The sequence below is a fragment of the Adiantum capillus-veneris genome, chromosome 20 (genome assembly GCF_014529385.1).
Source record: "Adiantum capillus-veneris isolate H3 chromosome 20, ASM1452938v2, whole genome shotgun sequence".
In the NCBI taxonomy this organism is placed as follows: Eukaryota; Viridiplantae; Streptophyta; class Polypodiopsida; order Polypodiales; family Pteridaceae; genus Adiantum; species Adiantum capillus-veneris.
Genome location: NC_140950.1, coordinates 2898582 through 3042760, shown reverse-complemented (window position 1 = coordinate 3042760; position 144179 = coordinate 2898582). Strand labels below are relative to the sequence as shown.

Sequence of the window (144179 nt, the reverse complement as noted above, 5' to 3'; positions counted from 1 at the left end):
ATCTTGAACCAATAGGGACTCTCTAGGAGCTCTCATAGAAGCCATCCATATAGTAGTACTATCTTCCCTAGTGTCATAGACACACAAATACTCAAGTGTATATGAATAATCTCTAGATGAGGAAGACAAATACTTGTAAGAGAAGCCTAACAGCAACAACATTGTCTCCATTTGTAATTATTTTTCATGAGGCTGGATTCTCTATAAATGCAATATAAATATGTTTTTTTGTTAAATGGTGTCGCATTGAGTGAGAGTATTTAATTTAGATTACTGAAGTTTCATACAGATCTGAGAAATATTGTTTACTTTTATGGATATTTTGATTTGCCTGTACGATGATTCAAGTCGCAAGTCTTAATCACTCCACCTTGAAGAAATTCAAGCAATATTTTGATTTCAATTTAATCATTAATGGTTATTCTTATTAAAGTGGGTCATAAACTTTGTCAAGATGTCCTCATTTGGGGATGTTGAATATATATCATTAGCAATGTTTCGCAAGTTAAGAAAGCTAAACTCTTGCTTTCCAACATGTTATTGCTTCCATACTATGCATATGCCAAGCTTGATTAGAGAAATGATCACTTGAGATGGAGGTGTATATGTATAGGGGTGACTTATTATTGATTCTTGTTTCATCATACATATATTGTAAAGCCTTTGAGTTTCCAACTTTTTGAGTAGTGTTGACAAGTTTTTGGTATGAAATCTTCTTAAATATCCCTATTCATTAGCTATTGGTAGCTATTTCTTTGGTATTGCTAAAGATGATACCAATAGCTATCACCTTGTGAACTTAACTGTTAAATTCCGGATTTTATTTTTACCATGTAGCTCATTTGGATAGAGAAAGTTTAAACATAAATTATAGATACATGCATTGTTAACATAGAAGATATGTACCACTCGAGCCTATGTAAACTTCCAATCAAGAAACCTTTGGTTGGATACTATAACAATAGGGGTCACATGTGGTTTCAAATACCAAAGAAATGGCTTAACCAAAACATTCCCAAGAACACTAGGTGGACACAAGGAAGTAAAAATTGGCTCCTTGTTTGGTCGATTTCTAGTGTTTAATGTTTAGTGCACAGGATTTGTGAGGCTGTTGACACGGGGAGTTCACTAAAGTATATGTAACATAGCACATGTGTTCAACAGAAGGGATTTTATATTCTTGTAAAGTTGCAGAAACATGTGTAGATAAGGCCTATAAGGGGTACTTTTAATCCATTCTAGTGAACGCACGTGATATAGGAAAATTTTACATAGTGAATGCTCCGAACCTTTGAACACAAAGAAAGGGGGGGGAGGGGGGGGAGAGCTCTAATTACATCTGAGTGAAAAGAAGTGGAATTTGTACTGTCATGTTGCATAAAGATTTGCTTTCACTTAATCTGAAAAAAAATTGGTATCCTGGGGTGCAGACAAGGCCATATAATGCAAAAAAAGGGGTGGCCACAAGGGCGCGTAGTGAGCCATCCAGAACTGCTGGATGGGCCATATGTGGGCCCTTGTGGCCACCCTTTTTTTGCATAATTAGGCTATTGCTGCACTCCAGGACCCTGGAAAAGATGAGATGAACCTAAAATTGAACTTTTCAAGCACATTATGCCTTCCTTCAACTCAACTTACTAGTTCCCTGCACCAAAAGGGCAAATCACATTGTACAGTATAAAAATCTAGTCTCATGCTGCATAAACATCTGGTTTCATCAAATATTAACATTCTTGCTATTATAAGGGGCAGACAAGGCCATATAATGCAAAAAAAAGGGTGGCCACAAGGACGCGCAGGTGAGCCATCCAAAACTGTTGGATGGGCCATCTGCGCGCCCTTGTGGCCACCCTTTTTTTTGCATAATTAGGCTATTGTTGCACTCCAGGACCTTGGAAAAGGTGAGATGAATGTAAAATTTAACTTTTCAAGCACATTATGCCTTCCTTCAACTCAACTTACTAGTTCCCTGCACCAAAAGGCCAAATCACATTGGACAATATAAAAATCTAGTCTCATGCTACATAAACATCTGGTTTCATCAGCTATTAACATTTTTGCTATCCTAAGGGGCAAACAAAGCTAGAAAATGCAAAAAAAAGGGTGGCCACAAGGGCGCACAGATGAGCCATCCAAAACTGCTGGATGGGCCATCTGCGCGCCCTTGTGGCCACCTTTTTTTTGCATTTTCTAGCTTTGTTTGCCCCTTAGGATGGCAAAAATGTTAATATTTGATTTAAATTTAACTCTTCATGGCCAGAACCACTTAACTTAAAACACATGGATAAACCGAAAAGCCAAATCACTATGGAAACAGTAGACACAACTCTTAATCATTTTGTCATTGCAAAGTCATCTGAAATGATGTGAGCCTCTACAACTTCTTGAATAGCCTCCAACGCTATTGCTTGCATTTTATACTGATTCCCATAGCTTTGAAGCACCTCCTTCACCGTGTGAGCATATTTTTGATGCATGGCCATGATTCAAGTGTTAAGTTTTTTTTTATTGAAAGTGTTGAACTTTTCGGTTGTTTTCAACAGCTTCTAGATTTCAATCGGCTCCAAATCTGTCTGGGCTTGTCTCACATGAATTTGTTCATCTCATCGCGTTCTTCGACCATCATCTGATGAGAAAAAAATAATATCTTGCTCGCATTCTCCAAAAATTAACATGCAAGTTGACAATTTATTTAAAAATGATGTAAAACATACATTTTTTACTTTTTTCTTAATCTACGGGTTCCAACGAGCATTAAAACCATGGAATACTCAAAGAACCATTGTTTTTTATTGTGTTAAGGACTCTATTTCCTACATACAAAACTTTCCCAAAATCTCGCCCTAACACCTTCAAAAGTGGCTTCCAAGGAGTGCACTCGGTCAAAATTTGAAACTGAAGAAAAACAATCAGAATGAACTCCTAGACTGTGTATAAACTTTAGAATAACCAAAATTTCCTTCAAAAAAAAGTTATGCTAAAAATTTGAAAATAGCCCCCCCTTGGACTCCCCACAACGATAGAAGTCAAAGGGTTCAAGGAGAGGTATGGTGTCACAAGTGCATGGTGGGAATCTCATCGAGGTTTATTCCAACAAGATCTCTTGTACTTTATCATGTCTTCTCATGTACAATCGTACCAAAAAAAAAAAAAATTGACACTTTAAATAACTACAAATCTTATTTAACTTATCAAACAATCTAAAATATGGGAGACCAAGAGTGCTCTTACACATCAACAAACAAAAAAGTCCAAACTTCTTCTCATTAACTTTGATAAACATACATTCTTGAACAACTTCCAAGGGGTAGTGCAGTCATAGTTCTTACATCCATTCCATGACATGGTATGCTCATGGGGTGACCTATCATATAAAAATATCTCTGGTGGGGGTGCCCTCATGTTAGGAAAGGGTGTGCTGCTGATGAAAAGCTGTTGTATTGTCCTACTAGGGATCTCTCCATGTTAGCATAGTGATTTTTGGTGTAGTGGGAGCCACATTGCTTGAGGAGAGCTTTGTGCCACCGTAAAAGCTTCATGTTATGCCAGTTCCTTGAGCCATTCTTGCAAACAATGCCACTTAACTAGCATAGTAAGAGGTCACCTTGTATCATGACGCATTAGAGACATGTTCTTCAAACAAAAATATGTATGAATTCAACATTTTTAAGTTGTATAATAAAGACACTTGTTAAGTATATGTTGTACAAATTTGCAAGTATTTCCATCCAACTAGGAATAAAAAATCCTGAAATATACATTAGGATGAGATTACCCACCTCTAATAAGGATGGATTTGAAGCACCTACCTGCAAGATGTAACAAAGAAGGCTGTTTTAGAGGAAAAGTGGTGACACTTGATCTCTCTAACCTGCACCCACTGTTTCTTGTAATGCCACTGTTTTGAGCTGAAGAGCTTGACATTCGTGCATCCACGAATGCAAAGAAGCACCTGCACCCATACACAACCAATTGTAATAGCCTAACAAGCCTACTTCTCCCCTCCCAAGATATTGAAGAACCATACACATTCGTCTCACCGACAGTATGACGATCTTGGGATGACCTCTGCTCACCCTCACGTGCGGCCTTCGGTGCAAACACCGCGGACAAGCAATATGTACACTTTTGTTGTGCGGAGTACATGGTGGTGGAGGCATACGATTTGTGATGTCCGTGAGCACCATGGCAGCTGTTGCATGAGGAAGCAAAGAATAAAAAGAAAGAGGGAGGAGAGAGAGGGAGGAACATGGAAGGAACATGGGAGGAGAGAAGGGGGCAGGGGGGGGGGAGAGGGAGAGAGAGGGGAGGAGGAGGAGAGAAGGGGGTAGGGAGGGAGAGGAGAGGGAGAGAGGAGGAAGGAGGAGAAGAGAACAAAGTTTTTTTTTTTGGGGGGGGGGTTTTTTTAAAAAAAAGTGGACTTTTAGTGTTTGTAGGTTTAAAAAAATGTCAAAAAATGATTTTTTGATGTGTATATATGTTACGAGGGAGTTTTAAGTCAAAAATAAGTAAAAATAACTTTTTTGAAAAAAAGTCAAATTTTGGCTCTTAGTGACCCACGTTTTTGCTGATGTGGTCACACCCCTTTACTCCCTTCACTTTCCAAAAGCAAGAGAGAGAAAGTGACCTCTTAGGTCCACATCCTACATGTGTCTAAAAAAAAGGCTAGAAAAGTATACTCAAAACTAGCTTCTTGAATGCCCTTGTCCCCTTAACCCTACACAACATTAGCCTTAATCCCTAAAAATTAGGATTCCTTACAAGGCCCATGCAAAGTCCATATTTCTCCTAATGGAACACCCTATAGACATCCTACGCGTAGGATGTCTACTGCCCCTTTTCTCATACTAAAGTGCTACTTTGCCTTCCCTATGCTCTCAGCAAGTGCCAATATGCCTTACAAGTGCAAAAATATGCAAATTTCTCTCAATTCAAACCTTTTCTGAACTTTTACGTTTTCTGAGTCCGCCTTTTAGCTTTTGGGCAATCCAATAAGGAAAAAACACTCAAGTCTATATGTTACTAGGGTGAAACCCACCCTCTGAACACACAGGTGACCTCAGTTTCCCCAAATTCCCTGTTAAAAACCCAGGGGAGACATGCTACGCGTAGGATGTCTACTGTCTTAAAATTTAAATTTTTTATGTCAGAAGTGCTCCGTATGCTCTGCAGCTCTCTCAGAAATACTCAGAGAAACTTTTGAACTTCAATTCAGCCTCTAAACACACTTTTCCGTCTTTTACAGCTCTTTGATAAGCCTAACAACAATTATAACATGCATGAAGTGCTCCAGATCATAAATCATGATGTCCTACTTACCCTACTCCTACTCATCATGTGAGATGGTGATTTTGGTGTTTCGGTTGCTTCCTAGCCTCTCCGGACTCTCAAGCTATCCTTTCATCGCCTTTACCACTCCAACTCCTACTCTCCTACCTAATACTACCTAAGTCAAAGGATCTAGACCAGACACACGCTCCGCTCCCTAGACTCCTCCTAAGACCTAGAGAGTCCCCCACCCTCTGATCCTATCTAAATGTAAAATAAGACTCTGGCAAGCCAGAGAATCCCTATCCTCAAGGACTAGTCTCGGTCACCTACCTAGGGTTTTTCGTCCCGGTAGTAGCGCCAATGTTGGCGGATACGCCGCGACGACACGTCAACACAGCGAGAACTCACCTAGTAAGATTTGTCAGCTAAGGATGAAGTCGACCCGCAGGCACGTGGAAGCAAGCATAGGGTGTCAACCTACACTCGACCGACTATTGACTACTTCCTACAGAGGTCTCTACCCAATGTCTAAGTTACAGCCTTCAAGAGTACACAAGAGGAGATTTCCTACAACGTTTTCAAGAGCCAAATACCCATCAAACATTCTTGAAACGCTACGAACTTGAGGGAAATCCTATCAACACCAATAGGTTGCTCTCCCTAAGGTCCGTGACCCAAAACCCCAACCCTAAACACCCGGTGCAAAATCACGTAGGATGTCTGACACGTTTTTGCAAGTCGTCGTTTCTGAAAACTAAAGTGCTTAATGTGTAGTTCTACTCATTGCGAATGCGTGGATATGCTGAAATGCAAAAACGGACAACGTATGCTCATCGAATCACTAGATATAGCTCGTGGGTCGATCTCGCAAAGCAGGGTTGTACATACGCAATGTGTTGGCACGTAGCTCTCTCCGGGGGCAACACGTTGCACTTCTCCGCACTCGATTCCGACCACCAATGTACGCATAGCATCAAGATAAACTCTCACTCTCTCTCGTACACAAAGTACGTTCAACTCACACAGACAAAACTTATAAAAATGACAAAAGGTTTTTTGCACTAAGGTCAAAAGTGGTATAAATACCTTACAATCTCAAACCCTAATGTTCCAATTTAACCATTTACTAAGTCTAAATGTCAAAAATGGGATACAATTTAGAAGCTTCTGCAAGCCCCACTATTTACAAAGGTGAAATGACGGTTTCTTCTCAATTAAGGAATGATTACGAAGGAAATTAGTATCCCGCCGTGCAATCATCCTCCGTTGAGTGTCTCCAGCCGCTAACACGTGTAAAATCTTCTTATGAGTGATATCGGTGGAGAAATGTCCTCCACTATGGGCCTTTGTGATGACTTGCATTCTTCTTCCATAGGTACACATCTTTTGAGAACTCCATCAATGCCAAATCTGTGTAGGGCTCCCCAATGATGGTGAACTTTAAGCTTTTTATGATCACTGTTCCATTCTGAAGGAAATCATACACATCTTGCCATTTTGGATCACATGCCTCTACTGTTGAACTCTAGAATAATTCAACATTCACTAGTTCATCTCGAAGGCACATCTCTGAATATCCTTTAGAACTTCTAGAAAGGAAGACTGCTCCACATTGCATCTTGCATGGCTTATGAAATATTTTGAATTCAAATTCCATTAAGAACATCATGCATCTAATCAACCTACCCTGGATAATGACCTAATTGATCAAAAATAACAGAGCTTGATGATCCACATAAAAGTGAAACAACTTTCCCAGTACATAATATTTGAACTTGGTAGCACTAAAAACCATTCCCAATGCTTCTCTTTCGGGTGGAATACCCTTGTTCCACTAGGCTGAACCTGCGACGACTGGCGAAGTAGACTAGATAGTCTATCTTTCCATCAGGCTGGGCCAGTATAGCTCCCACTGCCATAAAAGATTACATCCCACTCTAGTTGATGAAGAACTGGCTTTCTCTTGTTGCTGATCGCTTCCTTCAAGCATTGGAAACTTTGCTCACATTCCTGGGTCCAAATGAACTTATTCCTTTCTTGGTTAACTCATATAAGGAAAGTGTTTTGGTTTCAACATATGAATAAACCGTATGTAGAAGTTGAACACACTTCCATTGGTGCTCTGGCTTATTGAACACACTTAACTTTATCAGTGGCCATCTCAATGCCATTTTTGGAGACAATGTGTCCCTGAAGCTGTCTTTTCCATACCATGAACATTGATTTGAAAGGGTTTGGGCATATTCTTTTCTCCTTGCACCTCTCAAAGACCATCTCCAAGAATAACAATTGTATTTACTCTATGGAGAAGATGGTAAAATCATCTACAAATATGGCCAGAAACACTAAATATCTCCATCATGCATCTCTGGAAGGTTGGTGGAGCATTACAGAGTCTAAATGGCATAGCTAGGTACGTAAATGCTCCCTATTCAATGATGAATGTTGTTTTAGCCCAATCTTCAAGTGCAATTTTATGTTGATTGTAGCCATTGTATCCATCCATAAAACTGTACATTTTGTGGCCTGCAATCGCGTCCAGTAACATGTATGTAAAGGGTAGTGTAAAAGAGTCATTGATGGTATGAGCATCTAACTTCCTATAATCTACACATACGCTTAGCTTTCCATTCATTTTGGGAACTACCGCTATTGGAAATAGCCAGTCACTACTTGCCACCTCTGCTATGGACCCTACCTTGAGAAGTTTAATTATCTCCTCCTTGACTTTCTTGGCATAGTTCGGGCTCATCTTATATCTCTGTAGCCTTACTGGCCTGGCATCTGGTTTTAGTGGTATTTGATGTTGACATACCTTTGGGTCTACTCCTTTCAAATCAATGTGTTCTTAGGTGAATACATCTTTATACTTATGGAATAGTGCCTTTGCTTTCTCCTTAATCTTTGGCTTTAGATGCTTATTGATTTTGATCATTTGAGGGTTCTCCTCTTAGCCAAGATTCCATTATTTGACTTCTTGATCATCTGGAAGCAACCAATTTGGGCCTCGTCCTTCCGTTTAGCTAGTGACTCATCTTCCATTTTAGTCCTAATACCAACAACATAAATAATCATTAAAGGGGTTGCTCAACTCTAATAATCCATTTTGAATTTTTGTCTCATCGATTGTTGGGTTCCCCGGATCAGAATTTGCATGATAAGTTTCTTCTGTTAGTCTAAAGTCAAACTTATCTCTCTCTCTCGTTGCTCTGGTGATCGTCCATCTAACTAAACTGATCTTTCCCTAGCATTCAGCTCAGTGAATTGCTTTGGGTACTGCTTCTTCTGCCTTTCACCCTTGTTCTTTATCCATCAGCACATCACTCAAATATCTCTTTGTTAATGAAAATATATTCATTGAAGCAATCATTCTCTCAATATTCTTTAATCCATATTTTTGCCCATCTCTTCTGGTCTTAAAGCTTTCTTCCAGATTCTTGTGTTATCAGTCTTTATCTGAATTCTCCTACTAGTTCCTTGTATTGTTAGTGTCTGGTTGGCATAGTCGTGTACCGCCCTAGCAATTCTAAGCCATGGTCTACCCAAATGCATTACATATGCTCCCTGTACATCTAACACTAGGAATCTGGTCTTGAACTTCTCTATCCCCCTACGATTTGCATGTTCTCATTTAGCCAAGTAGCATGAACCACCCGATAATCAATCATTCTAACTTTGAATGGTGTTGGTTTCAAATCAGTAATCCCCAGTTTTTGCCTGCTCTCCAAGAATATGGACACCAACTTCCTCATCTAGTATCACACCTGATAACGGTTCCACTGCTTCCTCAGATTATAATCAACTTGAATTACTAGAATCTCATAACCTCTAATGGCTGCCAAGTCTACTCCTCTTGCTTTAGCCTCTATTTTTCTTTTCTGCATGATGAAATTTGCAGCCTTTGATAATGTGTGTCTGATGTCATCTAATTCCACTGTGAATTTTTGGATTTGTTAGCAGACCTTTACATATATTTCATTATGTTCATTACCAGAGCTACAATCTGAACTGGAAGTTTTCTCCTCTTGGCTATCTTCACAATTCCTCGGTTGTCTTTCCTTTTTTGGTTGATGGTTGAACCTGTGATGACCCCTTTGATTGATCCTTCATCAACTAAGTGGCTCCAACTTCAGTCAAGCCTCATCTGACATGCCATACTTCTTCATCCAGACCCTAAACTGTAGCTATCATGGACCCATTCATCCCAGATATCGCCTTCTCCTCTGGCTGTTGTAAGTGCTCCTCCTAAGCCCTCAAAGGCTGAGGCTAAATCTTGCGAGTCTCGGAACACTCTAGCTGTTCTCGCATCTTTTTTGTCAGATTCTCTGTAATTTTACATGCCATCTCACACTGTTCTTGCCATTCATCCACTACTTTCTCTTTGCCTTTCGCCTTAAATACAGCCCCTCTGCTACTCCCATTCCTTGGTTTCAACAATTTGCTTCTCCTCACTTTCATCTAGGATTTATTCAATGATAACACCTCTACATTTGGTCATGACCCTCACTGGTTTTGGTGTTGTATGTGCAAGTATCTTTGGTTTGGCAGCATCTAGGCATTGGACTGCAAAGTGATTGTATTTTTTTCATGTGTAGCAGTTCAAGCTTTGTTTTGCAAAGTCTCATATGCCCCTGTCCTTGCCAGTACCCCCTTGGTATCTGCCCCTGCCAGTATTAGTACCTGTACTAGTCTCATTGTCCTTGGAACCACGGGCTCCATCTACTTTTATTGCCTCAGGATTTGTCAGTGAAATCATTGAGAGGTCTTTTCACTTTTGAAAATGAAGAATCCTAATGCCACAGTTATTCCATACGTGGCCATAAGCCTTAAAATATGTGCATTGTGAGCATTCATTAGATCGATGATCTCTAGTTCTACATTTAGAACACCAGATACCCATCTTCTTAACTGAAGGTCTTGTCTTAGCTATTTTAGAATTTGCTTTGACATTTCCTCCAGGTTTATGGTCCATGATCCGTTCTTCTTTCCCTTGCCTTTTTCATCTGAATCGCTCTCAGATGAACTGGAATTGGTGCTAGATTCTGACTCTTCAGTTGATGACTCACTATCATTGGATAATCTCTTCTAGTGGCCTCTCTCCTTCTTAGCTTGTTGCTCCAATTTCAACGCCCTTTGCACCAAATCGTTAAACTTCTTTGTAGGTGCTAGAACTTCCTACTCCCTTAACTTTCTTCTTTTGAAACCATTCAGGAACCAGGCTCGCATTTGTTTTTCTAATGGAGGCTCTTAGAGTTGTCCAGTCAATTTATTGATCTTTTTCATGTTGCTCCTGACCGACAACTTGCCCTGTTTCATCTTATTTAACTTGCATAGTATGTCCTCATCTCCCTTGTTGTCCGAATATTCCAATCAAAAAGCCTTAATGAGCTTATTATAGGACTTCAGCTGGCAAGCTGGATAATGGTCATACCATTTTTTGGCTACCTCTTTGAGTGTTTGGGGAAAACATTCTCCCCATTCATCTTCATCGATGTCCTTGAGCTCAACATACTGCTCAAAGGCGCATGTGGACATTTGGGTCATCCTTATTACCTCCTTTGAAGATTGGAGATGAAATCTTCGGGTTTGTGGAATGTTCGTCATTACTGGTCCTGGTTCTCTAAGCTGGTTTCTTGTCTTTGGATCTTCATTTATTGTAATGGTCTATATCAGCATCCCAATCATTATTAGTTTTAGTCTCTGTTACTGTGTCTTCTACCATTTTCTTTGCTGGTTTGAGTCCTGATCGATGACTTATCTTATTGCCCTCACTTTTCTCAGCATGTTTCCAACTGCATTGAAATCCATGAGATTGATTTCGTCTTTTTGCTCGCTCTGCCTGTCTACGCCTAGAATGAGTTGAATGCTAAGAATCCCTCGATTCATCAGTTGTTCTTGGTCTTAAAGAAACGTATGTCTCATTCCCAAGTTCTCTCTCATTATCAGAGCCTTGCTCTGACTCTTCTAGAATTGGGATGACGTGGTCTGGATTATCCATGAATTTAGTCACTGGCCTTCTACTGCCCCGTGCAATTCTAATGGGCATTACAAGATACAAGAGCGTATAGAGCTCAAATGCTAGCTCCCAAAAGAGAGAAGAGATCAATAGCAACAAATAGTCCGTAAAACTAAGTAATGGGCCCTATTTATAGTCTTTTGATGCCTCTTTGGTTGATTGTACATTGTATCAGTTACCACAAAAACTGGTCCTGGTAATTACCAATCTAGGCACCCTTGCTTGGATGTTGTTCCTACAATCTACACATATATCCACCCTCCACTTTGTCATTTTCTTGAGTATGCTTTCATTTATATCACACATTCAAAGGTAGCACTAGTCCGTAGGTGCCTCTGGATTGAGTCCGACTCATGGCTTAAACTTCATGCTAGGTCGGCTGCTAAGAGCTCCTCCCCTATGCAAACACTTCTACAAATCTGATGTGTAATGAAATTGTATAAGTGTAAATTATATAACTTTCACATAGATTCCAGGGAAGGGGTTTCTCTCACCTGGTATCAAAGCCTAAGGTTATGGGGATAGCTCAAAGCCAAGTGCTAGTTGGGTTAGTCATGCATCATGTATGCATTCATGTTTCAGAAACAATATTGTATTCACGAGTATTTATGAGTGACATTGATTGGCAATACCTGCTTGAATTGTCTTCTTGTGTGGATTTATGTGGTGTTCGGTTACAACAAAGTGATTGGAGAGTCATACAGTGTCTTAATGATTTTCTTGAATGTTTGTTTTGTAGTTAGCAATAGCTCCTAAATTGTATAACTTTCACATAGACCCCTGGGAAGGGGTATCTCTCACCTGGTATCAAAGCCTAAGGTTATGGGGATATCCCAAAGCCTGATACTAGTCAGGTTAGTCATGCATCATGCATGCATTCATGTTTGAGAAAGAATATTGTGTTCACAAGAATTTATGAGTGACATTGATTGGTAATACCTACTTGAATTGTTTTCTTGTGTGGATTTATGTGGTGTTGAGTTACAACAAATTGATTGGAGTGTCATACAACTGTCTTAAGGATTTTCTTGAATGCTTGTTTTGTAGTAAGCAATAGCTCCTAAGGTGACATCTTATTACTTTAGCAAAAGGGTAGGAGGTTTTGACGATAGTATAACTGACTTTTGACACCTCATAATAATTAGATCTAGTCTTCTGATTAGGTGTAAATGACTACCCATTCCTTAAAAAATTATGGTTTAAAATCTTTCCTCCCCTCCACTCGTTTGACTTATAATGTAGGAAGATTAATGTAATATATTGTCAACCATTCAAAATAGGGTTTTGAATTATACATGATGCACTAATCAATCATGCCTCCTAGAGAACATGGAGTGACTGCTATGCCAATGGCCTAATTGCACCTCAGTTGACTGTCATTGATCGTGACATCAATGCTATGCTTCCAAAGTCACAACCTGGAAACTTTAGCAGATAAGGCAAAGATATAAGCAAGTTTCTTGAGGATTGCTTTGAGTGCATGGATGATTATTTTGATTTAGCTCACTCATCCTTACAGAATAAGGCTATATTGCTAGATTCAAATTGGAAAAAATAGCCAAGCATTGGTGGAGAGGCCATTGTACTGAAAACCATGTCGACCCTAATGCGGGAACTTAGGATTATCTTAAGACTCAACTAAAGAAGAACTATCAAAACAAGGTAGCTCATTCGGACCGCATAAGTGAGTTTCTTGATTGTATTCAGGGGACACAGATTTAGAGTCCTATCAACACTTCTTGATCCTCGTCAAGAATGCTTCAACATGAATGACTCAAGAAGTCAAAGTGGCACGATTTGTGTGAGGTTTACACAATCCTCTGAAGACTATACTTCAAAGTCTTCAATTGACAAATTTTGTAGATGTTCTCAATGTGGGTACCATTGAGCTCAAACTATCTAACAGTGGAAAGTGGAAGCAAGAGCATGCTCCTGTTTGTGAAATCAAAAGACCTCGTCCAGGAGGAGGAGGGGTAAATCAACAACCTCCAGGGAGAGCTCAAGCCAACATAGCTCAAGGTGTTAGAGGTGATGGGAACCAAGAAAATGCATATGTTCATGCTACGATCAAACAATTTTTAGTAATTGAGACCCATCAAATTATCAAGGTAAGCACTTTACCTTATTGATTGATTCTTGGAGTACACCTTCTTTCATCTCTCATAGATGCATTAGTAACCTCATTCTACCTGAACACCCTAATACAGACCTCACAGTGGAATTAGCTATGGGTAGGAAAGTCAACTTTTCTACGTCAGTGGATTACTTGAATTTTGTTTTGGATGGCCACAACTCTTCAGCTCGTTTTAGAGTATTACCCATAGGAGTATATGACAAAACTTTAAGGATGGATTGGCTTAAGGCCAATGATGCTCACTTACATTGCAAAAATGCTTCATTGACCTTTGTAAATGAGCATAACCCTAGGATTATTGTTATCGATAAGCGAAGATAACATAAGCTTCAATTTGTAAACTTCACAAAATCAATGAAGAGCTATAGAAAGAATGAGATGATTTATGCAGTAAAGTATAATCCAGCAGAGAAGAAGTTAGAAACACCTGAAGCTGAGTATCTAACTGAATTTGATGATGTGTTTCATGAAGAACTTTCACAGTTACCACCCAAGCGTGAAGTTGATCATGCAATAGAGCTTATTCCAAGAGCTTGACCAATTGCTCATAGACCATACAAGATGTCAGTACCTGAGTCTGCAGAACTCAAAGAGCAACTTACTCAACTTCTTGACCAAGGCTTCATTTGACCTAGTGTTTCTCCATGGAGTAATTGTTACCATATACATGTGGTAGTGATGTGTGTGAACACAGTAGGACCGTCGAGGCATTTTTTTCCCCTCTTTATGAGGTTTTCCCCCCCGTGAATTGTATATATGCACATCACTCAGGGCTATCTATCTTTCCATTGCACACTAAGTAATACACTCTCTGTTGTGTGCCTTGAGCTTCCTTTGTCTTACCCAAGCTATGTGTGTTTCCCCGCAACCCTAATTCCAACAATTGGTATCAGAGCAGGTCACGTCCTCTCGGGCTTAGTCGCCAACCTCGCCAGAACATGCCTGCTCGTTTTCTCAGATTTCAACGAGATTTGGCAATCCTCAGCAGGTCGACAAAAAATCTGGGAAATATCATAGAGCTTGGTCTGCTCAGAATTTCATTTTGGGCTCATTTTGACCTCCATTTCCAGTACAGCCAGGTTTGCAGAGGCAATTTTGCCATTTTGTGCAAAATTTTTGTCAGTGCCAATTATTGCATAATAGGTCCCATACAGTCTACTGCGGGTTGTGCTATATAGAATGTGCTGATCTCACTCATTTTCTCCTCATTTTGGGAAGTTTTCACATCAGGTGCATGCATTTTTCATGGCTGACAACAACAAAGATGTGTTCAAGATGTTTGCTGCTGAGGACAGATTGGATGGGGACAATTACCCTATGTGGGCTTACATGATGCAACATGTACTTATATCAAAGGGAGTTTGGAACATTGTATAGGGCATTGATGTATGTCCTGGTAATGTGGATACAGGCGATGTTGAGGATGCTCCAGGTTTTGTTGCAAGAGTTGCTGTTGTCAGAGATGTTTTGCCTATGGCTGAGAAGGCTCTTTGGGATGTACGAGCTGCACAGGCTCATGCATTGATTTCATTGTCTGTGAAGCACACTATCACTCCTCACATCCATTCAGTACAATCTGCAAAACAGGCTTGGGATATTACCCAAAATACAACCTTCACAAACATGTTTGGCAGGTGCTTCAAGAGGCGGCAAAAAAGCAACCGTATCAGATTTTTGCAAACGTAGCAAATTGGCAAAATTCAGATGACCAAAACGTGCATGCCAAAGTTTTGCATCTGAAATAGCCCTTCAATCTGCAACAGCATTTGCAAAATTTTGTCCACACTTGTCATACAAAGTGAGCTTATACATCCCACGACACAAAAGGCCAGATGCAACAATTTCATCACCAATACTGAGATCATGAACTGTACATCTATCATCCACAAATTGGACTACAAGTCCAAGTCTAGCAAGTGCGGATTAAGAGATTCTTCTTGATCCCACATACATAAAGTGCATCAACAAGTGTGAAGGAACTGCCATTTGCAGCAATAAGCAAAATCTTTCCAACTCCCTGAACCGGATAAGAGGCATTGTTGGCACAAGTGATTGAATTCCCATGAGGGACAGACTCGAGAGAGGTAAACAATTCACGATGTGAGGTAATGTGCTTTGTAGCACCACTATCGAAATACCACACAAGTGAATCTCCAGCAACTGACAAGCATGCATCATGCACAGCAGGATTGTAAGTGCACTCCGTGCTAAAATCCCATTCTGCATCAACATCAGCATTACAGTCTCCTTTCACAGAAGACTCAACAATGGCTGCAGTTGTAGTGGAACCAGCATTTGCAATGGAACCAGCATTTGCAGTGGAACCACCCTCTTTCTTCTTAGCGTCTTTGGCCTTCAACTTAGGACACTGCTTGATTAAGTGATCATTAGCTTTACAATAATGGCAACGCATCTTCTTTTTGTTCTTATCACGAGAATTGCCAGACAAAATGCTGCCAACAGCAGAAGTATTAGGAGCATAAGTTTTGCCACTCGCAGCAGAACCATAAGAAGTGGCCGCGTTGCTACTACCACCCTTTCTTTGAGAAGCAATAAAAGCCTGTTCAACTGCACGCTGTCTAGTCCTGTTTTTTCTAGAAAGTGGCTCTTGCAACAGCAATGTGCATAATGCATCAAACTTAACAACTTCAGGATTTCCTTGGGTCATAAGTCTCCAAGTACTAGCAAAGGTCCGGTAAGAATTTGGTAAGGCATCAAGAACAGTCTGCACAAGGGAACTATCTGAAATGACTTCACCTCCAGAAATAAGTTGCTCATTGATATCCTTGACACTAGCAAGGAAAGTGTACATATCATCTTCCTCGTGCATTATCTTCGACTCTAGCTCTTTACGCAGCAAAGCAATATTAGCCTCATTGCGGCTTGCATAAAGACCTGCTAGAATATCCCAAGCCCGTTTTGCAGATTTTGCTGAACGGATGTGAGGAACAATGCACTTCACAGACAACACAATCAATGCATGAGCCTGCGCATCCTTTACATCCCAAGGAGATTGTTCTGCCGTAGGCAAAACAACTCTAATAGCAGCAATCCTTGCAGCAAGACCTGCAACATCCTCAACATCGCCTACATCCTTAGAACCAGAACGTACATCAATGCCCTGCACAATATTCCAGACACCCTCTGACACAAGAACGTGTTGCATCATATAAGCCCACATAGGGTAATTGTCCCTATCTAACCTGTCCTCAGCAGCAAACATCTTGAAGACATCTGTGTTGTTGTCATCCATGGTAAATGTTGCACCTGATGTGAAAAATGCCCGAAAATAGGAGAAATGGAGCGGGAACAACACGTGCTATATTTGTCGACATGCGAGAACACTCACCAAACCTCACTGTAATCGGAGAAAGTGAGTAGGCGTGTGTTGGAGCAGCTGGCGACTAAGCCCGGGAGGACGCAACCTGCTCTGATACCAATTGTTGGAATTAGGGTTGCAGAGAAATGGACACAGCTTGGAGAAGACAAAGGGAAGCTCAAGGCACACAATAGAGAGTGTGTTACTTAGTGTGCAATGGAAAGATAGATAGCCCTAGAGTGATGGGCGTATATACAATGGACAGGGGAAAAAACCTCCTAAAGAGGGAAAAAATGCCTCGGTGGTCCTAGTGTGTTCACACACATTACTACCACATGTATATGGTATCAAAAATAAGTTGTTCATTTATATCCTTCACCCCAGCAAGGAAAGTGTCCATTTCATCTTCCTCATGCATAATCTTCGACTCCAACTCTTTATGCAGCAATGCAATAGATTTTGTTAAACAAATGTGAGGAGTAATAATGTGCTTCACAGACAATGCTACAATGCATAACCTATGCATATCTTACATCCCAAGGATAGGCAAACGAGTTCTAACAGCAGCAATCCTTGCAGCATCCTCAACATCGTATATATCCACAGAACCAGGAAGTACATCAATGCCCTGCACAATATTCTAGATGCCTTTTGACACAGGGAGGTGCTGCATCATGTAAACCCACAGGGGGTAATTGTCTCCATCCAATCTGCCCTCATCAACAACATCTTGAACACATCTGTGTTGTTGTCAGCCATGGCAAATGTCTACACCAAATGTGAAAATTGCCCGAAAAGAGGAAAAACGAAGAGGGAGCAACACGTGCTATATAGCACAAATCATAGAAAATTGTAAGGGACCTATTATGCAAAAAATGGTACTGGAAATTATTTTGCACAAAATGACAAAATAGCCTACACAATACTACCTGTAGTGGAAGCAGAGGCCAAAATGAGCCCAAATGAAAATTCTCAGGAGACCAAGCTCTATGAGCACTCCCAAAGTATTTTTTGACATGCTAATGCTCACCAAATCTCACAAAAATCGGAGACAGTGAGTAGGCGTGTGTTGGAGCTGCTGCGACTAAGCCCGAGAGGATGCAACTTGCTCTGGTACCAATTGTTGGAATTAGGGTTTTAGAAAACACACACAGCTTGGAGAAGACAAAGGAATCTCAAGGCACACAACAGAGAGTATATTACTTAGTGTGCAATGGAAAGATAACATAGCCCTAGAGTGATACAATGCATGGGGGGGAAAACCTCCTAGTGAGGGGAAAAATGCTCGGGTGGTCCTAAGTGTGTTCACACAAATCACTACCACATGTATATGGTCTATAAAGTTAAGGTTGAAGGGGGCTTTGATGAATTCCCCTTTGTCTAGGAATTGTCCTCCTTTTAGAATTTTGAGTCTACAATCTTCAACTCTGGAGGCAGGTAGATTAGCCAAATAAACCCAAGTTCCGCTAAAAATGGGTGCCAAAAATGCTTTGTTAGGTAGAACCGAGAGCTAATGATCCACATCAAAAAGGTTAGAGTCGCTAAGGGAGCAGAGATTGGTTTGAATTTACTTGACGGCTTCAAGAGAAGCACTATCTCTGAAGAAGATGTCACTTGTTTGAGGGATAGTTGGAGTAGCAGGGGTACTGATAAAAGTTGGACTGAGGCCACATAGTTTTTTGAGAAAGTTAGATAGCTCAGCTCCTCATGAAGAGAACGGGCTAACTCTTGTCGATATTGTAAAGAAAGTATAGGTAACTAGGCTATGTATTGAGAAACCATAGCAACCACATCTTTGGAGTCCTTGTTTAAGGTAGCAAATGTATTGATCCAATCATTAAAAGACAACGTGTGAAAGATAGAAGACTTTTAATCCGTAGCTAAGGTAGAATCATAGATTAGTTGAGAATCATCCACACTGCAAATACATCCGAGGATAAGGAAGGTTGCCACAGAGAGAGGTTCAGAAGTTAATTTCAGGCCTTGTGAAAGAACAAGGGTGTGCAATAGACAAAATTGTTAGTTAACAAGTGATTACTTAGGGTAAGATGTAACAATGCTTTTGGCATGTCGAGCCAAAAAAGTTCTAGTCCTAACAGCCAAGGCTTTTTTTGGAGGATGGTCCTTTAGGTAAAACCTAATTTGTTCTAAAACCCTTGTATGCTTCTCCAAGTCGTGGATAACTCTCATGCGAGCAGTCAGTTTATAATGTTTGTGATCCTGAAAGTTAATCAAAAATAATAGGCTGGATCTGCAACCCTTAAACTAGCAAAGTAAAAAAATGATAGCCATGAGCAGGTATCCAGAATTATAGTCTAAGAGGGACCGCCTAACATTAGCCAACCTAAAAGGGAATTATAGACAGTGGGTCCAACCTAGCACTATAATTCAAGCTAGTTCCGAAAGCCAGCGTCTTGGTTTTCCCAAGGGGTTGGGAAAGCCTTATGTATAGGACGTGTGTGTAGCTTCTACTTATATAATAAGACATAAATGAACTTTTAAGTTCAAAATACAAATGGCTTTAGACAAGTGACAATGATTAGTAAAAAACAACTCAATAATAGAATTATTTTTGTACATTATAAGAATGAGGTCTCATTCTAGTGTAGAAGTACAATAGTATGTTCCAAGAAGTGGTAAGAGCATGTGGTGTCAAGGACAGACATTTGCTTCAAGCCAAAAAAAATCCAAGAATGATAGAGTCCTCACTTGCATCCATTCAAACAAGACAACAGATACGTTAGTCTTGAATGTGTTTACACGTGTCAATGGACTATATCAGTTGTTATTTATGTCCAACTTGTAGCTTTTTTAACTTAAAACAAATGTCCAAAGAGCTCATGTAATCCAAATTTATTTTAAGAGTATTTTTTCTTTTGATTTAAGGAGATAATTATAAAATATGGTTTCTATATAGGCCCAATTTTTTTAATAGACCTTAATAAATATTAGTATACATATCATTTTGGTCAGAAGGCCACCACCCCTTCTAATCCAAGTGTCTTAATACCCATATCAGCACAAAAGAATTAGCCCTTCAATAACCTTGTAGAAAGTGTCCAATTTTATTAACTTAGTTGAGGACGTTCAAAAAAACCATTTAAAAGTGACATAATCTTCGGCATTGGATACCATTAAGATATATCTTTACATGGTTTAGTCATTAGACTCAACCTAATCAAATCAATTAAAAAATTGAACTGATAAAGCCCCTCAATTTGGGTCACAGATATCCCATCATACCTTGGCTTATATCCATAAGTATTATACCAAATGGGGAGATTTTACTTTTCCTATTTACTCATTCATAGGGATCTAAAGAGAAAGGCCGACTTCTTGTGAGTCAAAAAGAAAAAGAAAAAAAGCCGGCATCTTTACTTCATAAGCAGCCCAACATTTAACACAATATGAGATGGTATCAATAGCACATAGTCAATCAGCACGGCATAAGCCAACAACCCCAAACCAGAGGTGCACCAAAAAGGAAAAGGCGGAAACCTTATTTTGCAAGTAGCCCGACAGTTTAGTTCAATAGAAGATGGTCTCAACAATATGTAGACAGTAGAGTGCCATAAGCCATTAAACACAAACCAGAGGCCAGATATCTGACGTCCTTTGGGGCAAGGAACACCACCATTCCTTACATAATACTACAACGCTATCCCTGCAATTGCTATGGGCAAACAATAACAACCTTCGACATCAGAACCTCCCCCCATTTTTTATCATTAAACTATCAGCGCAAATCTTTTATGCAATATTATGTCAAAGGACCAAATAATGAAAATTTTACAGGTCTGATCACTCTATTCATGAAAAAAACACCCTTAATCCAAACCCTACGATCGTAGTTTCCAGTCACCGATTGCTATTAATACCAAGGAATATTAACATCGTAACAACCTTAAGGTGGTGCAAAATACTATAAAGAATGCAGTAGTAAAAAACAAATTTTTCAGTATTAGTACCAACCTATGAAGCCTCCTTATGTTCAACCATCTCCATAGCCACACAGTAAGCAAATGTTCAGGCCCTCAAAAAAACTCTCTTTTGCATATACACACAGGAAACACAAGAGCCAAGGCTAAGTGAGGGGCATAGAGCAACCCTCACCTGGTTTTAAATACCCAGTTCGGTACACGTTCTGAGGAGCCACAATCTAGGTGGATTGTCTTTGATCCCTCATCATCACAAGGAGTATACTATCCAACGGCAGCCGCCATGGTTAGTCCAATAGTGTGTGTGTGTGTGTGGGGGGGGGGGGGGGGGGGTTTCTAGGTTAAGTGTGTCTAAAGCAGACAAAAATAGAGACCAGAGATGTGGGGAGTGCGGAGTGATGCCAATGTAAACGCAGCATAGAGTGGGAAGTGATGCCAGAGTAAACAGGGCATCAAGCAAGGGTTAGCTAGAAAAAGAATCATGCTTCGATGGGGGGGGGGGGGGGGGGGGGGGGGGGGGTGAGGATTACGCCCCAAAGGCAAGCACCAACTAAGGTAGTGTATCCCACATGGGTGGAGAAGATCAATGTCGTTTGATGTCTTAGGGCGAATTTTAGAATATTAATAGGCTTTTGTGTTTGTAAAGTGTGTGTGTTGTGTGTGTGTGTGTGTGTGTGTGTGTGTGTGTGTGTGTGTGTGTAGCTGTTTTTACTTAAATAATAAGACATAATTGAACTTTAACATTCAAAAGATAGTTGGCTTTAGAGAAAAAGGCAATGATAAGTACAAAAACAACTCAGTCTTAGAATTATCTTTGTACAAAGCATATAAGAATGAAGCCTCATTCCAGTATAAATTGATATCAGAAGTACTTCCCAAGCAGTAGGAGCAAGGTAATCATGGACAGACATTTTCTTTAAGCCAAAAAAATTCCAAGAAAATATAGAATCCCCACCTGCATCCATCCAAACAAGACAGCACATATGTTAGCCTTGGACGTGTTTAACACATATCAATGGACTATATCAGTTGTTATCCATGTCCAACTTACAACATTTTCAACTTAAAACCAATGTCCAGGGTTTTTTTGGTTGTTCCAGATTAGTTTGTAAGAAAGTTTTTTTTGTAAGTTTGGTTCCTATTTATTTCATTGATCTATTAAACAAAATCTATAACCAGGCGGTTAGCAACTTTTTTTTATTCTAAGCAAACAAATTTTTCCACATTAGTCAAGCATTAACAAACTTTTTAAAGTAATAAAGATCTTTTACATGTCTCTTAACAACCCAAACATCTAGTCGGCAGAAAAGTTAGCCAACCCAGCCATGTTTATCTACCTCAAAAATATAAGTTCTCTTGAGCCAACTTGAATTATTTTTCTCATGTTTAATATGTCAAAAACTCATACCAATCCTTTCTTTAAGTGTATTGTAACAACTTCTTGATCGAGGTGTCAATCTCTTTAAAAGAAAAAAAACACCAGCTCATTATCATCTCTTTCAATGTTAGAAACGTGCAGGAGTTTTATATAAAAAACCAAAAAAACCACTTAATTAAAGCTTGTCCAAAAATTTAGCTCAATACTTTTTGCGTATCTTCCAGCAGTTTACGCTATATGAGATAGTAAGCAAGCTTTTCAATATATACATTATTGCCCAAGTTGTCACAAACCTTTATACCGCGCAGTAATTTCTTAGATATAGAGTTCGGATTTTAAACAGAAAAAACCATTAGTAGTGTAGGAGGTCTTATTAAATACTTGGTACCAAGGCAATGTACAAAACTGTCAAAGTTTAAACTATGTGAAGAGTACCTTACTCAAGTATAGGTAGATTATTTCAGTCGCAAGTAATGAACCCTACCAAATTGTCAGAACACCCTACCAAACTGCTCCATCATCTCAGTGCCTTTTACGACAAAAGATCAGCCAATACTTTTGTTAAATTAGGCATAATCAACCTTAAAAAGTGTTACTAGTCAACCTTTTAATGTCATTCACAATCAAAATTAGCCACCCACACAGTGGGCCTTACCAAGCCAAGACAAAATGTTACATAACTGTATACAAACAGAGGTGCTACTAACATCACCTTAGACCAACACTTTTAAAGGAGAGATAACCATATTACCAAGAGCAATAGTCAGTAACCGACCTATGTGGGCTGCATTGCAAGGTCCATAAGACCACAGTAGAGAGTGATACACACAGTCCTTTTAGTTTACACAAATTAAACATACACAAGGCTAAGTGAGAGGCGGAATGCACCCTCACCTCTTTAAATAGAAGAAGGTTGATCACGAGTAATCATGGCGTGTAGAGAGCAGTATACTCCATCATTCCAAGCTTTGAGTAGGAAAGGTGTCATTTTTACTAGGAAAACAAAAGCAGCCGCCTCTGATGAGGCTTCATCATGGAGAACAAAGTTACCTACGCACCATTAGCATGGGAGGGAAGAGAGAATGTGTGTGGCACAACTATAGAGTGTGAGGCTGGCCTCGTTAAACGCTACCAGATTTATTGCCCACGATTTTGATTTTAATATTATTCCTCCTTAGGGGTACCATCCCACGATGGATTTTGTTCAAGTGTAGCCCAAAAAATAGGCACTATTTTTATAATGATAGTTGTTCAGGTGTTATCTACCTTAGTTATAGCATAGGTGGAAGTCTATAGAAAAAATGAAAGCAGTACGGGGGTGTTTTTCTATATAAAGCAAGGTAATCTGTAAGTAAAACCTAGGGTGTGATTTAGAACATAGTTGTTAGGTAATATGTAAAGAAATAAGTACTTGTGTGTGTGTGTGTGTGTGTGTGTGTGTGTGTGTGTGTGTGTGTGTGTGTGTGTGTGTGTGTGTGTTGTGTGTGTGTGAAATTCAAGAGCCATTTGTGGTGTAATCCAAGAGCTTTCTATAGACAAACATTTACAAGGTATGTGTGAGATTTTTTGGAAAAAACATTTTTCCGCCAGTTTTGCTAAGTCCAGTAGGATTGTCTTCTCCAGTCAGAGAGTATCGACAAGGTCAAGTAAATAGCTAAGTAAAACTGATAAAGCGAGATATGGGCTTTTGGGGAAGTTAGGTATGTGATTAAGCCCTTTAGCCAGGACTTTCCAAACTGTGGTATTTTCAATAATACTAAGATCACAAGTACAGACATGCATGCCATACGTATCAAAATGTTTGCAATGTGATAAATTTGTTACAAGCACATTCAGGAATGGAGTTGTGTCAAAAAAATCATTACTATAGATCAAATTTTTATTAGGCTATTGATACTTCCAACCAATAAGTACATTACCAAGTAATTTGTGGTTTCTAAATAGCAAGTCAAAACACTCACAAAAAAGTGTCATAGGGTGTATCCAATCAAGAAGCTCATTTTGAAAAAGACAGTGTTCGTGAATATAACCTTTGCAAGAAGTTTTTTTGTTGAGATGCCTCCTTCCACATGGGATCAATTAATGATTATAAGTCAAGAAGGTGTCGGATAGGGGTGTTTCTGCCTCTTCCTCTAATGTAGCTACGAGATTTTCCTCGATTAAATTAGAGAAAGAGCTAGGTGTCAGTAATGAAGTAAATGAATTGGGGAATTAGGTCTTTTAGTGAGGGAGAGTCATCATCCTCAATACATGGCTTGAGTAAGCCAGTGATAATCTTCACTCCTTTGTAGTTAGCATAAGTGGTAAGATAAATCGCAGGTTCATTAGACTTCAGTTCCTTCAGGATATCCAGTATTAGCCCATGAAAGATGTTGAAAGCAATTTGAGCAATCACTATTTGTTTAGCTTGGCCACCTAACCAAGAACAAATAAGGGAAAGATGGAAGTCCATCAATTTTTCGGGGAAGAGTAGGTCTAGATGGTTGAGGATAAACCATATAGCATGATCAAACCACATGATGCTAGATTTGCAAGATGCTTTAGGGTCAAGAAATTTGCAAGCACATTTAACATATGGTCGAAAAACATTCCAAATGGATTCTGTGTAGAAATCTACATTACTTTTGGCAAACCCCATGTTCCCCTTTGTACAAATGTAGAGGCTTGTATTGGAAGAGCATTTGGAGTGGTTATAAGGTTGAGGTTGAAGGGGGCTTTGATGAGTTCCCCTTTGTCTAAGAACTATCCTCCTTTTAGAATTTTGAGTCTACAATCCTCAACTATAGAGAATGGAAGATTAGCCAAGTACACCCAGGTTTCACTAAGAATTGGTGCTAGAAAAGCTTTGTTAGGTAGGACCCAGAGCTGATGGTCCACCCCAAAAGATTCAATTTCAATTTTTCTAACAGGTAAGAAAGGAAAAACCTTGGATATTTTTGGTACCATTTTTAAAAGGTTAGAGTCACTAAGGGAGCAAAGATTACTTTGAAATTCCTTGATGGCTTCAAGAGCCGCACTATCTCTACAAAAGATACCACCGACGCTATATGAGCTAGTAAGCAAGATTTTTGATATATACATTATTGCCCAAGTGGTCACAAACCTTTATACCACGCGGTAATTTGTTAGATACAGAGTTTTTAAACAGAAAAAACCATTAGTAGTGTAGAAGGTCTTATTAAATACTTGGTACCAAGGCAATGTACAAAACTGTTAGAGTTTAAACTATGTGAACAATACCTTACTCAAGTATAGGTAGTTTATTTCAATCGTAAGTACCAAATTGTCAAAACATCCTACAAAATTACTCCATCATCTCAGTGCCTTTTACGGCAAGGAATCAGCCAATACTTTTGTTAAAATAGACATAATCAACCATACCAAGTGTTACCAGACAACCATTTAATGCCATTCACTATTGGTATTAGCTACCCACACAATGGGCATTACCAAGCCAAGCCAAAATGTCACATAATTGTATACGAGCAGAGGTGCTAACATCACCTTAGATCAACGCTTTCAAAGGAGAGATAACCATATTACCAAGAGCGATAGTCAGTAACCAACCTGTGTGGGCTACGTTGCAAGCTCCATAAGACCACATACACACATTCTCTTTCAGTTTACACAAATTAAACACACACAAGGCTAAGTGAGAGGCGGAATGTACCCTCACCTCTTTAAATAGAAGAAGGTTGATCACGAGTAATCATGGCATGTAGCAAGAAATATACTCCATCATTTCAAGCTTTGAGTAGGCAAGGTGCCATTTTTACTAGGGAAACAAAAGAATCCACCTCTTATGAGGCTCGATTATGGAGAATAGAGCTACCTACACACCATTAGCATGGCAAGGAAGAGAGAATGTGTGTGGCACAGCTGTAAAGTGTGAGGTTGGCCTCGTTAAATGCTGCCAAATTTATTGTCCACGATTTTGGTTTTAGTATTATTCCTTCTTAGGGGTACCATCCCACGGTGGATTTTATTCAAGTGTAGCCCAAGAAATAGGTACTATTTTTATAATCATAGTTGTTCAGGTGTTATCAACCTTAGTTATACCATAGGTGGAAGTCTATAGAAAAAATGAAAGAAGTACGGGGGTGTTCTTTTAATATAAAGCAAGATAATATGTGAGTAAAACCTAGGGTGTGATTTAGAACATAGTTGTTAGGTAATATATAGAGAAATAAGTACTTGTGTGTGTTTGTGTGTGGTGTGTGTGTGTGTGTGTGTGTGTGTGTGTGTGTGTGTGCACACGCATGAGAGAGAGAGAGAGAGATATAGGAGGTCCAAAAATCACCTGCAAGACAATGTAACCATCAACTCCAATAGGCATAGCATCGCACACACACACACACACACACACACACACACACACACAAAGAAGAAGAAAAAGTACACAAGAGGTCTTTGTGCAAGCCGCAATGAGGCTAAAATTGCTTTGTTGTGTAAAGAGCTGGAATTAAAGATTATGCATGAGGAAGATGAAATGAACACTTTCCTTGCTGGTGTCAAGGATTTTAATGAGCAACTAATTTATGTAGGAGAAGTCATTTCTGACAGTTCACTTCTGCAGACTGTTCTTGATGCTTTGCAGACTTACCAGACTTTTGCTAGTACTTGGAGACTTATGACCCAAGAAAGTCCTGAAGTTGTCAATTTTGATGCATTATGCACATTGTTGTTGCAAGCGTCACTTTCCAAAAAAAACAGGACTAGGCAGCATGCAGTTGAACAGGATTTTATTGCAGCTCAAAGAAAAGGTGGTAACAGCAATGTAACCACTTCTTATGGTTTTGCTGCGAGTGGCAAAACTTATGTTCCTAATGCTTCTGTTGGCAGCACTTCGTTTGGAAATTCTGGTGATAACGGCCAAAAAAATATTCGTTGCCATTATTGTAAATCTAATGATCACTTGATCAAGCAGTGTCTGAAATTGAAGGCAAAAGAGGCTAAGAAGAAAGAGGCCGGATCCACTACAGGGTCCAATACAAGTGCATCGATTGTAGAGTCTTCTATCAAAGGAGATTGTGATGTTGATGTTGATGCAAACTGGGCATTTATTGTAGAGTGCACTTATGGTCCTATAGTCCATGATGCATGTATGTCAATTGCTACAGATTCCCATGTGTGGTATTTTCACAGTGGTGCTACAAAGCACATTACCTCACATCATGATTTGTTTACCTCTATTGAGTCTATCCCTCATGGGAATACGGTGACTTGTGCCAACAATGCCTCTTATCATGTTCAAGGAGTTGGAAAGATTGTGCTTACTGCTCAAATGGCAGTTCTTTCACACTTGCTGATGCATTTTATGTACCTGGGATAAAAAAGGACCTTTTGTTTGTATCTGCACTTGCTAGACTTGGTCTCGTCGTCAAATTTGTGGATGACAAATATGGACAAAATTTTGCAAATGCAATTGTAGATTCATGGGCTGTTTCAGATGCAAAACTGTGGTATGCATGTTTTGGGAATCTAAATTTTACCAGTTTGTTGCATTTACAAAAAATTGATATGGTTGCTTCTTTGCCGCATCTTGAAGCACCTGCCAAACATGTTTGTGAAGGTTGTATTTTGGATAAAATGCAGGGTGCTAAGTTTCCAAAGGATGGGTTAGTTCGTGCTACATGCAGATTGCAACTTGTGCATAGTGATGTTTTGTGGGCCTATGCAAACTCCATCCTTGGGAAATTACTTGTACTTTGTGACTTTCATTGATGACTACTCCATGCATGCATGGGTATATCCATTGAAAGCTAAGTCCGAAGTGTTAATGTGCTTCAAGCAATTCCTTGCTATGGCTGAAAATGTCTCGAAATGTACTATGGGCACCCTCCATTCCGATCAAGGGGGGGAGTATATGTCTCATGAATTTAATGCATTTTTGGCTAGTTGTGGGATAAAACACTAATGTACAGTGCCGTATACACCTCAGCCAAATGGTGTAGCTAAGAGGAAAAATAGGTCTATTACGAAAATGGCACGATGTATGGTCAAGAGTCAAGCTTTACCACATTCGTTTTGGCTTGAGGTTGTCATGTGTGCCACTTTTGTACTCAACAGGTTTCCTACAAAAGCGTTGCAATCTATGACTCCATATGAAGCATGGCATGATAGAAAGCCATCTATTGAGCACATGCATGTTTTTGGCTGTTTGGTTTATGGCTTAGTGCCACAAGCGCAGCACAAAAAATTGGATGATAAGGCTGTCAAATGTATTTGTGTTGGTTATATTGCTGAAAGCAAAGGTTACAGGTTGTACCATCCGCAAACAAAGCGTATTTTGGTCTCATGTGATGTTGTGTTTGTGGAAGATTCTGTTCAGCCTTTGCTCTCATGTGCTAGAGATAATAATGTAAGCTCACAGGACATTTATGACAGTTTATTGCCTCTTTTCAGTGGTGGAAATTCAAATGTATATTTGCATGAGGCAAATGTACAGCCAATGGGGGTTTCTGAAAATGTTATTGATCAGCCTATTACTAATGTAGATGTACATGATGTACTTGATGAGGAAAGGGCTGAAAATGAGCAGGCTAGAGGTATGCCAAAATGGCTGGTGCACACTTTTTGTGACAGTAAATTGGATGCACCTTTGTCTAGTTGTACTCATTCAGGTTCTTGCCATGCCTCTTATGCATCAGATTGTTATGATTTGGTTGTGTCTAGCTTATGTGATATAGAGGAACCTCTATCTTTTGATGAAGCACAGAATTCAAAAAATTGAATGGCTGCCATGCAATCAGAATATGATGCACTTATAGAAAATCACACATGGACTTTCTGTGATTTGCGACCTGGCAAAAATGCCATTGGTACAAAGTGGGTTTACAAGTTGAAACGCAAGCCGGATGGTGAGGTTGATCGCCATAAGCCTCGACTTGTTGCAAAAGGCTATGCGTAGCAGAAAGGCATGGATTATGAAGAAACTTTTGCTCCCAGTTTTTGTATGACTAATGTTTGTTTTCTATGTGCATTGGCAGCTCATTTTGGTTGGGATGTACATCAATCCGATATTGTTACTGCTTTCTTGAATGGTGACATTTTTTAGGAAGTCTATGTAACGCAGCCTCGCGACTTGTCAAGAAAAGACAAGAGGAGGACAGAGTGTGTCTACATAATGTTGGTGATCTTGTTGATGTCACTCTTTATCAAACTAATGTTGGCTGCCTCATTTATGTATGCAACACAAGGCCAGATATTCAGTTTATAGTCTCACAGGTCAGCAGATTTACGCATAGCCCAGGGTCTAAGCATTGACAGGGAGTCAAGAGGTTTTTTTGCTACTTGAGTGGCACTTTGTATCTTGGCTTGTTTTATTCCAAGGGGGGATCATTGCCACTAGATTTACATGCTTTTTCAGACTCAAATTGGGCTGGTTGTTATGACACGCGAGTGTCCACAAGTGGTTTTTGTTTCATGCTTCATCATGGTTGAGCAGGAACCTCTATCTTTTGAGAAACCTCTATCTTTTGATGTATTTCATGGTTGAGCAAGAAGCAACCTACTATGGCCACTTCCAATTGTGAGGCTTAGTACAGGGCAGTCTTCAGTGTGTATGGCTCACAGGCCTTATGGCTGATTTGGGTGTTGGACAAGACATTGCCCACATCATCTACACTGACAGTAAGAGCGCATTGACAGTTGCAAGGAACCCAGTTTTTCATGCTCGCATAAAGCACATTGAGGTGCATTACCACTATGTCAAAGAGAGGCTCTCAGCAGGAGAGATCGGCTTGGCTTATGTGCCAACATAGGACAACCTTGCAGATCTTTTTACAAAGGCACTCTCATGAGAAGTTGGCTGCCTCATTTATGTATGCAACACGAGGCTGCATATTCAGTTTACAATCTCACAGGTCAGCAAATTTATGCATATTCCAGGGTCTAAGCATTGACAGGGAGTCAAGAGGATTTTTCGCTACTTGAGTGGCACTTTGCATCTTGGCTTGTTTTATTCCAGGGGGGATCATTGCCGCCAGACTTACATGCTTTTTCGGACTCAGATTGGGCTGGTTGTTTTGACATGTGAGTGTCCACAAGTGGTTTTTGTTTCATGCTTGGCACTTCATGTATATCATGGTTGAGCAAGAAGCAACCTACTGTGGTCACTTCTAGTTGTGAGGCTAAGTACAGGGCATTCTTCGCAGCTACGATTGAGTGTGTATGGCTCAAACACCATATGGCTGATTTGGGTGTTGGACAAGACACTACCAACACTATCTACACTAACAGTCAGAGTGCATTGGCAATTGCAAGGAGCCCAATTTTTCATGCTCGCACAAAGCACATTGAGGTGCATTACCACTATGTCAGGGAGAGACTCTCAGCAGGAGAGGTCAACTTGGCTTATGTGCCAACACACGACAACCTTGCAGATATTTTCACAAAGGCATTGTCTCGTGAGAAGTTTGAAGCTTTTTGCAAAGCTTTGGGCTTACTCCCCTTTGTGGACTGATCATGTCCTCAGGGCATGGCACTTCCTTTGCTCTATGTGCTAGCTCTCGTTCACCGCATCACTCCATGGGGGGATTTGTTACCATATACATGTGGCTGGCAGTGATGTGTGTGAACACACTTAGGACCGCTGGGGCATTTTTTCCCTCAATAGGAGGTTTTTCCCCCTGTGCATTGTATATACGTCCATTACTCTAGGGATATCTATCTTTCCATTGCACACTGAGTAATACACTCTCTGTTGTCTGCCTTGAGCTTCCTTCATCTTCTCCAAGCTGTGTACGTTTCCCTGCAACCCTAATTCCAACAGTAATTTTGTTCTTTTTAATCACAAGAAGGATGGTACTCTACGTTTTTGTATCGATTATCATGGATTAAATCAGGTAACAGTCAAGAATAAGTATGCAATACCCAGGATTAATGAGTAAATTGATCGATTATATGGAGCTTCTATTTTCACAAAAATTGAACTTAAGTCTAGGTATTATCAAAATTAAATCAAGAAGGAAGATAGAATAAAAGACAGGCTTCAACACTCGATTTGGACACTATGAGTTTATTGTCATGCCTTTTGAACTCACAAATGCTCTAGCAACTTTCAATCGCCTTATGATCGACGTGTTTAGAGAAAGAACACCTTGATGATTTTGTTTTTTTCTTTTTTGATGATATTTTGGTTTACTCAAAGAATAAGGAAGAACATGAACAACATGTGCGGCGAGTAGAGGGCGAGGACTTGAACTTCTATGTCAGAATCAACTTTATGCTAAGCGTAGCAAATGCACCTTCTTCTCTGACAAAGTGAAACACTTGGGATTTATTGTATCCAAGGATGCCGTCTCTACTGACTCAAATAAGATTGAAGCTATTGTAGCTTGGCCTATGCCTAAATCTGTCAAAGAAGTACATAGATTTCTTGGATTAACGGGATGGTATCGTACTTATTGAAGGCTATACTAAGATAGTTTCTCCATTGACTAATATCCTTAAAAGACTAAAGTGTTTGCTTGGAATGATTGGGCTCAAGCTAGCTTTGAAAAACTCAAGGAAGCTTTGGTGAATGCTCCAATTTTATGGATTTTAGACTTCACAAAGACGTTCATTATCCTCAATGATGCAAGCGGACAAGCAACAACTGATGGTGTTCTATCTTAAGAAGTGTGCGCATCTATTGCACCTGTCAAAGCAAGGGAGTTGTCGTACACTGTGCGCGAGCCACAAATGGCTGCAAGCACACAACCAGATTAATCTAGCAAGCTCAACAGAGCAAGGGTGTGTCACTCACTGCCCTACGCTCACCTTCATGGAGGATTCCTCACCACAAAGAAGAGGGAGCTAGCATCGTGCCGTGCTCAACCGCCGTGCCGTCTCTCTCTCTCTCTCTCTCTCTCTGTCTCTGTCTCTCTCTCTCTCTCTCTCTCTCTCTCTCTCTCTCTCTCTCTCTCTCTCTCTCTCTCGCACACACACACACACACACAAGGAGATGAAGAAGAAGATGGAGATGGAGCAAGAGCACTCTTCAATTGCACAAATGAGAGAATGAGTGATTTTTAGGTTTAGGTGACTTTTATATGAGCTTGCCCATTCACAGTTGGGCACCCATGCTTAGCCAACTAACCCTTGAATGTCCCATCAGCAATCACTCTTACTCTTTTTCTATTGGATCGACAAGCCCGGCCCATGACTACTAGAAGTGGACGCCGGTGGTTAACATGCCCCCCTTCCTGATGTAGATTTTTTCCTCGGAATATAACAGTGCAGCATCGGGATCCACGATAGGAGTACATGTAGCAGAAGAAAAACAACATTGTGAAAGCTCAAAGGCAGCATGTGTAGGCGTGCAATAAGTGAGATGCATACATGATAATCAGGAAATGCAAAAAAAATCATGAATTGTAACATTTTCAACTAGAACAAGTGTAGTACCTGAATAAAATGCAATTGAGTTAAGGTCTATTAGGTTGACTCTAAGAGAAGTACATAAGTGCTAGGGCGAAAGTAAGTACTAGATTGACCAACGTTAATTAAAAAATGTCGACTAAAGAGTAGTTAACCCTAGGAATGTTCGTCGGGGTCTAAAGACTAGTGATCTTGACACTTATACCACTTAAGTGTGATCAACATAAAATAGAAGGAAGTTTGTGTTATTTGCTTTCTCTTTTCTCTCTTTTTTTTTTTGTCATAGTTGCTACAAGTAGCTGGGGGACTCCAGGTCTCAAATACCAGCTTGAGCATAAACTAGCCGAGAGACTCCAGGTCTCAAATACCAGCTTAACACATGGACTTCCACAACACAAGTCACACTTAGGTGGAATAAGCTAGAGAGAACTATATCCTCATAACCTAAAACATTACTAAAGTTACTACAATTAATAGACTATTTAGGAATTAAAGTCAGCAATTAAGTGGGCTAGTTTAGCCTAAGGTCTTGATACCTACTTAAAGCCAACTAATAGACCAAACTCAAAGAGAAGAACAAAGTACTAGAAGTTTGAAAAAATTATAGCATCTAAATTGGCAATGTTACAACTTCATAAATTTTATGCATTGTTAGAAACTCAAATGACAAGATGCAAACATGTAATTGTGGAAAGTATAGATAAAAGGAAGTAGTACATCTAATATAATGGAGAACATCCGTTGTAACATGTAAACATCCATTATCGTTGTCCTTCAAAGGCATCCTTATGTAGTCACAAACTACACAATAGTCACCACCAAACATTCACCTTCTAGAGACACATCAGTGGGAAAAAAGAACTTTGCTAACACTCCTATCGTACTAATCCTACCTACCCTCCATCACTCAAGTGATGAGGATCAAAGTAAGTGGAGGTTAAAGAGCTCGGTTGGTAGCTCCAAGGCTAAACCACATTTCTCATCATCAAGGTAAGTGTAATCCTCTTTGGTAAGGCCGTGTGTCTCGTTTGTCCAATCACCATTATCGTCCTCGTCCTCTTTCATGCAGAATAGTATTAGGAATATCACGGGGCGTGCATACTCAGCCTGGGCAAAAGGGTAAACTTGGACAATTGGGCAAACTTCCTCGATAGAATAGGGATCCGTCGTAGTCAAGAGGCAGACAAGCCACTCTAACTCCTCAACATTTCTCTCACAAGCGAGTGTTTCAACCGAATCTCATTCAGAGGAAATATGAGAATAACATAATGCATTACCTGGGACATGTAAAAAGAATATTTGTAAGAATCAGCCATATCTATGAACACAAATTGCTCTTTACTTTTTCTTTTTTTTTATATAACTAGGGTGGTTAGTTACTATATATCTATATATATACAATCCCTAAAATCGGAAAGCTCAAGGGTCAAGGAAACAAGGGTAAGAGGGAAATAGTTCAATAGGCTCACGTGAATGAAGACTCCCCCCTTCCTTGGGTAGATCATACTTTAAAAGGATGTCATCACCTTTTGGAACCAGTTGTTCCAATTGGTAATAGGTGAGGCTTTTAGCCAATATTTCTCTATTACCTTGGGTGCCTCATCGAGTTGCAAGGGTGGTAAGGTACTCTCCCATGAACGAACTTGAAGTAGTGCATCAGGTAATGATTGAACAATGGGAGGTGTCGAATCTTTTGTAGCTTTATGGAGGATGCCTATGGTAGGTGGAGGTTGTGTAGAAGCTTTTACCTCTATGGATGCATTACATGAGGAGCTAGAAGCTTCATGGAACTCCCCCTTTCCTGAGCTAAGCCGAATAGATTGGTTTTGCTTTGAAACCCAAACTAGCTCTAGAATAGGTGTGTAGCATTTTGTGGTCTTTCCCTTCCCACGGTCTTCCATTGGCTTTGGAATCACAAGGTTTGACTCGCATGGTTTTGTAGTTGATAGGGAAGGACACAATTTACGTTTAGGTACCCAAATTCGATCATTTCCATCATAGTAGCCTTGGGCTTCTAATAGTTGTTTGGGAATCCAACATGATTTGGTTTTCACCTTTTTAACTTGAGTGGACACCTTCCTTCGAGGTTTCCTTTGTGAATTAACTAGAACCATAGGGGGGTCCGATAACGATACCTTGGGGACCCATTGATATGTACCCTTAGTCAGATCACGTGGAGCATTTGATGTAGCACTGTTTGTTGTAGCCATGGAAGTTGAAGCTTTAGAGGGTTGTGCGACTGGCAAGGATGTTGTGACTTTTTGGATTGGTAATATTTTGTTCTTTTTTGTGTTATGAAGATGTGAGATTTCAGGTGTTAGTTTAGAAGTTTAAGAGGAAGAGAGATGAAATAGAATAAAGAAGACTTTGACGATCATGGTGTAGAGAATCATCTCCTTCTTTCTTTTGTTTAAGTGAAGGATTTGTGTGTGTGTGTGTGTGTGTGTGTGTGTGTGTGTGTGTGTGTGTGTGAGAGAGAGAGAGAGAGAGAGAGAGAGAGGAAAGAAAGAAATTCAAAAGACTTTGAAATTTCACACTTCACAAAGATTATTTGAATATTTTGAATGTAGCAGAGACAATACAAAACAGTTATTCAAAGTGTAGCCTTCGAGAGACCACATTAGGGATTTCATAAGTCCAAGGACTTATGTTGTATACATTTTGCAATATACAGGGTGACGTTTCAACTTGAGTAAATATCCTCAATCGATATGGTGTAGTGCGATCTCTAGCAACCCCCACCTGTTGTGCATTGACTGGCCTCTCGTCACTCACAAACCAAATATTAACTTGAATTTGGTGATTCTCATGGTCCGAAGAAAAGGCCGAAGAAAAGGCAACATGGTAGTATCCAAGAACTTCCATAGACATATCTCTACCTAAGTATAGCATTTCATAAACACCTACGATGATAAATCCTTGTTGGGAGTGATCTCTGCAAAGGCAGCTGCATTCCTTAGAAGTTCTGCAAGTTGATTATTTACCTTTATATTGCAAGTTGCTTCAGAGTGAAGCTCCAAAGGTATCTTAAACTTAGAATGAGCAGTTCTTTCATTACTCAAAAGCAAAGCTGCAATACCCGAGGATGCACATGTAAGAGCAACTCTACAACTTCCTCGCACTCGTGAAAGAAGTGCATTATATAAGTAAGGTTTTCGTGAGCCACTAGGACCATCTAGGAAAGATACCTTCCCTGAATGTGTGTCAACAGCTTGTAGCACTTGGTGATAAGCATCTTGTTGATCCTCATTTAAGGAAGTTTCCATACAATCTGCTATACTACACTGTTTATCAACATTGAACATTGTTTCTTCAGCCATAGCACCATTTTCACTTAAGGATACCAATGTTAAGTCTATTGCAGGCAACATATAATCGCAAAGCCTCTTGCCATGTTGTTGCAAAAAACATTCTATATGAAGCAAAGCTTGATTTTTTGCCACATCAAATCACACACTTGTATCTGAAATACGTATCCTTAGGGCATAAACATAGTCCTCACAAAATTCAGTACAAAACCTGTCCCAAAGAGCAAACGGATGAAGTGGCTCACAAAAGACTAATATGATTGCAAACAGTTGTCTCACCTGCATTCCATTTTGAAAAAAAGATGCCTCTTGGAGGCAAATTGACCATTCTTCATCATCTTGCAATAATCCTCTAGCTATATATGCCTTCTTGTATGTATCATAAATGTGACCATCATACATACACAAGTCTTCAAAAGACTTACATCCCTTGCAAATATTGAGAAGCATTTGTAGGTAATAAACCTCACTAGCAGTAGGGACAATATTATACATTCTTCCAATAGAAACACCCTGTTGTCGTGGAGACCATGCCTTTTGACTTTTATTCCATACCCAACCATTTGGAAAGTCAGTATATGTGAAGATATTTGCTTCAGGATAGTTTTGATTTGCAAAAAACCATTCTGTCAAGGTAGTTTTTCTATTTTGCTCATTATCTAGCAGATGTGATACATCATCACCATCTTGAAATGTAATCATATTCTGCAATGGAAGGTGTACTTGCAATTGTTGAATAGCTGGCCTTTCACTATGCATGTCAAAGCCAAATATTCTCCACATAGCCTCAAATGCAGAAACATAATGTGCATCGAGATAACTCTTGATCTCATCAGTAGCTCCTTCACCATCTTGAAGGACAACGGTGGCTCAATCATGTCCCTTGTAGACATACTTATAAAGATATTTCACGAAAGTGATGACAGTTGAGCAGATCTCCACATTAATATGGGCTTGGTATCTTAGTGATAAGAGAGGGCTGTAAGGAACAACCCAACGATTATCTAAATTGTAATTATTAGACGGAACAAACCTTCCATCATCTCGTCTCATATACAGAGGATATCCACTTTCGTTTACATTTGTAGACGTAGAAAATGTTCGTGGAAACTTGAATCTACACTTACCATCAACCATACATGGAGAACTTGGGTTCAAAGGACCACATGGCCCATGAACATTACAACGATTCACTACATCAAATAATTCTGGAAACACATTCTTGTAAGGGAGCTCTGCACAAACCAACTTATCATAGTGTAATGTATCTATGGGTTTATATTCGGATGCAAGTATCAACAATATATGAGCATGAGGAAGACCTCTCTTCTGAAACTCAATCACTGAAACATGTCCAATCACCTCCCCAAATAAGGCTTGCTTGATAAGTAAATGCATCATATCTTAAAACTTCTGATAAAACACTCGTATAGTCACATCAGGACGATCAACAACACTTTGTCCAGGTAGTAATGCATCATCTATTTCCTTCCATCATGGATTACATGTGAATGTGATGAAGAGATCCGGTTTACCCCTACTACGAACAATTGCCATTGCATCTTGAAATAGTTGGCACATGTATCTTGGACCTCCAACAAAAGACGAAGGCAAAACAATTCTACGGCCAACATTTTGACCTTCAACCCTCTCTAAGCCATCTCTAGCCTCAACCATGTCAACCAATCTTTGGTACACTTTACCACGAAAGCCGTGACTCCTCTAGAGTACTATAAGCATCCACGACATATTGTTGTAATAGCCTACCTCTTCGAAGAAGACACTCCATTGTATCATCTCTTATTTGTAAGCGAAAGACATAATATTTCTTTTGACTCAATTTTTTTCCATCGGTAGTATGCCACCCATCCTCTCCACTTGGAAATAATAAAACATACATTAAGGACATGTAAGCTCGATGCATGCTGGAGATTCTTTTCAAACCCCCATGTCGAAAATTCAGTATAATGTCGTGATAACCAATATTTCTATCATCCCCTTGTCCTGGCATAATTGCAGCAACTTCAGAACCCCTTGGAGCAAGATATTGCCAACCATCACAACGATGCTCCACAATAACCATCCTCATATTGGGTACAATAGCATCTCCAGACAAAGAAGCAACAGATCGTAGAGCATTTGCATAGGGATTTACTCTATGCATCGTCACTTGTAAACACTCTAGAATACTACGATCTAAATTTGAAACATGATGCAATCTGTTGCTCAACTCATGTTCGGTATCAAAAAAATATAATTGTGCAAAGCGTGGAACTTCATTTTGTCCTTCGGCTAGCGCTAAAGAACCAATGCTATGATAAACAGAGACATGAGTGTATCACCTCTCCCACCATAATTAATAGTCTCATCGATATGAGCACCAAGAGACACATAGCATTACACATTAGGTCGTTGAGAAACTTGACGCTGCTTTGATTGAACTAATCTAGCCAAAGCGCTTAATTTATTTGAGGTAGCTCGGATATCTAAAAGTCTTGAACCTTGAACCTTTGTTAAAGCACCCAGCTTGTTGACGATACTTCTCAATCCTGGCACGATTTATCGTAGAGTATTGTCTTGAATTCGTCCTTTTGATTCGCGTTGACTCGGTGAAGCCTCTTTTAAAAGATTCTCAATAGATGCCAATATCATCTTTTGAGAATCCTCAACTTTGGAAAGTTTCTCTCTCATGTATGCATCACTCTCTACTCTCTGCAAGTTTGATGCCTGGTATGTGCTTGCTATTTTAGAATCCCACCTACTCTTTTTTTTTTTGTGAAGGTGATAAAACACACGGCCTGCACGTTACTTTGAATTAAACGCTTCTAAAGGGAAACTTCCTCAATAATCATGGGTCCATAATCCATTGCATTCCATTTTGCTTAACTGCTTTAGAATGCCAACACGGGTCTACACCTTGTTTAAAAATGCCAACATCACTCTTAGCCTTGTGTCTCTTGAGCTTTGCAATGAGTATAAATACTTTTGATCGTCTTCCAAAATTAAAGTTTTAAACGTCCGTTACAAAATTCATTATGTTGGCCAACATGCAAGTGGCCAAACTAAACGGATATGGTGACAATTTCGACTTTTTACACACCATCACAATCACCCCCAATCACAAGAATACACTCTAGTTGACTTTCAAAATTGTGACCCATAAAAGCTACAAATGTATTAGCCTAAGAGTACTTTTAGCTCCTAAAACAAGCCTTAGTGATTCGTGAAGAAACAGTGAGGCATGCATTTGATGATGAGAAGTATTGACTATTTGAAGTTTTCATTTCACACCCTCATAGGGGTTTCCAAATACATTTTGTCCTAGATTAAAAACATCCAATTTTCGGGGTTTCCAAATACATTTTGTCCTAGATTAAAAACATCCAATTTTCAGGTCAAAATTTGAAACAGTTGTTGATTCTACACTAAGCGTTGTCGCATTTCTTCAAGCCAAGCTCAAAATCTAAACTAAATTTAGTGCCATCCCTACCCTTCGGCAGTTTCGAACTAAGTTCTCTCTCTCTCTCTCTCTCTCTCTCTCTCTCTCTCTCTCTCTCTAGACTAGGGCTACAGAAATACATTTTTCCTAACGGAAGAAAACAAGGGCAAACTTGAAATATAGATCCGGCCTCCCTCTCTCTCTCTCGTTGTTGCCTGAAGGAACGTGTAACGCTGCTCTTGATATAATTCAGTCAGTCGATACCTCCGAGCTTCAACCACCCCTCCGAGATTCCCTGAGCTCACCAAAATCTTCGTGGAGTAGAGCTCGCAATTTCTGGAGGCAAAGACGGAGGGAGAGGACGTGAGTAGGGAGGGATGGAGGAGAGCCTTAAAGAAGTATATAGAGAAGATTCCCCCCCACCCCCCCTCTCTCTCTCTCTCTCTCGTCCCCCCAATCTGTCCTACGTACAAGTCACACACTCGTGTAAGTAGAACTCCTACTGAAAATTGTTGCCTTCTTGTATTCTCTGCCAAACATGTGGCTAAGTCGGGAAAAATTAAGTGTGAATTTGTGACGGGAGAGGGAGACTAAGGGTGCCCTTCAGATCCGGCTTCCAAGCTCCTGTCCTGTGATGTTGTGATTCGTTATACCTTTTGAAAGCTTGGACTTTCAGCCATTCAAAATCATGAAATGGAAATCAACGAAATGCAGCGAAAAGCACTTGCCTGGAATGTATGTTGGAACTTGGGTGTGGCCCTTGGAGCTCCGGAAGGGCCGCTCCCCGCGGTCGATTTAGCCATCGTCGCGATGTCTCCTTCTGCTGCTCATCTCCCCTCTCCACCCTCACCGTGCCGCAGCAGCGATGGCCTCCCGCGTGCTTCCCCTCTCCTCTTCCTGCGTGAACTCTTCCATTGCCCTCGGAAGCAAGGTTTCCCCACTCGCAGATGCTGTAAAGAATCCCTCGTTCTTCCCGGAGATAGTGAAAGTGCGCGCATCTATCACTTCCTCTTCTTCTTCTTCTTCAGGAAATGCTTCGTCAAGCAATCTTTCTCGTGGCCCCTCACCATTCCACGCGCTTGCCGATGCAGTTACCTCCTCTGCACCAGTCAGCAGTGAACGGCTCACACCCCGTGTGGAGGAGAAAGATGGCTACTGGGTTCTCAAACCTGATGCCCGGGGGGGCATCAATCCTGCAGAGAAGGTAAAAGTGCAGCTTTGCATTGGGATTGTGCTTGGTCTGCTTCGAATTTGAGCTTTGAAATGGACACCTCCAGTTAATACTTGAAATTTTAGCTTGTTAATAGACTTGCACGATATTCTTTCCATCCTTAGGAAGCCAGCAGCAGCTTCAAACTTGCATATTTTATGAGCATTCATGATAGGTAGGGGTCACAGGGTTTTTCTGGGGTTACAAGTGGTGCACTAACGCAGTTATCTTGGTGTCTGACAAGGATATTCTGACAGCATTTATTACTGTTGATCTGAATTTGTGGACAGATTAAGTTGGAGAAAGATCCCATGAAGCTGTACATTGAAGGAGAGATCAAAGAACTCGCCAAGAAATCAATGGAAGAGATCGATGCATCGAAAGAATCCAAGGAAGATATTGATGCTCGACTCAAGTGGCTGGGGTTGTTTCACAGGAGGAAGCACCAATGTGAGTATACAAGTTATGATGCTTTCTGCTGGGTGGAAGACCTTGCTTAAGCTTGCTAGCTTCTCTTGTCCATTCTATTGCCAGCATGAGAGGGTTTCTTGTTTTACAAGGTAAGTTGTTTGTGATTTTTGAATTGTGAGTTTGTGCAATTTGATCTAGATGGAACTTTCATGATGCGTCTGAAGCTGCCTAATGGTGTGACTACAAGTGAACATACACGATACCTTGCAAGTGTGATTGAGCGCTACGGTGATGCTGGCTGTGCTGATGTCACTACCCGGCAGAATTGGCAAATTAGGGGGGTAGTAATTGCAGATGTGCCAGATATTCTCGAGGGACTCAAGGGTGTTGGTCTTTACAGCCTTCAAAGTGGGATGGACAATGTCCGCAATCCTGTGGGTAATCCATTGGCAGGTATCGATCCCCATGAGATTGTTGACACGCGCCCTTACAACCAAGCCCTTTCTGATTATATCATCAGCAGTGGAAAGGGCAATACATCGATTACTAATCTGTAAGTTTTTAATTCTTTGAATTGAATGAGTAGAGCATCATGTTCCTTCCAACACTCTTGCTAGATGCTTGCAAGTAATGTAATGAGGTCCTTGGAGAGTTTTTTGAGTGTTCATTCCAATAGTCTTGGCTTGATAGCTGTTTTGATTCATGAGTGAAATGTTTGTGAAGTATGCTGGTGAATGTAGGCTTTACGAAGGTGTGCAGTTCTTGCACAAGTGTTTAGCTTCACATTTTAAAGAATAAGTTGTGCTTTGTAGGCCTCGCAAGTGGAATGTGTGCGTGGTGGGCACTCATGACCTTTTTGAGCACCCTATGTAGGCTTTACAAAGGTGTGCAGTTCTTGCACAAGTGTTTAGCTTCACATTTTAAAGAATAAGTTGTGCTTTGTAGGCCTCGCAAGTGGAATGTGTGCGTGGTGGGCACTCATGACCTTTTTGAGCACCCTCATATCAATGATCTGGCATATATACCTGCAACCAAGGACGGAACATTTGGCTTCAACCTACTAGTGGGTGGCTTCTTCAGTGCCAAAAGGTGTGCAGAAGCAATTCCTTTGGATGCTTGGGTTTCTGCGGAAGATGTGGTACCAGCATGCAAAGCTATTCTAGAGACCTACAGGGACTTGGGGTACCGAGGAAACAGACAGAAGACACGTATGATGTGGCTCATAGATGAACTTGTGAGTGAAATTTGTAGATTAGTGTCCTCTTGTCTTTAGCTGAAGTTGAGACAACGATTCATCCGCTCGGTTGTGATGTCTTTGCAGGGTATGGAGGAGTTCCGTGTGCAAGTTTCCAAGCGTATGCCAGATGGTCTTCTTGAGAGGGCAGCCCCTAAGGACATGATTGATGTTAACTGGGTGCGAAGAGAATATTTTGGTGTCAATCCTCAGAAGCAAGAGGGGCTCAACTTCATAGGACTACATATACCTGTAGGCCGATTGCATGCTCCTGACATGTATGAGCTGGCACGGCTAGCTGATGAGTACAGTGTGAGTAAAGAACTGCGCCTTACGGTAGAGCAAAATATCATCTTGCCGGATGTCCCCACTGATAAAGTATCAGCCCTGCTGAAAGAGCCATTACTGCAGAAGTTTTCACCTTTTCCATCTCCAATGATGAGCACGCTAGTGGCATGCACAGGCAGTCAATTCTGTGGGCAGGCCATTATTGAGACAAAAGCTCGTGCCCGTGAGGTAACTGAGGAGCTGGAGAGGACCATGGAAGTACCAAGGCCTGTAAGGATGCATTGGACAGGTTGCCCCAACACATGTGGGCAGGTGCAAGTGGCTGATATTGGCTTTATGGGGTGCATGACAAGAGATGAGAACAAGAAGATGGTAGAAGGTGTGGACATTTTCCTGGGAGGTCGCATTGGTGCAGATTCTCACTTGGGTGATGTCATCAGAACAGGTGTGCCTTGCAAGGATGTGGTCCCTGTGGTGCAAGAAATATTGATTGAGCATTTTGGTGCTAAGCGGAGAGCCCAAACAGCGCAGTAGACGGTTAGAGAATGTTTTTTTCTCACCTCTACTTCCAATTTTGCTCATTTCTCTTGACAGATACTTGTAAGTCCATTTTTCTCACCTCTACTTCCAATTTTGCTCATTTCTCTTGACAGATACTTGTAAGTCCATAATAAGACAGGCCATGTATAAATATTGAAGCTCAGAATTCAGTTGGAGAAAATAAACTGCCCTTACAAGCTGCATGTAAAATGAGCATTGTGGGCGTTGTGAAATTTGATTTCAAAGAATACTATGTGAAAGTTTTGGTAGATTTCTACGCCACAAGATGCTCGTCTTTTGTTAGAGTCTTCTATAGCGTCTGGCAGGAATTGTGGTTATCTACTATATGCTGCTGGTGTACCAGTAATACATTTGAGGAATACCCACAGATTGAAGGTTTGTGTGCAGAGTGTGTTTGTACATTCAGCGCCTTGCCATTGAGAGTTTTCTACTTTAGCCTCTTGTAGCAAGGAGTCGCTTGGTGGGCTTTGCTTTGCAACTCGTACTTCTCTCTCTCTCTCTCTCTCTCTCTCTCTCACAGGTCTCTTGGGATTGTTCCTACAGTGGTAAAGAACGAGTGCATCGCATGTGATGTGCCAAGCTAGGATTGCTCTCTTCTTACATGGACTCAAGTGGGAGCTCGGAGGTGAGGATAGTCAAGGGGCACCATTGTGGGCTACATGGGTGCCAAGCATTGGCTTCAAGTCAGGTCCATGGATGCAAGGACGTAGAGAAGCAATTTGGTGCTTTGCTAGAGAGTTTTCCTAAGGTGGAAAGAGTAGTGGTGGGAGGGATGGCTGTGACATGCGGAATTGATTTGAATCATTGATGGCATTGCTCATGTTGGGGGGGGGGGGGCTCAAAGAAGTTGAATTACACAACAATTTTACACTACTGTATTTTTTGTAATAATATTTATTTGACATATCAATTGTTGAAGCTTAATTTAATATTTTAAGCATAACATTGTTTTTAATACTCGTCATATTTACATTTTCGGCCCCTCACACTCTATAAACGTACTTCTAAGTAATTTGAAAGGCGGGTCATATTTATTAACTTGTTACACTAGGAACCTCTCTCTCTCTCTACTCCTCGTCAGCTAGATCTTTAAGGTCTCTTGGGATAGTTTCCGACGACGTTAAAACTCTCTTCTTCTCTCTCTCTCTCTCTCTCTCTCTCTCTCTCTCACACACACACACACACACACACACATGCGCGCTTGCACGCATGAATAGTTTAGGAATTGACCTAACATATGAAACAAATCAATCAATCACAAATCCATCACATATAGATAGAAGTTTCTATCCTACTGGACCCATGTGATGAAAAAACTCGTTCACAAATCAAAATATAAGAAAAAATTTCAGCCAGTCAATATTTTACATCTAATGGATGCTTAACTCCCTTCTTCATTAGGAATCTTGAAAGACAACCCATGGTGCTTCTTCTCCAAGAGATAAGAGAACACTTGAAATTAATGTTTATGTTCTCAACTCACATCAATAATTCATCATCATTTAGGGTTTAGGTAAAAAATCATTCCCTCCCTGCCTCCCAAAACAAAGGTCCCCATCAACAATGCTTAAAAGAAATCCCATGATGCTTCTTTTGAGGAGAACTAGATAGAACATTAAAGTCTCATGGCTTTAATAATTAATTCTCGGTTCACATCCAAAACTCATCATCATTTTGGACTTAGCTACAAAAATTTACCCCCTCCACATTATCCTTCCTTTTATAGGCCAAAAATAGTAAGTTAAATACTCACCCGCATAAAATTATATGAGCTCAAATTTATTTGGCATATTCTCTCCCTTTGTGCTGAAAGGCCACTAGTGACAATAAATGAGCAAATTTTGACCCATACACTAAAGACAATAAATTCTTGGAGATGACTACTATTATTTTTGGGGCAACCTCCAGTGGGCCAAAAATTGAGCTCTGTTGGAGGGCCTTGTAAAAAATGTCCTTTCAACCCTCAAGAGACATCTAACATAATGAATGTCTTTCTTTGAAGGCTAGCAAATTGGGATTAGTGCATTGGTAGTAAGAAGAAGAAGAACCTCTTTGACATCGTAGGACACTATCCCAAGAGACCTTTAGAGATATATTCAATGAATCTTGAACTCAAGACTTGTTATTCAAGAGAGAGGTGGGTAATATGAAGGTTATTCCAGTTTATTCTTCTTATTTCCTCTCTCTCTCTCTCTCTCTCTCTCTCTCTCTCTCTCTCTCTCTCACACACACACACACACACACACACACACACACACACAAGAAGAAGAACTTTAAACATTCCTAAGAGACATTCAAGAGTCTTCAACCCAAGACCTATTATTCAAGACCTAGTATAACCAATCTAGCGCACTCAAGTGATAGAAATGTTACACCAGTTTCTTTGTCTTATTCACATACACCCAAGATGAAGAAGAAGTTTAACATTGTAGGAAACAATCGCGAGAGACCTTCAAGATCTATCCGACGTTCTGTGAGATCAAGACCTCTTATTCATGAGGAAACTTGGATAACCAATCTACCATACTTGTATGATAGAAAGGCTATTTGTACTATCTACATGCACACACACGTGCACACACACACACAATGCGCGGGAGAAGAAGAAGAATCTTAACGTTCTAGGAATAAATTGCAAGAGGTCCTCAAGTTCTATCTAGTGGATCTTGAACCCAAGACTTGTTACTCAAGAGGGAACTAGCATAACCAATCTACCACTTTTCGGTGATACAGAGGTAGTTATCCATTCATAGGTAGTAAACGATAATTTGTGAAAGGCCTTGTTAAGCCGAATCCTTTTCCTATTGTATCTTTTGTCTTTAGGTGTGTCACCGCATGGTTATTCTTAAGGTTTTTGGACATTCCAAATGTATTGGTAGTGTTTTCACCAAATGATGTCGATTCTAAGTGACTATAGGCTACTCGGGGAATTCCTATCTTCGAGAAAACCCATTATCGAGCAAGACCACCATAGCTATCGTGGCTTTGATCTTGCATAGCAAAGCATATAAACTACTCTTAAACCCAATTTCCTACCAAAAAAGCCTCAAGGTTGCAAGAAAAAGTGTCACTAGACCAATAATTCAAAAGATTTAACTACTCATAAAAAAGACCAATAATACAAAACAACAATCTGAGCAAACTAGCACCCCCTGGTTTAATAGAACACAAAAGAGCATCCCACCACCCTAAAACAACAAGATTGTGAGAAATGTGTCACCAGAACAAGAATCGTAATAAACAACATTATATTTGTAAGACAGATAACATATGACATCCTTAAATCATAAGCATCCAACTTTCCTTACAAACATTGGTTGCATTTTCAAAAGGGGCATGCAGCCACTTACGACACAAAATCTTGTGATCCTCTTTAAAAGAAAGCCTAATACATTTCACGGTTTGTCTAGCCACATGAATTGTATGCCTCTCCAAAATGCACCACTCGCACTGCAATCCAATTGGCAGTTGTTGCCTTATCTTCCATGATTCCGTAATCTCTAGTTTTTCAAATCCTTGATCTACAATCACTTCATTTGAAATATTCCAAATTCAATTTGCGCTTGTCTATCTTCAATTGTGAACTCACATGTTGCCAACTACAAAAGATCATGCACATGGGCAGACATTGTTCAACTTGATGCACGCGGTCAAACTTAACCCACATGTTTTGCAGGTTCCCACCGGGTCACATCCAATTAACCAAGTCCAAACCACTATATGTGCCTTTAATGAACCTCTTGAAGACATGTGAATCTTTGACAATTTTTCAATTGTCATGGAAGCAAAAATTGCAAAGAAATGGTTATCAACATTTCCTCTTGAGATCAAGAATAGCGTCAAGCCACATTGATGTAATATTCCCTTAGCTTAAGGAGGAGTAATATTATCAAGAAAATTAGCAATTTCATCATTAGCAGTGAAGTCATTGTCAGAGTCCAAATCTGTGAGCTTCACCATGATGATGTCTTCTGTTGGTGTGCACTTCAATTACTTCGTAGTGGTGAACAAGGCTCAAGTAGTCCACTCTATTAGTGCACCACCAATAGCGTGCTTGATGGTGAAATGTATGGTCATCTTGTGTAAAATAAACATTAATTTCTAGATTTGCAAGGAGGAGCAGGTTTGACTCTTTTGCTAATGAAAGGTTCTCATCATAGGAACCAATTCCAAATCCAACAAAAGATCATACAATATTTAGTTGTGTACCTCAATCCGCTCTCATCTTAAAGTGCAAAACCATTGGCAATATTGAGATTTGTAATCACAATGAATACAATATATGTACCCATATCAAGCAATGAATCGCGATGGATAATAGAGCTACTACATCATTTCAATGATAAAAAGGACGGATTTTAATTGAGGGCGGTCAAAAAATGAAGCAAAGTGAAATTAGTTGGACAAATGGATAGTCTAAAAATGGTTAGAGAAGCTGCAAGCTCTATTTTTATATGGTTGTGACAACATTGTTTAGGTCAACCTTGGCAAGTCTTACCAAGCCTTCATTGCCCAAACAATTAAATGTCTCACAATTGTTGTTTATTTGAAGTGGCCTTCATGATCTAATGTTTCTAGTATATTTGTGTGTGCATGTAGGGTGTCCAAATTTGCATGTGAGCTTGGCCTAGTTCAATTCTCAAGGGCCTCACTAGCTTGCGCTATATTTGGAAAGTGCAAGCGCTAGATCAAACAAATATGAGGAGCTTTATGATGATCTCAAAGGGTCATGACATGATAATTGCTCTTGCACCTTCTACTATCAACCCCAAAAAATCCAAGATCTTGTCTAGTTGTGTGGAAGTCATAGGAATGTGTGTGACGCTAGAGAAAACCTAGAGAGTTTAGTAAAGTCCGGGCAAAAGGCATAGCACCTTCACCCCAACAAGTTGGAGATGCAACATCACATTTTCATTAAGCACCATCATTTGTACAATTACATTGAGAGCTATGAAGAGTGAGTTAACGTACATCTACTCATAGGCGCATATATTAGTGTAGCATTAAGTTTAATTTTCTGTGGTACCCTTAGTCATTTGTGCATCATGCGGTTATGTTGACAAGTGTTGTTTCTTGTTTTGTTGAAGTATATTGTCAGTGTACAGTGAGTTGGCAATGTGTAGACAATGAAGAACAATTTTTTTTGCTAGTAAAGGCTCTTCCGGATGCAAACTTTGGGCAAATTGTGATAGTGCTCAAAGAGAAAGACCCCGTGCCCAAAAATTGAAGATGTCATAAAGTCACTTCAAGAGCACACGAGAAAGCTTACAAGCAACACCAAAGTCACTAGAGGAGCTCTAGTGGTCAATACCGCTCTAATAGAAGCACCAAAAGAAATTTAACATGTACACACTGTGAAAGAAAAATTCCCCTTTTAGAGGATTGTGATGAAATGAACCTTTGTCGCATTTGTGGTTTGAACAATTGTACTACAAAGTATTGTAGACTTAGAGACAAAAAGTTGCAACAAGTTGATCCCAAGGAACATCTCAAAGATAAATGAAAAAAAATCAACCTTACTAATGACAACTTTGAAGATGAAGACAACCATGTGGACTTAGTCTATCACAATGATGATATATTGTAAAAATCAAAGCACTTTGTGTACCAACTCTCTTATGTGCAGGGGAGAATTGTGAGTCCCTCCACCTACTTGTATATGTTTAAAGAGAGGCTTGTGTCTTGTGTACTTGACCCTTTGTGAGTTTTGAGGGGAGGAAATTTATGCGGTGCTTGCAAAAAAACCCACATAGGGGAGGAATTATGTTGGCAAGTTCTATTACATCTAGAGTGGATGTCCTCTCCACTTCATGTGTCCATTAGTCAAGCCCACTGGACAATAGTCACGTGATCTATCGTATGTGGAAGGTGAGCTAGAAACCCTAGTCAACCATGATGTCTACTTACATGTAACAACTCAACTACCCTTTGTGGCTCTACAAAAGAGCTTGTGGTATACAACTTTTATGTATATTAGTCAAGCTTATTTTGCAACCATATTCACTTGGTGCATTGATCATCAATTAAGTCTTAGTCTTGGTTTGATCTAATTATTATGAAACTATGAATGGATCATTGGCCTATCCATCATAAGCTATGTTAGGGGAGCAAAGTGCATCATATGTCTAGCCTAATGAACCTAGGTGTAAAACCTATGAGCACGGCAGTCCCTTCCAATAACAACATCGTATGTCACAACCTTCAACAACACCACATGGGCACATGCTCAACCCAGGATGTCATAGCTCAAAGAGCTCCAAGCTCCCCAAGAAAGTTTCTGTCTCTTTTTTGTGATGCCTATAAGGAGCCTCTATTTTGTATATAAACCATATATATAGTCTTCACTCCATCCATTTGGGACAAGTGTTGCCACATTGTAGGAAGCCAATATCTCCGCTCCTCATAAAACACAACACAATGTGATTCAAAAGCCTCAATGTTTGGCAAATCTGACTTCCATGATGCATGCCATAACACGCACTACTAGGCGTTCATATCAATCAAAACTTTGCCAAGATGAAATGAAGCTCCAGGTAACTCACTCGGACGTGTAGCCAACATGAAATGACAACAATGCATGCCATTTTCATGGTGTTACTTGGTCTTTTCTTCCATTTTGGTATCAAAATGAGTAGGCAATCACTGTTAAAATTTTTGGATGCCCCAAATGCATTATTAAGGTTATTATAGTTTTTAGATAAGAAGAATAGCCTCTTTATCCTCTTTTACCACTTCACTTGAGTGGCTATCAATTTTGTTATGATGGCATTACATCTATAGATGACACTAGCTAAATCCTCTCCTTCTACAATGCTTGATATGTATAATTGCACTTTTGTGCAAAACTAGTCTCTTTTTTCCATAGAACCAAAGTTGTTTTCTAAAGCCTACCTATGTATCCATCATAGCATAGCAAAGAGCCACACACACACACAAAAAACCAACCAATGTAGCAAAGTGTCTATCTAGTGAGCTCTTATGTGGCTAGAGCATGGATACAACAATACATTAAGTATGGGACTTGAGACACACAAATAGTGTTCACAACCACACTCACTTTACTCTTCCACATGCACACAAGCAAGCCTAGGAGGCATGCACACCAATTCTTAAAGCACCAGAATGGGGTATTTCATGTCTGGATAGATACAAGTGCCTATGCTATAGGTTGTATTTTACGTCACAACGAAGGGAAGGCATATATGGACTTCCCAATTGCTTATGCAAGTCGGCAGTTGAATCTAGCGAAAAAGAACTATATGACTAGAAAGCAAGAAGGATTGTCTATGATATGTTCGGTTAGATATTATAGACATTATTTTCTTGCAAAAGATTATTTTTTCATTTACCTGAAAGCCCTTATCTACCTAATCAATAAACTCTGCAAAAGACAGAGAATTGTAAGTTGGTTCATCATATTGCTTGATTCTGACTTTGAAGTTATAGGAAAGAAAAGGGCTAAGCATCAACATGCAGATCATCTCCCTCAACTTAGCATTGCAGAAAAACCTATCAGAGTGAATGGTAGTCTTATAGATACTTCTTTGTTTGCCATAGAATGTATACCAAAATGGAGCAAAAATGTAATAACTCTACTTTCTATTGCAACCATCCCCAAATCTCAAATGAGCATGCTTGTGAGTTTGTGTAGGCCAACCATTCCTTTTTGCTCAAATCAGGTCATCTTTATTGAAAAGGGTACCCTATCCTGATGAGTACATACATATCTTGCATAGCACACATGTGCTCTCCTATGGTCAGCACTTAGCACCTGATCAAATGGTTAGACTCATCAAGTTTCAAGGATTGGGATGGCCTACACTAGGAGTGGATGCAACACAATGTGCAAGTATGCATCAAATGTAGATTAGTTGCATTCTGCAAACACCCAATGCTATCCATCCTCTTGGGTTGCCAAATTATGGCATGCATATTTATCAGTACATCAAATACAAAATGCCCAATAGTAATGCAAGGTGGCCCATGGAGAGATAGGAGAGAAAATCATTTTTTTCTAATACAACAGCCAAATACTCCTTCAATCACTTCTTGTTCACAGTAAGAAGCTCTAGACTTCATAGCCATCATTTATTTCTCTCTCTACTTTTGTTTTCAGGAAACTACGCTTTCAATGGTTGTTTTTCTGTGTACATAGGCATGTATGGGCTTGCTAGAGGTGTACAAGAATGTTCCATGCTTGTTCCATCGTATTTAGCACATTGATATATGCATACGGCGTGCTTATGATTACATAAACGCCACATAAAAAAGCACCCTTTGCTTTCACGTCACATAGATGGTAGGGACATTGTTTTGTTCGTATTTCCTAAACCGATATAAATTAGCTGAAACCCTTTGAATCAGAGATTAACCACGTCATTTATAGATTTCATCTTCTGTGTATCGTGCAAAAAAGATAAGGGGCAATGCTAATGGACAAGAAACACATGTTTGTGTTGATGATCGCGCTTGGTTTGAAGAGTGAACGAGAGAAAGATTCCATGAATGTCCAAATCCTAACCACAACAACACGTTCTTGTACACAAAGAATACCTCTAGGAGGCACATCAGTGGGAAGAAAGAACTTTGCTAATCACTAAACTCTAAAACAGAAACACTCCTATCGTACTAATCTTACCTACCCTCCATCACTTGAGTGATGAGGATTAAAGGTGTTTGATGACATAGGTTTCTGTTTCAGTGTACCGGATGTGAATGTGTAGGTCTGGGTCAATGTTTTGACTTTTATTGTGCACACTCGTTTGCTAATTGCTCTTGCTCTTTACTATTTTTTTTTTGTGAGTATAAGACTTTATATATACATTCCCTAAGATTGGGAGTTTGAGAGGTCAGGGAGGAAGGTTGAGATGGAAATAAATCAATAGGCTGACGTGAATGAGGACTCCCCCCTTCCTTGGGTAGATCATACTTTAAAAGGATGTCATCACCTTTTGGAACCGGTTATTCCAATTGGTAATAGATGAGGATTTTTTCCAGTAGATTTCTAGAACCTTAGGTGCCTCGTCGAGTTGCAAGGGTGGTTAGGTACTCTCCCAGGATCGAACTTGAAGTGGTTCATCAGGTGATTTTTAAACACTCGGAGGTGTCAAAACTTTTGTAACTTCATGGAGGCTACCTATGGTAGGTGGAGGTTGTGTAGAAGCTTTTTCCTCTATGGATGCATTACATGAGGAACTAAAAGCTTCATGGGACTCCCCCCTTCCTGAGCTAGGTGGAACAAATTTTTCTTTCTTTGGTACCCAAACTAGCTCTGGAGTGGGTGTGTAGCATTCTATGATTTTTTTCTTTCCACGATCGTCAATTCATTTTGGAGCTACAGGATTGGGCGCACATGGGTCAGGTGACAGGTAAGAACACAATCTACGTTTTGGCACCCAGATTTGATCATTTCCTTGATAGTGTTGGGGTATAAAGCCCAATGTGGTCGCCCAGGTAAGTGGGCGGGCCGCCAGGTATGTACACATATTCTTTTGTAAAAACCTAATAAGAACTCACTATACTCTACACATTACAGTAGAGCGAGTTCACCATATCGTCGTGCTCTTCTTCTCGCACTCTCTCTTGCGTCGCACTTCCGCTCGTACTCCTTCAATTGGTATCAGAGCTTAGATCGAGGCTCGGGGGAACACTGCAGGAGGCTAGAGTCACCAACTCAGATTGGAGTGAAATTCGACAGGCGAAGACACGGCCCCAAATATCGTGGGAGATCCCAAAGGGCTTGGTAGTGTCAGAATTTCATTCTGAGGTCATCTCGGCCACCGTTCGGCTTCGACAAAGGTCTGCGCAGGCCATTTTCGACTACGTGGTCTCGACGGGTGCAGATGCGACTCTGCAAATTTGGGGTTTTCGGCCTACGACTGCAGGTGCTGAGGATATCGACACTCCCAGAGTGTTGATTTGTGGCTGTCTACACATCGAAGGACGGCTCACAGCTCTTGGAGGCGTGTCACATACGACACGGGCGCATCTACACACAGACTGTAGGCGACATCCACTAGTTCATCAGGTAGCTTGTGTTTGCTGCTTGATATTCCAGATTTCATCCTGACATTGCAGGTACTTCCACATGGGATGTATTGTCAGAGATGATGTATGTCTGTTGAGGGTTTGCTGGCTGTGAGTCACGCAGCAAACAACTGCCGCAGCGGTTACAGCATACAGTGGGAAATTTGTGGATGTATGACTTTGTGGGAAGTCTATGTACTGTCAGATTTACTGCAGCCTTTGTTGAGGGTCGAGTGAGGTTTTATTGAGCTGGGGAATTCTCCAATGTTGAGATCCTTTCGGTGATACAGGTCTTGGAGCGATCCCTCGAGCACCCTTAGATAGGCAGCTAGGATGTATTGACTGTGAGTTAGACAGTTGGGATTGCATCTTTGCTTTACTGCCGTTGAGGCATTGTCGTAGTCTATGCTTATAGGACAGTGACAGGACAGTGAGAGACAGTACAGGTGCAGGATAGGTTTACCCGCAGCTTACAGTGTCAGAGAGACAGTGTTTTTTGAACTGTTTTTTGGTCTGTTTTTAGTACACCAGAGCCATTTTACAAAGGAGACTCTGCCAAAATTTCTGCAAAATCTGAAGCTTTCTTGGTTCATTTGACAGGTTGATATTGGTTCAGAGGTCAGTTTCTAGGGGAAACTCTGCCGAATTTTTCCCAGAAAAGCAAACTACTGTGAAGCGTAGCTATGGCTGGATCACAGGACACTGCTCTTTACAATATCAAGAAGCTGGATGGAACCAATTTCCCATTGTGGAAGAAGCAGATTTGGCACGTGTTGGTACAAAAGAAGCAGATAAAACCTATAAAGCTCAAGGGGATAAAACCAGAAGATATGGACGAAGATGAATGGAGCGAAATGGATGAATTGGCACTTTCTACCATTATGCTGACTTTGGCAGAAAGCGTTTACTTCAATGTAGCAGACGAGATGTGGGCTTATCAAGCATGGTTAAAGCTAAGTGATCTTTATGAGAAGCAGAGTGCAGCTTCACAGGTATACTGGCTTAAGAAGCTTGTTGACTTGAAGATGAAAGAAGGGACACCTATGTCCAATCATCTGAATGAATTCAACACAATCTATAGTCAGCTGTCAGCTCAAGGTGTCAAGTTTGATGAACCTGTTAGAGCTATGTTCCTGTTGATCACATTGCCGAAAAGTTGGGACACTTTTCGCACAGCTTTGAGTAATTCTGCACCTCCAGATGGTTTGAACATAGCAGGTGTAGAAGGAAGTCTGCTTACTGAAGAAACCAATAGAAAGACAATGGACAAAGGCAAAGGAACAGCCTTAGTTGTCAAGGGAAGGACCAAAGAAAAGTACAAAGGTGGAAAGAGGAATCAGTCTCGTAGCAAGTCCCGCAGTGCTAAAGGCAAGAGTGACATAGAATGCTACCATTGTGGCAAGAAGGGTCACATGAAAAGAGACAACAGAGAATGGAAAGCAGAAAAAGGCAAAGAGAAAGCTGAAGACCATGGTGAGAAGAACAAGTCCTCAGTGAAGATTCAAGAAATAAATGTGACAAACACTATTGCAGAGGATGACAGTCTAGTGTCAGGAGACATCTACTTCTTGAAGAATACAATGGACTCAGCTCTCCTTACAGCATCTGATGGAAATGCACTGAGTGACTAGATTATAGACTCAGGGGCATCACTTCATGTGTCTCCAAACAAGGAGTGGTTTACCTCTTATGTGACCACTAAAGATCATGTTCGGCTAGGCAATGGGCAGACATGTGAGATCTTAGGTGTTGGAGATGTTCAATTGAAGTTTCAGAATGGCTCTTCTTTCACGCTGAAGAATGTGAGACATGTTCCCGCAATTACAAAGAGCTTGATCAGCAAAGGTTTACTTGATGATGCTGGCTACGTCACCATTTTTGGACAGAACATGTGGAAGATATCCAAGGGTTCTATGACAGTAGCACATGGAGTAAAGTCTGGAGGACTTTACATGATTTATGTATCAAATGTCTCTAAAAATGTAATCAATGTAACCGAGCAGCCGAACGTTTCTTTGTGGCATAGCCGGTTAGGACATATGTCCAAGAAGGGAATGGAAATCTTGTCTCGTTCTGGTTATTTGCCTGGCTTTTCATTTAATGATTTTGAATTCTGTGAACATTGTGTGTATGGTAAGCAAACACAGCAGCCACATAAGCATAGAAGCAGTAGAAGAGATACACAATTGGCACTTGTTCATAGTGATTTGTGTGGACCTATGCCTAACCTATCTCTAGGGGGAGCTTCTTACTTTATGACATTTATAGATGATTACTCGAGGAAAGTATGGGTTTACTTTCTCAAGCACAAGGATGAAGCGTTTAGTGTTTTCAAAACGTTTGTGACACTTGTAGAGAATCAGAGTGGCAAGAAGCTTAAATGCTTACGCACTGACAATGGTGGAGAGTATGTTTCAAAGGCCTTTCAGGACTTTTGTGAGTCAAAAGGTATAAAACGTGAACTTACTGCTCCTTACAATCCTCCTCAAAATGGTGTTGCTGAGAGGATGAATAGGACCATACAAGAGAAGGTCAGAAGTATGTTGTCTAATGCACAGCTGCCAAATGGGTTTTGGGTTGAAGCTGTATCAACAGCTGTTCATCTTGTAAATAGATCTCCTAGCAAGGTTTTGCAGAAGGATTCAGTGCCAAAGATGGTATGGTCAGGCAAAATGCCCTCATACAAGCATCTCAGAGTCTTTGGCTGTGAGGCATATACTCACGTTCCAAAGGAATTTAGGAACAAACTTGAGCCAAAGAGTAGAAAGTGCATCTTTCTAGGCTATGGTAATTCTAGTGAGATGGGGTACAGACTTTGGGATCCCGAATCCAGAAAGGTTGTCCGCAGCAATGATGTTCACTTTAATGAATCCAAATATCATTCTAAACCAGAGAGGGTTGAGGAGATTAGAAGAGTTGTCTTCCAAGAAGATGGACCTGCATGTGCAAGACAAAATGTCAGGGCTCAAGAGGAGCAAGGACAGGATAGAGTGGAACCACAGGTTGTGGTTGAGCCTGAGCCACCTATTGTGCGTAGATCTGGACGTGTCACGCGACCTCCTGATAGGTTTGTTCCATCTATGAACTATGTCATGTTGACTGATTGCAATGAGCCTTCATGTTACAAGGAAGCAGTGCAAATGAAGGACTCCGGGAATTGGCAATTGGCCATGCAGTCAGAGATGACAGCTCTGCATAAAAACCAGACATGGAAGCTAGTTAAATTACCACGGGGCAAAAAGGCTCTACCCTGTAAATGGGTTTACAGGTATAAGATCACCGCTCATGATAGTCAGCCAAAGTACAAAGCAAGGCTTGTTGCCAAGGGCTTTAAGCAAGAACAAGGCATTGACTTTGATGAAGTCTTCTCTCCGGTGGTCAAGATGACTACATTGAGATGATTTCTTGCATTGGTTGCCATATTAGATTTGGTGTTGCACCAAATGGATGTCAAGACAGCGTTCTTGCATGGTGATTTAGATGTGGAAATTTACATGCAGCAGCCAGAAGGGTTTGTTGAGAAAGGCAAGGAAGATTGGGTATGCCAGTTGTTAAAGAGTCTTTATGGCTTAAAACAATCACCGAGGGCATGGTACCATAAATTCCACAAGTTTATGCTTTCTCAAGGCTACAAACGTAGTGAGTTCGATCACTGTCTATATACAAAGAAGGCTAAGGATGGTAGTTGGCTGATCCTTATTTTGTATGTGGATGACATGTTGATTGCTGGCAAGCACTTGGAAGAAATTTCAGCTTTGAAGTCAAAGATGGCAAAATCGTTTGACATGAAAGACATGGGTGAGGCAAGTCATATACTTGGTATGTGCATTGAGAGAGACAGATCAAAGAAGTTTATTTGGTTATCTCAAACAGAGTATATTGACAAGGTTTTGCAACGTTTCAATATGGAGAAGGGAAAGGCACTGAGTGTTCTATTGCCACCATATGTGAAACTTAGCAAACAAGATTATCCTGTGTCTGAGGAAGAACGGGCTGAAATGGATAAGATTCCATATGCATCTGCAGTGGGTAGTTTGATGTATGCAATGATTGCTACTCGCCCAGACATTGCATTTGCAGTGGGAGTAGTAAGTCGATACATGTCAAACCCAGGCAAGAAACATTGGGAGGCAGTGAAAGGAATATTGAGATACCTGAAAGCTACAAAGAGTATGCGTATATGCTATGGGAGTTAGGAGCTAAGTGTAAAGGGTTTTACATGCTCAGATTATGCAGGTGACTTAGACAACCGAAGGTCTACGTCAGGGTATGTCTTTACATTGGCTGGTGGAGCAGTATCATGGCGTTCTAGATTACAAGATTGTGTTACTCAGTCTACTACAGAGGCTGAATATGTTGCAGCGTCAGAGGCATGCAAAGAATCAATTTGGCTTAATCGACTAGTAACAGATTTGGGAATCAAAGAAGAGATGCCTGTGTTATATTGTGATTGTCAAAGTGCTATACAATTGGCTCGCAATCCAATTTATCACTCAAAGACAAAGCATGTGGATGTGAAGTATCATTTCATCAGGGAAATGCTCGAGGATAAGCAACTTCAGCTTGTCAAAGTTCACACCACAGAAAATCCTGCTGATCTACTTACAAAAGGACTTCCCTCAGAGAGCTTTGCGCATTTTCGCAAGCAGTTAGGTGTAGGGTCGTACATCACTTCTCTACATCTCTTGTATATTAGCTTGTATAGTAGCTTCTCTCACACTTAAAGTACCACATTGGACTTTAAGTGGGAGGTTGTTGGGGTATAAAGCCCAATGTGGTCGCCCAGGTAAGTGGGCGGGCCGCCAGGTATGTACACATTTTCTTTTGTAAAAACCTAATAAGAACTCACTATACTTTACTCATTACAGTAGAGCGAGTTCACCATATCGTCGTGCTCTTCTTCTCGCACTCTCTCTCGCGTCACACTTCCGCTCGTACTCCTTCAGATAGTAGCCTTGGGCTTCCAATAGTCATTTAGGAATCCACAACCACGTTTCCTTCCATTTTTTGGGGCGAGTGGGACGTTCTTACAAGGCTTGTGTTTTTTAGCACTAGCTATGGTCGCTAAAGAAGCTTTAGGGACCCACTTGTATGTTTCCTTCGTTATATTAGGTTGAGTCTTGTCAGAAGCTATATGCATTGCTTGTAGCATATTTAAGGGTACGGGCATTTCATCCCCCTCAGGTGTTACCCAGGTCGTCCCCCTATTTCCCCAAGTGTCTATGGTTGCTGATAGGTGGACCCAATCCACATTGTCCGACTCAGTCATCCCATGTAGTACATCCATATAAGGAGAATCTTCCCCAACATCAGTGTCTGCTTTTACACGTGTAACAATACTGCAATGGGGCCGAGTGAACTGTGGTGTCAGATCTATGATCAATTATAAACATGTTTCCTAGGGTATGTGCTCGACCAACTACAAGATCTACTCGAATAACAGAATCTTGGAATTGCAAGTAGACATGGTTTTTAGACCAATCATGCACCATTTTTGCTTCCCTCATGAAAGGACGTCCTAAGATCATCTTTGATGCCATAGTGTGCTTGGAGAAATCAATAACAATGAAGTTAATTCTTATTTTATGTCCAAAGACCTTGATCTTAAAATCTTCTAGCATCCCAATAGGTTTAGCAATAGACCCATTGACCATATTTACTACTATGGTTGTGGTTGCAAGGTGAGGTCTTCCCATAGTTTCCCATCAATTTTCAATCACAATGCTAACCCCAGCACCACCATCAAGGATTCCCTTCACAGTTAATCCCTTAGTAGTGATTGGTATGGTCGCATTGGATTCATCACCCTCAAAGTATTGTCCCAACTTGTTAACAGGTATTTCTACCACAAGGTTCTCATCTAGGTTGGGTTGTGGATCTAAGTGTTCCTCCTTTATTGGCATCTCCCCAGCACCATCCATCTGTGCAAATTGTGGTAGCCCAAACTTTAGTTCTCCATTGAGAAAGGCTCGAAGAGCTGAGACTAGCTCAGGGTCTTTATATAGTTTGGACATGATGGTGGTTCTAACTTCTAAAGACATAAAATCCATCAATTTGGCAATGTTTAACGGCACCTTTTGGGCTTCAGTCCCTTGACGTGGGGAAGATGGGATCTCCATTTCTTCGATAGGATCAGGTAGTCCCTTTGTAAACATTCTTTCCATCAAGAAGTGAGTACGTCCACTTTCCCATGACTTTAAGTCACTTTCTTCTTGGATGACACTAGGTATGGCTAAGGGTCTATGGACTTGGTGAGGTTGTTGTTGCGTAGAGAACACGGTGTCTGTAATTTGGATCTGCCTAGGTCTTGGTTCTAGATCCCTTTGGGTATCTTCTACCAAACTCCTTAATTGCTTGACTCGCTCAATCTCCTCTGTAGGGTTTGGATAAGTTCCTATCGTCTTCTTGGATCCTGGCCATTGTGGCTCATGAAGATCTTCCTTGTTGGTTTCTATCTTAGTGGTCATTTTGGTCTCCATGGTTTCACCTGAATCAGAATCCTCTTCAACGTCGTTCATATATACGGGGTCGTCACCTGTTGGTCTTTGAACTGGGGTCTGACTTCACTGCTTTTTGCGATCTCTTCCTTCGTGTTTTCTTCTTTTTTTGAGATTGGGCAATTGATGCCATGTCTCTTTCCTCAAGAATATAATTTTGTTTTTGGAGCATCGATCGTGTGAGTACGTTAACTGGTACCACAGGTGTACTTTGTGATGGATCCTCGATAACCTCAATCAAGTTTAATGGCGTGATCTTCGGTGCATTTGGATTATTTGGACATTGAGCAATCAAATGATATATGCCACATCGATTACACATGAGTATCGGCATTGTAAACGTGCTTGCTTCATTGGTTTGCATTAGTGTGGCATTCTTTTGTAGCCTAATAGGACACTCGACCACATGTGATGTGGACCTCCACACTCATAGCATTGAAGAGGTGGTCTCTTAGCAGTGTAACTGATATTTTGGCCTCTTGCAGCAAGTGCAACTACTTGATAGACATGTTTGACTTGTCGCCAATAGTCCTCCATGTAGTATTGTGGACTTTCTTCAAGCACATCCATCCCATAGGCAATATTAGGGTCTATATCTTCCTCACAGCCTTCTAAACAGACAATAGATGACTCACAACCCACTTGATTCACAGAAGTGATTCTCGGATGTGGTGGTTGCACTCCTAGCACTGGGGTGGTAAGGGTGTTGTTTGACAACATTTTGGGCCCTAGGGACCATGTGTTGTGACGTTTGTTCAAGAGGTGGGGCCGGCATCAATGCAAGCACTCGAGGTGTGTCTGTCCATGCTAAGGTTGGTCTATTAGCCATCGCACGCTTAAATACTATGCAATCCTTAGCTTGATGACCATACCTCCCACAGGCATTGCAATTCCCATTGAATTTTACTCTTAAAGTAGGGCATTCACTGGTACTATGCGGTCCATAGCATACTGAGCACCATTGTTGCTCCCTTCTTGGATACATATGATTGTTTTGCAGATCACGATTGTCTCTAAGACTCTCTTGAATGGCCTTGGTGAGATCTGCTAAAGTCATCTCAGGTATCTTTGGCTCCTTAGCAACGGGCTTTAGGGTCATTGGTTGATGCCCCGATGCTTGCGAGCTAATAGATTTAGGCTCAATAGACACTTTCTCCTTGAATCATTAAATTATCCTCCAATTGGATCGCATTGGTGGTGACTGCTTCCCAAGTGGTGATACCTCTAATGACTAGGCCATTGTAGATATCCTCACGTCGTAATCCCCTAATGAATCTATCAAGCAATTGATTATTATTGAAGCGCTCATTTGGATTACAACGAGAATTCAAATGCTTCAAGCGACTAATAAAGTCTCTCACCGACTCTCCTTCCTCTCGATGGGCTTTCTGGAGCTGAGAAGCTACACCCCAAAGCACTCCCTCTCGTATGTATTCTTTTAAGAACAGTCTCCTAAGAGTAGGGTAATTTGTTTTTTTTCCACCCTTAGGGTTCTATACCAATCCCCAGCCTTTCCACTTAAGGTTAGGCTTAAAGCATTACTCTTATGCAGGTCATTGTGTTCTCCTAAAGAATCACATATTTGTTCAAACACTTCGATATGCTTTCTCACATCCCCGTCTCCACTAAATTTTTGTGTGAGCTTGGCTATTTGTACTGCCTTACTTCTAGGTTCTCTATCAGGCATGTTACGCATATTCTCAGCAATAGATCGACCGATAGCTTGAGCAAATGTTGCCAAGTCACCTAAGTGAGCAGGAACCATGGGTGAAGGTGCTCCAGAGACTACATGTGGAGTAGGTATTGGCATTGGGCTTGGCGCATAGGAAGCCCTTGGGTTCCACGTTTGGTATGGTGTGGTTCCATGTGGCGGTCCAAAGTTCATATGTGTGGCCCTAGGCATAGCAGACATCGGATGTGACATGCTAATGCTAGCCGGTATGATCCCATGGAAATAAAAACTTGGGTGTTGTGGTTGTCGAGCATAGGTTGTTGAAACAATGGGAGGGGTAAGGACTACATGGGTACGAGGACCTATAGGTATATACGATTGGTACACACTTGTAGGTACTATTGCAAGCATTGAACTACCATGTAGTGGTGCTTTACTAACAAATGAGGTCCATGGCGTGTTTCTTGGCATGCCCATTATTGGGGTAGGCATGGTAGCCATGGCGTCATCAAGGGAAAGATGAGCTAGACTTGGAAAAGTAAAGCTATCACTGGTGGGCTCAGATTACACTGAGATCCCTGGCGAAACAACATACGGGGGATCCATCGGACTTACTGAGGGAGTCTCCATTTGCGATAAAGTTGGTTGTTTAGCCTTTCCAGTATCCAAGAATCTCACGAGACCCGTTGAAAGCATGCGGATCCCCTTGTTCTATCTCTCTATATCAATAACCCTATGGATGACCTCACAAACTCTTTGTTGTTGTTTCGTACTCCCGGTTCTCATTTAAGGACGCTCCATCTAGGCTTGAGGTGCTAGATGCAATGTGGCTCTCTATGGGCTGACCCTTGGTGGTTGCTAAGTCGGGAGCACTCGATTGCTCTCCTAGCAAGGATATTGACATAAGAGCTTTCGCTTTTAACTCTCTTCGTTGCTCCGCCTTGGGTAAGCTCTCAATTTCCTTTTCCCTAGCCGCAATGAAATATCGCTCAACCTCTTGCACTTCGGCAAGGCTTCTACCATCATGTAATATGACTTCGGAGGGGAATAGCTCTGAAGAGTCAGGGGGTGCAGTGAATGAAGTATTCACGTGCACGCTCTCTAAGAGCATGGGGTCTACGTTGGTCATGAATGGTGAATTTACTTCCCCACCCCCCTCATTTACATCATTAGCTCCATGTTCGGAGCGAGTGGCTCTACTAAAGGCTTCCTTCAAGCGGCTAAGCACGCTCGGCCCGGACCGTGGACCTATGGCATGCATCTCTTGGCTTGAGCTATCGGGATTAGGCATTGGGAAACCCTCCATGACGTCGTAGTCAGAGGAAGAGTCACTAGCCGCTATGTTTGGGTCTTGGTTTATACTACCTTGGGTCCCCACCGAGGGCCCGAAACCTAAGGTAGGTGGATATTGAGAACTAGCATAAATCAAAATGCTCTCTAGTTGCTCGGCCTCTAGCACACGACCAGAGTGCAGATGCATGTGCCTTTGGCACCCTACAAGCGTCGGTGAATAACCTCGAAGGTTAACTGCTTACTTTTTTAGGCGTCTGTTTTCACTCGTTTTTTAATGTTTTTTAATGATCGGTTTTTGGATTAGAGCGTGTGATAGCTCGAAACGAGTGTATCACTCAGGGGGTTATGGTGTGCTTTACAGCACCGCGTTCGGTTACCCGAAGGTCCGTTGGCTCTCACAAAGGTTGATTTTTACATACGCGTGAGACTAAAATACGTAATTTTAAAGGGGGACTAAGGCCTGAGCCTGAGTGTGAGCTTGGGCTTGGGTCTAGGGGATATTCCCGATCTCGGTCCTACCTTTGAATTTTTTTTATTTTTATTTTTTGGGATAAGGTTGTCGCGGCCGCACTGTGCGCGCGAGCACACACACACACACCTAACCTACCTACTTACAACTAATACAACTATTGTTACACACTAACACACTACTACAACAACTCATTACCTAACAAATCTACTTACTGTACTTTACACAGCACTAACATTATGCATTTACTACCTTAATTCTAGCACCTTATCACAAAGAAAACACAAAATAGAGTACCTTTCAACACCTTATTAACAAAAACAATACACAACAGCAAAACAAACTCCTTCTCAACACACACACCTTCCTTCTCTACCTTTCCTACATATCAAAATGCACCACAAAGTAGCATAGAGTGCTACTCAAGCTTAATACAACTATTGTTACACACTAACACACTACTACAACAACTCATTACCTAACAAATCTACTTACACACACCTTCCTTCTCTACCTTTCCTACATATCAAAATGCACCACAAAGTAGCATAGAGTGCTCAACACACACACCTTCCTTCTCTACCTTTCCTACATATCAAAATGCACCACAAAGTAGCATAGAGTGCTACTCAAGCTTAATGCAAGGCATTCCCAGGCAACGGCGCCAAAAATGTGCGCGTCTATCGTACGTGTCAATGCAAGGGACTTGCCGATACACTGTGTGCGAGCCACAAATGGCTCCAAGCACACAACTAGACGAATCTAGCAAGCTCAAGAGAGCAAAAGTGTGTCACTCATCGCCCTACGCTCGCCTTCGTGGAGGATTCCTCGCCACCAAGAAGAAGGAGCTACCACCGTGCCGCGCTCAACCGCCTCGCCGCCGTCGTCGTCGTTGTTGTGCCGTCATCGCAATGCTCGCTCTCTCTCTCTCTCATGCTTACACACACACAAGGAGATGAAGAAGAAGAAGATGGAGATGGAGCAAGAGCACTCTTCAATTGCACAAATGAGAGAATAAGAGATTTTTAGGTTTAGGTGGCTTTTATATGAACTCGCCCCATTCACACTTAGGCGCCCATACTTAGCCAACTAACCCTTGAATGTTCCTGTTAGAGTGCGCCTCTCATCGGCGATCACTCTACCCTTTTCTATTGGACCAACAAATCCGGTCCCTGACTCTTCTAAATAAATGATACGGCGTCTGTTGTAGGTGATAGGGTGTCCGTGAGCCGTGAGGGTTAACACGATCCAAAGGGGGGGCCATTTGCAAAAGAACAATGTGCAACAATGGGCTTAAAAGACCCTAAGGTTCAGCCCAGTAAGACTTCCAAAATGCTAAAGTTCCAAAATTCAAAGGTTGTGTCCAAAGGTCAAAAGCCTAGGGAAATTGGATGCTGTGTGTGTTTCCCAAAAGTCTTTCTCAAGGCCTACAAAGGAGGGGGCGAGCCCAAGAAGTAGGGGATGAGAGAGAAACTCACACACACACACACACACACACACACACACAAGCTTCCTTTGTACACAAGGGGAAAGAGAAACACGTGTCAGCTCCCGAGCCAAGATGCCCACAAGGTGTACTCAAATCCTATTGGATGGCCTTGGAGGTGGACCAATGAGAATTAGGCTAGAGTAAGTCTAGTTTAATTAACTCAAAAACACTTAATAAAAGAACCAATAGGAATTAAGCTCTCTAGAAGACTATTGGACAGTCTCCCAAGGGGTCCAATGAGCATTCAGCAGCCCAATGGCTTGCCTGATTCTAATTGGCCAGGAGACAAAGGGATCCAATGAGAGTTTAGTTGCATTAATTAATTAGCAAAAGCTCTCACAAAAGAGGAAAGGGGGACACATGTCAGAAGGCTATCACTTATGCTGCTTAATTTCCATTGGCTATGCCTGGGAAGGTCCAATAAGGCTGTAGCATGAGCAATTAGCAAGGGGGGTTGACCAAGAGAGAGAGGGGGCTGATTTTCTCAAGGCATTATTCACTTACACACTCACACAATCTATGTGTGGAGCAAGAAGTCTCTCTCTCTCCTTCTCAAGCTTTAATGGAAAGCTTACCACCTACTCCAAGCTTGTGAGAAGGGAGGCCTACACCAACAACTCTTGGCTTTGTGATGCAAATCCAACCAAGAGCCAAGCTTCAATTCATGCTCATCTCCTCTACCATGCTAATTACTAAGCTAAGCTATGCTAATATGAGTGATTATGTGAGGAGATGGACATCTTTCTCGTAAGACTACTCCTTCTTCCTCTCAATCTACTCTCATACCCCGCTAGCTCTCACCATCTTCGAAGGTGTATGAGGTCTTGGGTCTGAGACCGTGAGGAATTGATGTTGTGTTTGATAAGTGTTGAGCTTAGTGCTTGAAGTTTCCATCTTCATTGCACTAGCTAGTATTGAAGGAACACAAAGAATTGTATTGTAAAATGTCTCTCTTGATGTGAGAAACCATAATACACAGCCTTTTGGAGGGGGGACCGGCTCCATGCAAACCTGGTCCTCAACTGCTGTCAATTTCTTAATTTCTCTCTCTTTTGAAGTATTGTTCATGCTATCTAACTAGGTGATATACTTTTTGTTGCTCTCTCCACCCAAACTCTTGTTATTCTCATTAGGAATCTATTCAAATGAAAATGCTCACTATGTTCATGCTAGTTTCTTCTACACACAAGTTACTAGACCATTAAATGTTACATTGGTATCAAAGCACAAGGTTTCTCTTTTCTTGCTCAAGAAGGGAGGTCCTCAAGCTAGCTATAAATGGTTGGTATTATTAATTGCATGTGAGTAAGTAGAATAGGGATTTTTCAGCCTTGCAGTGCGCCTATCTTTGTGTAGTTAACGGGGCATCACCGTCGAGAGCTATGGCCTTAATAGTGAAGTCCTACGGGGCTTACCTATGACTTAACCATTATTGAGCTATTAGAATCTTGAAAGGAGCCGGTGTTGTTTTGGTGTTGAACGACTCTCTCTTCTATTCCTTGCAATTAATGGTATTCGCGCCACGGGTATAGTAGCTTGAATGCTTTTTCTAAAGGGGTAAAGAGGAGTAGCAACTAGGACTTGAAGTGCCAAATTACACCTAAAAAATTTACACCTAAAAGTTGTTAGAATGGCTGACAATACTAAAGAGAGTGAAATTAACGTTCATAACTTTGATTTTGCTAATGAGGAGGCTACTAATGATGCCCCGATGCTTGTAGACTATGTTGTTTCTTGGGTTCAACAAGCCGTGGGAATCCATCCCTCCAAAGTGAAGTGCAATGGTAGCTTCGTGCTCATGGGATTCTCCAAGCTCCCCACCATGACGAGAGAGCACCTAAGAAGCCTCCTTGCGAAACTTCCAAAAGAGGCCTCTCTCCTATTCGGGAAGAAGAAGAGGGTCCATATGAAGGGCTCATAATTTTTCTCCTTGATGATGCATCTCCTTCTCAAAGGAGAATTCAAGAGCCCCCACCGAAGGAAGGAGAAAGAAGTGAGTCTCCTGCCACCTCGACGAAGATGGCTCCACGAAGATAGCGGGCTAAATGCTCTCCATCATCTCCAAAACGGAGAAGACCTCACATACTTCTCTAAACCCTACTTCAAAGAGGGATGACAAAAAGAAAGAGAAGAAAAAGGCGAGAAAGAGGACACCCTCTTCTCCATCTTCTTCATCCTCTTCCTCTTATGAAAGTGATGGTGAAGACAAATAAGATCAAGGCAAGAAAAAGGCGAGAAAGAGGTCACCCTCTTCTTCATCTTCCTCAAATTCTTCACCTTCTGAAGAAAGTGATGGTGCAACCTTTGAACCATCAAAAAGAAGAAGCCATAGGAAATCCTATGCCACATGGAAGAGGTCGTCCAAGCTCAAGAAGTTCAAAGAGGGAGGGAAGAGCATCTCTTTCCTTACCTACGATGGCACCTTTGGTGCTACGGACAAAGTCTTGGCCTTTATCCAACAGTTCGATGCGGCATTTGGAGATGAGGGCTTCACGGAGTCCTCTAAGCTACGCCATGTAGCTATGCACTTTCAAAAGTTTTCCAGGCAATGGTGGTCTAGCCTACGGGCCAACGGTGAAGCTCCACGAACATGGAAAGCTTTAAAAGCTTCCATTATGAAGCAGTTTTTGGCCACCGATGCCAAAGACAAAGTACTCACCGAATGGCAAAGCTTGAAGCTCTCTCCCTATGAATCCATTCACAAATATGTAGACAAGTTTTGGGACTTACAACTCAAAGCCACTGTCTTCAAGAAGTTGGATTTTCAAGAGCGAAAGCAACAATTTTGTGCGGGCTTAATTGAAGAAATGGCGGAGTATGTCAACTCCCAAAGGCCACGCACCATATGGGCGGTTATACACCATACTATGGTGGCTTCTCGAATCAATTTCCAAACGGGGGCTAAAAGAAATTCTAAGCCCATGGAAAACAAGGGTTCCAATGAGCCTAAGGGGAAGGACAATGTCCAAAAGTCTCCTAAGGGCAACTCCAACAAAGCTAAAGAGAAGGGAGTTTACAAAGACAAAAAAAAACTCTCTCCTGAAGAGCTTGAGCATTATCATAAGGATAACCGTTGTTTCAAGTGCGGCGAGCAAGGGCATGCGTACCGCGCTTGTCCCCAAAAGAACACCCCCCATGAGCCTCCTAGAGCTACCTTGGTTGAAATCCAAGAGGAGGAAACTCACCACAAAGGATCTCCTTTATGCCATGCTTGGGGAAAGGTAAGAGAACATGATGCTTTTATTCTCTTTGACCCTGGTTCTACTCACAATTTCATATCCACAAAGTTGGCCACCAAGCTAGGCATACAAGCTTACGAGATGGGAGATGTCCTACCTGCAAACGGTGCTTTCAAGGGGCAAGAAGCTTCAGTCACTCCCTTAATCAGGAAATTGAGGCTCCATGTTTAAAGCTATGTGGATAAAGAGGACTTCTTTATCTCTCCTCTCAAGCATGAGGATGTAATCCTAGGGGCACCATGGTTTGATCGCATGGCTACCAATGTTAAATTCCTTGAAAGGAGAATCTCCTTTAGGTTCAAGGAAAAAGATATGTACATAGATGCTAAGCAAATGGGTGACACCATACCCATTGTACATACGCAAGCTTTCAATAAGTCAATAAAGAGCTCTATTTCCGTGTACATGATTTTTGTTAAAGACTCTCAAAATGAACCTAATGTTTTAGCAAAAGAAAACATACACAATCAAAAGGAACTAGAGTTATCCAATTTTCTCAAGGGGTTTCAAGATGTCTTTATTGACGACATCCCTTGTGAGCTACCTCCTAAACGAGGCAATGATGACCATGCAATTGAACTTCCTCCAGGAAGTTCACCGCCTAACAAACCTCCTTATAGAGTTTCTCAAGCTCAACAAGAGGAGATTATGCGCCAAGTGCATGAGTTAGTTGAGAAGGGCATGGTTAGGCCTAGCACATCTCCATTTTGTTCTCCCGTACTACTAGTGCAAAAGAAAGGCGGCACATATCATATGCGTGTTGACCATAGAGCACTAAATAGGATCACTATCAAAAATAGATTTCCCGTTCCACGGGTAGAAGACCTATTTGATAAGCTACAAGGGTCCACCTACTTCAGTAGGATTGTCCTAAAAAGTGGCTATCATCAAATAAGGATAGTTGATCAAGACATTGTAAAGACCGCATTTCGCACTACGTCTGGTCTTTATGAATACATTGTCATGCCTTTTGTCTTGACCAATGCACCAGCCACATTCAACGTCTTGATGGAGAAGCTATTCAGGCCTCACCAAATCTTTATTGGAGTGTTATTTGATGATATCATCATCTACTCTAATTCATTAGACGAGCACAAGCAACACCTCCAGGTAATATTTCAAGTTCTAAGAGAGAATAAACTTTATGTTAATCGAAAGAAAAGTGAATTTTTCTTACAAGAGATTCAGTATTTAGGTCACATTATCTCTCAAGATGGCATCCAAATGGATCCATCAAAGTTAGAGGTAATAAAAGGATGGCCTAAACCAAGGAATCTTCATGAACTAAGAAGCTTTATAGGTATGTGTGCATACTATAGACGCTTCATAGAAAAGTTCTCACTAATAGCAGGACCATTACATGACCTACCAAAGAAAAACGTTAGGTACACATGGTCTGCCAAGGAGAACAATGCTTTCAAAAAGCTTAAAGAAAAGCTTATCTCTCAACCTGTGTTTACACTACCGGATCTCTCAAAGCCATTTGAGGTCCAATGTGATGCTTGTGGTGATTGCCTTGGAGCTGTTTTGCTCCAAGAAGGGCACGCCATAGGCTATGAGAGTCGAAGGCTCGACCCTATTGAGCAAGCTCTAGGCATATGAAAAGGACCTCCTCGCAGTTCTACATGCCTTAGACTCATGAAAGCACTATTATTAGGGACTCCTTTCATTTTGCGAACGGATCACCAAAGTCTTAAGTACTTCATGACGCAGACCAAGCTCTCCGACAAACAAATGAGGTGGGCAAATTTCCTTTCGCAATTTCAATTTCATATTGCTCACATTGATGGCAAGCATAATCAATAGCCGATGCACTCTCAAGACAGCCGAGAGTGAATGCGGTTTCCATAGCAACTCACAATGATCTATCTTCTATGATAGATGAGTATGCTATTGATCCTGATTTTAGAGATGTGATTTCAACCCTTGCATTAGGGAAGAAAGAAGAACCATTTACTTTACAAGATGGTTATCTTCTCCATTGCAATAGACTATGCGTTACTAGCTGACTACGTGAGAAAGTAATGTATGAATCTCATGCTCCTCCTTATGCAGGGCATAGAGGGATTCAGTCTATCCTAAAAGGGATTGAAACATATTTTTATTGGCCTACCATGAAAGCAAACATACAAGAGTATGTTTCTAAATGTGTGGTATGCCAAAAGACGAAGTTTGATAGAGGAAAGCAACCTAGATTGCTTCAACCTTTGCCAATCCCTACTTCATCATGGGAGAGTATATCATCTTTGGATTGCCTAAGTCTATCCATGGGAATACGGGAATATGGATGATAGTGGAGAGGTTTAGTAAACAAGCTCATTTTATACATGTCGAAAAGACTATCAAAGCCCATCAAATGCAACCCTCTTCATTTCACAAATCTTCAAGTACCATGGCTTGCCAATGTCCATAGTGTCAGATAGAGATCCTAGAATGACCAGTAATTTATGGAAGGGTCTCTTTGAGAATTTAGGAACAAGGCTAAACTTCTCTTCGGCCTATCACCCGCAAACGGATGGCCAAAGTGAAATAGCTAACCTAACAATTCTCGATCTACTAAAAGCTTATGTAACGTAAATAGATCAAAGATCCCAATGGGAGAAGTACTCACCCTTAGTGGGATATGCCTACAGTAACAATGTACATACTTCCATGGGAAAAGCACCTTTAAAGTCCTCTGCTACTTAAGGTACACGGGAAGATCTTCGCTCTGCAGATGAGTATAGCTGAGACCTACAAGAATCTTTCCAAAAGATTAAGGATGCTATCTCTATCTCATAGCAAAGGCAAAAGGCTGCTGCTGATAAGCACAGAAGAGACCAAGCCTTTAAAGAAAATGATTGGGTCTTATTAAAATTTCCCAAGGCTCTATTAAGGCACACGACAGGCAAGAATCCTACGGGACACCAAAAGTACTATGCTAAGTTAGCAAAAAGGTACTATTGTCCCTTCCAAATTCTTAGGCCAATCAATGAGATGGCCTATCAACTCAAGTTGCCCAGCCATTGGCTCATACACAATGCTTTTCATGTGAGCCTATTAAAGCCTTACAAAGGAGAGCCACCTCAAGAACCTACTATTGAAGACCCACCGGAGATCGAGGACCAAGAAGAGGTGCTGCAGCCCGAGTCCATTCTCTGACATGAAGACAAGGTACTAAGAGGCGGTAAGACTATCCGACAATATCTTATTAAGTTTAAGAATTATCCCTTTGAAGATGCTAGATGGATGCAAGGCATACAACTAAAGGATAAACTAAACCTTGTCAATGCTTACAATGCTTCCCAAGAGTAAGCAAATGTACAAATGTTAAAAATGAACAAAGGTTTTTTTTTGTCTTATAAGACTCTTTTTCTTTATTATGCACAAAAATGATGTAGTATGCATGCTTAGATCAAGTTTGTGGAGACGACGTCTCCCAAACACCAAGTAGAGCTTGTCACTCTACTATGGAAGATTGATAGGACTAATGTGCAGACATGCTTGCGGCAGCTTAGGCTCTCAAGCGCCAAATGGACTAGTCATCCATTCTGGAACGATGTCGTAGGGTAAAATAGGGATCCTCTACCCGTTAGGAAAATGACTAATGAATATGCTTTATCTTCTCTACCCCATACTTATTCTCTACTAATGAATAATCAATATCTAATTCTCCTAAATGATTTTCTCATGTTAAACTGATCATTTAATATGGGGAAGTGCTAGGGGAGAAAAAGCTAGAATATTGGTTAAGCTAGCATACCGGCCACAATAGGGATCCAAAGGAGGGAAAATAGGGATCCAAAGGGGGGGCCATCTGCAAAAAAGCAATGTGCAACAATGGGCAAGGTTCAACCCATTAAGACTTCCAAAATGCTAAGGTTCCAAAATTCAAAGGTTGTGTCCAAAGGTCAAAAGCCTGGGGAAATTGGATGCTTTGTGTGTTTCCCAAAAGTCTTTCTCAAGGCCTACAAAGGAGGGGGCGAGCCCAAGAAGTAGGGGATGAGAAAGAAACTCTCTCTCTCTCTCTCTCTCTCTCACTCACACACACACACACAAGCTTCCTTTGTACACAAGGGGAAAGAGGGACACATGTCAGCTCCCTATCCAAGCTGCCCACAAGGTGTACTCAAATCCATTTTGGATGGCCTTGGAGGTGGACCAATGAGAATTAGGCTGCTGTAAGTCTAGTTTAATTAACTCAAAAACACTTAATAAAAGAACCAATAGGAATTAAGCTCTCTAGAAGACTATTGGACAGTCTCCCAAGGGGTCCAATGAGCATTCAGCAGCCCAATGGCTTGCTTGATTCCAATTGGCCAGGAGACAAAGGGGTCCAATGAGAGTTTAGTTGCATTAATTAATTAGCAAAAGCTCTCACAAAAGAGGAAAGGGGGACACATGTCAAAAGGCTATCACTTATGCTGCTTAATTTCCATTGGCTATGCCTGGGAAGGTCCAATAAGGCTGTAGCATGAGCAATTAGCAAGGGGGGTCGACCAAGAGAGAGAGGGGGCTGATTTTCTCAAGGCATTATTCACTTACACACTCACACAATCTATGTGTGGAGCAAGAAGACTCTCTCTCTCCTTCTCAAGCTTTAATGGAAAGCTTACCACCTACTCCAAGCTTGTGAGAAGGGAGGCCTACACCAACAACTCTTGGCTCTGTGATGCAAATCCAACCAAGAGCCAAGCTTCAATGCATGCTCATCTCCTCTATCATGATAATTACTAAGCTAAGCTATGCTAATATGAGTGATTATGTGAGGAGATGGACATCTTTCCCGTAAGACTACTCCTTCTTCCTCTCAATCGACTATCATACCCCGCTAGCTCTCACCATCTTCGAAGGTGTGTGAGGTCTTGGGTCTGAGACCGTGAGGGAATTGATGTTGTGTTTGACAAGTGTTGTGCCTAGTGCTTGAAGTTTCCATCTTCATTGCACTAGCTAGTATTGTAGGAACACATAGAATTGTATTGTAAAATGTCTCTCTTGATGGGAGAAACCATAATACGAAGCCTTTTGGAGGGGGGACCGGCTCCATGCAAATCCAATCCTCAACTGTTGTCAATTGCTTAATTTCTCTCTCTTTAGAAGTATTGTTCATGCTATCTAACTAGGTGATATACTTTTTGTTGCTCTCTCCACCCAAGCACTCTTGTTATTCTCATTAGGAATCTATTCTAATGAAATGTTCACTATGTTCATGCTATTTTCCACTACACACAAGTTACTAGACCATTAAATGTTACACGTGGAGTCAAAGAAGCATCTCTAAGAGAGAGGACCTAGTTTTTCCACTTGCAAGATGATGTAATTAGGTGTGTTTGCCCTAGATGCCAAGCACACTCCCATATGAGAAGCTCTATGTACTCTTTTTCAAATGATGCAAAGTTACATTTCTCCAACTCTCTCTTATAATGAATGGTACTTTGTGCTATCCACTCTAATCCAACATAGGCATACAAGAGGGTAGTGGAGGTGCAAAGATGAGATGTGAGAAATGAGAGAGGAGATCGAATGTGTATTCACATTTTTGCATTCTACGGTAGTTTAAAGGGCATGGACAAAAGTACGCGCACCCTAGAAAAGTACCAAATATTCCAAGACATATCACCAACATTTTTGATACGCTTCTTTATTTCTCACTTTATATATAAGAAACTATATTGCACCAATTTTAGGCAACGTAGCTTTTTGCTATTTGTGAACATCTTCACAAGTTGGTATATCATTTGACAGATAAACATACACTCATAAACCCATCATGGCCTTACAAATGATATCCGTTTCCCCTATCTTTGTTTAACACGATACACACAACGTTTTCTATTTTAGAGAAAAATGGAACTAGAGCCACACATAAAGCACGTTAAGCGAAGAAGAACCAAATAAATAAGAATCGTAGAAATATGAATCAGCTAGAAAGAAAAGTACAAAAGTTGATAGCATTGAAACTCGTCCATTGATTCCATTCATCCCAGTAATTTGCACATACCAAAGATGTTAGAGTGTTCGCCACCTAATTTACATTTGAGGTTTGTCGCAAGTAGATGCAAGTGCAATATATGGAGCTACTTTTCTAAGAAGGGTAATCCACACAAAGGTGACGTTAAGTCTCCCCCCCTCCGTGGGGCTAACTTGGTTGGTTGAGCACTAGATTGCCGTAAATCGGGTCATGGGTCATGGGTCTCTCTCTCTCACACACACACACACACACGACGTGCTACAGTCTTGCACTCCATATGGCAGTAAGCATTGGACAGAGGCGTGGTGAAGGAGGAGATAAGGCAATTATGGGCTTGCTCCATGGGGGGAAGGGTTGCTCCACATTGGAGATGCACGTAGGTGGAGGCGAGAGGGAGGAGACGACCTGCAAGAAGGTATGGAAAGCGGGGCTGAAAAGTAGAGAGGAGAGAATATTGGTTATTATTGTATTTTAATTTGAAGAGAGCCAATAGTATAAATAAGTACTCATTATACTTGAATCTTGCAAAGTTTCCTTTAAAAAATAAATAAATACGAGTCTTATCAGTTGATTGTGTAAAGTGTATTTGTGGTGGGTATAGTATTCGATGCATGTACTTGTTTGTATTTCTTTCTTTAGATACATGTTTCATATTTTTGCTTTCTAAAAGAAGCTTTGCGGGAGAGTTGAGTTAGGCATACTTTCAATGTTTTCAGTGACATTGAGACTTACCTTAAATGTTATTTTTGTTTTAAAATATGAAATGGATCTTTTTATTGCACCTTTCATTTCACATCCTCACATCGCTCGACTTCTCATGCATTCTATTCTTTTAGAATGCTAAAGTGAAGCTTCACCTTGCATAATTTTAGTAAATGCTATGCATATATATACATACGTATACACATACATATTTATTTATTTTTATTTTACACACATATATTATACATATATATATTTAACGAGAAAACCATGGTAAAAGGAAGACAAATAGGTGACATATGTGAAAACTTAGTTCAAAAAACTTGCAAATTTCAAAAGCTTCGCTAGTATTTTTTGTTTCTTTCTTTGCAAAGACGAAACTCAGTTGCTTAATAAAAGAGACATTCTTAAACAATGATTCACCTTATATAATTTTAGTTAGACTCAACCTAATGATTTTATCACTTTCTTATTGTTTTGGAAAGCCACCGTGACCCTTTCACTTTTTTCAATAACAAGACGCAAGAGTTTATTGCAAAGCGAAAAACATATAACAACACAAGGGTAATGCAACTCTTGATACAAAAATTGGACAGTATATCTTTGGGTTTATGCTTGGCTTTTCCAAGGGGACCTTTGCATCTTGAGAGGAAGGACAACTTGTTGTTAGCCATCATCAAAGGCACAAGTTAAGACTTCTACATGGATGATGGGAGGCTTGGCAAAGAGATGCTTAGGAGACAAGGACACTCTGGTTCAAGCCGGGTTAGAGTTAGGCTAATAGGAAGAGGAGATGGAAAGAAAACCTCAATGCACTGGTGCTTATTAGATTCTGAGGGAGAGCGCATGTACTTTTAGAGCCATGAGCATTGAGAATACTTTAAAGGGGGGAATAAAATATTGCATTCATGTTCCTTCAAAGCGGGTCCTAAAGTGTTGATCTCAACATTCCTGGCACCTGCCCTTCCCCCGCGGGCCGCACTAAAAGGTTGCTCAGAACAACAAAGACACTCAACTCAATTCACCAGCAGATTAGAAGCTGATGGGCAGAAGCGGGAGGAGGTCCTTACTAATAAGCTGTCTCCCTTACGGCTTGCCTCGTGCTCTGCAGCATTCAAACTTCAAACCTCGAGACTCGGAAGGAGGTGGCTGAGAGCCAGAGGTTAAACCAAAGGGATTTTTAACCCAGCACGCACACACACACACACACACACACTCCCCCTCAGCGCCCCCAACCCCCAACCCCCCCCCCCCCCCCCAACCCCAAACAACACACACACACCCACTCTCGCTCTCGTTCCCTCTCTTTACCCATTGCTTACAACGAGCATCTTCCAAAGGCGGAGAGAGCAGACCAGCACAGTAAATGTCACTTTTCTTTACCTTTGCATTCTCGCCCATGGAGCTGTCTGCCACGGCGACGGTCCTGGCAATGGTGTTGTGTGCAAGTGTGCGGGTCACTCACGATGACAACAGTGGCGCAGCAGCTCAGCAGCGAAAGTTGGCCTGCTCAAGGTACTTGCTTTGCCCTTTTCGCCTTTGTCTTGTTGGCTCCTGGGTCAACTGCCTTGAGTCAGTGATCTTCTTGACGGGCGACTAAGTGGTCACTTCTCTTCTTGAACATTCTTTCTCTGGTCTTTGGTCAAAGGTCTGGTAGAGGATGTTTGCTCATGTATTTGGGCTATGTATCTGTAGGAATTTTTGGTGCTGTGATCGTGCTCCTCGAGGATGGAGTCTCTTTCAGCTTATTTTCCCCTGGATACTCCTGGTCCTATGCATGCCTTGCCTCATTGCGACAGCAGAGAGCATGGTGACAATGGAAGCAGAATGGCTTCAACCTCGGTTTCATTCAGCTGGAGGTGGCGTTCAGGTGCATGATCAGGAGTCAGCGTTGGTTAGTCGCCCTGTAATTGATGACTCCAAAGATGCCCAAGAAGATGAGGTTGCTTCTAGCAAGGAAGGGTCGAGTGTGACTGCCCCGAAGGATGATTGCAGCACAAACTTGTCAAGAAGCTCTGAAGCAGAACCATATGGTTCATTAGCACAAGAGGAGCTTTTACCAGCATTGTGTTTTTTGCCAGGTTGGTCTCATGTGTGGCAGGCTTTCTTAAGCACAAACATTCAAACTGATTCATCAGCGGAGATTACCTTGCAAGTATGTTCAGTGTGTGAGGAGGGAGTCTCCGCAATTCTGGATTGGGGCTCTAACAGACTTACCTCGGTTGCCTACAAGTTTTTGACTATCACAAATAGACAAAGTGATGCAGAATTAAGAGTGTCCAAGATTTTAACTTCTGATGCACAGTTTTGTACGGTCAACTTTCAAGAAATGGTTCTTTCCGCAGGTAGTCAATTGTCCATACTTATTGCATACATACCTACTTACATTGGCAAGGCAGAAGGTATTATGCTTTTGCAGACAAGTACAGGTAGTTTCAAAGTGAAGAATTTAGGAGAGGGTCTTCCTTCACTTATTAAGATTCACCCTGCTTTGAGTCTTGCTGTTTTCTCATTAGCAGAGTGGCAAGAGACAATCTCTCTGGTCAATCCATTTGCTGATCATCTTTCAATTAAGGAAGCCTATGTATGGATGGAATCCAGCCTTAATCAGATTAAAGGTGAAGGGGTTTTTTGCAGAAAGCTGGATTTTAGGCTGCAATGCTCTTATCGTGGGAGGCTGAAAGTCAGACCCATAGCAGAGTGGAGTGTTGCTCCTTACTCATCAACTCCTGTAATAGACTTCTCTATTATTGGTGATGATAGGGAGCATTTAGTCGGGACCTTATGCCTCAAAATATATCGGCATTCGGTTCAGCTATCGGAAGTTTTGGTTGTTCCTTTGAAGATGGAGCGGCTTGGAGTGGCCATAACTAGCACTGAGGCCTTTGGAAAGGAAAGCCTTCTTCAAGTCGAAGAAGCAGAAGAAGATAGTGGATGGGCTGTGTTTGGAGGGAAGACTAATAGGTGGGAAGTACTGATCAGGGAAGAATTTGGTAATAGTCAAAGGATCAATAAGCTAATTTTTTTGCCACTAGAAAGTGCGAAGCTGAGATGGGGAGTTACAAAGGAAATTGGGGCCAAGTATCTGATTGGCGACAGCGGTGGCAAGACCTTACTTACTAGCAGGTTGTGCTGTAGCATAGATGCGTTTGTGTCAAATAAGCTGCTGAGACACCTCAAGTGTGCAGTCTACCCAGCTGTGTTGGTCCCGTGCAGTGCCCTATCTCCATTGTTTGCAAATTGTGGCTCAAATGATGATAAAGAAGACAGGTGTTTTGTGCGCATTCGATGTGCAGAGAATAGTTGTTATCAGGACTGTCTCAACTTGCTTCTTGTACCCTGCAAAGTAAGTTCTTTTTTTTCTGAAAAAATGATTCTTTTTTCGTTTTGCATCCGAAGTGGTTGCATGTTTTAGGGTTGTAAAGTGTGAGATTTGTCCTAAGGTGTGAGTCAAGGAGAGGAGAGTGGATTTCTCCCACATACTGTGGAGCAAGGCTGTAGAGCTACTTAAAGCTCATTTCTTGAATCAATAAACAACTCATTTTGCACTACATGCTTGTCTATGGTGAGCTTGTGCTAAGCTAAGTTAATACTCAAGATTGTGTTTATGAGTCCAAGCTAATCCTATCTTGGAACCTAATTCACTTGAGTGATAAGCTTGTTTACACACACACACACACTTGCACCATGTTTCTCTTTCATCCACCATAGCTAGCACGATCCAAATCCTAACATTTGGTATCAGAGCTACGATGTGCTAGCTAGGATTTTCATTATGCATTAGTGTGTATTAATCATTAGCATCTCCATTAGCTTCGATTAGCACTTCTTAATCATTTTTTTTGAGTCCTTAATCTATCTCACCTCTCTCCTTCCACCTCTAATAATCATCACTTAGTAATCACTAGACTAATTAGTTGCGAGCAAGCTCATGGGTTTGATTCCTATGAACCACTACTCTCACTAGTTAATCTTGGTGGTCATTAAGCGGCTTTTAGATTCAACCTCTTCAATTTGTGTACATTAAGTGTCATTTCCCCCCAATTTGCACTTGCAATTAATTTCTTTAGGTTCACCATTAAGCTTCATCACCCTCGTTATCTCGAAGCACTCCTCAAAACCTATCTATAGAGTCCCTAAGTGCCCCATTTTGACAAGGGAAGTTCGTTCAATTTTTTTTTAAAAATAGGTGTGTGTGTTATGTGTGTGTGTGTGGAAAGCCTGCTAAGTTTTGGGTAAGAATCACATTTTCGGAGGCCTTACACAAAGAAGCACTTTTGCTTGGTGGCTAGCTCAAATTGGAAAGGCTCTTCTTGCCTTGTGGGGTTTGAGGCTCAAATTGGATTTGCCTAACTTGGGCGAGCTGGGTGGATGTGAAAGTGTAATTCAAACGGTTTTTGGAGCCTGGCGGGTCTGCTGGGGTAGACTCCCACAGGCGCCGCGCGCCTTGCCCAAAACCTTTTTTTTGACGCTTCCCGGAGTTTGATCGGCGCTCTGTTCGCGCCTGCCCGGCGAGTTGCCCTGCTGCCCGGTGTGCCCGTGCATGCCCGAACACTGCCTGGCTTACCCGACCATGTAAGAGGTCCATTCCGCGGCATTACTCATCTCGGGTCCGTCCCTACGGGGCTCCCCTTCCCACGGGCTGCCTTAAACGCCTGCTTGCCCACTCCTAAGCACCGGGTCCCACTGCATCCGGCCTCAAAACTCCAAGGCAAGGCTTTCTTAAGCCCCTGCTCCCACAACCTGCTGCCTCAAAACTCCGAGCACCTCAAGAGGCTCGGCCTCAAGAGCTCCAATCTTCCTGTGGCCAACTCCCTCAAGGGGACAGTCTCACGAGCTTGTTATCTCGAACCTCCAAAGCAAACGGGGATTCCAAAGCAAACCTCCAAGAAGCCCAAAGCTTCTAAGCTCAAGGCCCTGCTCCCACCAAACTGCAGCAAGGCAAATAAACCCGAAAGCTGTCAAAGCCTCCAAAAGGCATTCAAAGGCGGATCTCATCGCGCTTCAAAAGGCTTCATCAGGATTCTCCAAAGCACTCAAAGAAAATCTTCATATCATCACAAAAGCATCCAAAGCCAACTTCGAAGGTAGATTCTAATCAAAGAAGAACTCAAGGCTGTGAAGGGTGACTTCACCTCGAGTGAAGAGGTACTTCACATTTTATTAAGAAGACATTAAAATTGGAATCTTGCAGCATGGCACAACAATTTCTTGCAATGTATGTAATTGTATTTGTCTACAATGATGACATTATATGCTTTTGTAATGGGATAGAAATTGGCATTGGAGAGTCTCCAAATCGCTAAAATCTCTCCATGTGTGAAGAATTTGTGACAAATTGTATAAGAAATTCCGCATGCTTGGGCTCTCGAAGTATGACCAAGATGGAAGAGAGCATCAATTTTTGCATAAACCTTTTCATAGGATATTTTCGCATATTGTTGCATGTCATTATGACGCATGGAATAAAGCCTGATTGTACCACAACAAGAAGGACGGAAGTACTGGTTCGAGGGGAGGATACGAAGTCAAACCATGAAGCAGTTGAAAGCAATAGCAGAAGCAACAAAGGCAAGAGACCTGACAGAGGATCAACTCACATAGTAGAAGACAAAAAGGATGAAGACGAAGGTAGTGTTTGGAAGACCCATTTTGAAGATGCAGACTCTCTACTTGTAGGGGAGGACTTTTTCCTGTGTGGATACCAGCTTATCATCCTGTGTGGACATCACCATCCTTTGTGGACTTTATTTTCTTGTGTGGATTTTACCATCCTGTGTGGATATCACCATCCTTTGTGGACTTTATTTTCTTGTGTGGATTTTGTTAGCCTGTGTGGATCGTGCATCTTCAGTATCTTGTGTTAGTCCAAACCTCAAGGGGAGGATTGTAAAGTGTGAGATTTGTCCTAAGGTGTGAGTCAAGGAGAGGAGAGTGGATTTATCCCACATATTGTGGAGCAAGGCTGTAGAGCTACTTAAAGCTCATTTCTTGAATCAATAAACAACTCATTTTGCAGTACATGCTTGTCTATGGTAAGCTTGTGCTAAGCTAAGTCAATACTCAAGATTGTGTTTATGAGTCCAAGCTAATCCTATCTTGGAACCTAATTCACTTGAGTGATAAGCTTGCTTACACACACTCACACACTTGCACCATGTTTCTCTTTCATCCACCATAGCTAGCACGATCCAAATCCTAACAAGGGCTCTAATGTTTCAAAACCAATTTGAGGACTTATGCACATGAATATGGTTTTATTTACTTTCAAAAAGTGTCTTGACGCCCTGCATTCTATTGCATGTAAAGTATTCATTAGAAGTTATATGCTCGCTCCCTAGGCACATGCAAGAAAAGTTGTTGTCAAAACTTATTGATAGTACTGTCTGCTTTTTGTTTGCATTCTTTATTCCTAGTCTTATTATTAACGCTAAGTGCATATTCAGCACTTGGATCAAGATCCTAGAGCAATCATTGATGACTGCTCCATGGCCCTTGCCAAGGGTTCAAGTGTTTTGTATAAGTTGCATTTTTTTCCATACACAGTCTCTCAATCACCTTTTTGGTCTCAGTTTGGCTGTGCTTGCTTCTTCATATTGACTATCATAAAATCTAGTATTCTCTCAAATAAAAGGCTGTGTGAATAAGCCATACATTAATTCTTGGAAAATGGTCAGAGCAAACCATCTTGCGATCTTGATTGTCATTCACTTAAATAAACAAATCCTGCTATCTGATTCTTTGCACTTCTAGAGTTTGTCCTTGAGCGTTAGCTCTCTTTCCATAAATGCTGGAGTCTTTTAATAAACAAGGGGCAGCGGTTGTAGATAGACCCATTTTCATACCATTTTTATCGTGTGAAGGCACATCTTGGAGCAGTTTTGTCAGCCCTCGGGTGAGGAGTCCTGTTTACATTGATGTGACATGTGTAACATAAATGGAGGATTTTCTTTACAGCTATGGAAATAGAGCATTACTTTGTTTTTGATTTATTGAGCTGAAGAAGCACTTATTCAGCTGACCCGGAGCGTGTTCAATCATTTGATGAAGGGACAGGGATGAGAGGTCATATACAAGGCAATCTCAGGCTTTCACTTCAGCCATTCTCATCAAGGGGCAGACAAAATGTGGTCAAACTTCCTCAGTTGCCTGTCTAAATCCTGATAGCAGCTCCCCACCCCCCCCTGAGAAAAAAAACAGATCCTCAGGTCAGAAGGGCATCTCCTGGGTGTGCTAAGGGTGTTAGGAATGGGGGGACTGTTCTTCCAAAATATGTCTTGCTGGCCACCCATTTTATGTCAATTTTTTCCATGTGGGGTTTTTCTAGTTGTTAGGCTCTTTGTGGGGTTGCAAACACCTTTGTAGCATGCATATTGACTACTCTTGCATAGAGGTAGTTAGTAGGGCTTGGTCATACACTCTCTTCTCTTTCTTTCTCTTCTTTTCTTTGCTTCTTCCACTTCTCTTGGTGTATGTGCATTTCCACTTTCCGTTGCAGGATTTACTCGATAAATGTATCATTTTCAAGGTTTATTGGGAGTCAGTTTCATAAGAGTTGTTCTTCATAAGTGTCTCCTCTCTGTTTGAGCGGGGGTTCTAAAGAAATCCGTGATCTGTCTTTGTGTAGACCCTTTCTTAGTGGGGTGTCCACCTCTAAGGAGAGTCTCTAAATTTGCATCTCTAAGAGGTACAATCCCAAATATCCCTGGTCATGGTAATCCATGAGCTTGGCCAATGGTCCAAAGCCCTCGTTGAACAGGCAATGGAAGTGTCCTCTAATCTCATAATAGGTTGCGCATCGACATATGTAGTGCTCCTTTGTCTTTGGCTCATGTTGGCATACCTGACAAATCCTCTCCTCTGGTGGTACTCTCTTGTAACTACATGTTTTTATCTCAAGCTGGTGTAAAGAGGTGTGGATTTGGCGAGAGAGAGAGAGAGAGAGAGAGAGAGAGAGAGAGAGAGAGAGAGAGAGAGATTTGCAGATTTTGGTTGCAGTGGGCAGATTTGCAGATTTTCTCTCTTTTACCTTGACCTAGCCTCGTCACATGCTGAAGTTCTCCGACATCATGGAGAGGAGTGATGATTTTGACATGAATTCGGTTCGTGATGACAAAGTACAAAATAAGGATGCGACCGGCAGTGGTGGTGAACCACCCATCAACGAGGAGTGGGGAGATTGGTCCCACTACTACTCCGGCGTAGGTGATCAATCAAGAAAGATACCTAGCCTCCCTACCTTTCCCTTGGATGAGCATTTGAATGTTGAGAACTATGCCATTTGGAAAGCTACCATGATGGCGGTCTTTGACTCTTACGAGCTTGGAGGCTTTGTTTCAAGCAACTTTTAAAAGCCAAAGGATCTGAGTGAAGCAATGGGAGCATGTCAATGCTTGAATCCGGTTTTTCATTATCCTAAACAGTACACCATCACTCATTAGTCACATTCGATTGATAAAAGATGCAAAGTTGATTGGGGATCGGCTTTCTTCACTATATGATCGAGTTTCTCCAATGAAGCGGATAGCTCTGGAGGTGCAGTTGAGGACCTTGGATGCAAAGAATTCTTCCATGCGGGATCACATCAACAAGATGCTGAGCTTCAACAAGAGATACCAATTTCCATTCTTCACTTATTACAAGTGGCCGACTGAATAGTATTTCTTGGGACAAGATTGTTCCAACAGTGTTGGACCAGGAGGAGTGGTTCAATACGGGGAAGAAGTTGGGCTTGACCGGTTCTTTCAACAACAACAAGAAGCAGAAGGGTAAGAAGAAAAGGAACAACATCGAAGACAAGAAGAGTGATGTTGAATGGGAAGCCTTGAAGTAAGAACATTGCAGCAGTTGTGGAGAAAAGGGCCATTATTTGAGAAAGTGTCCAAAGCGAGTTGGAGATGCTTCGACTTCTTCAGCGGCAGTGGTGCAGATACCAGCCTTTGTTCATTTGGAGATTCTCCCCTCACAGGACTCTCCAGGGACATCGGAGGTTGTGTCGACTCTTGCGGTTCAAGATGATTGTGCTTGGATTTTGGATAGTGGTGCCTCACGACACATGATACCTTTGAAGGATCTTTTGTCCAACATGCGATGACACTGTGGTACCATCTTTATGAGCGACAAATCTGAAATTCCTATTCACAACAAGGGATCCATGGAGTTCATTATGCATACCTCCAAGGTAGTTTATGCTCTGAAGTTGGGGTTTCATCTCATGTCTGTGCACAAGGTGTGCAAGCTTGGCATGGAGGTGATTTTTACAGAGGATGCGGTATGTATTCGGGATCATTAACGGGCAAGGAGGTGAGAGGGGGCTCAGTGGAGAACGGACTCTACAGGCTCCATGCTCTTTCTTCAACGACACGATACCTACAGGCGATATAGATTTGGTCATTTGAACAATGATGCTCTTTGGCTTGCTTTTGATGAGCAATTGCTTACAAACTTACTAGATATTGGGAGTAAGCATGGAAAATGCATTACTTGCATTCGTGGGAAGCAACATCGAGAATCTATTCAAAGGCTTGCTACACGCTGAGCCATTGCCGTTTTGGAGTTGGTTCACACCCACCTTGGTGGACCTATGCAAACACCTTCCCTTGGCAAGGCTCTCTATTTCATGTTGTTGGTGGATGATTTCAGCCGCTTTACTTGGGTATACTTTCTACAGCACAAGTGTGAGGCATTTGGCCTCTTCAAGAATTGGCATTCTCTTGTGAAGAAGGAAAGCAATTAAGTGTTGAAGACTATTCGATCGGACAAAGGCGAGGGGAGTTTACCTCCAAAGCTTTCATTCAGTTTTGTGCGGACAATGGCATCAAGTGAGAGCTTGCGAATACCGGATCTCCTATTGAGAATGGAGTTATGGAGCAGAGGAATAGGATAGGGGTAGAAACGGCACGGACCATTCTCGAGCATCGAGGCGTGCCAAACATAGTTACCCGGAACGCGGAACGAGAACGGCGACGGGATCCCCCGCGGAACGGGGGAACGGGGAGGGGCCCGGAACGGGAACGACGCGGAACGGGAAGCATAAAAACACCCAAATAATGCAATTTCAAGCTCTTTGTGATTGAATAGAACTAGTATCAGAGTCCTTTGACTCTTAACACTCACAAAACACTTGATTTGAAGACCATTCAGTCTTACTATGGCAAACGTGTGTTATGTAGACTTGAGAGCTTGAGAGGGGGAGAGAGGGAAGGGGGGAGAGACTCGAGAGAGAGCTTAAAGTTGAGAGAGAGAGGGAGGAAGCTTGAGAGAGAGGGGGAGAGCTTTTAGCCTTGTAGACTCTAGAGTCTAGACTTGAAAGCTTGAAAGAGGCTAGAGCTTGAGAGTTGAGACTCGAGAGGGTGGAGCTTTAGCTTTGGCCCTTGAAAGCTTGTGTGCCTAGTGAAGGTAAGGGGTGGGGGAAGGGACATTAACAAGGGGAAGGCTCACAAGACAAATCACCTAAATCTGAAAATCTGCCCATTCCTAGCCGTTCCGGACCGTTCCGGGACCAAAAGTCCCTGCGGAACGTCTGGCCGTTCCGGGCCGTTCTGGACCATGTACCCCCCCCGGAATGCCGTTCCGGCGTTCCCTGCCCATGGGATGGCGTTCCCCTGTAACTCTGGTGCCAAAGTCTTTATGGGCAGAGGCAGTTGCGACAATAGTTCATACCGTAAATCGATCTCCAACCTCTTCAGTTCTAGGCAAGACCCCGTTCGAAGCTTATTTTGGTAAGAAGCTCGATGTCTCCCATTTTCGAATCTTCGGGAGTGATACATATGTCCATGTACCAAAGGAGCAGAGAGAGAAGTTTGACTCCAAGTTTGTGAGAATGTTTTTTGTCGGCTACAACTCTCTTTCCGAGGATATTGACTTTATGATCTAGAGAAGAAGGATGTTGTACTTACCTTCAGAGGGGGTTTCCAAGTCTTCCACGACGACCTCTAATATGCCAATACTTGGAGACGAGTTTTTACCTTCAGAGGGGGCTCCCAAGTCTTCCCCGACGACCTCTAATATGCCAATACTTGGAGACCCGGATTTTGTTTTGCCTCTTGATGAACCCTCTTCTCCTACCCCTGTCTCTTAGGCTTCAAAGGAGAATGCACCCATTTCAGATGATGCAGATGAAAGTGTTCTCATCATAGTGCAGAGTTGAGCCAGATATACCAGTAGCTCCTCCCCCGGGGAGCAAGTTAGACAAGTTACCGAAGTGGCTCTTGGAGACCTTGCAAGATTCAACAACTTCAGATTTTTTACCCGATTGGTGTGAAGTCGATACTACATGACGATCTCAGTCACTTCAATTTGCTGAGATAGATGGGACTTTATTACAGGTGAACTATGCTTTGATGTCAATAGTGATAAAAGGACAGAGATCCTCTGACAATTGAGGAGGCGCTTTTACAACTGAAGTGAAAGTTGACCATGCAGCAAGAACTTGATTTCATCAAGAAGAACAACACTTGGGAGTTGGTTCCGCAGCCTGCCAAGCGGAAAGTGATTGGTGTCAAATGGGTCTATCGGACCAAGTACAAGCACAAGGCAAGACTAGTTGCCAAAGGCTTCACTCAGAAACTTGGTGTGGAATATGACGAGACTTTTGCACTGACTGCGAGGACCATTTAGACAGCTTTTGCCCTTGCTGCCTTTTTTGGGTGGCCGGTTCGGTTTTTCAGATGGGTGTTGTTTTGGCATTTCTCAATGGTGACTTAGAGGAGGAGGTGTATGTGGAGCAACCTCTAGGGTTCGAGGATCCAGACTTCGCAGAAATGGTTTGTAGGTTGCTAAAGGCTCTTTATGGCTTGAAGCAAGCCCCTTGAGGATGGTACTAGAAGATAGACTCTTTCTTCGTACAACACTCTTTTCGACGATCTTCTGCGTACCCAGATTTATACATTAATAGTTAGAGAGGATTGGTGACACTTGTTATCCTCTGTGGACGATCTTGTGATTACATGTAGCCATGTTGAGCACATCCGCAATACTATGGAGACCTTGGCTAAGGAATTTGAGATGACAGATCTTGGCTTGCTTTACTATTGATTGGAGATATGGCAGACAGAGGGGGGACATCTTTTTCTCCCAGGAGCGCTATGTCCAAGAGTTGTTGGAAGCCTTTGGTATGATTGAGTGTAAACCTACCTCAACCTCTATGGATCCCAATCAGATGATGTCACAATATGATTCCCCAGATGTAGCAAATGCCACTAAGTATCAGAAATTGGTCGGTTCTCTTATTTGGGTTCTCAACACTTGGTTTGATGTCAGTTTCGCGGTGAGACTTCTTAGTTCTTTCATGCAGAAAGCGGCCAAGTCACATTTGGAGCAGGCTCTTCGGACTCTGCGTTATTTAAAGGCTACCAAGTCATTTGGCATTTACTATGCGATTGGAGGTACAGACTCCCAAATCATTCTACAAAGATGGTGTGATTCAGATTGGGGTGGAGATCCAGCCCAGATCCAAATGGACGACAATCGACTATAGTTTACATCTTTTCTTTGGGATCAGGAGCAATTTCATGGAGCAGTAAGAAACAACCTACAATTGCCTTATCTTCCACACAGGCAAAGTATAGGGCTGTTTGAAGTGCTACATGTGAGTCAATGTGGTTTCAGAGGCTACTTTCGTAAATGGGATTTCCCCAGTAGACGACCATCATGTACTCTGACAACCACCCCTTCCCTCGCCATGTACGCGTCCTCTTCGGCGTGTCATTGCTTGCAGATTGTTCTTGTGCGCGTACGGTGGGTGGTTTGCTCTAGGAGCTTGAGTACGAGGAGATTCATCGCGATAGATCCGAGATTTATTGCCTTGCCGGTCTCGAGAGGAGGTTTGCTTGCGGTTGTAGACAAGTTCATCACTCGATTCATTGAAACTGGCCCGTAGGGTGGTAGGAGTAGCTTTCACCCGATCTTTACTTCAACTTTACTTGAACTTTACGACACAAAGGAACTTCACAAATAAACCTGTGATTGGGAATTACGCTTCAAACAAACCATGGCTTGGCAGCTAAAGCGCTCTCAAGCAGACAGTGACACCATGTTGGCCCCAAAGATCGGCGTCCCTTTCGGTATTTCTTTATTCTTATTACAATCGAGAAAAACCTGTAAACTTCTGCAAGCTGTCCCACTTTTATCGGGCATAAATTCCTCTACTCTAACTCGATTTGGGCAGCATAACTACAGAAGAAGTCTCCACGGACAAAATCCCAAGTAATTAGTGACTTTCCATGCACTTTGGAGCACTTTACAAAACTTGGCGAGAAATTACAGCACGCTGAAATCTCTGTTTTTGGCCTCCAATTTGCACCAAAACACTTGTTTGGTGATTCCCCTAGCTTCCTTGAAGCCCCTGGGAACTATAAACATCAAAACTGGCCAAAACCCCAAAGGTGCAAAAATTACAGCAAGCTATAGTTCTCTGTTGTGCGCTCCGATTCGCGTGTTGATCACTCCTGTGGGTAGTCCTCGAGCCCCCGCACCTGTAGGGTCACTTGCCTTTTGAATTAGACGAGATTCCTTGCAGGAAATCTCTCTAGATCATCCTGTAGAAGCACCCATGGCTTTCCCGAGGCTTCCTTGGTGATAACTTATAGTTCAGGTGTGAAACCCTAAATCTGCAGAAAAACACAGCAGGCTGTAATATTGTGTTTCGCATCATTTTGAGCGGAGCAAACACGTCTACGCGTGTGTCAAGAGCTCCCACACACAAATGGGACAGTTCTCCTATAAATTGAACGAGTTTTCACGTGAGAAAACTCTCTGTTTTCGCATTTCTTCGCGATGGAATTGTGCGTACGTGAAGGGGATTAGCAATTAGCTAATCTGGTTCCTATACAGAAGGCTTTTGCCTTGACAAACGTGCATAAAACCCCCAGAACTGTACATGGTCATCTGAGAAGCCCAACTAGAGGGGCATTACGATATGTGCAAAGGGGGGAGAGATGTGCATGAGAGAAAATCATCGCGCTACATAAGAGCAAGGAAGAAGGCAATTCCATTAAAGCTGTGATCACCTGCATCCACTACTCACCCACATTGTGTAGCACAATTGTGAAGCCCAAAAATCAGCCCACACTAAAAAATGGGCGCGCCCTCTTGGACGAGGCTTCTGGAAAGTGTTTGTTGGCTTGCATGCAGCTCCCCTACTGCCAAGTGTCCATTTGACTCCCTTTGGTTTAATTTCCTAGTACCCAGGGACCTAAACGACTTTGAATTGAGCCTAGCCAATCTTTTACTGCTTGGATTTCAGTGCCGACTGGCCTGACCATTTTGTGGAGACTTGCCCTTCTTGACTGTGGATGAGACTCTCGGTCAACGGCCGTTTCACACTGGCCATGCAATGTCCGGGCATTTGTGATTTTAACAAGAGGGTCCCAAGAATTGAATAAAAATCAAGGGAAAGAAACCAACAAATATATATAGTGGTTGTCACAATCTCGTGACATACCCCCCTCTTAAAATTGCAAACGTCCTCGATTGCATGCCATATATACATGCCATGGATGATTTATGTGGTTAGCACCCTTTTATCATCGCATGTATCCACAAGAAAGATTGTCAAACATGTGTACAAATGACTTAATGAGACCTTTATACTTTTGTCAAACAATGTACATTTCTATTGAATCCTTACGTACATATGAAGTGCTAGCTCTATCATCACCCCTCTTTTGAGCACTTGGCAAGCCCTTTGACCTTTGCTCTACTGAAGTGACCCGAATTGGGGAATACGTGGGTTACAAACCAAAAGCTTCAAGGTAACACTGAAATACATTTGGTGACTGTACATGCCATAGATGATTTAGTGTGGTAAACACCCTTTTATCATCGCACGTATCCGCAAGAAAAATTGTCAAATATGTGTACAAATGACTTAACGAGATCTTTATACTTTTGTCAAACGATGTACACTTCTATTGCATTGAAACCCTTGCTGGATGCCAATGTTACCATACCAGGGGTTTAACATCATGCCCTGCATACCCCCAAAGACTGCATCTGGCATATATTGCTGGTTTCCAGGCGTATAACCAGCCATGCTCTAGAACACTAGTTCACCCCTGAAATACCCCGGATGCACCGTGGGTGGTGGAAAAACCTGACGCATAGCGGGAAAATTGGTTCCCTCTCCATTTAAACCAACATTTGGATTCCAAAAGGTGGCCGGCTGAACTGGTAAAGCCTGTGGAACTGGCGTCCTAATGTCACCAGCGTGTGACTACTATCTATCTTTTTTGTTGATTTCTTTCTTATTATTTATTTACTTTCACTTTTTGGAAACACCCCTCCGGAAATCTAACTGCCTTGCATTGCATAGCTAGTGTGGAACTGTCCAGAGGGAGTCTAGGCCTGAGGGCAAGAGAGCACTAAGGTTGGACAAGGACTATGGTTAGCCAAAGTTGGGTCATTGACTAGCCAAGGTGGAATCCTTTGCTACAGGGGCTACATTTCAATTATGGGTGTGGTTGTAGTGTACAAAGGGGGTCAGATGACCTAGAAAGATACAATGGCAGCATCTCCTAAAATTTAGGGAACTGCTATTTTGGGACCTGAAAATGTGTTTGCGTCATTACCTCCGGAATGACAAGGGGAACATTTTACTCTGCTGTGAAGTCAACTGGGCAACTGGTGGGGAGATTTTTAGGCGGCAACCCCGAAACGGGAAACAGGCTGTAAATGTGCCAAGTGGCACATTTCTGTGCACTTTCCTCATGCATGAAGAAGTGGCGCTGAATTTGAAGGAGGGAGGGGCTCATTTGCAGATTTTGTCATAGGTTAAGAGCTATGGAGTGCTTCCTTTCCCTCTTATGTGCAGTGCGGTGCCAGGAGTGATGCCCTGCACGCTACGCACTGCCCTCTCTCTCCCCTATGGCGGTATGTTATGCCCCTCTAGTGGGCTTTTCAATTGACCAATGTACAGTTGTGTGGGTTCATGCACGATTGCCGAGGCAAGAGCCTCTTGCACAGGTATTGGATTAGCTAGCGGCTAATCCCCCGCAGGTACAGGTGAATTCGGAGAGGTTTCACGCCAGAAATCTCGTCCGATTCAAAGGGCAAGTAGCCCTACAAGTGTGGGAGCTCGAGGACTTGCTACGGCGACGACTGGCACGTGAAATGGAGCCCGAAACAGTAAATTACAGCCTGCTGTGTATTTTTGCAGGTTTAGGGTTTTGGCCCTAAACGGACCCTAATACCCCCAGGAGGTTCGGGGACGCGAGGGGACCGCTGTACAGGTGATCTGGCGCATTTTCGGGGCTGAAAACAGAGAATACAGCGTGCTGCAGATTCTCGCCAGGTTTTGTAAAGTGCCCATATGTGTCGGGAAAGTCGGTCAATGCGTGGGAATACTGACTGTGAAGGGTCCTAGTACAGTTATGCTGGCCGGAACAGTTGAAATTCAGCCAAGCTTGTGCGGGGCAGCTTGTAGGGAACCACAACGTTTATTCCCTCTTTTAAACAATAAAGAAATACCGAAAGGGGCGCCTAAGTTAGGAGCCAATCTGGTGTCGGTCTTCTCATACAGGTGCAATCTAGCAGCCTGTATCCCTTTTCCCTTTGTTGTGTCTTGAAAGTACAGGTAAAGTGAGCGACAAATGAAATGGGTGAAAGCAAATAAGGTTTAAGTCTAAAGTCTACCGCCCTTTTTGAAGCTAACAGGCCGGTTTCATGGTTCTATCACCGGGATTAAATCACTTTTTCCCATAGAAGTGAGCCTTGGTCAGGTTGGGCTTGAAGACACACAGGGGATCATAGACTAGACACAGGGAATTGCAATTATGGCTGACAGACCAGATGATGTGATTGAAGAGGTTTCCTCTTCACAGGGTCAATAGACACATGAAGTGGGTGAGTCTTCAAGACCACCACAGACGGATGATGATATATTCAGGACCCAATTGGCTACTGCTGTGGCTATGTTCACACAAGTAATGCAGAACCCGAGGTTTTTAGCCTTTCTGCAACCTTCTCTTCCGTCTCAGCAAGTTGGGTCACTGGATCATAATCAAAAGCCTGTTAAGGCTCGAGCACAGGTGATTCATACTGTAGAGTCAAGGGAAACACTTGTACACTTGACGGAGAACATGCAGTCTCCACAACCTGTGCCTAAGGTGCAAGAACAGGTGGTTGAGATGCCAGTCTTTCAAGCTGTACCAGTTCAGCCAGCCACTTTTCAGCAGCCTATAGCTGGTTCTAATGGGCAGGGAAGCAACCTACAGGCTATGCAACAAGTCTTCCCACCACCTTCAGTACACCCTGGCTATTTTGGAGGTGGATCGGTATTCCAGAGCATGGCTGGTCATGCACTTGGAAATCAGTATTACACCCCATGTACGGTGTCACAGGCATGCTACCAGGGTTTCAAAGCACTCACGGCCAATTTGGGATGCCACCGGCAAATTTTGGTATGGCTGGAATTACAAATCAGCAACCAAATATGTCAACTTAATTGGGGTCAGGGAACACAGATGAACCCTAACGGTGTTCCCATGTTTCAATCACTTCCATATGACAACTTAACGCCGCTGGAGAGGCCAACTCCGTACAAAGAAGGTGGCAAAGGTGTGACATTCACGACCTTTACAGGGTTTGATGACAGGAAGAAGGCTCTCTCATTCCTCCAGCAGTTTGACAAGGCCTATGCAGGGGGAAACTTTACAGAGGCTTCAAAGGTCCGTAAGGCAGCCACTTTCTTGAAAGGGAATGCGGGACAATGGTGGACAACTTTATTGCTTCAAGGGCAAGCTCCGTCCACATGGATTTACTTCAAGCAGATTTTTGCAGCAGCATGGTTATCTGATGACTTTGAAGCAGATGTCATGACAGAATGGCACCAGCTTAATGCTGCCACTTGCAAGAATCTGGATTACTACAATCGGAAGTTTTGGAAAGCTCTACTTCCAGTAACTTCCTATAGGTTTGTGCCTTTGACAAAACAGATTGAAAAATACTGTTGTGGCCTACCCAAAGGATTGAGAAAGTACTGCACGAAGACCAAAGTCACTACTTTGGCGCAGCTCATCGAGGTAGCAAACACTGGCAATGGTTTGCTCAAGGGAGAAGATTGTGAATTTAATACTGGCGTCAAGGAAGGATCAGCCAAGAAAAATTCAGCGAAGAAGTATGTTCCCAAGGAGGTTCCTAAAGTGACTCAGGAGCCAGCCAACGCAGGGAAAGACAAAGCTACGGCTGAATCAGAAAAGGGACCAGCGAAGAAATGGAAAAGACGTTTTCCTCGCAAGTCGGAAGAGCAAAATAAGGTCCTAAGGTCAGAAAATAAATGCTTCATCTGTGAGCAGCCTGGCCACATTGCTTACAATTGTCCTACAAAGAAAAGGCTAGCTGATTCTGAAGACAAGGAGGACAAGAAAGGAAAGAAGCCCATGGCTGGTCTAGTGCCAGATATGGTGGGCGACAAACCAAATTCAGATGCAAGTGAGCTTTGCAGAGCATGGGGAAAGGTCAGGGATCAAACAGTACTTATCTTCTTTGATCCAGGTGCCAAAGCCAACTTCATTTCCCCAGAATTGGCTTCAAAGTTGGGAATCAGACCTGAAGAGATGGGGTATACAGCAGAGGCAGGTTTGGCATGTCCTGGCCATACAGAGGCTGTGACACCCATCATTGGAAAGTTGCGCCTACATATCCAGTCCTATGTAGATGCTGAAGAATTTTACATCATGCCACTGGACGGATGTGATGTGTTGTTAGGTATTCCTTGGTTGTTTCGTGTACAGGGAATCATGGATGCCTACAACAAAAAGATCACTGTACAGAGCAGGGGAAAGACTCACATTCTGGATGTAAAGCTTAAAGGGGAGTCTATTCCCACTGTATCAGTTTCTGCTATTACTTCTGTAATGAAAAAGCATCTTTCTGCGTACTTGGTTTTTGCACGTGAAGTGTCAGATTGTGATGAATCAAATTTATCTGTGCTAGATAAAGAAAGGTCAATGTTTTTACAACAGTATAGTGACTGTTTTTCCGATTCATTACCGTCTCAATTACCGCCAGAGAGACCCGAGGACCATGCGATAGATTTGGTGCCAGGCAGTAGCCCACCAAATAAGCCTCCGTACAGGGTTAGTGCGGCTCAACAGAAAGAGATAATGGGCCAAGTACATGAGCTGTAAGAAAAGGGGCTGATTCACCCGAGTTCATCCCCATTCTGTTCTCCAGTGTTGTTGGTGCAGAAAAAGGATGGCTCATGGCGTATGTGCATCGACTACCGTGCACTGAACAAGAATACCATCAAGAATAGGTTCCCTATACCTAGAATTGATGATATTCTGGACAAATTAGGAGCAGCAGCTATGTTTAGCAGGATAGATCTAAAGAGTGGGTACCATTAGATCCGCATTAGATCAGAGGATGTGCACAAGACTGCTTTTAGAACAACGTTTGGCCTTTACGAATTTTTAGTGATGCCCTTTGGTCTCACAAATGCTCCTGCTATGTTCAATAGGATGATGGAATTTTCCGTCCACACCAACAGTTTGTTGGTACATTCTTTGATGACATGATAGTCTACTCAAAGAATGAAGATGAGCATAGGCATCACTTGGCCATTGCGTTCAAAGAGCTACGCAGTCATAGGTTGCTCATCAATGCAAAGAAAAGTGAGTTTTTTCTGGAAGAGATTCACTTTCTGGGACACATTGTCTCAAAGGATGGTGTCAGAATGGATCCTGCAAAAGTTGAAGCGATCAAGTCATGGCGAGATTTGAAGACTGTGCACGATGTCCGAAGTTTCTTGGGACTATGCTCCTATTACAGAAGGTTTATCCGAAATTTCGTTGAGATTGCTTCACCTTTACATGCTCTTCAAAAGAAGGCAGTCACCTTTAGATGGACACAGAAAGAGATTTCAGCTTTTAATCTCTTAAAGGAAAAGATGACTTCAGATCCAGTCATTGTGTTGCCAGATCTTAGGAAGTCATTTATGGTCCAGTGTGACGCCTGTGGTAGTAGCATTGGTGCAGTGCTAATGCAAGATGGCAGGGTAGTAGCCTATGAGAGTAGAATCTTGCAAGGGCCAGAAAAGACTATGCAAGTCTATGAAAAAGAATTGCAGGCCGTGATTCATGCGCTCTTAAGTTGGAAACACTACCTGCTAGGTGTAGACTTTGTTGTCCAAACGGACCATCAGACCTTGCGATATAGGCAAAGTTATCTGAGAAGCATATGCGATGGGCAAATGTTTTGTCCATGTTCCACTTTCAGATTGTGCATGTGGAAGGCAAGAAGAACGTTGTGGTTGATGCCTTGTCAAGGAAGCCACAAATTTCAGCTGTGTCAATTCCTTATCATCATGAACTTGATGATATGAGGGAACAATATGCAAATGATGAAGATTTTGCAAGGGTCTTCGAGCAGCTAATGGATGGACAACGTCATGAACACTATCTTCTCAAAGATGGGTTCATGATGATGTATGGCAGATTGTGTGTCACAAAGCCATTGCGACGCAAAGTTATGGAATAGAGTCATGTCCCACCGTATGCAGGGCATCGTGGTATCGATGCTACAGTTAAAGCGGTTGAGACATTCTTCCACTGGCCTACATTGAGAAGAGATGTGGATGCCTTTGTGCGAGAATGCCTAATTTGCCAGAAGGTCAAGTTTGACAAGCAAAAGGCACCAGGGTTATTGCAACCACTACCTATTCCAGATAAACCATGGGAAAGTATTGCTATGGATTTTATCTTTGATCTTCCGAGAACGCAGACAGGAAACGATGGTATTTGGACCATCATTTGCAGATTCAGCAAGCAGGCTCATTTTATTCCTGTCAGGAAGAAGATAAAGCAAGATCAGATGGCACGCTTGTTTATGAGCAATATTTTCAAGTATCATGGCATGCCACAGTCGATTGTTAGCGATCGTGATCCACGCATGACAAGTTTGTTTTGGAGAGGCTTGTTTGAGAATATGGGCACAACGCTCAAATTCTCTTCGTCATTTCATCCTCAAACAGATGGGCAGTGAGAAGAGGCAAATTCTACTGTCTTAGATCTGTTGAAGTGCTATGTGTCAGAGCATAAAGGAAAGTGGGAGCAATATTTGCCATTGGTGGAGTATGCATACAATAATACAATGCATTCATCAACTGGCAAGGCACCTTTTGAGATAGTTGAAGGTGGCAAGAAAGTTCCTCCCATACTGCATACGAAGGACAAGATATTTGAAGCAGATAAGTATGTTCAGGACATGGATGAAATGTACAAGAAGGTCAAAGTGGCCTTAGAAAAGACTCAGGCAAAGCAAAAGAAAGCAGCTGATCGTCACCGTCGTGAAGTGGTATTTTCACTTAGTGATTGGGTGCTCCTACGCTTTGAAAAGGCAAGGTTAAAGAAGATGAAGGGCAAGGAAAGACTGTTTCCAAAGCTCAGCATGCGTTACTATGGGCCTTTTCAAGTATGCGACATAATCAATGATGTTGCATATAAGCTGAAATTGCCTGACAGTTGGAAGATTCACAATGCGTTTCATGTGAGTCTTCTCAGACCCTATGTGGGTGATGTGCCAGAGGATATGCCAGTTGAAGATCAGCCGAAAGTCGAGGAACTTGATGAGATCTTGGTCTCGGAATAGATTTTGGCACATAAAGAAAGAAAAGTGAAAGGCAAGGTTGCTAGGCGTTACTTGGTAAAGTTCAGAAACTATCCACCAATGGATGCTAAGTGGATGGAAGAAGGTGAACTTGTAGAGTCACCAACTGTGTTATCACTTTACCTTGAAGCCTTCGATTTGCAACCTACCTTGACCCCTTGAGTTTCAAAGCTACATGGATTGTCAGTGTGACAATGGCTTCTGAAAGAAATGATGTAGATGGTATTTAAAGTGAGCTCAAATGAAATTCCTGTTACATGAATGTTAGAGCTGTACAGATTGTCAGTTTGGCAATTGCTCTTATGGAATGTCCAAAAGTATGGTTAGTGCTATATGAGTGAGTATTTCTTGTCAGTTTGTCAAGGATACAATAATTGCTTCTATTAAAGGGTACATGTGTAACTGCATTCTTAAACTGTCGGTTTGGGTATGCTCGAAAGTGTTACTGGGCCCAATGTGTACTATAAGATAGTGGCAAAATGTGTAGCTACCATTTTGTCATTGGAAAGTTAGCGACTCAAAGCAATGGCAGAGTGCGAAGCTACCACAACTGTCATTGGGACACGGTTCACACGCAGACAATACATGTGTCGACGAGGTGTTGAATACACCAAGGTTGACAATGAGCATGTATGTGTCGTACATGTGTCGACAGGTGTTGAATACATCAGTGTTGACTGTGAGCATGTACGACATAGATGCAAACGAGGACGTTTGAGATTTCAAGAGGGGGGTATGTCACCAGCGTGTGACTACTATCTATCCTTTTTGTTGATTTCTTTCTTATTATTTATTTACTTTCACTTTTTGGAAACACCCCTCGGGAAATCTAACTGCCTTGCATTGCATAGCTAGTGTGGAACTGTCCAGAGGGAGTCCAGGCCTGAGGGCAAGAGAGCACTAAGGTTGGACAAGGACTATGGTTAGCCAAAGTGGGGTCATTGACTAGCCAAAGTGGAATCCTTTGCTACAGGGGCTACATTTCAATTATGGGTGTGGTTGTAGTGTACAAAGGGGGTCAGATGACCTAGAAAGATACAATGGCAGCATCTCCTAAAATTTAGGGAACTGCTATTTTGGGACCTGAAAATGTGTTTGCGTCATTACCTCCGGAATGACAAGGGGAACATTTTACTCTGCTGTGAAGTCAACTGGGCAACTGGTGGGGAGATTTTTAGGCGGCAACCCCGAAACGGGAAACAGGCTGTAAATGTGCCAAGTGGCACATTTCTGTGCACTTTCCTCATGCATGAAGAAGTGGCGCTGAATTTGAAGGAGGGGGGGGGGGGGGGGGGCTCATTTGCACATTTTCGGGGCTGAAAACAGAGAATTCAGCGTGCTGCAGATTCTCGCCAGGTTTTGTAAAGTGTCTGTATGCGTCGGGAAAGTCAGTCAATGCGTGGGAATACTGACTGTGAAGGGTCCTAGTAGAGTTATGTTGCCGAAATCGGGCCGGAACAGTTGAAATTCAGCCAAGCTTGTGCGGGGCAGCTTGTAGGGAACCATAGCGTTTATTCCCTCTTTTAAACAATAAAGAAATACCGAAAGGGGCGCCTAAGTTAGGGGCCAATCTGGTGTCGGTCTTCTCATATAGGTGCAATCTAGCAGCCTGTATCCCTTTCCCCTTTGTTGTGTCTTGAAAGTACAGGTAAAGTGAGCGACAAATGAAATGGGTGAAAGCAAATAAGGTTTAAGTCTAAAGTCTACCGCCCTTTTTGAAGCTAACAGGCAGGTTTCACCTAACCACCTGTTCGTGGACAAAAGGAACTTGCCTTGGAGCCCTAACTGACTCCGCAACATGCGAGTGCTCCTTGCCATGCTGGGACGCATAAGAGACCCGGTCTTGAGCCTCAACGGACTCTCCTGCATGAGAAAGTTGCCTTGTCTACTGTGACATTGGTTGCGCTTGCAGAAATTCCATAAACCTAGGATTCTGCACCAACTGAGAAAACACATTCACAACAGCAAGCAACTGTGTCTTGAATGCATCCTTGTCTAGTTGCCCAGTCATAAACCTTTGAACTTATGGAGCATTCACATCAACAAAAGGCATAGACAGTGGTGACTGTGAACTCTTGCCAACCTCGAACATTGGAGGTACAACCTGTTTGTACTGCGAAGAGCAACCCTCTTCCCGGTGTCATTTGTCCTGTCCGCCATAGTATAATTCCAAGTTCCTGTGCTTTGTGTCTTCGCCGAAAACCAACCAAGGCTCACTCTTTAAGGAAAAAGTGATTCTATCCCGACGTACTTTTGAGGATACTTTTCTTTCAGAGGGGGCTTCCAGGTTTCTATCTTCAGTCGACTTTCGATGCTCCATTCAGGTGAGTACCATGCACAGTGTCTTCTAGTCCTTCGTTTCCTTGCCCAATTGTTGTGGCTTTGGATGGTGTGCTGTAGCCCAAAGTGCAGTTAGTATCTTGGTGTAACAGACTTGGACACTCCAAGTCAAGAATCAACCGCGACAGCACCAAATAACCACTTCAAAACAAATCATAGATCACAATAGATGTACACTGGCCCGGCGGAGTTCCGTGCCTAGAGATATTGGCCCCAAAGACTGGCACCCCTTTCGGTATTTCTTTTTATATTAATCAAATCAAAGTACAAGAGAGCGGTTAGGGTTTCACTCTCAGACTCTGCGTCCAGATGCTCTGAGAAGTGAGGCCCTCACCACTAATTTAAAGGTTACAAGGGATGCCCAAAAGCAGAGCCCCAAAAGCTTGAAAGCAAAAGCTCTTTTCTCTCTCTCACAGAGAGCTTCTGAAAGCAAAAGCAAATTCTCTCTCTCTCTCAATGAAAGCCGGTAAAAAGCAAGTTCTCTTTTTCCCAAATCATAGCAAAAAGCTGAGATTTGCGTCGCCGAAAATTTCCCAAAAAAAAAAAAAAAACTAAAAATCTTTTTCACCTCCGCGATTTCCGGAAGTTAGGGTTTTTGGCAAAAATTAGGGTTTGCAGGAATTTTTAGGGTTTTTGGCAAAAATTAGGGTTTCTGTTGTCCGCCACGTCATCACTTTGTGACATACCCCCCTCTTGAAAGCATTGTAATCGACCGCGATTACGCCTGCAAAACCGACAAAAGCCATAAACCGTCTTAGCAGACACTGACTGTTAGTACCTACGTACTAGGAACACACATCTAGCACATGTACAAAATCGACAGTCACATCACACGACATCACAGGACATCACCAGACATCACAGGACATCACATGACATTCAACATTCATTCGGATCTTAGACCATGATTTATCGGCAATGTAGCTAGCAATCACATCTAGGTCCAATCGGGACCTCATCGATGTCCGATTGACTAACCCCTATTGCAACCATGTCTATTCGAGATCAATCAGACCAAAATACTGCAATCATTTCGTCTATCAGTTCCTGCACTCACAAGAAGTCAAGAACAAATCAGTATCATAATCAGGAATTCCATTTCATAAAGTCATCCAACAGAATACTGTCAGCTCTCAGTATCCCTGAAGCTCAATGAGACATCAGTGACTTTAGTATCAAAATCAAGGCATCTGTTGACAAAGGAGCGGAGTAACTCCCCTCTTGTGCATCCCACTGCACCAGATCTTCGGCCAAGCTGAGTTTCTGGGTTCCGTTTGGAGTAGACTATGCTAAACCAAAACATTGAGGTAAAGTTTCACAATCCGAGGAGTATCTGCTAGGTCCTCCTCCTCCATCCACTTCGCATCAAATGCAGGAGAGTTCTTGAATTTAACCAAGAACCGCCTTCGGACTTTACCTTTCTTCGTATCCGTATGTGCCAAAATCTGTTCAAGAACAAGGGTCTCCTCGTTTTCTTCCACTACGGGTTGCTCATCAGGCTTCCCATCATCAGGCACATCACCCTTACCAGGTTTCAAGAGACTCACATGCAATGCATTGTGAATCCTCTAAGTATCTGGCAGTTTCAATCGGAAGGAGACATCATTTATCTTGTCAGTGATCTGGAAAGGTCCGTAGTATCGCATCCTAAGCTTTGGAAAAAGCCTCTCCTTTCCCTTTTTCTTTCGTAGGGGTGCCTTCTCAAAAGTAAGAGCACCCAATCATCCTCCTTTAGTTTCAAGTTGCGACGATGGCGATTCACTGCCTTTTTCTGTCGTTCTTGAGACTCCTGCAAAGTCTCGCGAACCTTGGCAAAAGCCGTATCCAAATCTCGCGAATATTCATCCGCTTCAAATATCTAATCTTTCGTGCTCAGGAAGGATGGAACCTTCGTAGCACTTTCAACAATCTCACATGGCGTCTTCCCCGTCGAAGAGTGTATCGTGTTATTATAGGCAAATTCCACCAAAGGTAAGTTCTTTTCCCATTGAGTCTTCTGATCCGAGATACAAGACTTCAATAAATCTAAAACCACTGAATTGGCAATCTCAAATTGCCCGTCAGTCTGCAAGTGGAACGATGACGAGAACTGCAACCGCGTGCCAATGTTCTCCCAAATTGCCTTCCAAAACCAACTCATAAATCTGGGGTCTCTGTCGGAGAGAATCGTCTCAGACGTGCCATGTAATCGGAAAATCATCGTGATCATTCTGTGTTCTCGGGAGATCAAAAAAATGAAATCCATTTCAATATTTCCCAAGGGCGGGTGGGTATGGGTAAAGGCTGTAACAATCCCTGTGCCTTATGCCTGTCAAACTTGACCTTCTAGCATACCAAGCAACTGCGCACAAACTCTTCCACATCCTTCTTGAGTCTCGGCCAAAAGAAATATCTCTCTACCCCTTTCATGGTGGTAGCAATGCCGCGGTGACCCGTAAAAGGTGGACAGTGGCATTCAGTCATAACCTTTTTCCCTCAACGGCTATGTAACGCACAACATAGTCTTTTTCATCAAGTAGCCTTCCCGAAGGGAGTATCCAGCTACTGTCTCCCCATCCCGTAGCCGTGTGAAAATATCTGCAAAATCTGTATCTGTGGCATACTGATCGACCATATCCTCGAAGCTCCTATGATGTATCGCGGAAATAGCTAGAACCAACGGTTTCCGAGACAAAGCATCTGCCACCACATTCTTCTGTCCCTGCACATGGACAATCTGGAAGTGGAACTGTGACAAGATGTTCGCCTACCGCATCTGCTTTTCCGAAAGCTGCTTCTGTGACAAGAAGTAGCGCAAACTCTGATGGTCTGTAAAGACAATAAAATCCGCTCCGAGTAGGTAATGCCGCCACTGAGTAAGAGCATGGATAACCGCCAAAAGCTCTTTCTCATAAATCTGTGTTGTCATCTCCGGCTTAGAGAACAAACGGCTCTCGTAAGCTATGACATGGCCTTCTTGCATCAAGACCGCACCCAGACTACGACCACAAGCATCACAATATACTTCAAATGACTTCTGCAAGTCCGACAAAGTCAAAATAGGTCTCGTAGTCAATTTCTCTTTGAATGTCCGAAAGGTAGTCACCTATGTGGGTCCCCACGAAAAAGGTACTCCTTTCTGTGTCAAGGTATGCAAAGGGGAAGCAACCTCTGCAAACTTTCGTATGAACCGCCTGTTGTACGAACATAGTCCCAAGAAGCTTCTAACTTCATGGACATTCCTCAAATCGGGCCAATCACGGATAGTCTCTATCTTGGCCGGGTCCATTTGCACTCCTGCTGCTGCTGACACAATGTGTCCTAAAAAGTGTATCTCTGATAGGAAAAATTCACTTTTCTTTGCATTAATCACTAACGTGTGATCTCGTAATGCCTGAAAGATTTGAAGCAGATGATCTCTGTGTTTTGCCTCATTCTTGGAGAAAACAATGATGTCGTCAAAGAAAGTGCCAACAAATAGCCTGTACTCTCGAAAAATCCTGTCCATCATCTGGTTAAATGTCGTAGGAGCATTGGTTAAGCCAAAAGGCTTACCAAAAACTCAAATAACCCAAAAGTCGTCCGAAAAGCTGTCTTGTAGACGTCTCTTGGCGCTATCCCGATCTGATGATATCCACTCTTCAAGTCAATCCTGCTAAAGCACGAGGATCCTTGTAACCTGTCGAGTATATCATCGATCCTAGGAATCGGAAATCTGTTCTTGATGGTGATTTCGTTGAGAGTGCTATAATCGATGCACATTCTCCAAGATCTGTCTTTCTTCAAAACCAACAACACTGGAGAGCAATACGGTGAAGTACTAGGCTGGACAAGACCCTTTTCCAAGAGGTCTTTCACTGGGTTCATAATCTTTTCATTCTATACTCGGCTCACACGGTAAGGTGGCCGATTCGGTGGCGTGCTTCCAGGTATCAGATCAATGGTTTGATCTTCAGGCCGTTTGAAAAGCAATCAGCATGAGTGTGGAGAAAAATCTTGGCGTTCTTTTGATCAGGTCAAAACATATTCACCCTTTATCCAGCGTTCAGTTCTCTCCCAAAGAATGAGTAAGAAACTGAAGTTCATCAAGTACAATCTCTAAGCCCTTCATTTATCAAAGTCGCTTTCTCGGCCCGGTAGTCAACCATGGCGTAGTTCTTGTGGTACCAAGGGATCCCGAGTAGAACGTCACTTGCGTGCCCTGAACACCCCTGTCATTGCAAACAAAGTTTGCCAATGCTTGGTGTAATGGCAACATCCCATCCGGGTGCCAGTCGAACTACCTCCGCCTGTGGCGTCAGTTTGTTGGGCGTAATTTCCAAATCGAGCCGCCAATTCCAAGTGAAAAGACGTTGGCCTTGGCTCCTTCAAAAGAGCTTCTTGATCCTTCACTTTGCCCAAAAAGCGGCAAAGTTTGTACTTTCATTCATTTGATTCGGTGCAAGTCCCACGCCATGTGGTACCAGTTCTGCTTTTCTATCTGCCTTTTCTGCCACATTCCTCAGCTGCTCTCGAACTCTCAGACCTGTGGTCATCTTTATCATTCTGTTCTTTCTGTGCCTTTTTAGGGCACTTCGCGGAGATATGTCCATGTTCCCCGCATCCAAAGCACTTCCCCTCTGTGATGAAGCGAGCTCTCTCCTCAGGAGTAAGCTTGGGTTGTGCATCGTTTTTCTCTGGGTTGCTCTTTTTCTTTCTACTTTCATTCCCAGAAGTCTGTTCGGCTCGTTGTGTCATGGCCTTATCTGTGGGGTAGGTCAAACTGCCAGAGTGAATGGCAAAGCCCCGCTTCGCATAACTCATTAACTCCTGAATAGAAGCTGACTTCTGTTCCAAGCAGTGATCTCGGATCTCTGTAGGTAGACCCAAGGTAAACCGCTCAATCTGTTCTCTGAACGAGATCTTCTTGAATGAAGAGGCGGGTAGAAAAGAGCTCCAGAATCTTTCACAATAAGAATTCACTGTATCGCCCTTGGTCATCCGGAGATGGTTCCAAGCAGCTCGTATATCTCGCTCAAACTCTTGAGTCAACCAAGAAGAAATAAAAAGCTTCTTAAATTTCAACCATTTAACTGGCGCACTCTTGTTAAAAGAAGCGTGGACCACCAAGTACGAGCATTCCCCTTAAGGTAAGAGGTAGCTCTCCGAATCTTGGAGTGCTCTGAATAGCGTCCTCCCGCGAAAGCGATGTCAAACTGCTGTATAAAAGACAAAGCCTTCGAAGCATCTGAGTATCCTGAAAAAGTATCAAACTTGATCGAGTGGCCACCTTCCTTAAACTCTCTGACTTTCTTGCTTTTATCTTCGAGAAAGTCATACTGGTTGGCTTTGTAAAAATTCTTCTTGTTCCCATAAAAGTTTCCCTCATCGGAATCTGAGCTGTCTGTAGACGAGTCCTCCGTAGAACTGTCAGTCTTTGGGCGAGATGTAGCCTTCTTTGCCTTTTTCTTGCCCTTTCCGAAGCTTTGTTTCTTGCTTCGCTTTTTGCTTTTCCTGTCTTCTTCGCTCGAGTCTGAAGAGCTAGAAGAACTGCCAGAAGAAGAAGAAGAAGAACTGGGTAGGTCTTCAAACCGAACACGCTTCTTCTGTTTCTTTGCCTTGTCAAATGTCGACCGACGACCCAAATATCCCGGGAAGTCAGTGCCTTTCTTCTGCTTTTTGCACGTCGAAAAACTGAGCAATCCATGCATCAACCACGTTCTCCAATTCCTTCTCCGTATATTTCTTGGAGGCAGAAGGTTTCTTGAGAGCGCGTTTCGGGAGTGGTGTTGTGGTTCTTTCCCACTCCATCTGTACCTCTTTCAAAGAGGTTTGGTTCATATATTTTGCCATCTTCGGGTCCTTGGCAAAATTGAGCATCATCTTCGTTGCATCGCCAATCAATTGACGATGCGTCATCTCCGCTTGAGTAGGCCGAGGCGGGCCATACTCTCTACCAGAATCTTCGTTGTGATCCCAGCCCGCATCTCCAGATGCAGAGGGAGTCGACTGATCATTGCCTGAAGCCATAGGTGCCGCGGAAAAAAAAATTTCGGGGATCGGATTTCCCGTAGAAGAGAAATCGGCCGTGCTCTGATACCATTGTAACAGACTTGGACACTCCAAGTCAAGAATCAACCGCAACAACACCAAATAACCACTTCAAAACAAATCATAGATCATAATAGATGTACACTGGCCCGGCGGAGTTCCGTGCCTAGAGATATTGGCCCCAAAGACTGGCGCCCCTTTCGGTATTTCTTTTTATATTAATCAAATCAAAGTACAAGAGAGCGGTTAGGGTTTCACTCTCAGACTCTGCGTCCAGATGCTCTGAGAAGTGAGGCCCTCACCACTAATTTAAAGGTTACAAGGGATGCCCAAAAGCAGAGCCCCAAAAGCTTGAAAGCAAAAGCTCTTTTCTCTCTCTCACAGAGAGCTTCTGAAAGCAAAAGCAAATTCTCTCTCTCTCTCTCAATGAGAGCCAGTAAAAAGCAAGTTCTCTTTTTGCCAAATCATAACAAAAAGCTGAGATTTGCGTCGTCAAAAATTTCAAAAAAAATAAAAAATAAAAAATCTTTTTCACCTTCGCGATTTTCGGAAATTAGGGTTTTTGGCAAAAAATTAGGGTTTGCAAGAATTTTTAGGGTTTCTTGCAAAAATTAGGGTTTCTGCTTTCCGCCACGTCATCACTTTGTGACACTTGGCGGATTCTCTTCTTTAGCCATTTTGGTGGTTGCTTCATCTTGCGGATTTGAGGTGTGATGGTTGCTCTTCTTAGTGCCTCCGAGTAGTATTTCCTATGTCTTCCAAAGCGATCCTTGGAGACTGTAACATCGAGGACACACCTACTTCCCTTAATTCCATGAGCTGGGTGAGGATAGCCACTCTGTTCTTGGTACAGTAATCGCAAAGCCCTTTAGGTAGCCCACAACAATACTATATATGCTCTGTCAATGGCACAAATTTGTAGGAGGTCACTGAGAGTAATGCTTTACAAAACCTCCGATTGTACTCTAGCAAGCTCTTTCATGTAGCCGAAGTAAGCTGGTGCCAATCTGTCATGACGTCGGCTTCAAATCATTTGACAGCCAAGCAGATGCAAACATTTGCTTGAAGTAAACCCAAGTGGCGGGTGCTTGTCCTTGCATTAAGAATGTCGTCCACCATGTAAGCGCATTGTCCTTCAAGAAAGTGGCAGCTTTCTTGACCTTAGAGGCCTTTGTAAAAATTCCCTCTTGCATAAGCTGTATCAAACTACAGTCTGCTGGAGGAAAGTGAGATCCTTTGCTTTATTCTCGAAGCCACTGAAAGTGATGAACTTTACAGCTGCACCACCTTCTTTGTTGTAAGCTTTCGGCTTTTCCAGTGCCCCCAGATTGTCATAAGGAATAGTGTGCAACATGGGCACTGTAGTAGGCATCATCGACACATCTTGGCCATTGACATTTTGCGTCAGAGGCGCGATATCTGGCTGCTCTCCAGAAAAACCAGCCATACCAAAATGACCCTGTGGCACCCCAAACTGGCTCTGGTTGCATTGAAAACCTTGCTGCATGCCGATGCTACTATAGATGGGGTTTGGTATCATGCTTTGCATACCCCCAAACACTGCTCCTTGCATGTACGGCTGACTTCTAGGCGCATAACCAGCCATACTTTGGAACACAGATCCACCCCCGAAATACCCAAGATGTACCGTGGGTGCCTTGGATTTTACTCGAGTTGCGAAAAGACATTCACTGCGGCAATTAACTGAGTCCTGAACGCATCATCCTCGAGTTGCCGAGTCATAAAGCCCTGTACTACTGGAGGGATTTTCACATCAATAGGAGGTACAGACTGACGTGGTCGTGAGCTCTCGCCAATCTCGAACACCATAGAGGTTTCTTGTCTCTCCTTCGAAGAGGAACCCTCTTCCATAATGCCCTTCCCTTTGTCGGCCATAGTGTAATCCCACGTTCATGTACTCTGTGTCTTTACCCAAAACAACCGAGGCTCGCTCTTTGAGGGAAAAAGTGATTGAAGTCTCTAGCTAGATACCACTTGTTTTGGCCAAATTTCGGCAGCATAACAACCCCAAAACTTGCGCGAAACCGATTCTGCCCAAAAACAGTAAATACAGCTCGCTGTACTCACTGGTTTTGGCCCTGTTTTCAGCCCTAAACGGTCCCCAAACTGTCCTCTGTCAGTGGGGCACTGTTCCCAATGGATCCAGTGTCCGTATGGCTGAAAAACAGTCAATATACAGCGCATAACCAGCGTTGAAAACGCACCTGTTTGGTGAGGTTATGACCCTCGCCGGCGCTTGCTTTGGAGTAGCAATAAGCTACTCCTGTTCCTGCTCAAGGACGTTCTTGCCTCAGCACAAAGGCATGAAACCACAAGCTGTACATCAGTCAAATGAAGAGCCCTCTTGAGGGGCATCACATAATTGCACGTAGGGGAGAGAGAGAGAGCAGTGTGTAGTGTGCAGGTCATCACTCCTAGCACCACACTGTACATAGAGAGGAAAGGAAGCACTCCATAGCTCTTAATCTGTGACAGTTTTCACAAATGAGGCCTCTCAGCTACAAAAATCAGTGCCCAATTTTTTTGCAAGAGAAAAGTGCACCATTTTCTGCCACTTAGCGCGATTACAAGCATTTTCCCGTTTCGGGGTTGCGGCCTAAAAATCTCCCGACTGTTTGCCCAGTTGATTTTGCAGCAGAGTTCTAAAATGTTCCCCTTGTCATACCGAAGGTAATGACGCGAACACATTTCATGGCCCAAAATAGCAGTTCCTTAATGTTTAGGAGATGCTTCCGTTGGGCTCCCATTGGTCTTCTGACCATCTATCCCATTGGGACCGCATTAAAAAACGCAATGTTCCCTTCATACTTCAGGAGTTGTACTTTGCTCAAGCATTAATATATAAAAATAAATACCGAAAGGGGCGCCAAATTTTGCGGCCAATACCTCTGGGCACAGAACTACGTCGGGCCGTGTCGACTCAATATTAAAGTGTGATAAAGTTGTAAAGTATTTTCAGTGATTCTCTGGTGTGTCGTACCAGATTTCCGACTTGGGGTTCCCAAGTTTGTAACAACATCAATATTGAGGGTAAATTTCACAAACCAGTGACGTGGCATGCCCGGACATACAGGCAGCAGACCCGGACACACTCACGGGCGGCAGTGACACGTGGCAGCTTGCCCGAAACCCGTTGCACTGTTGCGTGGCAGCTCCGTGATTTGCGGCGCGAAAAGCGGGACAGTCTGTATGAAAATTTGCTTTTGCTATGACCAATGGATGACGTGGCAAAATCGTACAGAATTCTTGAAATTACGTTGGACAGCTTTTTGGACCTATTGCTTTATTTTAAGAAGCTTTTCACTGATAGCTTTTGGGGCTCTGCTTTTGGGCATCCCTTGTAACTTATAAATTAGTGTGCAGGGCCTCACTTCTCAAAGCATCTGGACGTAAAGTCTGAGAATGAGAACCCTCCCGCTCTCTTGTACTTTGAACACAGATTAATACAAAAAGAAATACCGAAAGGGGCGCCAGTCTTTGGGGCCAATATCTCTAGGCATGGAACTCCGTCGGGCCGTGTTGAATCAAGTGTGAATTGAGAACTGTTTTGAAGTGAATCTTTGCTGTGTAGCAGTAGAATCTTGACTTGGAGCGCGGCCGATTTCTCTTCTACCGGGAAATCCGATCCTTTTTCTCGCGGCACTTATGGATTCGAACAACAAACAATCGACTTCCTCTACATCTGAGGATGCGGGAAGAGATCACGAAGAAGATTCTCACGAAGAGTACGGCCCGCCTCGACCTACTCAGGCAGAGATTGAAGAGATGGAACGTCGACAATTGGTTGACGATGCGACAAAGATGATGATCAACCTTGCAAAGGACCGAAATTTGCAAAATTTTTGACTCAGACATCCTTCGATGAGGTGCACACTCAGTGGCAGAAGGCCACAAAGCCACCCCTCAAACCGCACTCAAGAAACCTCCTACTCCGAGGATGTTTACAGAGCAAGAATTGGAAGAGGTGGTTGATACACGGATTACTCAGCTTTTTGACGCGAACAACAAAGCCAAAAAGTACGACAAAAAGCAGAAGAAAGGAACTGACTTCTCGGGTTATTTGGGTTGTTAATCTACTTTTGCCTCGGCAAGAAAGCAGAAGAAGCGTGTGCGATTTGAAGGAGTATCCAATTCTTCTTCTTCTGCTGACAGTTCTTCTAGCTCTTTTGACTCGAGCAAAGAAGACAAGAAAGGGAAAAAGTGAAGCAAAAAGCAAAGCTTTGGAAAGGGCAAGAAAAAGGCAAAGAAGCTTAAGTTTCGCCCAATTTCTGACAGTATTTCGGACTCCGACGATCACAGATTTTACGCAAAGAAGAAGCATTTCTATAAAGCCAATCAATATGACTTCCTCGAAGATAAAAGCAAGAAAGTTCGAGAATTTAAAGAAGGTGGACGGTCAATTAAGTTTGACACTTTTTTTGGGTTCCGAGATGCTTCGAGGGCTTTGGCCTTCATGCAGCAGTTTGATATAGCTTTCTTTGGAGGGCATTACTCAGAGCACTCCAAGATTCGGAGGGCTACTTCTTTCTTCAAGGGAAATGCTCGAACATGGTGGTCCACTCTTCTATTGAACAAGAAAGTGTCAGTTAAGTGGCTGAAATTTAAAAGGTTTTTAATTTCTTCTTGGTTGACTCGCGAGTACAAACGAGATATACGAATTGCTTGGAATCATCTTCGGATGACCAAGAGAGATTCTTTGGACGCATACTGCGAGAGATTTTGGAGCTCGTTTCGACCCGCTTCTTCATTTAAGAAGATCTCGTTTAAAGAACAAATTGAGCAGTTTTGCTGCGGTCTTCCTATAGAGATCCGAGATCACTACTTAGAACAAAAGTCAGAATCTATTCAAGAATTGATGGGTCATGCGAAATCGGGTTTTGCCATACATTCAGGCAGTTTGACTTACCCCACAGATGAGATCACGACTTAGAGAACCGAACAGACTTCTAATAATGAAAGTAGAAAGAAGAAGAGCCCCCAAGAAAAGAAAGATAAGGATGCACGACTCCGGCTCACTCTTCGGGAGAGAGCCAACTACATCACAGAGGGGAAGTGTTTTGGCTGCGGGGAACATGGGCACATCTCTGCGAAGTGCCCTAAAAAGGCACAGAAAGAACAAGATGAAGAAAGGCCAGAGAGTTCGAAAGTAGTTGAAGAACGTGGACGAAAAGGCAAGATGAAAGCAGGACTGGTTCGAGATTGCATGGGTACTGACCCAAGCATGATTGATGAAAGTACATAACCTTGCCGAGCTTGGGGGAAAGTGAAAGATCAAGAAGCCCTGATTTTCTTTGATGGAGGAGCCAAGGCCAACTTCATTTCACCTGAATTGGCGGCGCGGCTCGAGATTACACCCGATCGGATGGGACCACAAGGAGAGGCAGTTCTAGCGGCACCCGGCAGGGACGTGGCCATTACACCTGTCATTGGCAAACTTCGGTTGCATTGTTGGGGGTATTTGGGGCATGAGGACTTCTACATATGCCCTTGGAAGGTTGTGATGTCCTCCTGGGAGTCCCTTGTTACCATAAGAACAACGCCGTGGTCGATTATTGGGCAAAGAAAGCGACATTGACTACTGAAAAGGGCCGAACCATTGTACTTGATGTGAAACTTAAGGGCTAGGCTGTCCCTATTGTATCGGCTTCGATCATTTCGAATTTAATGAAATCTAGTCTGTTTGTTTCCTCGATCTTGAAAGAGTTTAATGATGAACATATGACAAATATGTCTGAACTTGATAAAGAACGCCAAGATTTTCTCCACACTTGTGCCGATTGCTTTTCTGAGGGCCTGCTAGGCGAGTTGCCACCAGCTCGTCCTGAGGATCATACCATCGATCTGATACCTGGAAGCACACCACCGAATTGGCCACCTTATCGTGTGAGGCGAGCCTAGAATGAAGAGATTATGAACGAAGTGAAAGACCTCTTGGAAAAGGGTCTTATCCAGCCGAGTACTTCACCTTATTGCTCTGGGGTGTTGTTAGAAAGACGGATCTTGGAGAATGTGCATTGATTATAGAGCTCTCAACAAAATCACCATCAAGAACAGATTTTCGACTCCTAGGATTGATGATATTCTAGACCGACTACAGGGATCCTCTTGTTTCAGCAGGATCGATTTGAAGAGCGGATATCATCAGATCCGAATCGCACCGGGAGATGTCCACAAGACAGCTTTTCGGACGACTTTCAGTTGATTTGATTTTTTGGTGATGCCTTTTGGCCTTACCAATGCTCCAACGACCTTTAACCGAATGATGGACAGGATTTTTAGAGAGTACAGATCTTTTGTTGGCACTTTCTTTGATGACATTATTGTCTTCTCCAAGGATAGGTAGAACATAGAACATCTACTACAGGTCTTTCAGGCATTGCGGGATACCAAGTTGGTGATCAATGCAAAGAAGAGTGAATTTTTCCTACCAGAGATACACTTTTTGGGACACATCGTTTCAGCAGCAAGAGTGTAGATGGACCTAGCCAAGATTGAGACTATACGTGATTGGCCCGATTTAAAGAATGTCCATGAAGTTAGAAGCTTCTTGGGCTTATGTTCTTACTACCGGCGGTTCATTAGAAAATTTGCAGAGGTTGCTTCCCCTTTGCATATCTTGACACAAAAAGGAGTCCCTTTCTTGTGGAGACCCATAGAGGTGACTGCCTTTCAGACTTTGAAAGAGAAATTGACTACAGGACCAATTTTGACTTTGCCGGATTTGCAAAAGTCATTCGAAGTCGTAGTCTAGGTGCTGTCTTAATGCAAGAAGGCAACCATGTCATTGCCTATGAGAGCCGATTGTTTCAAGGCCGGACCGATTGTTTTCAAGTCCGGAATTGACAGCACAGATATATGAGAAAGAGCTTTTGGCGGTTATCCATTCTCTTACTCAATGGCGACATTACCTACTCGGAGCCGATTTTACGGTCTTCACAAATCACTAGAGTTTACGCTGCTACTTGTCGCAGAAGCAGCTATCGGAAAAGCAAATGCGGTGGGCGAACATCTTGTCACAATTTCACTTCCAGATTGTCCATGTTCAGGGACAGAAGAACTTGGTGGCAGATGCTTTGTCTCGGAAGCCGTTGGTCTTGGCTATTTCCACAATACATCATAAAATCTTCGAGGATATGGTCGATCAATATGCCACAGATCTAGATTTTGCAGATGTATTTGATCGAATACAGAATGGTGAGGTAGTAGCGGGATATTCCATTCGGGATGGCTACTTGATGAAGAAACGATGTTGTGCGTTACACAGCTGTTGAGGGAAAAGGTTCTAACCGAATGCCACTGTCCACCATTTACCGGTCACCGCGGCATTGATACCACCTTGAAAGGTGTGGAGAGATACTTCTTTTGGCCGAGACTCAAGAAGGATGTGGACGATTTTGTACGCAGTTGTTTGGTATGCTAGAAGGTCAAGTTTGACAGGCATAAAGCACAGGGATTTTTAGAGCCTTTACCCATCCCCACCCGCCCCTGGGAAAGTATTGCAATGGATTTCATTTTTAATCTGTTGAGGACACACAATGGGCACGATGGTATTTGGACTGTTATTGACAGATTTAGCAAGCAAGCTCATTTCATTCCAGTGAAGAAAACAGTCAAGCCGGATCACTTAGCGAGATTGTTCATTGCCCAGATATTTAGATTACATGGCATGCTTGAGACAATTGTCTGTGATAGAGATCCCCGATTCACGAGTTTGTTTTGAAAGGCTATTTGGGAGAATATTGGCACACGGTTGCAATTCTCGTCATCTTTCCACCCGCATACAGATGGGCAATCTGAGATTGCAAATTCAATCGTACTGGATTTATTGAAGTCTTATATTTCGGATACGAAGACTCAATGGGAAAAGTTTTTGCCTTCGGTGAAATTTGCCTACAATAACACGATTCACTCTTCGACGGGGAAGGCGCCATTTGAGATTATTGAAGGTGCTCGGAAGGTTCCACCCTTCTTTTTTTGCGAGAAAACGATCCTTCTATTAGTTAATGAAACTGCCCATAGGGCTACAACCACCTCTTCGAGAGAGAGAGAGCGACAACAACCATGATGGGGAGACTCTTCCAATGAAAACACCATATGTACAATGAGGCTAATTCAAGAAATGGGAGGAGGGAAAAGCCACACAGGTGGACGGTAGTGCCATCTGAGTACACCCTGGACCATGGTGAAAAAAGGCCCAGGACGCCAGAGTCGAAGGAAAGCATCTCTGCGCTCTCGCATGCGGTCGGAGCTGCCCTGGAGTCTCTCGAGCTGTCCTCTGAAAGTGTGGATCAGCTCTAGCCAAAGATCGCGAACAGTCTCTGCTGATGGTACAGGGCGAGCCTCAAAGATGCGGAAGCAGCCTGCCCACTAGATGAACCAGAGTGTCAGCCCACTGATGAGCTCCCAGCACTCCTCTCTCTCACTGCACCACTCCTGTGGAGTAAGCTCTGTTGCAGGCTGGAGTGTAGGTCGCCCCCCCTGTATCACTATCATCCTGCTGGTGGAAGATAGCTCAAACTGAAGTGCCGGGCCCGTGAGAGTGGACCAAGCTGTTGCCCCCCAAGTGTAGTGCTGACCCGTGGAAAGAGCAGGCATCAGTCGAAGAACATGAAGCCACACCTGCTGTGCTAAAGGATAGTCCCAAAGACAATGACACTGACTCTCCACAAGGTGGTCACAAGCTGCACATGCGGCCGAGAGACCACTATGCACAAGCCAGCTCCCAACTGCTGTAGCTCTGTGTGCGACCAGCCACTGAAACAAAGTGACTCGCCTCGGCTGTCTGGAGTCCCACAACCTCTCCCAGAAAGCTGCCAAGAACTCAGCTGTGAGACCCTCCTCGTGCCAATGAGGTGTTGCACTAGGGTGAGCCTCTCTCTTGTGCTGCTAGTATGTGACGTCCCAGTCGAACAGTGTACTAAAAGAAAGGGACACCTGGGTGGTCTGCAGAAGAGAAAGGGTCCCTCTAAAGCCACTCTCCAGGGTCCCACTGTACTCGTGCCAGTGGACCACTCCTAGGCCCACAGCCTCCAATGTCCAGTCTTAAGAGCTGCTGGGTCAGGATTGATGACACAAGTCCTCCCACAGATGCCCACCACTCGGATCCTCTGAAAACAGCACGTTGCCACGTGCGGTTCCTCTATTGGAACTCGTTGTAAGCGTCCCTCACCCTGTAACTCGAAAAACAGGGAGGGAACAGTCTCTGAGCAAGCTCGAACTGAGATGAGAACCTCCGGTCGCGTGAAGGCTCCCATCCATCTGGGCGCTGCTGGCTCGAGAGGTTTGAGCCACTCAGCTGGTACTGCCTCGGAGATGTCGCTGAAAGCCCTGCAGCTCCTCTGACAAGCTTGCAAACTGTAACCAGTCACCTAAAGAGCATGCTGGACCTGCTGCCATGGGACCCCAGGAAACATGAGGTCGACTATCCACCAAGTGGCCTCTCTGAGTGCTAACCATGGGGTTTCAAACAAGGGGTTGTCGTAGGCGTTCATTAGTGCAAGTAGGCTGCCATGCTCCAGGCCTCGTCGCAAATGCTCCCAAGATCAAAGCAAACTCACAGGGAAGCGGTCCTCCAGTCTCCTTCTCAAACCAACTTTGCGCATCTCTGTGAAGATCCATCTGGTCGAAGGTCGCCAGGGGCCTTCTGCCTGAGGCACCCTAGCACGAAGCCGCTGTAGCAAGAACTCTTTCCAGGGCTCCTGACCTGGAAGAAGTCCTTTGACGATGAACTTCCCAAGAATGGCTCTGCTCTGTTGTGCTGGATCTATGATCCCAAGCCCTTCCCGTGAACAAGGAAGAGTGATGACCTGCCAAGCCACTTTGGCCCGGGCTATCTGAGTGTCATGCCCTGACCAAAGGAAGTTCCTGATCAGCCTCTCTACCTGGCTGATACAAGAACTCGAGAAGATCCAACAAGAAGTGATGTACCACATAGTCGCCAACAACACCTAGTTGGCCACCGGAGGAGGGGGGGCAATCTGCTCCTCAGGAGACAAGTCCATACCAACCTGACAGCCCAAGTACCGAACTGCAATCCCTAGGGGAATCCACCTCAAACCCTCACTTGGCATCCAATCGGGCACAGGAGCACTACCAATCGAGAAAGCCAGTGTCTTTCTCTAGTTGATCAGTGCGCCAGATGCACAACAGAAGGTCTCTAGAGCCTGCTCACACCTGTGAAGGTTGGCCTCCTGGCCATCCAAGTACAAGGTTGAGTCCTCAACAAACTTAGCGTCCAATAGCTCATCTCCACGAGTAGGGAGTGCTAAGCCCCGTAAACCAACCTGCTGCAACACCAAAAACCTGCTCATCGCCTCAACATAGAACAGAAAGAAGAAGGTGGCAAGAGGGCAGCCCTGTCTGATCGAACGTGTGAGCATGAAACGATCACCTCTACCTCCTGACAAAAGTAACTGACTGTGTGCTTGTCTGTACAAAGCTGACACCCCTCTAATCCAAGCATCTGAGAATCCCATCCTGCGTAGAGTGCCCTCTAGAAAGTCCCAATCAACTCTGTCGTAGGTCTTCTCAAAATCGAGAAGAAGAATCACCAGATCCTCACCATGGAGCTGCGCTAGGGCAAAAGCCTCCCAAAAAGTAAAGATGTTGTCAAGGATACTGTGCTCCTTGACAAAACCTGTCTGAGTCTCATGTATAAGGCTCTCTACAAGTGGTTGGATCCTCAAACTCAGAGCCTTGGCAAGAATTTTGTAGGCTAAGTTGAGGATGGTGATGGGGCGCCACTGTTGAATCTCATCCAAGGAGCCACCCTCCTTGGGAATGAGGTAGATTAGACCCTCACTCATGCTGTCAGGCATCTCTCCTGTGTGCAAGATGTACTGGAAAGCACTACAGAGATTTGGGCCAAGCAAGTCCCAATACTCTAAGAAAAAATTGGGAGTCAAGCCATCCTCACCTGGATAGCTACCACGGGGAGTGCACTAAGAGCCGTGTGCAACTCCTCAAGCTGAAGTGGCAGCTCCAGCCTTTGATGCATCTCCTCAGTCACAAGGCAAGGCATCTGTGCCCACACCTGCTCCCTGCATGCATTTTGACGTTCTGACTGAGGCTTTGCAGACAGTAACCCACGGTAAAAAGTCAGTAGCAACTGCGCGCATGTTCTCTGACTCAGAAGCAACTGACCCTCGGGCCTCCTCAATTGACTGACCTTGGCATACGTATGCCGAGGTCCCACTGCCTCGAAGGAAGCACTAGTCACTCTGTCACCCACCTGCGTCCATTGAGATGCCTGTCGGTGGAAAGCAAACTCATGGCGCCGCTCCTCTGTGCTAACAAGCTCATGGCGAGCCTGGTAACTGCTCCTCCAACCAAGGACTGTCTGGATGCTGCTCCTGCATCCTCTGCAAGGAAGCAACGCCCCGTCTGAGACGCTGCTCCTCCTCTCTCGCTGCACCTAGGCGAGCCAAAGACTCCTGGAGAAAGAAACGACTAAGCTGAGCTAGTCCTGAGGCCACTCTGTCAGCAGGAGAATCATGCATGTCCAAGCTCTCTGTCCAAAGAGCCTCGACTCGCTCTTTGAGTGCAGAGTCCAGCAAGACCCTCTCAGGGATGCGAAGCATCGTGCTCCCCCTCCTCTGCCTATCTGCCACTGTGAGGATCACTGGTGCATGGTCTGAGAAGGAAGTCCTTGCCAGAATGCCAACTGTCCCACCCAAGTCACAGAAATGGTCACTAGTGTAGAAGCGATCTATCTGCAATAGCTTCACTCCTCCCACTCTGCAGTCCGAGCGAGAGAAGGCCAGGCTGTCTGGGGGCCTTACGAAGCTAGAGTGCTACCACACATCCAAAACCCTCAGAGTCATACAAAACCTCTCCCAAGCTGCCAGCTCATCTCCATGCACAGTAGCATGGCTACCACCAATCCTGTCAGAAGGGTCCTCCATCATGTTGGAGTCACCCCCTATGCACCATTGCTCTGCCTGCGACAGAGCATCAACAATCTGGGACCAAAGCTTTGCTCGTGCACTCGCCACATTGGGCGCATATATGTTCAGGAAGCCCACAAGGCAACCTTGAACCTGCATGGTGATCCACTGAGCCCTGCTTGGCACAATAATCCCTCTGCCCACAATGGCTTGCTGCAAGGAGTCCGCAAAAGTCATACATACCCCACCTTGAATGCCTCGAGGTCCAAAAGCAGCTGACCAAAAAGTATCATATCGTCCACGCAAGAGTTGACCACATTGTCTAATGCGGCTCTCACACAGGTGATGCTCCTGTAGCATAAGGAGATCAATCTCTCCTCCCACAAGGCAACGCTGAAGCTCCTGACACAGTCGGCCCCTCTGACGCTGAAACTAGGGCCCACCTAATCCCTGCACGTTCCATGAGACGATCCTCATGGGGAGCGAGAGAGAACAGATGCTGCCGCAGCAGCTAAGCGTGCTATCTTCGAGGCTTGCTTGGATGGGGAGTAATCCGTATCCGAGCGTCCTCTAGATAGGCGTGACTGCAAAGAGTGCCTGGCCCAAGCCCAAGTATATCGAGCCGTGTGTAAAGCTACCTCCTCTGTCCAGGAATCCTCATGAATGTGTACATAGCATGGTGGGCACTGCGTATCAGCAAAGAGGTGAACCACAACGTGTCTACATCCTGCTGCATCTGAAGGTGTCACAATAAACTTGGCCAATGGCCAAAGAGTCTGAAGCATGTCTGTAACTCCTAGGTCTCCCATGTGATGAGAGAACTCTAGGGCTTGTGTCTGAAGCCACTCCAAAACTGAGTCGAGAGTCCACTCAGTTTGGTCCCTGCCGCAAAGGGGAAACGAGAAGCCAACCGCTGAGTCCAAGGCCTCTATTTCCCTAGCTGCAAGAAACAGAACATGAACCTTGAAGTAGTCTGCCTCAAGGTCTGGTGAGGAGTCGCCAAGAAAGCGCGTAAAGTCTTAGGCAAAGAAGTCCCATTGGCGCCTAATGTTGAAGCTCGTCAGACTCCGAGGGACTGCTGCAAAGGGAGACGTCTGTACCTGAAGAGAGGGTCGCAAGAAAGGTTGTCCCTTCCTCGCCAAGCGACTCGTGGCAAAGGTGCTGCTAAGAGATCTCCTAGCAGTCGAGGATGGCCCTGCCCCCTGGGTCGAATGTGGGACTGGAGCGGGAGGGGGGGGGGGGGGGGGGGGGGTGAGGGGGGAGGGGGGGAGAAGAGGGGCGAGGGGGATCGGCAAGGGTAGGGGGGCAAGGCGGAGGGAGCAGGAGGCGGGGGGGAACTCTCGGGGGGGGGGGGGGAGTTGGGGTGGAGGCTGGGGTAGGGACCTCGTCCTGCTGAAGAGGACCGAATCGGTTTCCCGTGGGAACCCACTACTACCGAGCAGGCGCCTGAGGACCACTCTGAGTGCCAAGCTATCGCTGTGGCCCTTGCCATGGTCGACCATAAACCTGCTGCCAACCCTCCTCTGCTGGAGCCCCAGGCTCAAAGGGTGGCTCTGCTTGTGTGCTGTGTGTCTCTGCCTGCTGCTGCTGGCCAGCCCTTGAAGGCTGGGCTTGGGCCTGAGGTGTAGGTCGGGGCCTCCTCCGTAGATAGGCCTTCGCAAGATGGCCCATCTGTCGACAAATGAAGCATTGATTCGGGAGGCCCGAATACTCCATGCTCTGTTTAAACCAGCCCCCACTCACCTGAGGAAGAAGGATGACCGTCGGGAGAGTGTGGGTGTCCCTAACCAGAATGCGAACTGAGGGAATGCCGGCTGCCTTGGCAGCTACTGAGGCTGCCATGCGAGGTGTCTCCAGGACAATCCCAATCGCTAAGTCATCCTGGACAAAAGTGGTGGGTACTCCCTCGGCAAACCAGGAAAGCAGACGGAGATGGGAAGGTCTGCCTCCTCTACCAAAACATCTGAAGCAGGGTCAAAACCTTGTTTCCATTGTCGAAAGTGGGCTCGAAGTACTCCGATGGTCAAAGGGCTCATGGCGATGACCATGGACGCCATCTCGGAGGTCTCAAACTCGATCTGATAGTAGCCTCGTCCGAGGAATTGGATGTCCAAGATCTTGCCCACCTCTGCAAGAAGGCGGGCCTGGAGAAGGTCTCGCAGCTCTCCTCTGCTAGGTTTGGTGCTGAGAATCTTGCAGATGACGGAGGTCGCTTGGAGGCGCTCCACCTTTGCTGCGAGGCTCGCTTGCTCTGTCGGTGAAAGAGCAAGTCGGATGGTGGGCTTTGCAGGGTCGGGTGAGGGGGCTTCTGAGGAGTCTCTCTGGGGCGGAGCATGAGCCTCCATTTGTGTCTGCTGTCGTGGAGAAGGGGGAGATGGCGACGACGAGATGTGGCCCTCGATTGGACGAGCTCGCTACCCCAACCCCCTCCCCTCGGGTCTTGCTCAACTTAAGTCGTTAGCATTTTCGGCGTTGGAGGGGGTGGGGGTAGCAAGGTGGAAGAATTGGGAGTGCGAAGTTGGGGCGGCGCGGGCTGAGGCTGTGCGCTGGTCCGAGCACAGGCAGCGGGCAGGCAGCTCGACAGCACGCGCGGGGGAGGGAGAGCGATGGCACGAGAGAGGGGGGGGGGGGGAGCGAGGGCAGCAGCGAGCGCGGTGGCCTTCCACCTTCTTGACCTTTGCGAGGTGTCTAGCTATTGCAATCGGTTCCACCCTTCTGAAGCACAAAAGATAAGATTTTTGAAGCTGACCAGTACACAAGGGACTTGGACACTGCTTTTGCCAAGGTCCGGGAGGCTTTACAGAAATCTCAGGAAAGACACAAAAAGGCAGCAGATCGACATCGTCGCGATTTGAAATTAAAGGAGAACGATTGGGTGCTCTTACGTTTTGTGAAGGCACGCCTAAGAAAGAAAAAGGGAAAGGAGCAGCTTTTCCAAAGCTTAGCATGAGATAATATGGACCTTTCCAGATAAAAGAAACGATAAATGATGTCTCCTTTAGATTGAAGCTGCCCGATACTTGGAGAATTCACAATGCTTTTCATGTGAGTCTCTTGAAGCCTTTTAAAAGCGATGTGCTCGAAATGGGGAGCCAGATGAGCAACCCAAAGTGGAGGAAAGCGAGGAGATACTCGTTCCAGAACAGATATTGGCACATAAAGATAGAAAGATAAAAGGTAAAGCGATAAGACGGTTCTTGATTAAATTCAAGAACTATCGCGCATTGGATGCGAAGTAGATGGAGGAGGATGACCTGGCAGATACTCCTTAGATTGCGAACCTTTACCTTGAAGCATTCGGTTTAGCATAGTCTACTCCGATAGAACCCCGATTTCAGCTTGGGCGGAATTTGGTGCAGCGGGCTTGCACAAGAGGGGAGTCACTCCGCTCCTTTGTCAACAGATTGCCCCGATTTTTGATAATAGAATCACTGATGTCCCTATTGGGTTTCAGGGATACTGTGGGCTGACAATATTCTGCTGTAATGACTTTAAGATTTGGAATTCCCGATAATATGATACTCATTTGTACTTGACTTGTTTAAGTGCAGGAACTGATAGACGAAATGAGTGTAACATTTCGGTCTGATAAAATCTCTATAGACATGATTGCAATAAGGATTAGTTAATCGGGCATCTGAGAGGTCCCGATTGGATCTAGATGCAATTGCTAAATCCGTTGTCGATTAATCATGGTTTGAGATTGGAATGATTGTTGAATGTGATTTGTCATGTGATGTTCTGTGATGTCAAGTGATGTCTTGTGATGTGACTGTCGATTAGTACATGTGTTGGATGTGTTGTTCCTAGTGCGTCGGTACTAACAGTCAGTGTCTGCTAAGACAGTTTATGACCTCTGTTTGTTTTGCAGGTGTAATCGAGGGTGATTACAATGCTTTCAAAAGGGGGGTATGTCACAAACCAGTGGCGTGGCATACCCGGACACACAGGCAACAGACCTGGACACACTCACGGGCGGCAGTGACACGTGGTAGCCTGCCCGAAAAACCCGCTGCACTGTTGACGTGGCAGCTCTGTGATTTGCGGCGTGGAAAGCGAGATAGCCTGTATGAAAATTTGCTTTTGCTATGACCAGTTGATGACGTGGCAAAAGCGTACGGAATTCCTGAAATTACTTTTTGGACCTATTGCTTTATTTTAAGAAGCTTTTCGCTGATAGCTTTTGGGGCTCTGCTTTTGGGCATCCCTTGTAACTTATAAATTAGTGGGCAGGGCCTCACTTCTCAGAGCATCTGGACGCAGAGTTTGAGAGTGAGAACCCTCCCACTCTCTTGTACTTTGAACAGAGATTAATACAAAACGAAATACCGAAAGGGGCGCCAATCTTTGGGGCCAATATCTCTAGGCACGGAACTCCGCCGGGCCGTGTCGAATCAAGTGTGAATTGAGAACCGTTTTGAAGTGAATCTCTGCTGTGTCGGGTAGAATCTTGACTTGGAGTGTCCAAGTTTGTTACAGTAAAGGCATAAACTACTAGTATCCGAATCATTTTCCAACTGTGAAGTGCTCCACCCTCGAGGAAAGAGTCAGAAACCTGCACATCCGGTCATATACCACATGTCAGAATCTCCAAGCTGCGACGGGAAGTCCAAAGTGCAATGCTAAACACATGAAGAAGGCACCTGTGGAGAAGCAAGATCACTGAGGTAGAAAGAGGTAGGACATTTGAGAGAGAGAGAGAGAGAGAGAGAGAGAGAGAGAGAGAGAGAGAGAGAGAGAGAGAGAGAGAGAGAGAGAGAGAGAGAGAAATGAAATGAAATGTTATATTAACGTCTTCAAAAGGCCAAAGTGACCTATGAGACCAGAAAGTTACAATGTGGTGGATCTGATACAAAGTCAGAGTAACAAGATGACAAAATGAAATACTATGGAATCCTGAACTGCTAGGTGTGAACTAAGCAGCTAAACAACTAGCCGGGATAGCTAGATCATAGGAGATCCAGCATCGGTCGTTGGCGGATCTCATCAATCTCCTCCATAGAGAGAGAGAGAGAGAGAGAGAGAGAGAGAGAGAGAGAGAGAGAGAGAGATCTGGGAAAGGCTCTCCATGCTGATAAAAAGCTGCTCATACAAGTGACCAAGGGTGGTCCCCAACGTAGATCTGACATGCCTTATGGATAGACGTCGGCCGACGGACACACAACTACGACTGCTATCGAAATTGCCAACTGCTCCTGCACAGGAGACCTCAAGCTTGGTTTCCCCATGGGCTATCACTCCTGGATTGATCCTCCTCGTGGCAACAACAGAGAAATGGAGAAAGAGAGGGACATGCCTCACGGTTGCAAATATGGCTGCCCTCAAGAGGACAATGTAGGTCTCTGTTCTCCTAGGCCTGCACCAAGAGTTGAGTGCTCTGCCTCTGCACCATACGCCCGTCGAATGGACTGCCCTGAGGAGGGAAGAATGGAGGAAAACACTGCTGCCCTTCGCCACGATGAAGGGACACTGCTGGGGATTGACCAAAACGCAAGCTAAACCGATCTGCCAAAAACGCAAGGGCTTCCAACAGATGGAGAAATGCTGGCCTGCCTGCATCCGGTAGGTCTCATCTGGCTGCCCACTGAAAAAAAAGGGGAAAAAACTGGAGAGGGCCACAAGACACCTGGTAGAACCTGGAAAGCGGGTGAAGAATCCTCTGTGCCCACAAGAGCCAAACTGGCCATGGAACTGAGCCAAAACCCGAGCTAAACACGGCCTAACACAACCAGACATGAGAAAACAACCTCACACAAGCTGAGCACAGCCACAAAACAACCCTCAGTTCCTAACACTTGTCCTTGGGAGAAACTGGGACTAACTGGTTGAATCCAAAGAGATGCCTGAACTCTTTAACACATGATGGTGGTTTCGGGATCCAATATTTGCAATTGGCGGACAGGATTGTCTATCCTGCACCTTACGGTTCTCTATGGAGAGGTGGTGTGCTAGATGCAGTGGTGGATTGGATTTGTGATGTTGCTTCATTTTGGAGGCCCCAGATCCGTGGTCCTGCTGTGTACCTAGGATATGAGAGGTGTTAAGAGTTTTGGAGGGCTAGTGAGAGAGGGCTTCTTTGTGGTTGTGCCGTGTCTTGGGAGGCTCTACTAGGTTCTAGGCATGAGAGAGATTTCCCAGATCTTGTCGGGTCGATTGCTTGTGGGCCATTTGTAGTTGGCACCCTATTTTTTTCTGTTGACTCCTTATTTTCCCACATTTATTGGTCAAGGGGTGTTTTGGGTTGGGCAGCCAGGCTAGACCCCTATAGAGGGAGAGGGGGGGCCCGAACTTTGATAGTTTGTACAAAGCCTCTTTATCTCTTGTTAGTGGAGTTTGCCCTTGCAGGGCCTCTCTCTCTCTCTCTCTCTCTCTCTCTCTCTCTCTCTCTCTGCTGCCCCCCCCTCCGCTTCTTGTGTGCTTCCGGGTCACCACACCTTCTGTTGCACTTTGACAAGAATTTCATTATCCAAGGAGAAAACAATGTTGTGCAAGCTTTGACGCTTTGCCCAAATGAGGACATCAGGATTCGGATTATCCGTATTAAACCATAAATGTTGGTTTATGAACATGTGCTTCATGCTTCCAGAAATATGTAAGTCTTTTTCATGACCATTTGGCTCATCCGTAGGAACTGAAACCTGTAAGGCAACACATTTGCCTCTTTCATGAGTGCATGATGTATGGTGTATCCAGATTCTGTAGTTTGTATGGGTTTAAAAGGATGTATTTGGCAGCTACATAAGCACATAAATGTGAATAGCAACTTGCATAGCTCATTCACAAGCACCAAAATAGAAACAGAGTATATATACCTCCTTCGGGGACCACAAGCATTGGTACGATGGCTGCAAATTAGCCATACAAAGTGTTTATCAATGCCAAAACCTGTTTATGTCATACTATTTAGCTGTAATACAGCGCATATATATATGCTCCCATAATCACCAACACATAAATAGTTGTCCATGTAGAGCACAAATCAACGCCAAAACACGTGTAACACCTTTATGATGCACCGTTTTGCTGAAAATCAGTCAAATACGAGCATAGGATGATGCTAAGTAGTGAAAATGATGCGCCTCAAGGTCGATATGAAAACTATTGAATTTTTCACATTTCTTCCAACCTTTTTTCTTTGTGCTAGGTACGTTGTTGTTGGTTATCGAAAATTTCTGGACATTGGTGTAGTAAATCTGCTTTTGTTGTACAACCTTGCTGTCTTAGTTCATTACTTGGTGGAAAAGGTACTTTTGAAAATTTTGAAAAAAGGTTGATTTTTGTAATCAAGTTTATCTTCAATAGTTTTGATTGCGTTGAAAATTATTTGCATGACACACAAGAGCTTAAGAGCCCAAGTATCATTTGGCTTACTGACGTACACACATGTAATACAATTATCTTTGTCATATTGCTACATTTGCCCTTACCTTGAAATTGCTAGCCTTTAACATGCCTGAGTGAGCTATAATCAGAAACTAACTCAATGCAAACCTATAGCTCAGCATGAAGCGTGGATGTAAGGAGGGTTGTCATACCTTTTGTCCAAGCTAGGCATGATAAAGTCGATAGTCTTGCACTTCTTGGTTAGTTAAGGAGTGGAGTTAAGGTTGCAAGTTGTGGAGGTTGTTGATTGTGCTTAAATTTCTTTTTTGTTGCCAGGTTCTTATGTTAAAGAATCTCTTCTAGTTTGTAGACTACTTAAGGAATCAAGAGATTGCAGTCTTGTCTGTTGTCTGTGAATCACGTCCTTGCGTTGTTTCATGTCCTGGTTTTTTTCTTTAAAAAATGTAGAAATTTTTTGTGTGTTGCTTGATTGCCTGTTTTGTGCAAGTGTTTTAGCTTTTCTCATATTCTTTAGATGAGATGTTTCTGACCTTTCTCAATAAAAGCTTTTATCTTTCAGATCCTCAAGAAAAATGGCATTCTTTTTTGTGTGAAAAAATGTGTATTCCAACGCTTCATGTAGCATTGGCTGTGCTGCTACCTTGTGCATACTGTGTACTGTGAGAGCTGTATGTAACATGACCATGCAGCTGGCTTTTGAGTTTGACTGTACTGTGAAAGGCCTAATTTCTGTTGTTTTGTTCACTCGTGTGTTTAGAAATGTGCAGAATGATGTCTACTGTGAATGTTGTTTTCAGATTCGATTTATGAGAGCAATTTTCATGGCGTGGTTTGCTGCAGGTCGGTGCAAAAGTGAAAGGTGTTGCAAATGCTTGTGGGCCTGAATTTATTTGTGCCCATAAATCGGTTTGTAGGCACATCGTGATGATAACTTCCAACCGGTCAAACAAAAGCATCACATGTACGCCTGACATATTTCCAGAGGTGAAGGCATTCTTGGCGTTGTTTTCTCCAGTGGATTTGGGTGAGGTTAAGAACAAAGGCTATGAGTTCAACATGGTCGGTCCCTGTGCTTGCTGTAGCATTGGAACTGAGGGCTGCACTCACTCTTGGATAGCTTGCAAGCTTAGTGATTCAAGTGTCTCAACTGTCTCACAAGCTTTCGAGGATAATGACTCTGAGTGTGATAGGGGCGGCTTCAAGCATCATGATAAGGAGAAGGATACAGGTACTTCGTTTATCTTGCAGGGCAGCTCCTTCATGATGTTACAAGAGGTAATTTGTGGGACTCTTAATCAAATACAGTCAGGTAATGTCGATTTCTGTGGTTTGGAGGATACTCGATTTTGTGAAGGACCAGTGAAACCCTTGGATTTGGCGGAGGTTGATCCCCTTGATAGAGCAGCGGCAAGAGGATGGTGTGAGTCGCACAGCTTTCCTTTAAAAGATTTTAGTTCTCTACAGGTCTGTCATGCGTCATTATCCTTCTCCAGATATCAGAAGCTTGTCCTCAAGATCTTCCTTGTGATAGTTTTTTCAGTTTTGGTCGTATTGGTGAAATTGCTGAGGCAAGAAAAGTTTCTCACGACAGATGTTAGACTTAGACATTCCTGTAGTGACACCTTTTTCCTCCATTCAGTCTGCCTAAAAGCCAGTTACGCTGAGGGTGCTGAAAGGCAGAGCGCCTTCAAGCATGCTCCAACAAGGTTTGATGAATTAAACAGTTTGAAATGTCGAGATGATCCATGCCATGAAAACAGGTTTTTGAATGTGCTGGTAGGAATGGTTAGAAGTGCTGGCTTCATTCTACGGTGGGTCTTTGACTCACAAGCCACAATTGTTAATGTGAGGGTACAGATTGCAGAGAGTCCGTGTGTAGATCAAGCTTCAAGTTATCCCAGAGACAGTTGCCTGGCGAATGATGAAGACTGTAGCATGGGACCTAAATTTGTTGAGAAGGCAGCGAGTTTCCAAACTTCCTCTGTCCAAGCAACAGAACCCATAAGCTGTGCTAACAACTCAAGATCCAAGTTCTCCGATGCCGGCACAACATCACCAATAGGTCTTTCAACTTCACACTACACTGCTGATTGTTTCTCGCAGAGACCATCTTCAACTAATCCAATTGAGGATTTAGAGCAAAGTTTCCAGCTTAAGGAGAAGAAAGACAAAGGGAAACGAAGAAAGAAGAAAAACAACATCACTGATTTGAGGCAAGGATCAGAGAGGATGGGCCAGAGTGCTAGCTCTTCTCCTCCTTCGTCACCAGCTTCTCCTGCCACGCCCCTTGCGTATGGCTCCAGAAGCCCGTTCTCACGCTCTGAATCTCCTTCAAGGTCCGTTAAAGGTGTAAGCAACTCTGGTGGGCCTCGAAGTAATGCATTTCGCGACTCCTCTTCCAGAAGGGGCTCATCTATTCAGTTTTCTTGTGAGATGTTGTCACAAGTTGACTTGTGTGGAGACCAATCTCGTCATACTGCAACAAGGAGAGGAACGTCACAACATTTACTTAAGTTTGGCTCAAAGGCAACTACACACGTATCAGTGAAGAAAGACTTACCTGGAAAGGGATCTGTTAGAAAAGAGAGCCCAAAGGATACGTGCACAGGTGAAAACTGGGCTGCTGTGGCGCGAAGAGCCATAGCTACCACGAATGACCCAGACGAGCGGCAGGGTTCAGCCAGCTCATCAAGGAGTTCCATTCAGGGGGTTGCTCAAGCTAGACCTGTTCTACTCCCATCAGCCACTTTCCCACAGAGAGGAAGAAGCATGCAGTGGAGCCCTCGGATGCTTGAAAAAACAAACTTTTGTCAGAGTGAACGAGTGACAAGCCCCTCTTTAGTTTCAACGTCGCTTGTTGCTCCACATGCCCGGGCGCCGGGAAGTAAACCTTCAATGGCTTGCAATGAGAGTCCATTGGGGAACAACTCCAGAACAACCTTACACGCAAATAGGACTGGTATCAACGTCGGCCTGGAGCAGGGCTCCAGGAATGATGAGTATTTATACGATATTTGGGGTGATCACTTTGCAGAGTTTAGTCGCAATGCTCAATTAAATACATTGTCGGCATATGCCAATGATACGGAGGGAGGGGCCTTGCCAGGGTCTCCAAGGGCAGAAAATCTGTCTGTGGCATCGACTCGAGCTTTGAGCTATGCTGATGCTGCATTGAGTCCTATCTCCAGACCATCATTTGAAGGGTTTTCAATTTTCTCACGTGACGCATTTTACTCCCCCTGTCAGCAAAAAGATGCCACTGGCTCATTTGCAGCTGGGAGCTAACTTTTCTGCTCTGTTTTAATTGTAAGGAAGCTAACAGTTGCTGAGGGCCTTCACAAAGTGGGCTACATGCCTATTGGGTAAATTGTGTTGTGTGCATGCTCTCTTGTGCTTCAAAGAGGCCATTGTACTCGTCATTCAAAAAGAGTATGAGTAACGAAGCTTGGCCAATTTTAAGTGCTGTCAGGTTCCTTCAGTTTGTTGAAGCTCGTTGTTTGCCCTGTTCTGAGGTGTGGAGTTGCTCTCTCTCTCTCTCTCTCTCTGAGGAAGACGAGAGAGAGAGAGAGAGAGAGAGAGAGAGAGAGAGAGAGAGAGAGCTTGCTGTTTTAGGGTTTGGTTATTTTCAATTTTGAATTCGCATTCTCTATTGTTTTAGGGTTTTGGAACTGTTCAGGTTCTTCAAAGTTTAGACCTAAGGTTTATAGATGCCTCTTTAGGGTTCGTAGGTGTGGATAAAGAGTTTGCAGTGCTATTTTGGTTCATGCAGGTGCTTGAAATAGAGTGAGTCAAATTTGGGTGCAAATTTCGTCCCCCATACGGTTTACATGTCACACACCGGAGTGAATGTTGAAGTAGCTGACTAAGGAGACATGCAAATCGTGTCATAAACTGTAGAAGCAACACACTAAAGATACATCTATGGTTGCTACATTTCTCTTGCCTCAAGGTTATGCATTGACTTGAGTTAATTGATGTTAGATGCTACTAACACCATCACCATAACTAAGGGAGGAGGAAAGGAGCTTGGGTTGACTACCCAACCATAGAGGGCTACAATGTGCACCATCCACCACACATACTATGTACAATGCGAATAGCACCTCAAGGCCTAGCTCTATAGTAATTGCCTACCTCTCTAAACTAACCCGATCGCCAACTCTGTGCACCTTCACTAGCAAACCCAAGGCAGTTGGGATCCACTCTTGGGTGGCTTACTCTTGGTCTACCACCACTACTAGCAATCCTTGCGAACGTTTACAACAATGTTCTTATGTAGTGGTGTCTTTTCTATGTTCCACACAAATTAAAATGTTTGATATACCTCATGCCTAATATGGTCATCTCCATATCTTAGGCTTATGTGGATTATGGGTGGCTCAACAAATTGTACTAAGACCTTCAAAAACTATTCCACAATGAAGTAAGGAAAGATCGGATAAATTGAGAGCACTTCAGCGTGTTAAATTTGGAAGTCACCCCATCTTCTATGGACTATTTGCCTTTGAGTAGCTAAGAAATATTGTATGTTGCCCGAGTTAACTGAGCAAAAACTTCCTACTTGCCTCTAGAGGTGACAATCTCTACTTGACTATAACTATAGACTATCCTAGTGCATGTTTTCATGGCTATACCTTCAGAGGTTGCTCATTAAATTAAAGATATGAGCATGACATGCCAAAGACTTGAATCAATTTTAAGGAAGTGTGCATTCATGACATGTAGGACTTCATCTATTGCCACAATAGAGGAGAGGGAGCATCAACTACAAATGGTATGCATAATCATCTTCAACGAATGATCTCCAAAATTTAATAGTGCTAGTAACATGAAAATTTTGGAACTTTTTGCCCTCCCTTAAAAGGTTGACACCATCCAGGAAAACAATTTTCTCCATTTTGAGAAAATATCTATGAATGTTTGATACCTAGAAGGTGGTTAAGTAGATTCATTCTATGCTATGGAGTAGTTATACACCCTAGGATATTTCTCCAAATAGTACCTTTGTACTTTATATGAAGACTTTGTATCCATTGACATATTATTGCAAGTTGGCATGCCACCGAAGCTATCGAGTTCAACTTATTTACAACACAATAATCACAACCATTGGCCCCTCCATTATGCATTCCAAAACATTTTTGGTATGTTTAAATGGGTGTACGTAGATGAAGTCAACGTCCAAACTAGTAAAAATGTATTGTGTAGTCTCAACCAACCTTACGACCATTTTGACGGGTGTCCTAGAAGTCAACGTCTAAACTAGCGTAAAGGTCTTATGTGGTTTCATTTGACCTTACCGCACTATAATTGTGAGTATTTAATTATCATAGACGTTGGTTTGGTACCGTTAACTTAGTTTAGCGTAACAATACTCCATGTTCTTCTTCCAAATAATACCTCTATACTAGTGTCCATCAGTCGATTTCCCCAATTTGGAATGGCACATAAGCTATCAATGCACAATATGTGAAAATATGTGGGAAGAGAGGGAGAGGAGAAACACAACTTAATTATGACATAGACAATGATATACTGTAATATAGAGCTACATTAATTGGAGAACTACCATGAAATTCAATTCAAAATACTTAAAGTACTCAAAACAAGAAATTTAATGTACTTTTTATTGTCTGCAAAAGGTACTTCCAAGTACCTTGACAGGTATTGTGAAAATACCTATGACACAATATAGGTACTTTCTAAGAGATTGAATGGTTCATCCTGAAACCCAAGTTAGAGGCTACAATCCCTAGTATAATGAGTGTGTTTTCTAGTTAACAATACTCAATACAAGATGATCTAATGCCTCACAATGTCTTTTAGCTGTGTGTGTGTGTGTGTGTTCTCTGCTTCCGATGCTAAAGTGCAAATGTGTTTTCCAGTAAGATTACTTCACAACCTTGAACAAAGCACTACATAATGTGTAATGGCATCCTTTCTCTAGTCCAAATTGATCTTGGGACTAAGAATGGATACTAGCCTCTAGGCACTAGGGTACACTTAGGTACAAAGTGTGTACAAAGGGCCATTGCAACGTCCTCTATTGCACTCTTATATAGGTAATGTATACAATTCCTCCAAGTGAATTTCTAGGATCCCTTCCATAGGTAGATCCTCCATGTTGTGCGGAACAACTTTGCTTCACAGTTCGTGATGAGTTCTTGGCTGTATCTTGATAGGTAGCTCCCAAGTTGATGTGTTAGCTCTTGCATGCAGTCTAAAGTCACCTGATTGGCACTATTGTGAGCTCCATATCTCCACCTATGAATCAAGTCTTCAAAAGACCTTTGGTATGGCTCTTCTCACAATGAAGGGACCATTTTCTCTTTGTAAAGGTCCACAAGATGATGACTATACCGAGAGATATTAGCTTCTCAATTCAGGATGTTAGCCTACATGAAATTGCTCTCACCTTTTAGATACTTTTAGGTACAGTCTTCTAAGCGGTTATTGTAGATTCTCCAACGTGTGTAGTTGATGATGTAGAGGTTCACGACTATCCAAAATGATATCAAAGGACCACGCTAACAAACCATGCCATCATACTACAATGCCAACATGATTGACGTTTTGTTTCTACCTATTGAAGAAAATGTGTTTTGGACTTGAAACACAATAAGCTCAAGACTATGAAATAATAAGAATTTTAGAAAGTTTCGATAAACATCCATATCATAGAGGTCAAGGTCCAACTATAGTCTATAGGTCTTGTGTACTCCTATAGGATGTGGGCCCAAAAGATACTAGGTAGGTGAGCTAGTAAGGAGGCATGCATGAATGACCAAGTGTGTAAGGCCCATTAGTAAGCACTCCTTGTTCCAGTAAAAGTGCAAAATCCTAAAAGGTGATTGGTAGAGAGCCTAGCTTTTGTGACCGTCTTTTGGAACAAAACTGACTCTTTAGAATACTAACTTGCACAAATTTTTAAAAAACATCAATATTGGGCTTGAAAAAAGCGCCTCAAAAAGACAAATCCAAATATATCTTCAGATGTCAAATTCACATTGAATAGCAAAATCTCCCCCGAAATCACTTCTGTTTTGTAAGGTGGACTTATAATGGTACAATTACCCTACCACTATACTTTTGAATTTGTAAAGTCTTTGTTCTTCATTTATGAAAAGTCACAATACCTTCCTACTATAGGCTTATCATTGGGCATGCTTTAACATGGGGAGATATGCTCCACGGGGTTAATATGCTTAGCATGGGGAAGGGTGATGACGGCTTTGTAATGCATGTTGACTTCTATCCAAGCACGACTTTGATGAGTTTGTCGAAATCCTATGCCGAATTGGTTGTGCTATATTTTATGTGTAGATGATGATGCCGCAAGGATTATGGGTTTGGGCAGCTATCGCGGTCGGTGAAATGTACGAGATTCAATACTTCACTACTATTGATAAGGGCTTCTATGTTGTGACATGCACTTCTGAGAAAGGTGTTCATGATATGCTGATACGTGGAGTGGTGTGGGGAGCTTCATTATTTGCTTATGCTATGCCATGGACCTTGGAGTTTTGCCATGAGGATGAGATTATATGGTTATGCCATGTTTGGGTGACCTTCAAGAGCCTATCGCTGTGGCTTCATAATCATGTTCCATCCATTGCCCTCGATGCTAGGCCGTGTGCGCTTCCTTATACAAACTGCGCAACGTTTAGTTTGGCGGACGGTAGGGAACCTACATGGATCTCCTTTTGGGAGATCCACATTGCACCAACTTCACAAGTTTGTAGATTATGATATGGACGCCAGGAGACAAGCAACCCTCAATGGCCACCGGTAAAATAAGCTGCAAAACACATCTAACAATGGTGTAAAAGTCCACACACGGATATGCTACACAATTCTCACTATGATCTATTCCACTTCAAGCATAGCTAACACATATTATGACAGTCATGTGACTTTAAACCAGTAATCTTCCCTTCTTTAGTGAAACATCTTCGGAGCAAGTGCATTACGCCAATGGGCATCCGCACGGATTGAATGATCTCTTTTACTTTGGGTTCTTGGCCTCCTGTTAGAATCCATGGTGCTTTATAGAGTTTTATCGATCTATCGGGTGCTGTCTGCGGCCAGTATTGCTCCATACGATTCGAGAAACACTTTCCTACTACCATGCTAACCATTCAAGTGCATCTTCTTGTTCACATAGTTGATGAGGTGGAAATAGCAAGCACAATTCATTCCAGATGGATGTTCTTTTTATAATGTTTCATGAAAACGCTCAAGGGATATGTGCATCAGAAGGCACGTTCGGAGGGTAGCATAGCAAAGGATTGGCTGGTATCAAAGTCCCTAGTTTACATTAGAGAGTGGCTAGATGGATTTGATCGTGCCCAAGATACCTTTGGCGAACCATAGATGATGAGCACATATATGGGATTGTCATGTGCAATCTCGGTGTTGAAAAGAAAATGACGGAAGATCTAGAGGTGGTGCCAGACGAGCTTGGCGCTAGTACTCTCTATGGGATGCATGCGAAGGACCTACAAAATGAAACGGAGGACATCTGCCTAAACGGAGAGCTCTATATAGACATAGTGAGTTATGCTGAGTTATGCAAGGATGAGAGAGAGAGAGACCTCGTAAAGCCATAGACATTGTATCTGAGCAATTTTGCTACTTTTCATAATATATATTGTATTCATGTGGAGTTTTGTCTATTGTTGTCTCTATGCTAAACTTGTGAAATTTAAATTGTGATCAATCAAATTATAACTTGTTCAGATTTTCTTCTCCAGTCACCATTAAGATTTAATGTCCGTGTATTTAATGCAAGTATGCATGATGATCAGTTTCTTTCTTCCTTGGATCCCAAGCAGAGGAGGTGGTACGAGGACGGCCATCGCTCTAGAGCACCATCGCATCGTTCCACTCCTTCAGCATCTCCATCTGCTTCGGAGCGATCAATACGTTCCAAGAGTTCGGTGTCAATTAGATGATCTACACACTCTTCTAGGAACGACGCTCTAGTGGTGGCGGTGGCGGTTGCTGTGGAGGAGCTTCCACTGATGCTTCCTCACCGCCCCGTAATCATCGAGTTTCCTTTTCCTTCTTTACCGGCTCCCACACTAGCCACGAGACTGCCCTCTACTCCAGGTTTTACGTGACTATCGGCCGTTCCTGGCTACACGCCACTCGCTGCTCCTTCGGGAGTCACCCCACTTGACACTCCTCGCTTCGGGGCCCAGACTCCAGTGGAGACACTTGTCGTCCATAGCTCCATCGAGACGCCACTCGAGACCCTTGCTGAGACACCCAGGTTCACGCGTCACAGGCGAGAGGGCTTGTCATACTCAATCGACATTAGCGGCAACATCATGTTGGATGATGACGCCAAAGGTGACCTCGCGCATACGCGGCCTTTATTCTCAGGTGTTTCGACACTACATACTAAACACATGGAGTGAAGTGCCAAATGAATTAAAAGACAGAGTCGTCAGCATGCTGCATGACGAGTTTCCCATGTCAAATCGAGATGAGCGCTTCAATGAAGACCTGATGAAGGCGCGGATGTGCAAATACTACAAGCACAAGCGTTCTGAAGTGCAAAAAGCAATAAAGCATGGGTGGAACATGCCAGATTGGCTAGCCAAAGAAGATTGGAAGAATGCAAAGCGAGCAGCACGCGAGAATCTTGACAAGTAGAAGCAACAAAAGGAGGCAACCAGAGTGTGAGTAGAGGCAGGAGCTCCCACCACTTGGGGAGCGGTGGATGGGCATAATTTGAGGCCGACTTTGTATGTGTTTTTGTATTGCCCTTTAGGTTTGGTAGTTATGGATATTTTGTACTTTGACCCCACACCGTATGAGTGCGAATATGCAGACAGAAAGGGCTTAAATGCCCTTATGGACATTCGGCTTGGTTAGTATTTAAGTTTACTCTCTTACATTTATTATATTCTAATAATAAACGAAAAAATAGATTGTTTTGTAATTATATATTTATGGTTATAGAAAGTCTTATTGTTTTTTTCTATAGAATTCGACAGATACGCCGCTTGGACACGATGCAACGTTGGATTAGTCGACGTCAACCTAGCCGTAGCCGGATAGCACTAGTTTTCTTTTCTCATAGCATGTATAATGAGATGACGTGTGTACGTCATTTTTGTAACTATTGGTCAACGATGTATTTTCTCAATAATGACAATTGTCATATCTAATATCTAACCAACCCAAATGATTTTCTCATATTAAACTGATCATTTAATGTGGGATAATAAATGCGAACAAGGGTTAGAATATAGACATGTGCTTACGGATCTATCTCAAAACGAGGCCAATGGTAAAGGGATCCAAATGAGAGATGGTCAATCAAAGAGCAATGCTACCTAATGGAGCTTAAATACCGTAGGGTTAGCTTCATTAAGGACCTCCAAAAGTTAGTGTTCAAAAGTCCTTTGACCTTAAGCAAGCTAGGACTGACCTTGAGGTGAGAATCCTACCCAAGCATGCGGTGCTGCTGGCTTGCTAAGTTTTAGTGGAAACTTTACCTAAAAACTGGAGGTGTTTCTCACATGCTTAAATGATTAAAGTTCTTGAAGTATTCAATTCAAAGATAGCTCTCAAGAGACATGAACGTGCCATGGTTGATTGAATAAGTCCTTGAAGTATTCCATTCAACCAAATGGCTTAATAAGCATAAAAGACACATGTTCAAATAATCCTCCACATGTGGCCCTCAAATTGTGTTTGAATGCTATTGGATAGGTTTGAAAGGGGGCCAATGAGAATTTAGATACATAAAAATAGATAATTAAGTTCTTTCTCTCAAAGAGGAAAAAGAGGACACATGTCCAAAGGAAATAATAAAATAATACGAGAGAGAGAGAGAGAGAGAGAGAGAGAGAGAGAGAGAGAGAGAGAGAGAGGTGTGGACCAAGCATGAGAGAGGGGGTATACTCTCCCACACACACATACACATTCTCTCATTGTGTGGAGTGCAAAATGCAAGAGCTCCATCTCCTTCTCCAAGTTTGTTGAGAAGTGGAGAGCCTACACCAACACTCTTGGCTATGGAATGCAAATCCAACCAAGAGCCATGCTTAAATGCTTAAGCTTGCCATCTTCTTCATTTTGATTACTATGCTATTATCCTATGCTAAGCAAGAAGAGTGATGATAAGTGAGGGACTATTTCTTTCTCCTATAGAATGTTTCTTCCTCTTTCCTACCCTCATTCCCTGCTAGCTCTATCCACCTTCGAAGGTGTTTGAGACCTTGGGACTGAGGCTTGGGATAGTTAATGCTTTTTAAAAAGTTTATGTTTAGCTCATGATGCATGAAGATTTCCATCTTCATAGCATCACCAAGGTCACAAGGAACACAAAGATTGTATTGTAACAAAGTCTCTCATGATGGGAGAATCTATAATACAAACACCTTCTTTTGGAGGGGGGACCGGCTCCAAGTAAATCCGGTCCTCATCTATTGTCATATTCTCTAATACTGTCTCTCTTTCAAAACTATTGTTCATGCCAAGTTAATTACATACTATGTTTATGTTGCTACCATCAATTAAGTTCACCCTCTATATTCTCAAAGTAATCTCACAAAAGTGCTCACTCTAATTCTCTTAATTTCGCTATTCTCAAAGTTCATAGACCATTTCCATTACTTTGGTATTAGAGCATTTTATTTCTCTTTTCTTGCTTAAGAAGAGAGGTCCTCAAGTAGCCTATTAATGGTTGATTTTGTTGATTATATTAGGGTAAGTGGGACTGGGATCTATTATCGGTTTTTTTGAGCCCACTATGTGGGATCTGGTGCACACCTCGGGAGCTTTGGTCTTAATAATGGAGTCTTCTTAGACTTGCCTACGGCTTTACCACTATTGAGCCATAAGAAGTCCAAAAGAAGCTATCCCTCCGTAACTTCGCTAGGTTAGACCCACTCCACTACTCTCTATAATTAACCAATTCGAGCCGTGGATGTAGATACTTAAGTGCCTATTTTCAAAGGCTAAGAGGAGTAGCAACTAAGGTTTTGAATTGTCAAAGCATATACTAAGTAAACACATAAGTTTAATTAACATGGCTGACAATAACCAAGAGAGTAGAATGAACATTGACAACTTTGATTTTTCACATGAAAGTGCTAATGGTGATGTCCCCATGTTTGTTAATTATCTTGTTACTAGGTTGCAACAAGCTATAGTCAACCTCGCTTTGGAAGCCGAAGTTACTCAACAACTTCGTGCTTATGGGATTTCCTTTTCTCTCCAAGAGGAGAGAGAGCTTAGGAGGCCTTTTGATGAAACCCCCAAAAGAAGACTCTCTCCCATACGAGAGTCTTCTCTCTCCCATACGAGAGGAGGAATCCAAAGATCAAGAAAGTAATGAATCCCTAAGTTCCTCCGAAGATGTGGCTCCACGAAGAAGGCGGACTAAACGATTGCCAACTCCTCGCAAGAGGAAACGGTTAACCCATAGTCCTTCTCCTTGTCACTTCAAAACATTAGGAAAAATATGAACCCTCTAGGGGCCCTTTGGGATTAAGGTTAATTAGAGGCCAGCTAATGAGAAGAGGGTGGTGGACACACTCTATGCCCTCAAAAATGTAGGGGGACAAAGTAGTCTTACACTTCTGAATGGGGTCTTACCTAGTGAAACAATGGGGGGGGGGGGGGGGGGGGAAGCATATGGAACCTCCAACTTCCCTACTTTTTGATCCGGTTGTGAAAAAATCCCAAAATTTTAAAAATTTTAAAATTTTCCAAAACTCAAATCTTATCTTCTTAAAACGCCCCTAAATCTATTTTATGGTCAAAAAAGCATTTTTTGACCTCAAAGTCAAAACATGCTCACAAAAACCCTAAAGTTCAAATTTTTTTAAAAACTTTTGAAAAATCTTTTTTTACTATCCAGAACCCCCCCAAAAGTAGTCCTTAGGCAAAAAGTGATTTTCTCTCTTTAGAACCCCCTTTCCAACCCCTCCTTGGTTACATCCATCACACTCATCCTCTACTCCAACACTCTCTCTCTACACCATTTCCATTGCTGCAGCAAGGAAGCTCCTCTCTTCTCCCCTACCACCTTCCATAGCCACACCAAGCAAGGGTTATCCACCTTCTCCTCCCATTGCCACACCAAGCAAGGGTTAACCACCTTCTCCTATCACTTTATCCCACCTACATTGTAGCAACAAGCAAGGTCCTGCTCCTCCTCCTAATTTTCTTTGCTCAACCATGGCCAACTCTACTTAGCAAAGGCAGCCAAAGGATGAGGTCACAGCACTTGCATGCCACAACACTAGAGGTATAGACGATGAGCGGGTGCCACAAGAGTTCACGAAAGGTGCTTGGGTATACATGCAATTATCTGCTATTGGCCCTCATCGTGTGAGGAATCATGCAAACTTGGATCATCATTGGAAAGGAAAGCTCCTTGGCTTCAAGAACCACAAAGACAAGGGGACCGTAGCCATTGTGCAACACGTTTTCTCAATGTCAAGCATGCAATTGCAACAACCACCTCGATCTCCAACACATTGTAAGTACATGTTTTGAGAATACAAAGCTAGGTGTGAAATCAGAGTGTAATGTTATTATGGACTCATACTTAAGATTTACCATGCATTTATAGTCATATTTCCATCCACGTTGGTGGAGGAGCAGCCACTACATAGTCTCTCCGACACATTCAATGCTATACATGCGGATATTGGAGCAACAATGTTCGCACATCTTTGCCCAACTAAACTGGTTCAAAGAAGGATTTTCTTCTATTCTCACTCCTATATTATGCCTACTTCTACACAAGAGTTTGGAACGCTTGAATCCATCAAAGTAACTTCCTTATTAAGTATGGAGTGGCTGGTGCCAGATTTGTGGTCGGTAGCATCTTTCAAGCAAAATATGATAATAGATGTCCAAAACTCTTTGAAATACTCTAAAGCTTCTACGTCTATGGGCTTGAGTTGGTGTTTGCCTCTTCATTGTTTTGTGAACATTTTTAAAGAGTTTGGATTTGTGGAGACTACCACAATGCTTGTATGTAAAGATGTGCATTATGAGGAATGAGGAAGGCTTTTAGAAGAGGACTGGGGTTTTGTGAAGGGCATGCACAATGGGGACCGGTACCGTTGTAAGGTTGGAGCTTCAGGTATTGGAATGTGCTATTTGAAATCCCGCACCTCCTTGTACATACGATTTCACTACGATCATTGGATGTGCAAGCTTGGAGTGTGGACTCCCTTATAGAGTGTAGACGGCGCTATTGCAAGCTTTGACATTGCAGTGAAGATGCCCAACGATGCTTTGGAGGCAGTCCAAGTGAACAAGCATTGGACTCTCAGTAATGTGCGAGAACATTTGGTTATTATGGGTTTTGAGGCCCTTAAACAAGCAAAATTTCGTTTAAAAGGTTACAAGGTGAGAATCCTTTCACCACATTTTCAATACATCATAGTTTGTCGATCATTGGATGCTTATTGTAATGAATGTCCGCAGATTGGGAAGAGAATGGAAGGCAAATTGAAGGTCGAGGAGAACCGGGGGATGGATGGAACTATGCTATCGCTCTTATAACTTTGTAACTCTTGCAATTTTGAAAACGATCCCCGATGTAATCAACATGATTTGCTTCAGCAAATCGTGTCTTTGAATATAATTTTTTGCATTGACATGAGAGATCATTTTTGGTGAAAGTGCCTTTTTTTTAATGTCTTTAAAAAAGGGACCATTATAAAAGGGGCGCCACATAACTCATTCACTATTTTCACTTTTGCAACTCTTGAGCTCCTCCACTCTCTATCTACACCCCATGCTAGACATGGACGCTTCCACAGCCTCTGCATCTGCACCCACATCCACCCCTTTGTCACGCTTCATTCTCTTCCTCGAGGACACCAAATACAAAGGGAAGTTGGACCTCCACACCTTTTTTACTCATCTCTTTGACCTTGATGCCACAATTGCCCTTCACATGGATGCATTTGCCGAGATTTTTGCGTTCATGGAGGAGCACATCATAAAATATTCCGTATCTATCTCCCCACATGCAGGGATTTGGGTGCCTTGCGATCTTTTGCGCTACATACACAGTGGTGATTGTCCATTCTCCAAGTGGTTGCGATGATTCCAAGAAATTGCCACTGACACAGGCCATTTCTTGGACGAGCAAGCCCCAGGGGTGTGAGCGCTCAAGAAGCGCAAGTTGGGGGTGGAGTACCTTTCTTGGCTAGCAACATTTATCTTCTTGGTGAGCGAGGAACCTGATTTGGAGGAGCTCCGCTTACCACACCTTCAGGTTGGGTCCTTTATCAAGGACACCAAGGAGCAGGAGGTTATCCCCATGAACCTTGCAGCGGAAGGAAAGACACTTCGGCTCGAGTACCCCAGGGGGCTCGAGTACCCTAGGGGGCTCGAGGAAGTGGTTGAGAAATCCATCATTGTGGCTGGCCCTAGTGACACTCCAGTGCCACTACCATTGACGGATGTGGCTATCCCACAGATAGAAATCAGTCGCTTCTCCTCAGTGGTAGTGGATGGGGAGGAGTATGTGTTTATGCATGATTTGGAGAAAGCATTTGGCTTGCGCATGGATGAATGCTTGAGCGTGCTATGCAACAGCACCAAATGTCCCTTAGACAATACGCCAGATGCCCTAGAAAGCAAGCTCTTGCCACTTGGGGACTCTGTTGCTGACACTATTGCAGTTGTATGTGCGGAGGTCTTGGCAGCAGAGTAGTTGCACGTGGCTGAGGAAGAATTCCAAGCCACACAAGCCAAGGTTGAGGCTGCTAGGATGCCTATACCATTATGCAACCTCCCATCCGTTGATCCAAATCTCGTAGCTGCGATGCATGGGAGCATTAACTTGGATGCAAAGGGCAATATGGAGGAGGACGACAAGGAGCAGGAGGTAAACTCTATCCTAATTTTCATGTTATTATTTTATCCTTCATTGTCTTTTTTCTCAACCTTCATTGGTTTATGAGAGGACGTCGTGGAGGTTGATGATTTTGCTGCAAGGATGGGTGGCAAGCGGAGGGGCTTTCGACCTCAGTCTTCCCTTGCGCATTACCTAGGACAACTCCCCCCTGGCGATGTGGCCATTATCCATAATGAATTTACTCTCCAAGCCAATTTTATGACTTGGTCGTTGAAAGCTTTGAGCAAGTTTTTGTGTTTGAGCACCGCTCAAACTGTGCATCTTGTGTTCCTAGTGCGTAGATCCCTTGTATGCACAACGTTTGGCACTAGCTTCTGTGGTAAAGTGCTTGCCCAGATAAGGATACATGCTTCCATTGGCTCAACTGACCCAAAGGCCATAGCGCAGTCCCTCTTGACTGGGGAGTTGCCTTACACGCAAGATAGGCGCCACGAAACGGTCAACAAAATTATGAACTCCTCAGATACATGATGTAAACTCACCTTTTTGGAAGTAATAAAAAATATTCCAAATTGTCTCTCTATCTTGTAAATTCTTCTAAATGTGATTTGTCAATCTTGAAAACTGTTGTAATTGGTGATATGTTTCAATAAGCTGTGTCTTTTTTGCTTGAAGTAACAACACAGCGGAAGTTGGATGCACATGATACCGGGGAAAGTATAAAACACATTTGAGTGAGAAGAAGTGGTTTCTCTAAAGTAATGATGCAAAACCAATTGCTTTCAGTTAATTTATGTTTTTTAAGTATCTTGGGGGGTAGAGAACCCTACCAAGTGCCAAAAAAAGGGTGGCCACAAGGGCGCGCAAATGGCCCATCCATCAGTTCTGGATGGCCCATTTGTGCGCCCTTGTGGCCACCCTTTTTCTGGCACCTGGTAGGCTTCTCTACCCCCTAGGATACTTAAAAACATAAAGTAACTGAAAGGAATTGGTTTTGCTCATTACTTTAGATGGAACCTTGTGGCCACCCTTTTTTTGGCATATGGAGCATATGTTTACATTCAAGACACTAGAAAAGGTGAAATCAACTCTAAATTTAAGTTTTCAAGCACACTATCACCTACTTTAGCTCTACCAGATACACCCCTGCACCAAAAGGCCCAATTACATTGGACATTCTCACATCCAAAACTGATGGATGGGCCATTTGCGTGTCATTGTGGCCACCATTTTTTTGGCACCTAGTAGGCTTCTCTACCCCCCCAAGATACTTAAAAAACATAAATTAACTGAAAGCAATTTATTACTTTAGAGAAACCACTTCTTTTCACTACCTAATACATCCCTGCACCAAAAGGCCCAATTACATTGGACATTTGAAAAACCTAATTTAATGTTTCATAGACACCTGGTTTCACAATATGTTAACTTTTTTGATATCCTATGGGTATACAGAACTTGAAATTGCAAAAAAAAGGGTGGCCACAAGGGCCACACATGGATAATAGACACAGTAGACACAACTGTTGATCATATTGTCATTGCAAAGTCATCTCATTACAAAGATAAGGGTGTGCAATACAAAAAGAGGGGTAACTTTGGCTAATGCTTGAAGTCTCGTCACAATCGACGTGCAAGCTGCATATCTTTTGGCTGTATTGCCACTCGCTTTGCATGAATGACGCATAGGTTGGTATCTTCCAACACCGAAATGATGTGGGCCTCTGCAGCTTCTTGAATAGCCTCTAGCGCTATTGCTTGCATTCTATACTGATTTCCATAGCTTTGAAGCACCTCCTTCACTGTGCGAGCAAAGGGGGCGCATCGAATCAAAAGCTCTGTAGTCTTTTGGTAGTGGCGATTTCTGCGAATGCCCTTGCTATTTTTCGGCGCCGCTGCGGTTGTCTTGGGGGCACTTGCACATTTGCTGGCTGGCGGCGTTTAGGCTTCTTGAAAAACTCTGACTTGCACCTGTTTACATGCTTAGGGGCTGGATCTGCAGCCTCTTCTGATTCATCCTCTTCCCTTGGCTCCCCATCTTGTGTTGTGGGGAGAGCTCCCTGGTCTCGAGGCAGTGTCTTGCCCCCAACGGGCACCCGATGTGTGCGCGGTATATCAGCTCGTAGCCATGGTGGCTCACTCTCTGATTCAATTTTTGTATGGACCACCCGAGTCCTGGATGGTCTTGCTTGTGATTGGTTGCGTGACGGCTCCTTCCTATCGGACTCTATTGTTTTCTGGGCCTCTTCTTCTCTCGAGCGTTGGGCACGTTGCTTCATTCTTTTTCTAGGTGTTTGTTCTTGTGGATGTGGAGATTCAACAGCCCTCGATGACTCTGGTGCCCTACTACCATGCCCACTGCCAGAAGATTTCCTGGAACGGCCAGGTGTTCGTGGTCGTTTTCTTGTGCCTTTAAGCCATGCCGGCTTCTCACATCCTTGGAGGGTGTTTTTGTTGGCAGGCGGATGCTCTTTCGCCGTTTGTTTGGTGCGCACCATTTCGTATGGTAAGAGCTCACCTGTTCTTAACAAATGAGTGGTTTATGAGAGCATGCAATATTTATAAGGGCCCATTTAAAAAGGACCCTGTTCACACTAATTTTGAAAAAAAAAAATATGTTTTTAATGAATATGTCTTTAAGAGTTGGACCCTGCGTTCACGTGTAGTGACTCGCACAGAATCCACTTTGATCCTTGTCGCACTCTGCATCGTCACCATGCAGCATGCTTGGCGGGACCTTGCGAACGTTTTAAGTGTGGGGAGCAAGTACATGGTTATCGTTCTTGCCCCAAAAGAAATGCTCGCAATGAGACTCCTAGAGCTTCCACTATCGAAGCTCCAAAAGAGGATGCTCATTGCAAAGAATCACAACCTCTCTCCTATGCTTGGGGAAAGGTAAGGGAGCATAATGCCTTCATCTTGTTTGACCCTGGCTCTACTCAGAACTTCATATCAACGGAGTTGGCCACCAAGTTGGGCATTCAAGCTTTCGAGATAGGGGATATCACGATTGACACAGCTTTCAAGGGACAGCAAGCCTCCATTACTCCCTTGATTGGGAAGTTGAGGCTTCATGTCCAAAGCTATGTCGACAAAGAAGACTTTTTCATCTCTCCTCTCCAACATGAGGATGCTATCCTAGGGACACCATGGTTTGATCTCATGGTTTCCAACATGAAGTTCCCTGAAAGGATAATCTACTTCACCTACAGGGGAAAGAACATGTATATAGATGCTAATGAGTTTGTTCATACTATACCACTTGTAAATCCACCAGCTTTTGATAAGTCAATGAAAATCTTGATTTCTGCGTATGGTTTATCAAGTGAAAATGGTAGAAATCAGGAAGAGTTATACTTGTCTAACATTCTCAAAGGATTCCAAGATGTGTTCATCGGTGATATCCTATGGTCTTATCTCCAAAATGAGGGGATGATGACCATCGAATTGAGCTCCTATCAGGAAGCTCACCGCCTAACAAGCTTCCTTATCGAGTTTCCCAAGATCAATAAGAGGATATTATGAGGCAAGTACAAGAATTGGTAGACAAAGGGATGGTGAGGCCTAGCTCCTCTCCCTTTTGTTCTCCAATCCTTTTAGTGCAAAAGAAAGATGGTACATACCGCATGTGTGTGGACTATCACGCACTAAACCATATCACTATCAAAAACAGATTTCCCGTACCTCGGGTAGAAGATCTGTTTGATAAGCTACAAGGTTCTACCTACTTCAGTAGGATTGACCTTAAAAGTGGCCATCATCAAATAAGGATAGTGAAGGAAGATATCCTAAAGACCGCGTTTCGTACAACGTGTGGTCTTTATGAATATCTAGTCATGCCTTTTGGCTTGACCAATGCACCTGCCACATTCAATCGTTTGATGGAGAAAATATTTAGACCCTATTGCAAGTTCACTGGAGTGTTCTTTGATGATATCATCATCTACTCCAAGTCCTTGAAGGAACACAAGCAACATCTCCAAGTGATTTTTCAAGCATTGAGGGAGAACAAGCTTTTTCTCAACCAAAAGAAAAGCGAATTTTTCCTTCAAGAGATTCAATACTTAGGTCATATTATCTCTGAAGATGGTATCCGAATGGATTTATCAAAGTTAGAGGTAATAAAAGCATGGCCTAATCCAAAGAAGCTACATGAGCTAAGAAGCTTTATTGGTATGTGTGCATACTATAGACGCTTTATAGCAAAATTTTCTCAAATAGCAGGACCATTACATGACTTAACAAAGAAGAAAATTAAGTGTTCATGGACTGCTAAGGAGCAAAAATCTCTTGACAAGCTCAAAGAGAAGCTTACCTCTCAACCAGTCCTCATGCTTCCGGATATCTCAAAGCCATTTGAGGTCCAATGTGATGCTTGTGGTAATTGCCTTGGAGTAGTCTTGTTTCAAGAAGGGCATGCCATAGCATATGAGAGTCGAAGGCTCAATAGGGATGAACAGGTCTTGGACATTTATGAGAAAGAGCTTTTAGCTGTTCTACATGCCCTAGACACATGGAAGCACTATTTAATGGGGACTCCATTCATGTTACGAACAGACCATCAAAGTCTCAAGTATTTCATGATGCAAACAAAGCTTTCCGACAAACAAATGAGGTGGGCAAATTTTCTTTCACAATTTAATTTCCACACTGCTCACATTGCTGGTAAGCACAATCAAGTGGCTGATGCACTTTCACAATGACTAAAAGTTAATGTTGTGTCTATAGCAACTCACAATGATCTATCTTCTATGATAGATGAGTATGCTACTGACCCTGACTTTAAAGACATAATGTCAGTCCTTGCTTTGGGGACGAAAGAGGAACCATTCACCTTGCAAGATGGTTATCTCCTCCATGGAAATAGGCTATGTGTTACCCACTCCCTTCGTGAGAAAGTCATGTATGAATCCCATGCTCC

At 42.9% G+C, this 144179-nt stretch overlaps 4 protein-coding genes and 1 pseudogene across 5 annotated transcripts; 2 read left to right on the top strand and 3 right to left on the bottom strand.

Moving 5' to 3' along the window:
* Positions 1-35321: 35321 nt before the first annotated feature.
* Positions 35322-37127, bottom strand: LOC147432010 (uncharacterized). Its single transcript, XM_086491524.1, has 4 exons — positions 36854-37127; positions 36052-36577; positions 35876-35937; positions 35322-35773 (listed from the first exon to the last, which is right to left on the bottom strand). The coding sequence occupies exons 1-4, from the start codon at positions 37125-37127 to the stop codon at positions 35322-35324; spliced, it is 1314 nt and encodes a 437-aa protein (XP_086347650.1).
* Positions 37128-37425: 298 nt separating this feature from the next.
* On the bottom strand, positions 37426-37890 carry LOC147432009 (uncharacterized). The gene has a single exon (XM_086491523.1). It carries the CDS (start codon positions 37888-37890, stop codon positions 37426-37428), a length of 465 nt encoding a protein of 154 aa, XP_086347649.1.
* Positions 37891-39843: 1953 nt separating this feature from the next.
* On the top strand, positions 39844-43117 carry NIR1 (nitrite reductase 1). Of its 2 annotated transcripts, XM_086491825.1 has the most exons (6): positions 39844-40153; positions 40257-40369; positions 40666-40825; positions 40985-41339; positions 41732-42020; positions 42108-43117. In XM_086491825.1, the coding sequence occupies exons 1-6, from the start codon at positions 39859-39861 to the stop codon at positions 42840-42842; spliced, it is 1947 nt and encodes a 648-aa protein (XP_086347951.1). In that variant the 5' UTR covers positions 39844-39858; the 3' UTR covers positions 42843-43117. The 2 variants fall into 2 exon arrangements, with proteins under 2 accessions (XP_086347951.1, XP_086347950.1); XM_086491824.1 differs by having other exon boundaries at positions 39906-40369.
* Positions 43118-75117: 32000 nt separating this feature from the next.
* Positions 75118-126874, top strand: LOC147432007 (uncharacterized). Its single transcript, XM_086491823.1, has 3 exons — positions 75118-75721; positions 75902-77552; positions 124252-126874. The coding sequence occupies exons 1-3, from the start codon at positions 75573-75575 to the stop codon at positions 126694-126696; spliced, it is 4245 nt and encodes a 1414-aa protein (XP_086347949.1). The 5' UTR covers positions 75118-75572; the 3' UTR covers positions 126697-126874.
* Positions 126875-140878: 14004 nt separating this feature from the next.
* Positions 140879-141537, bottom strand: LOC147432006 (uncharacterized; annotated as a pseudogene).
* Between the last annotated feature and the right edge of the window lie 2642 nt (positions 141538-144179).

Coding starts and splice junctions, on each gene's coding strand:
- LOC147432010 (XM_086491524.1), bottom strand. CDS start 37,127: ATGATGCATTTACTTATCAAGCAAGCCTTATTTGGGGAGGTGATTGGA. Junction 35,938..36,051: donor TTGCAAGATGATGAAGAATG/GTCAATTTGCCT, acceptor TCTTTGGGACAG/GTTTTGTACTGAATTTTGTG. Junction 35,774..35,875: donor GATACGTATTTCAGATACAA/GTGTGTGATTTG, acceptor TGCCTGCAATAG/ACTTAACATTGGTATCCTTA.
- LOC147432009 (XM_086491523.1), bottom strand. CDS start 37,890: ATGCATAGAGTAAATCCCTATGCAAATGCTCTACGATCTGTTGCTTCT.
- NIR1 (XM_086491825.1), top strand. CDS start 39,859: ATGGAAATCAACGAAATGCAGCGAAAAGCACTTGCCTGGAATGTATGT. Junction 40,154..40,256: donor TCTTCCCGGAGATAGTGAAA/GTGCGCGCATCT, acceptor TTGCCGATGCAG/TTACCTCCTCTGCACCAGTC. Junction 40,370..40,665: donor GCATCAATCCTGCAGAGAAG/GTAAAAGTGCAG, acceptor ATTTGTGGACAG/ATTAAGTTGGAGAAAGATCC.
- LOC147432007 (XM_086491823.1), top strand. CDS start 75,573: ATGTCACTTTTCTTTACCTTTGCATTCTCGCCCATGGAGCTGTCTGCC. Junction 75,722..75,901: donor CGAAAGTTGGCCTGCTCAAG/GTACTTGCTTTG, acceptor ATGTATCTGTAG/GAATTTTTGGTGCTGTGATC. Junction 77,553..124,251: donor TGCTTCTTGTACCCTGCAAA/GTAAGTTCTTTT, acceptor GGTTTGCTGCAG/GTCGGTGCAAAAGTGAAAGG.